The following is a 115480-nucleotide window of genomic DNA, read 5'->3' as shown; positions in this document are numbered from 1 at the left end:
CTCCCTTCCTTGCCTCAATGTTTCACACTTTCTCTGCCCCAGATATTCCTGTAGACAAGAACTACATCCCTTTTCAGGGACTGCAGCACAAAAGTGGGACTGCTGGACAAAGGGCATGTGCTGCTTAAGGGGGAAAAAATCAGGGGTAAAGTGATTATGACTAAAATTAATGAGGAGTGGGAGAAAAAAAGAAATTTAACCTTGAATGTCCAGCAGAATTTATCAGGGCAAATCAGACCATCTCAAATCTACTGTGACTAATTACAGGGTCACAGGATGTGACTTTGCTAAAACAAGGGAATGAGGTCAGTAAGACAGAAGGGGGTGTTTCTTCTGCTTTTTTTTGGTCTAAAAAGAAAACAGTGCAATGGTAACAGAGGGGAATCAGGGGAAATGTGGCCGGATGTCTCTTTCCTCTTCTTCTTTTGAAAGTCCCCCATCCACCACAGCACAAGCCTGTGAAACCGAGATGGGCGGTCAGACCTTCTCCCTGCTGCAGAGAAGTGGTGAAAACCAAGGCTAACCTGGGACGCCCCAGGCTGAGGGTGGCAGGTGGGTCTCCTTTTCTGTTTCTAACCCCACCAAGAGAACACGGCTCCTCTCCTCCCCAGCCCTGCTTTGCTTCCGCTTCAGGACCATCAGAGAGGGAAAGGAGCTGAGCTTTGCTACCTCCTCTTGGACTCGGAGTTTGCCAGAGAGAATTTCTACCCATCTGAAATAGCGCACGTTATCCTCGGACACGGCAATGAACTGTGCCAGGTAAAGCCCTGTGATAAAACACTAACGAGTGTAGTCAGCTGCTTCACAAAGGCCATGCCAAGGTCTTTAACTGACACGCTGCTGTACCGATAGCTGTGACTTTGTATGTCTTCTGCTCATCGTTTAGTGCTGACTTTTGTAAAGCTTTCCCATGGGTATTAAATCACAACACCACAATTACTAAACAGTTGGTGATGTTAGTACATTACTTAGGCTTTTTTTTTTTTTTTTAACCCTCTACTTGTCAGGAAGTGCAGTGACAGGACAAGGGGTAACAGTTCTAAATTGGAAGAGGGGAGATTTAGATTAGATACTAGAAAGAAATTCTTTCCTGTGAGGGTGGTGAGACACTGGAACAGGTTGCCCAGAGAAGCTGTGGATGCCCCATCCCTGGAAGTGTTCAAGGCCAGGCTGGATGGGGCTTTGAGCAACCTGGTCTAGTGGGAGGTGTCCCTGCCCATGGCAGGGGGGTTGGAACTCGATGATCTCTAAGGTCCCTTCCCACTCTAACCATTCTGTGATTCTATGATTCTGTGATTTCTTAGGAGGAAGCTCACCAAGTTTTCCTTGGCACACGCACTTACAAAAAAAAAAAAAAAAAAAAAAAAAATTGACATTATTTATTAGTACCCTACTTCCTGCAGGAGATACATAACATCTTTTCCACACTTGACCCAGTTTGAAAAGGCAAGCTATATGTCTTTTGAGTCTGTAGCTTGGATTACAAGAAAAAAATTAATTAGAATATGGCCTTTGTCTGAGAGGGGAACTGACACGCATTTATTAAAATCTGTAATCCATCACAGTTGAAGATTATAGAAGATTTTTTGATATTCTTATTTTTTTCTAGATCAGAACCAATATGTGTGAGTAAAGAGATTATCCTAAGCACTTATGTTTTAAATAACTTGTCAGCATGCTAAGATGATGAATGTGATTGCAAACATCTCTGGAAGAAACCTTGAATGGCAGCTGATTCCTTGGATTATCATTTTAAAATGTCTGCAAAACAGTTTAGGTTGAAAGGAACAGTTATATCAAGATGGGATTTTAGAAAGGAGGATTCCCTTTTTGCTTTTGGTCCACAGAGGTTTGAAAAACATTGTAGAATTAATTGGTCTAAAAACTACTTTGTATGTACAACTGTATGGGACCACAAATCCATTAATAGAAGGTATCAAAATAAAAAGCACAAAGTTATTTGAGGGTACAAGCCAATTTTCCTAAAGAAAAGGCTGGAGAAAAGTATAACATGAGTATGACAGTTTCCCATGTTGTGAATAATACGGTGAAGTGCAGAAGCACATGGTAAGAAGATTATGGTATATAGTTTGGAAATGTCCATAAGATCACAATTAACCTCTCTCATACAGGCACCCCTAGAGATTAAGAAAGGAAAAATTGCGTTTCTGTTTTCAGAATGAGCGGGATAAATGATATCATACGGCTGTCCTCCTTAGACGTGCAAGAGGAGGTGTCAGTCAACCCGAGGAAGAAGAAGTAAGGAACTCTGAAAGCCATGAAGAACAGGTACGTGTAATTCAACAATGTTATAAAAATGCACATTGTTTGGGACAATGAGCAGATTCTGTATATTTGAAACTCCTATCACCCCCTGAATAGCACATTAAAAAAATCTAGATCCTATTCTTCGATAGTGTTTCATTTCACTAGGGATACTGCTGTGTAAGTTCACTTTCACTTAGAAGCCATATCTCAGACCTGTTCTTCCTGGACCTCAGAATTAGCAGATGTGCAGGTACAGCAAGGGGGAAAAAAGTAGTGTGAAACCTGAACGAAGATGTCCTGGTGCAGAAAAGTAGGTTCCCTTGTTTGTGGATTATTCAGTCCACTAGTTATGGCTGTAACCTGCCAGCCCTGGCCTGGGGCTGAGCTGCTGCTCGGATCCTGCGGGATGGCGGGGCAGGAGAGGGGATGCTGCTGAAGAGAGGAAGGGTGAGCAGCTGACAGGTGTCACCAGGAGTGCCATGACACCCGCCTGTGGCTCATGGGGAGTTAAGCAAGGGAAGGCCAAACTCTGGTGAAGACCTTTTGGAAAAAATAAAAAAGCTTGCAAGGGCAGAAGTACCAAGGTGATCGTGTTGGTAATACCACGTGTGGCTGAGACCATCTAAGTGGCAGCATCAGAGGTTTCATGGCTTTAACAAGACTGAAGCCCACAAGGAAAAGGTAATTAGGTTGTTTATCTGCAAAGAGATAGAGGGACCAGGGTAGAAGAACAGAGGGATCAAGGTGGACAGGGAAAGAGTAAGCAAGGGAAAAGGGTGAGAGAAGAGGGGTAACAGGGGCTGTGTGCCTGTGAGCAGGCACAACCCCAGCCCCTCCTGCCCTGCACTGCCTTAAATCCTCCTCCTCCTCTCTGTGTGATGAACCTCTGTGTGTGTGTGTTACACGTGCCCTGCGTGGTCCCTGGACAGACCTGCAAAGGGGACTTGGGCTGACACAGGCAAATTGTCCCACATCTGGCTCTGGTGGGCCCCTGGGGCTCCAAGCCCAATGGATTCAGCCACGCCACAACCTTTGGGATGTGCTGTTGTGGTTATAAAGAGAAGTGGTCAAGCGTCAGAGAATCCAAGTGCATGAACATGTTAACGCAGTTTTATAAGACAAACTGCATTAGATTGTTTTGATTATTTTGTCTATATGGCTTTTTTTTTTTAAAAAAAAAGGCACAAGAGCAGGTAAAAGTCTGCTTTACTTTACTATTCTCTCATTCTATGCCCCTCTGTCTTCTGGTCTAGCACCTTCATTTTCATTTCATATCTCAACAATACCAGGACTTTTTTTTTTTAAATTTCCACTGTTTAGACTCCTCTAAACCTAAATTTGTTCTGGCTTTGCTGCTCAACCCTGCACTGCCAAAGGGCGTCTAGAGCTCCTGCTGGCACTGTGATCCCTCACACACCCTTGCCTCAGGACATCAGCCAACTAATATGTCCAAGACCACATCAGGTCCACCTTCTCCCATCTTTACTTTTTGTTACTGTCCCTTAATTACTGTGTCATTCTGATCCAGAACTCTATCTCTGCACTCAAAATTTCAATATATGTACCGTAGTGAGAAATAGCTACTCTTATGGCCTGTGTTGGTTTTAGACAGAAGATCTGTTCTGCTTCAGGCTCCTCCACCCTCTTCACTGCTACAACCTTCAGAACAATCAGGATCTTTTCTTGACAGTTCAAAAGTTCACAGAAACCAGTTGAGTGGCCAAGGTGAAATATTTTGCTTTTGTTCTTGCAGAGATTACTTGCTTTATTGCTTCCCAGAGTTTCACTTTTGCTTTGCCAAAGGAGGGAACAAAATGCTCAGCAGCTGAATGAATGATCTGAAGCAAAGCCAGAATGGAGAAGTCTCTCCAGGATGCAGTTCTGGAGACCTGGGAGAGCCTGTTACCCTGTGGGCGACCAGACTGGGAGACATGCAAGGAGAGGCTAGAAAAAAGGAGCTAACGTGGACACTGTGGGTATGGCTGGAAGTGCTGCAGAGATGAAATAACAAGAAAGTTTTCCAAAAGTGTCTTCTGAACGCACAGATTCCACAGGAAGAGCAGCCATCTCCAGGTCAGCCCTGAGTCCTTGTTCTTGTAAGTAAAAGCTCCCCTGTGTGACAGTGGAGGCTCGTTACTGTATGTGGAAGACCTCTAAACACAGGCTGGAATATTTATATTTATTTTTGCAATGCCATAGGTAAAAACAATTTAACAATACCAAGTACAGGTGTTATTCTCATAAAAACTTCTCATTTCAAAACAAATGATTTCTATTTCCCACAAAAAGTTAAAATCACATGCAGCTATATGAAGGTTAATTGCTTAAGATGCACAGTTATATATCAGAAGAATTTGTTAAAATAAAAACATCCTGGACTACATCATTTTAACAAGGCAATTACACAGAACTAGAAAACTGACTCTGTAGTAAAATATAAAAATCTACAATTATAAATATAAATTTGGTCCATGGATCACTACAGAAGTAGCAGTATTTACAGTAAGTATCAGATTACTATTCTAAATGTCTAACCAAAGTCTTAAAATGTTGAATGTTATGGAGAACAGTATTTTATTTACATTCTACTATATTAAAAGTTACATTTCTAGCAATTGTATATTGTTATAAATACAGGGAAAAAATCAAATGCTAAACCAACCCATGACATGTTTGTAATTGAGAATCCCTAACATCTATAAATATGATAATTTTAAGTTAAAAGTAAAGCCAGATAAATCAAAACCTAATACTGAAAAAACATACCACAATTCAATTCTTAGAAACACTGTAAAAGTCAATCAAGTTAGTCCAGACATAACAACGTATTACAAGAAATCTTTCAAGAAAAGGCACACATTGTTAATGATAAAAGTTCTGCAGTAAAGTCATATGTAACAGAAATGACTGTGTTTGAGCAACGGTTGGGATCTGATTTTATATATATATATATATATATATATATATATATGTATAGTGACTGGACATAGTTCCCCCCCAAGTATAAAACTGAAAACAATAATGGTAAACTCCAGGTGTAACTGGTGTGATGTAGGTATGTGTGTGTTTAATTTGATGTGTTAATTAAACTAGAGATTCTAAACTTTCAGCTGCATTTCCATCAGGTAAAGCTGAGCCGTTACTGTCCATAGATGCCGAAGGGTTTTCTTCTTGCCTTGTGCTGACGAGGCTGAGAATAGCTTTGTACAGAAACTGGTACTGTTCCTGGAAAAGAAAAGAGGATCTAGTCAGTGTGTAGTCAGAAATAAGGACACTAGATCGTCTTGTAACACTGTTACTCAAAATTAATTAACTGCTGATGTGTCAGACTGTTAAGGTGCTGTGCTCCACAATTTATTGTGTTACTTAGCAGCTTTATTAATTTTCTGACTAATGGGTCCCCCTCTACACAAGGTAAAGCACAACATTAGGGAACACAGTACAGGTAAGGGAGAAAACGGTATTTCAAAAGAAATAGCATGTATGAGTCTGATCCTTGTTAAAAGGAACAAAGCTCCCCCAGAGTGAACGGGGTCAGCATTAGGGCTACTGTTGGTCTGTTGGCTTTTTTTTCCCCTGGAATATGTTCCCATTTTTGCCCTCTGAATTCCATCGAGGCATTTTTTTTTTCTTTTTGGTACTTGTAGTTACTGTTTATGTTTTTGAAGACCCTGTTTCTGAAGAAATGTAGGAGGAGAGCCAAGACTTTGTGGGAAGGACTCACTGAGGCGGCCACTGCCTAGAGGGAGCTGGGGGTCTCCCTTGGCTGCGGTGGGACATGGGGAGTGCCAGCAGCCAGCCGGACCACAGCATGGGCTGGCAAGGAGGAAACAGCTGGATGCTCTCTGGAGGAAGCAGCTGGATGCTTTATGCAGGGAGAGCAGGTACCTGCCCTGCTCCAGGTAACTGCGGGTGCTCTGAAAGGGCAGAGGAATATTTTGGGATTTAGGATGGATACATGAGGATAAAGAATTTCTGTGATGGAAGGAGTGGGGAACAGTAAGGCAGAATAAATAGAGTGGGGTTTGGGGTCTGGACTATTAGGTTGGACTAAGAGATACGGGGTAGAAATCTGCAGTAGGAAGATGGGAAACTGGAAATCTGAGACAAAGGGCCCTGGTATTTGCTGGAAGCTCCTGGGCCAAAAGGCATGAAGGTCCTTATGGTGCTGCTGGGGTGGGAAGAGCTCCCATTTTCCTTCCACTGTCTGCCAGGCACCCCAGTCTGGGCTAGCTGGGCAGGGCCTGGGGGACGCATATCCATCTGCCAATCCTGTCCCATGTCCTGGTTTTGCTGTCAAAAATGTGATAATGGTAACTCTAATGTTTTACTCTTAAAGTGTTCTCCTTACGACATCCATCATAGCTCGACAGCAGTCAGACTTGTAGTGGCTTGACCAAAGGGGCAGGATTTGTAGTTTTTAATTTCTGTGATGAATTTTCATTTGTATGACACTGACTTTATAAGTAATTCTTACTTGTTATACTTTTGATGTTTTTTCTTTATTTAAGCAACAGTGACAATGGTGTCAAGTGACCATTCGACAGCTCATGAAAGATCCAAGTCTACCCTGAAATGGAAAACTAGGGTAACTAGTCCAGGGACATATTTTATATCTGGACTACAAATTTATTCCTGCTGAATTAAAACTTTCATTTAGAGGACAGAGTGCAGATTTTATGATGATGGTGGCAGCTCTGCACATTTTGAATACGACCACTTGGTGACCACATAACATGATTTCATGGGAAAAAACTTTGTTTTGGAATAAGCAGCAGGTCCACTACAGCACTTCTGGAAAGCAGTTTTGATTAACTCACGCAGAAACTAAGATGCCAATGGTTCAGTAATGTTGCCCTGAGATCTAAGCAGGGTAATAATACCACAAAAAGGAAAAAAATATGCACACAATTTGCTTATTACTTACAATATCTGTAAAGACTCCAGGCCTCATCAGATTTATCATCTTTGCTACGTGGTAAACATCCACTGAGTTCTCATTTTCCAGTTGATGCATTAGTGTTGTTAATGCACAGAAAGTGCCTGCTGTCACCCCTCCGTGCCTTTGTAAAGTGAAAAAAAGCAACAAACAAACAAACACCAAAACACAAAAAGAAAGTCTCTGTAAACTGGATCAAGTTTCTACAGCTGGAGAAAATAGAAAATCAAGGGTAAACTGGTAAGATGAATTTCTGTCATGTGATCTTTACATGTTCTGAAATAGGTCTGCCCAGCAGTGCCTTAACACATCCTTCACAGCACATGGCTGCAATTTCTGGAGAGTCTTCAAATGCCATTCTTAGAGTTGTGTTGAAAATCCTCTACAAACCAAATCCTGAAGGCCTTAGATCCTTCATTATTTCAACATTTCAGTATTTTTGGCCATTATTAAAGAGCTGGAGAAGGGTAACGTGTCTCATCTAAATAGTCTTACATCTTTCAGTAATAGACAAAGAAGCCCCGATTGATTTCCTCTCCAGTGCCCTACTTGACAATGATCTGGAGTATCAAAATGACAGAAGTAAAAAGAGAATGTTGAAGTGTGATAAAACAAAACTCTTTCTGTAACTGATGCAGCTGAAACAGAAGCAAAAGCACTATTGTTAGGTGCAGACTTTGTGCCTTGTTTCAGCGGCTTTCACTTTAAATTAGATGAGGGGATGGTTCTATAGGAAAACATCAGAACAAACAGAAAGCTGCAGTTCTTACTCGTCATGTACAATCATGGGTCCATCACGGTTGGAAGTTTCCTCTTTGATGATGCTGATCAGTTCAAAAGTTTTACTAATAGGACTATCGGGATTTGGCCATTTTGGACACTGAAAATGCCTCACTTCAAGTACATAGTCATCCTAAAAGGGTGAAAAAAAGCATAAATCAATTTGTTAATAAATTGACTCTTATCTTTCACCCTGTTCCAGCCTCCAGATACAGAATCCCACTGCTGTGGAGGTTGGACTACCCTATTCCCCGTGTCACCACATTATCAATAGAGGTCACTCCCTCCCTGGGTGCTTCAAGGACATGGAACTTTACCACTCATTTACCAAAGGAAAATGTAATGAAATGTAGGCATTACCTTTAACAAATCAAGTCCTGAGTTACATGTTTATGACAGTGTTACCTGTGTAGCTTCTAAAATAAAGTCCTGGATTATGAGCTTCTCCTCATTAGACAGACATTTGTGTTCTTCAGCAATCATAGTAACTTTGAAACTCTCACAGTTTATAGGCTCATCTTTGTTTGGCCAGTATACAAATTCATCTTCAGCCTCCAGGAAAAAAAAAAACAACACAAAAATGCTGAACTTGGGGTTCCCAGCATCTGGAGGGATATAAGATAAACTATGCTACGCTCTCCTTTATAGTGTTAGCTCTAATAAATAGCATTTTAAATGATACTTTACAAAGTCTGAGTGCCTTTCTTACTGGGATCATAATAAACCAGCATCTCCTGGCAAAACAACCTCCCTTATTACAAAGGCTAACTTAAAAATCCATCTATTTTTTAGAAGTATAATATTAATAAAAATTTTTATGAAAAGACAAAACCAAACATTGTCTTGGCTGCACACGCTTTTCTAATCATGCAAGACTCTCCAAAGCATTTGCACGGCTTTCCTCCAAACTCATTACCAAACATGATGCTCTCTCACACCTCAAGATTTCTCTAAGTACCAGCCTAAAAGAGCTCAGATATTTCTGCATTTCTACTAACTGAAAAACGTATTCATTTGTTATTAAATTACACATGCAGGATGAACACTTGAGCTTACTTTGCTGTTTAGAGTCAGATAAATCCCTGCTAAACATTTGTTTGTAACTTTAGGAGATGAACAAGAGAAACAGCCTTATATTTCTCCCCATTCTTAGGAATGGCTGAAGAAGCCATATTGCAACTAAAGTAAAACTCCTGGATTAAAAACTAACCTTGCATAATGGTGACTTCTGCTGTTTGCTCTTTTTATAAATGATACAGGAATAATTAAATATTTTCTTATGCCAGTTGTGATCTGCTCAGAGAAGGATCTCCAAATTTCCACTAGTGGACTTGGGATTTTATACTCAATACAGTGCTATTAATTTTTTTTTTTTTTTTCAAAATCCAAGATATTTTCTCATGTCCTGCACATTTCAAAATGGTGATACTAGTAAAATTCATACATGAGCCCATAACAATCAGCCATGAAACTTACCATATTCTGGCTATCAGGAAGCATGACTATTAGCTGGGCATTATGGTCCCATATCATTCTCCAGAAATCCTTGATAGTGTGTAGTAAGGGATGCTGGGTAATAATGAATTCATTACTTTGATAATAACCCTGGAAAACAAAATCAACAGACTCAGAATTGATGCCCAACTATTGACATCTAAAGGAAACTTCTAGTGGACAGAGCCAGAAGCCTAGAGTTCCTACAACAAGAATTTTAGAAGAATATAAAACTTCCATTGTGGCATTTTCTAGATGAAAAGAATAAAAACTACACGGAAATAGTCCTTAGAACTGCAAAAAAATTGATCAAAAAAAGAAAAGAAATCAGTGGAGATTTGAACAGCCAACTCGGAATGAAAATACATTAACTCAGACACATATGCAAACTGTTCTATGTTAACCAGACTTCTAGAGGAGCTTGCAATCTGAAACAAGTAAAAGAACACTTCAAAGATCTGCAAAACTCCCAAGCAGTCTCTTAATTTGTACAGATGTCGCAAATGAACTTCCTACCACAAAAATAGCTCTTTTACACTAATGCACCTAATGAAGGATCACGTGTTAGCAGCACTGCAGGGAGCTTTCCCACCTCCTTCCTGAAAGTTCAGGAAGCACTTAGTCCTCCCTCTCCGCTAATGAAGCGGAAAAGAGTTGAAGAAAAACCCAGGGAACAAAAAGATAATGGAAAGCTGATGAGCTATGGTGCCTTGGGCTACGCCAATTGCAAAAGCTCTGTAAGATTAGCAAAAAGCCTGTAAGGTAGGAAGGCAAACCAGGGTACAGGCATTCAAAACTAACTGGTTAGTTAACACTTTTAGTTCACCTCAAAAGAGGCATTTAGCTTTACCAGTGTTTAAAGCTATGATGAGATTTCTGGTTCTACAGATTTCTAAAATGCAGTGCACTTAACCCAACTTAAAACCAGTAATAACAGTAATAATACTTCCTGGGGGAAGTAACTCTTTCAAGCAGAGTGAATAACGGAAGAAAGGAGCTTTCAAAATCAGGGCTGTGCCACCTGAACTCGGACACACGGCAGCTCTGAAAGCAGCTACACAATGGGACATAGGTTTTCACCAATAACGTTAACTGACTTACCATAATATAGGAAGCATTGATGTAGTCTGTCCCTTCACCAGACAGTGATGAGATACCCACTCTAGATCTTTCCACTGAAAAAAGAAGTCATGAACTTATACATATGTTGCAATGACTCATAGCACTTATCTCACAGTAATGATAACACTAAGTTCCATCTATCAGGATGCAGTGTTACCCAGCCATGTATTTTGTTTTCCTATGTGTTGTACTTAAATAATTTCATCACTAAAAGTACTTTTCAGAACATTGCTTCACACCAATGCAGATGCCTTCAGTTCTTGCTGAGGAAAGATTTAGGGTTTACAAACACAGTTCAGAAACTTTTGCCACCCAGAGAGGCTGATTTGAACCAGCTTACCAGGAATGATGGATGAAGTTCGGTTCTTTTCTCTGTTACACTGTTTGAGTGCAGTTGAATAATCACACTGCTGTGTGTTAGACTGGCTCAGTAACTGAAACAATGAAGTTAAAAAAAAATATCAGGTCAGTGTACAAAACCCATTCCTTCATTAGATGCATTTAACAGAAAGGTATCACAGGTTAACTCTGTCTCTTAATTTTAGGTATCTAGTTATCTGGCTGAACTACTTAGCAAGTTCATCAGAATCTTTTTTCTTTACTATTTTATCAGTTCAAATGATTCTTGAGCCCTAGATTGATAAGCATGTCTTTGAAGGAAATGCCATTTTCTGTTGTTCCCACGTCCAGGCCCGCAGTGCTTGTTGCCATCCTGGTGTCTCTTCCATTTTGCCTGCACAGCTGTTTGTGTAGCTTTAAATAGTTTTGGAAACCAGTAAATGTCTGCAGAAAAATCTACATTGTTATACAGACAGCATAGCTCCTGACCTGAGGCATCTCTAGATATCCCAGTTAGGAGCTTTCTGATTTTATCTCCAAACCTAAAAGAGCAAATTAGGATGGATCTGGGGATGTCTTACTGACTTACTTGTTTCAATTAATATAATTCAAATAGACAAGCGTATAAGAAGGAATAAGCACATATGCATATACACCACAATGCTGTATATATACTGCTTAGGTAGGAAATAAGTTTGGAAAGCAGGTCTTTCCTAGTTTTAGGGGTTTTCTTTGATTGCTAGTAAAATCAACCAGATAGTAATCAGAATGTTCAAAAGACTTTTCTGTATGTGTTGCTTTCAGAAGCTGCCTGCTTTGGAAAAACAGACATCAAACCAGGGAAGTTACATCAAATTGAATTAGGCCACAATTTTTGTTCATTTAAAACAGTTCTTCAGTAAAACAAGACTCCAAATTTTTGTTAATATTCTAATAATTTTAGCTTGCAAAGGAAAATTAGTTTGAATGCGACGTGTCCCTTTCTGATAATATTTAAACTCTTGAAATTGGAGCTCTATAGGGCTCCTGGAATTTGTACTGCACACTCTGTGTTTATATATATTTACCCACTCTGTTTGTATATATGATATGTTTTATTCTTTCATCTGTGTAGGAAAGGTGGGTTGTTTATTTCTCCAAGCACATCACAGCTGAGTCCCTACTTTTCCCTAGGAAACAACAGTGCAACACTGTCGGATCACTGAGGCCAGGACAGCAGCAAACTGTGAAATCCTTCGCTATGTTGTTCCTACTCTGTTCTATATTGTTCATTATCTTGAAGAAATACTATTACTGTGCCTATGTGACCAACATACTTCAGAAAATATATATATTAATATTTTCATGGCCTCATTATGTACTGACATCATCTACAGACTTATCTGCTTTAGTTTTTTACTTATGATGCAATGGCTAATTGTAGAACGAATACACATTATCCCATGCAGTCCTCCTTAGAATTAAAATCCTCAGAATGTCCTAATCATTCATTTCATCCACAAGCACCAAAGTGTTCCCTTATTGCCTGCTGAGCTGAAGTCTATCTTCAAGACAGCGCTGTTCACTGAGGAGAATATGCTGACTGACCAATACAGCTCATGAAATTTTTGTCAGTGACATCTTTCCAGACTGTTGTTTTACCTTTGGGATCTTCGTGCAAAGGCAAAGTAGTGCAAAGGCATTTTCCAAAATTTACTTACTGGCCTATTTCTCATGCTCTTGTATTTTTTTTTAAATTCTTTGTTTTTGTTTTTTTTGTCCCAACTGACCGCCTGCATTTGTTAAATTGCTCTGAATTTAGGGTTGGCAGTTAAATTTTAGATAGAGAGAGCTAATTAAAATTGTGCTGCGATACCTACTTTTAAGTCATTCAAGTTTGCAAGCCTAAAGCTTTTCCTGTTACTATCTTGGAGAGCTCACCTTGAATTGTTTCTCCAGTCTGGTCTTTCCTGTTGGTCCAGGTATCAAGAGAGCATTCACATAGGCATGAATGTGAGTCTCAAGAACTTCTGTTTCTTTGCTGAGTATCGCTTCGACCAACGCATCGTGAATGAAGATGTATTGTTCCTAGGAAAATAAAACCAAAGGTCCAAGCTCTAATTATTTTCAGACTCCCCATGACACCTCTGGCTAAGCTGCCACTTCTGACACGGTCAGTATTTCTTCACAGCGTGCTGTTGTAGGGGAGTTTTCTCAAAAGTCATCCACAACAGTGAAGGCTGTCCCTCCGCAGTGACAGTACACATTTACAAGCACAATTGAACTACACATGCAGTGTATAAATGATATAATACCAAATCCCCACCACCTGTGGTACCTCATGACCACAGAACAGAGTTAAAATGCAAGCACAGCCTTGAGTTAAATTTTCAAGTCAGCTTGTTACGCGACTCTCCCTGCCTTTCTTGCAATAAAGTGATCACTCCCTGTGCCTACTGCTATCCTCTATTTTCTCTCTCACATCCTTTGGAATAAGCACCCATGCTGTTGTTGATTACTTTTTTTTCCATTGAAAGGCACTGGGGCATCTCACCAACTGTTCTTGAAACCTGAAATAGACTTTCAAATGCCCTGCTGTTGTCCCTATTGTTTTGTTCTAGTCTTTCACTATTCTACAGATAATCTTCAGTTTAAAGCAGCTATAGATAATCATCTCGTCTGAAACAGCTTTTTTTCCTACCTTGTATTACTTCATATCAACTGTTCCATCAGGCAGAAGATCTGAACACCTGGCAATGGTGTTTCCCTAAAAAAACCTATGACAAAAATGCATGCTCTGCCAAGGAAGTGCTACTCTGGGAAGCATGATTTATACAGACTTTCTTTCTTCTGAGTTCTCCCTAATAAACAGACAAGCCCACAGATCGGTAATTTCCAGTGCCATTGCTCTAAGTGAGCCTAGAAGGACGTCTCTGTGAAAACAAGGGAAGCAAATGGGAAAGCCCAGTCTGGTGGTGGTGCCAAAACCAGGACTGTATCATGTCTCCTCCTGCAAACAGAAATAGTCTGTAATAGTCTCTCGCTAGGTATATTCTAGTCTTACCTCAGTCTGCACCAAGTAGTTCCTCTGGGTACGTATGTGTTTTAAGAATCCAAATACGTTGACTGTCCCTTCATGCTGAATTTGCTGCAGCATGCTGTCTAGCACTATGTATGTGCCTGTCCTTCCAACACCAGCGCTACAAAACAAAAAAATACTCTTGAGCCCGAAGTAAAACAATAGTGCAAGTAACTCTTTCTTACACATAGCTTTTTCAACAAATGGTGTGTAGAGAAGATTTTCCTCTACAAATCGTTTTATTATGGAATACACTTTGCTAAAACTTCAAGGCTGGTTTTGAAGAAAAATCTTTTCAACTCATCTTTTTCTTTGCACAAGAACAGATCTAGAGATCATTTCCTCAAATGATTTTTAAAGTATCAATTGAAACAGAACTTCCTGCAGGTCTACAATTTTCAGGCTTCTGGTATTCCTTAGGATACTTTGTCAAGTATATCTAGAAAGGTTGGCATATGACCACATTTGGACACAGTTCACGTGCTCAAGTTCTATGTTGAAAAACACATCACTTGAAAGGGAAAGTTGCATTATGCCACCCATTACAATTATAGGAGATTTCAAAGACACAGGACTGAGGAAAACCCCAGAAAGTGGCAGAGCTGCTAAAGGTACATCTGTAAAAGAAAAAGCCTAATGCTCTCCAGGTACAGCTAAGAAGGCAAGCAATGATTGAAACTCCTTAAAAAGGGAAGATGCAGAAGAAAGGGTTAATCAACTCTGACTCATTTAGCATAGAACCAGCTGTATTGTAAGATTCAAACCCAACTTTTTCTTTCATAAAATAGCTGGGTAGGGTGTACAAGGGCAAGAGGCCATTTTTTGTTATCTGATGACATATGGGAATTAATCAGTTGTAATTCCCCTCTAATGAGGAAACCTTATGCGAATTGGTACATGTAACTGGAAAGGAACACTGTGCCGGGTCTGCACAGTCCCTTACAGGCAGATCCAAGCACCTACATGCTAATTCAGTCACCTCATTTCTTCTGCAGAGGTGGCACAAAGCATGGGTAATGTGAGCTCAGACTGCTGTCATAGGCTGTCTAAATAAACATGGTATAAAACTGAAAGGTCCAGGTTATCAACACCCTATTAAACAAAAGAAAGTCTAAAGATTACCAGATACCATCGGTACTTGTTATGAAAGACAAAGCATGAAAAGTACCAAAACATAAAAACAGCTAAAAAAAGTTTCATGAAGTTCCTCATATGTGTTCTCCATATAGCCTGTAAAGATAAATAAAAGTTACATTTCTAACATAAGATGACTCCTTTGAAATTCCATAGTGCATGGGGACAGGTGAACTAAAAGCCAAATAAAACTGCCTACAGACAGAGGTGAGTTATATCTATGGCCCAATGGAGAGGTCTGACTGAAGCCACACAACTTACCACTGTTCACTTTTTAAAAGCTCAATTTAATTGACTTATAATGTATTGCTGATCTCTCAGCCTGCTGGCACAGATCTCAGACTTGGCATTTTGGGGAAACTCTTATTTTGAACTTCCCAAGAACAGGCAGGATGTAGATAGCAGCAGAACAACCAAAATGTGGAATTTCATTTTCCATGCTAAAAACAGATTTCAGTCAGATTAGATCATCCCAGAAATAAAATATCTTCATTTGCAGCATTTGTGAGGCGACTTTACCTGTTGGCTTCCTCAGAGTCAGCTCCAGAAGGACAGAATTCATGAGGAGGTTCTCTTTCCAAATGTTCCATCAAAGGTGAGGTACTACAGTGGAAAACCAGAACCTGCTTATATATTTTACAATAACCCGGTCCTTCACGGGCATTGTGAAGTCATTCCAGGCCCTACAAGCCCTTTTTAACCAATTTTCCCTGAGCTGCCCAGTTTTAGTGAGCACTGACAGAACACCTGCCTGCACACTGCGGCACATGCAGACCTCAAACCGTTCCCCAGAATGCTCCTCCATTGCAAGTGACCGCTAGAGCACGGAGTAATGTTAAAAACAGCAGAGTTGTAGGTCAGCCAGGAATAGAGTGAGTCTTCTTTTGTGAACAGAGCTCCTCTTAGGATTACAGAGTATCCCTGCACCAAAGAAAGTATGAGCCAAAAACATCCTAACCTTTTATTTGCAGAAATGAAACAATTACTGCTATCTATGTATCTGGTAAGCTCATAGCAATCAAGAGAGTAGTATAGAAATGTGCAAAAAAGTCAAAAGAAAAGCATTTGTGCAAAAAAGAGAACATAGTGCAGAACAGCATTATCTTGTTTACAGCCATTATGAAGATTTATAGAAGTGGCATAGACAGTTGATTAGTTGGCCTTACCAAGGATAGACATATCAGCTAAGAAATTAATCTTATTCCATCAGGAATTGTTAATTGTGAAAGTGAAAATTTGCTTAACCCACCACTGAAAAATTCTTTTTTCTGCAAAACAAAAGCGGAGTGAACCTTACGGCAGTAAAAACCACACCTGCAATGAACCACAACAGGCCCGACAGCGTGGCGCTTGGCGTGCGACGCCTTCCGCACGAAGGTGAGGACGGGCAGCGTGTACTCTGGAACACCCATGTCAGGCCACTGGGTATAATGGTATTGAGTTACTATACGTCCACTAGACCTTCCTTTCTGGGAGCCCTACAACAGGAAAAAAAAATAATAAATCCATATGTAAGCAGCCCACATCCGAATGGCAACTCCTCATAGATAGTTCTTGAATTAGTACTCTCCGTATTTCGTGAACAACATGCCACCTAGCTCTAAATATTCCAGCTTTCAAAGTGAAGGGCCAGTGCTTCTGTCCCATCAGCTTTCCTACTGAATGGAAAAACGTCCCTTAGAAAGTTGTAGAGAAAGGCTAAGAGCAATGGAGGGATAACAAATTACAGCTGCTCTTAAGAGTCACCAGCTATTTCTGCTGCTCTGCTCCTCTTCTGCGTGGACAGAAAGGGTAGGATTCACCTCACTCAGCTTTAGTGATCTACAAGGGAAGTGACCTCGTGTAGGCTGCTTTTCTAAGCTCTCTCCCTCAACAGCAACTCAGAGGCAGGGATACTTTCAGAGAGTGGGTCATCTCATTCAAAGATTGGCTCCTAAAATAGGCAGAATAAATCACTTGACAGTAAGTGCTGTACTTCAGTACAGGGAGGCCAAGAGACTAGATGTCTAACATAGGTGGCTGAAATAAATTAAGCTTTCAGAATGCCCTTCAAAGTAGCCAATGTCACACTGCTGGGCTGAGAGCATGCTGGTTCTGACTACAACAAAATAAGGTGTGGATTCACCTGTTTAAAGGGGGGGTAAAAATTTAGTCCCTAAAAAGGAAAATTGATAACTGAGATGGATGATTCAATACACACCATGTTTTCTACTAGCTGCTCTATTTCTGAAAATATATCCTCCTGCTCACCAGGCAGGCAAACTTCAAATTGGCTCTCCAGTGTGATCACTTTTCCCTGATGGTCCTGCCTCACGCCAGTACTATGCTATATGCCTGTACCTTCTTAATTTGTTGATCTAGTCAAATTAACTCTGAAGTTGATGGGCATCTTGGCTGGATGAGACCTACAGGATTCAGCTTTACCTATACAACATAAAGGAGCTGCCAACTGCCTCAAAAAGAATTCTGTTTGCTCAAACTACGTTTTCAGGCTGCCACAAACCTTTTTGATCTTGGTGTTTCTAAGAGTAAAATTCCTCACAGTGTAATAGGCAAGCACATGAACATTCTTCTGAGTAACCAAGAAGTTCCCATACTCTTCACTACCTTCAGCAGGCCAGTACTGGTCACATTTCCTCTGTTAGAAAGGGAAAGAAAAAGAGAGAAAAAGAGGAAGAAAATAAATGTCAAGCTAGCAAGCTGAAATGTTCAAATTTAAGAGCACGGTCAACCACAAAAACATACAGGGACTCTCAATATACCCAATTTATAATAGACATGATCTGCAGCGTAAGAGAACAAATAATGGCGATTTTATACTGAAAAGAGGGATGGCTGTGCAAAGATGCTATTTATTTGGGATAATCCAAGAAAAGAGGTTTAAATCATTCTATCAGAGTTAAAAGGATCTAATACTGTGGAACTTGCCATTATATAGACACTCTATATTATAATAGAAAATCTATATGAAAAATACGAATACATTCAAGTCAGTAGGTAGCTTTTGGTTAGTTCATAGCATGGCCAGAGTATATTGATATCTCATCAGTGAGGGTAAGAGCGAGCTTGTGTGTGGCCAGAATATACGCTAGAGAGCTGTGTTTCCAGCCTTTTGGTTGGGTAGCCATACAGCCTTCTCTAGGAGCACTAGAAGAGTACTTGTTTATATCATGCTATTATAAATGAAGTGGTACTCCCAGTGCAGCCCTCATCTGCATTTGCTGTGTCTGTATCATCTGACAGATGCTGAATAGGTCATATGACAAGACTTACATGCATTTTAGACATTGCTACAAGTATGTGGCAAGTGTGATGCAGTATCTCCTCACGTGACCCCAGGGTACACACATACTCCCATCACATAACCGGAGAAACACACACCCTGTGATGGGGTTTGACCTCATTTTGTCTCACTAGACAAACACGTATCTAGTAGGAAGGTAACTGGGAGTCCCACGGGATGTTAACAGGGAGCAGCTAGTGAATACCCAGACAAATTCACCTGAACTACGGCCATCTCCTTTCCAGAGTCTAAGGCACGCCTGAGGAAGAGAATGATGGACAGCAGAATGTGGCACAAGGTCCACAGTCTGGCCACTCCTAAATATATACAAGAAGTCCTGTTTTCGGTACAAGACAGTTTTTTTGTAGTTACAATACGTTGTTTCCAAGACTTGTTGTTGACAATTGAGGTTAAATGTTTTCTTTAGTTTCATACTACAAATCCTCAACTTTATACTTCTACAGCCAATCCTAGTACAAACAACTACTACAAACTGTTTTTTGCTCAATAAATGCCTAAACCAGATTTTTAAAAAAGAGAAAGCAGTCTACTAGAGGTAGATCTATCATTATCAGAGAAATAAGTAACAGATAAAGGTACTCATACCCTTCCTTTCTCAACGAGATTAGTTATCATCACAATAACTTCTACGTTATGTTCCCATATCATTCTCCAGAAATCTTCTGCTGTTGATTTTAGTGGCCCTTGAGCTGCAATGTAGGCTTTTGGCTTGTTGTAGCCCTAAATTGAAATATAACAAATGACACTTGTCAAATGACAGTCCGCAAGCAAAAGGAGGTTGGTAGGAGTACATGACATTTTATGTATCTATTTTTAAAGAATCTCAAAAGCTTTTAAGTACTTTTGAATTTATAACTATCCAAATCGTAGAAACCCTGTGGTACCAGATGACATATGAACGCAACTGTTATGTCAATGTTTATCATTCCAACAAATAGGATATATGTTCAAGTGCCTGTGTTCCAGCAGAATGTTGACATGATAGTGATATGAGACATCTGTTATGATAGTGGTTTAAAAAATGAATCAAGATCATATGTAAATTACTAGGTAATGAAAACTGAATAAATGGTACCTCGGTGAGGCTCTCAGCCAAATGGCATCTTCCTCTCATGAGATTATCTCAGACAGAAGAATTAACCACTTATCAAAAATGTATAAAAGAACAAACATTCAGATGTGAAATGCTTCCAAAATGACTCAGATGTGACAGAACATTTTTTGCTTCATAAAGCTCCTCACTAAGCTGCAGCTGCTACAATATCAAGATGGGTTCAAGAAAGAATTGGAGTTTTACCTGTGTTTTAACCTCATAGGATTAACTTAGATCATTAAAGGTTTTTTTCACAAAATCTGTAATATTGTGATTTTTTTTTTTTTTTTTTAATTAACTCTATTCACCTCCCTACATATTTTTTTACAGAAAAGGCTGACAGACGAATAGGCTGGCAGGAAGAAAGAGGCACTTACATCAACGTAGTTGGCATTAATGTAATCAGTCAGTTTTCCATCCTTTTCTGCAAGTTGTGCTAATTTAACCCTAGTATGATCATCTGTAGTAAAACAAGGGAGAAAATAAGCATAGTTTTCTGCAACATTTATATCCTTTCTATAAGACATCTTTTTTTTTAAATACTGAAATGGATTTTTACATTACATTAGACTAATACAGTGACAATCACACATGCAAACAGCATGTGCTTAGGTATGAATCAGATTCAAAATTCTAGTTTGCAGAAAAATAAACTAATGAATCCAAGGATTCAAGGGATTCAGAATTTAATTGCCTGAACAGCAGCACCTGGGGTCATTTTAGGCACTGTGATGTATTCCCCTACAGCCTCCAGCTGCTGCTTGTGAAGGGGCACGTGTCTTCTCTAAGTCCTGTGTCATGACTGCCAAGCCTGCACAGAGACTCAAATGACAGCAGACACCAGTGCTTAGGCACATTAGCTCCCAGTTAAAGAGTGGAGACTAGAGAGCAATGGGACCTTGGAGAAGCTGGTCAGCTGAAGAGCCTCAGCAGTGGCTACCTCAGGGAGACCTGCAGCCTGCACTGATTACAAGGACTAGATGCTTGATTCAGTTGCACAGGACACTTTGTGCTACTAGTGCACTGCCCTTTGATAAAAAAGCTGCTGGGTTGGCACCTTTTGTATGATTGAGTGCAAACACAGAGCATCAGAGGAAATTCCCTGACTCTCTGTCCCTCTAGAGGTATCTTCAGTCAGGTGGAATGGGATTTCTTGCTGCCGATTTACATTGTCTTCTGGCAGATGGGCTGATTCTGCCTCTTTTTCTATAAAGCTCTAGTGACGTTGATTGCTGAACATACATTTAATTTAGAGCTTCTTGTTATCAGAACAAAGTTGAAATGCTACAGAGAGTTAAGAAAAAATATATTAAGCCATCAAAATGATCAAGAGCCCAGAGGCAATAGCTTCAAAGAGAGATTAACAAAACTGAATAGATGAGTTTCAGAAAAGAAAAATCTGGGATAGTGAAGAAGGGCAATGCAATGGTAAAACATGTGTCCTGGCTAATGAAGCTGATCTATTACATTGTGGCAGGGCCAAATATAACATAAAAACAGTACATTTCTATTTATACATGGCAGTAAATATATCCAGGGATTGTGAAGCTCCTAGAGAGGATAAATCATCATTATTCCAGATCAAAGATGGATTAATTTTGGCAATCAGAACACAGCTTCTTTGGCTTTATAATGGCATTATAATGAAATCTCCCAACTCCCTTTGGGTCATCACAGAAGATACAAATACGTCTTGCTAACACATGCTCATCAAAGCAGCAGAATGCCAGAGGAGTAACTTGAAGAGATGTGAAAACTCATGCTACTCCTCGCCAAGCATTTTGTTAAACAGAAGCCAGAGCTTTCAGTGTAGAGGTATTTCATTTTTCCCTATAATAAGATACAAATCTATATTTATCTATAATTGGTTCTTAAACAAAACACATTTACTTACAAGCAACAATGTTTATGTATCGATTCTTATTCTTGTTGTCAGGGTGATTAGAGCTGTCTGATGTAATACCTAGATCTACAGTACAGCTCTGGATTTCCTGAAACAAAAAAGTATGTCATACTTCAATAAGTATTGAGATACATAAAATGTCTTAAAATACAGTAAGTCAGCACAAAAAGAACCACAACCTTACACCCAATAATCTATGATATTTTACAACTACTTCATTGCTAAAAAAAAAAAATGCAGTGAAATAATTCCTTACCTGATAAAACTCTTTCAGTGTCTAATGAGGGAATGAATGCAAAAAAAGTAAAAAAAATCAAATTCCACAGCACAGAACAAATGGATAAAAGTGTTTATATAAATTACAATTACTATATGGAAAACAGTTATGGTCATGCAATATATATCTCCATAATAACAACAAAGCTGAATACTTTGACATAACTCTTAAAAGAAACAAGAGATAATTTTCCTGTTTAAATACTGCCATCTCTTCTCCTATCTTTAGCTTTAATTTTAGACCTTTGGCTGGTGAAAGCTTATATATATACAAGCAACATCACTGACTTTAGCCAGATTATCTACATATTTAAATGTTCACTGTTTTTTTTTTTGTCGATCCTTATAACTGCATGAATTTCTCTGTGGAAGGCTTTTGCTCTCTTTGCATCCAGTGGTAAAGCCCTCACTGGAGCAGGACAGCGTGCCGCTCAGTCAGCCTCATGGCGCTCCGGTGCAGGACGGCACCACAGCCCTCAGCCTGCCACCAGCTCCTCAATGAACCCAACAGTCTTATAAAGAGAGAAACAGGACCGAGAAAACAGGCACAAAATCTATGAGACTCATAGAACTAATTTATTTTATTTTATCGATCACTTCAACTGACAGGAAACTCAAGCATTTATAAGGTCCATGTTGTTAACTAGGAAATATCTTGTCATCACTACAAGTCCTATAATAATGTTTCCCAACACTTTTTAGGATTTATTTTAACATTAATCACCTTCAGCCAATTATATATATATATATATATATGTAAATGGTAGCCAGTCTGAAAATCAGATTTTAAATGAGTTGTTTTATAGTAATATAAATAAAAAACCTGAGCCATCCCTGTACTCTCCGAATGCATGCTGACTCTGCAAAGACAATGACTGTTTTTCTGTAACTTCTAAGTTCTTTATCAGTAGAGAAAAGACCAGGACACTAAGTCTGGGGTAGTCTGTAAAGCCAAAAAGGATCTCCAACAAATGACGAGGACACTGAGGTTTTTGTAAAAGTTAAAACAAGCATGAAATATTTCAGATGGTGCAGGTGTAGCTCAGCAAGATGTAGTATATTTGGTCTTTGGACCACCGCTAATTTAGGAAAAGAACAATTTTATGAAAAGAACAATTTAGGATGAACAGTTTGATTTCTGTTCGGCTGTCCTCACTAATAGTGAAAGAACTTTGTTACCATTGCATTTAACACACATTGTATTTACACACAGTCCTTCAACATCTGCTCTCACTAACAGGCAGTCCAGCTCAGCCCTGTCAGTGCGTGTGCACACGTGTAACATACGAATATCCACTGGGCACTCACAAGTATTTACACGGTCGGTCCCACAATCAGATGGATATTTGAATGTTAAATGAACTGGAGAAGAAATGCTAATGAAGATGGTTAGGTTAATGATGGAGTTTTTGGGATTATGTTTATCTTATTGCATTATCTTTGCACATTTTATTCACACAATCATTTACTATTTTACCACAGTGATAAATATGCCCATTTGTATCCCAGTCCCGTTAGCTTTTTAGCTCCCTAGTCTCTATGCATAAACAGTCCTTACTGGGCTTACAGTACTCATCTTTACATGCATTTATGAAATTGGTCCCCAAATCAGAATGTAATGCCCAGTTCTTTGTTTCCAGGCATTTAAACTTAACATATTTGTATGCGCTAAGAAGAAAGATGACGTCATAGAACCATACCTCAAATTCTTCAGAAAAACCATTACTTGCATGTAAATCTGCAACATGTTTTGGAAAATGCTTTATTGGAATTGCTCCAACATCATCTTAGGGGTGGGAAAAGACAAAAAATATATTTATGAAGAAGAAGCTAGTGACATATAAAGACGTTTATATGCAGGCAATCCACACAACATCCTGAAATAAAATTTTTTGGCATGAACTTTGGATATACAAATCCCACAAAAATAAAACCACTCTTTAACACAATTAACATTTCTAAAATTGTTCTCTAACATTTATACATTTCTAAATGACTATTCAGAAAGAAGATGTAGAGAATGCCTTGCTAGGTCTTGCTGTCTTTAAGCCCCCAAAATCAAGGTGCTGATTCTCAAGGTGCTGAGCTTTTCTGTAAATGGAAGAGCACTCAGAATTCCCTGTGAAGTCAAGGGGAAATGGGAGGATCAGCAGTTTGTTACAAGATGGTCAAAGGGAGAGAGGACAAGCAGAGCTCTGAATAATACTGGTAAAGAAAGAATGATCAGGCAGAGTCTTCTGGGTGCTTTAGGCTGGTTAGTGTTGCACTGGGACTCTGACACAGTACATGGACTAGCCACATAGTCCCAAGCCTACTAAATTAATGCAGCATCATGCCAGTAGTGTAATTTTAAACAACGTGTTGCATGTTTGCATTGACGTTCAAAGGAAACAACTAATTTTAATCTTTTACTGCATTACTGAGTATTTCCAGTAGGGATTTTTTCCCCTATTCTCCCCATGATTCTATGATTACCTATTGACAAAAATCTTATGTCTGATCCTAGGAGTACTGACTGCAAACTTTCACATCAGGCTTTATACTTTTATACTTTTTAAGTTTTAAGTGAAAGATTTAAGTTTAAGTCTTCCTGAATACCCACAAAGACAACATCTACATTCTCAACCAATACATGATTCATGCAACTTCTGGGTCCTGATAACTCTGAGTGAATTTTCCGTCTGATGTTTATATTTCAGGACATCTCCTTTTTACTTTATACAAATAATGAAAAACAATCTTGTGTAGAATGTTCATTAGGGATCATGTCAAAAACCTCTGGGACTTTTAATGTTCTCTTTCCTGCAAATATCCTATGTAAATGAAGTCATCTGTTCTGTTAATTACCTGTTAAAAGATGGTATTATTTCAGCTAGCTTTGGTTCTGAAGAATAATTTTTTTTTAAGCCTTTCATGGATTAAAAATATTTTTATTTCACAATTTGTAATTTCATCACTGTTTCATATGAGAAACAAACATCAAAAACATTGAACAAGGACCTGTTATTTACATCAACAGATGTTCAGCATTTAGGCCACCTAATAATTTTAGCTTTCAGTTCTCAAGAATTTGCTGATTTGTATTGAGATCCATCTGGTCTTCCACTTACATGAATGGACCTGAATACAAAAAATGATTTTATCCAGTCAAGCCTAACAGAAGCTGAACAAATGTGTAACACTATTTTCACACTTCAGCAATGAAACCTGACATAAAGTGTTTATTCTAATGATATGCAAACACAAAACCAGAAGGGAAGGTAAATGATCCTAAAAGTGAGGACAGTAAGGGAGAAAGAGACCTCAGGTTTGATGTAATTACTGTTTTATTTCCTTGCCAGTATTATTCTCCCAATTCAATCAGATCTGACTCCAGGGACATATTTTATACCTGAATGGTAGGTACCACTTAAAACTACTTAAAAGTTGATAGCAGTCCTAATATTACCCTGTAATTCATTATTTGTTCTGAATGCATCTGATTTATGCTATGAAGTGCCAGGGCATTTTCTGTGAATATGCAATTCTCCTATCTCTGCCAACGAAACCTTGCAAAAGGAAAACCTAATATAGAATGAGATCTGTGGAGTGTGTTTTTAATTGTAGTCACAATAAAAAATTAAACATAGCAGTTACAAAGTGCTCTTCCTGCTCTATGCTCTTTGCCAGTATTATATCACAGTTAGTCTCAACTGTTGAAAAATTACACTGCTGAAACACTACTGCAATAGAAAACACAAAAACTGCTCACTTGACATCTGCTGCACACAAAATAAAACAAAATTATTTCCTCAATGCTTGCAGCTTTTTTTTCTGAAAATATTTTATGTATCTTTCAGTCACTAGAAACACCTTTGTCTTTAAGTTAATATTTATCAGTGTTTCAGAAGGAAATCCTCCAGTATCAGAACACGTATGTTAAGCACTCAGAATAACTCTAAGTGCAATTCTGTCTTATGATAACGGAAAGCACTATCTCCCTGAGGTGAGCTGGTCAGGAAAAATTGCAAGAAAATTATACAGTTGTACTACAGTACAGTTAATGATAGAGAATAAAAGCAGAGATTTCCTATAATGATTGCCACTTGACATTCATATATAATCATGTTTGCTGAAACCAAGCTATATCCCTGCCTATTAACCATTTAGAAAGAGGTTATGTGTCTCCTAACAATAGCGATCAATACAAGAGGCATTTAAAGATCCCTACAATTGTTACAACAGAAATGTAATGTTTGGGATTTATTTAATTTAATATGTTTACTAGTTACCTACACAAGGGCTGTTTTTTTTCCCTTAATCATTCCAAGGGAACCCACCCCTCAGTGTAATAGCACAGTTTGTAAAAGCAATTCTTGTGGAACAAGACATCCTTTTCTCATGGGTGAAAATGTGGCTCGGGATCCGCTGCAGAATTAATCTATTTAAGGTACTTTTCTTTCTACTCAGATTGAAAAAGCTGAGAGGGTTGCATGTGCTCCTCTGATACTCTTTGAGGAGGAAAGAAAAGAGACAGTTTCTCCAAATAACTGCGGTCGATGTGGAATCAGAAGATGCCAACAATATTCTGCAATTTTGTATCTTTTTTTCATGAGAGGCTCACAGAGAACCTCACCAGTAGTAACTATGCTATTAAAATCTGTAAGTTAAAGAAAATGTTGTAATTGCAACTGAAATGCAGATAGTTGAGGCATATATTGGTCCTGCTGGTAAAAAGAATAGGTCATGCTCTATACAGAGGTGACAACTTCAATTAAAGGCAGAAGTACAGCAGAATATGTTGCTGGTGTAATCCTCTGCTTTGTGACATTGAACTAGAGCTATTCCGTGTAGCTCAGATGGCTACACCAGCAGCTATCTCTAGTGAGGCTACACCTCAGATGGCTTGAAGGCACAGCATATCCTTGAGACAAATCTGTACAATGAGGATATTTCTCTTCTGTGCTACGTACAGGAGAGAATATTAGCAACACTGGTCTCTGCCTCTCTCACGTGCACCTGTGTTTATCAGTACAAGAGGGTACAAACCTCGGTTTTACAGATGTTACAGTATGTGAAGAACTCATATGGACACATACATACAAGGCAGCATCTTCCAACAGCTAATACCAATCCACAGAACAGTTGACAAAAAATACCTGAGACTGGGAAGATTGGAGCTGGGGGAGCAGAAATCACTCGAGGTGATGTATTATCTTCTAAATAAAAGTGAGCAGTCTGGAAACATTTCCTAGAGGGGAAGAAATATAAATAAATATTGCAAAACCAAAAAATTATCTGAGACGTTTTGGAATTCTGGCATTATCGAGTGAGAAAGAAATACACATTTTGAAAACCAGTTTTCATGGAGTGTCAAATATTACTGCTATAATATAAATATTCCCCCAGCATACCACCAAATTATGCATACAACTTGAGAATACTACATTAACTAAGCATAATACATAGTTCATGCATCTTTACCTACACCAGAGGCAGAAGATAGAGCACACATCAGACATAGTGAAAGCTGGAAGAGGAACTCTGCGTCAGGAGCTACTGTAGATGCTGCACAATAAGTCCAAGTATAAAAAAATCCCATTGTCTTCCTTGCTTATCCAAATTCGCACACATAATTACTGTTCCCTTTCATGTGATTATGCTAGCCTGAAGATGGAGCAGCGTACGAGATCAGTTCTGGTAATTCATCAATAGATCCTACTGCAGACATGGAAATGCAATAAAAGGCAACATGCCCCTATAACAGACAAAACGGTGGCTCTGGAACTGCTATGACTGGGGCTAAACAATTTTTTTTGTAATGTAATTGCATCACTGAGGGACACCTTAACCAAGGAGGACTTCCTGAAGTTGACAGACAGAAACATGAGACTTCGTAACTCCAGGAGATGCTAGCTTTGTTGCAAAAACATTGAGGGATGAATACAAATGGAATCAACCCACAATGTGACCCACAATGTTATTTGTATCTGTGCTGTAATCCAGATGTGAAGATAATAAGAATAGCATCTGTTAAGAGTCCAAGCTATTCAAGGGACTAAATAACCAACTGCTGCTGTAAGCATTGCAAAGCTTCCTTAATTAAAAAATCTCCATATGATTACACATGCTAATAACAATCTTTACTCTGGGTCACTTAATCTATTTGAAATATTATTCAGTAATCATTAAATTTCAAAAGAAATATATGCAGCAGAAGAATATTAATCTCATTTTATATTTACAAGATTCTGCTTCTTCAAAGCTGTTGGCTGAAGCTATTATATGATCTTTTGCTATTTTATGTAATCACTGGAGTTTTAAATTCTTCTGTACTGTTCCTGTATCACTGCATGGATAAAACCCCTCATATAATTGTTATAATCAAAAAGAAATTTTGAGGCTACTTTGAGAAATAGATAGGGAATATGCAGATATTTTCAGGACCATTAATGTAGATCACAAAGACTTTGGTAAGCTTATTTGAATTAAGCTTCTGGGAAACATGCCCATAGTCTTGGAAAGTGTTGGGAATTTTCTGTCTGTGTACAATGCAGATTCTCTTAAAACACAAGAAAAAGTGGACAGCTATATCAAATGGAAAACTGTGGCATACAAATAATTCTGGTGATTCACATGACATGTTTTACACGATTCACATGACAAGAGTCCAGCTAGAACCCTCTAAAAGCATATTTGTGATGGTCATAGAGGAGCTTTGGCTTTCTATGACATGTTTGGTGTAAGTCTATCCATTATGTACTTAGCTCTACCTAGAAATGGCAATTTTGGATGCAGACCGAGAACACATTCAGGATGCACTTTAGAACATCTTTCTAATTTTTAAAGAGACTGTAACATTAGCACCCCATAGAGTTAGTGGCTGCTCAATGCTAGCGTAAACTCAGAGTTAGTCTCAGGACTGTGTGTGAATTGTCTGTAAGAGGTAAGCAAGTATCAAAGCACTTCAAATCACTAAATACTTTTGGGAAGTCTGACCCTGCCTGCTGGACACCGAGAATGTAGATGTACTGTGCTTATGAAAACAGCACCAATTAACCTGCACCAAGCAGCCTGACTGGAACAGGTTGCCCAAAGAGGTGGTAGATGTCCCATCCCTGGAAAAATTCAAGGTCAGGTTGGATGGGGCTCTGCGCAACTTGAGCTGGGTGAAAATGTCCCTGCTCATGGCAGGGGAGGTTGGACTAGATGACATTTAAAGGTCTCTTCCAACCCAAACTGTTCTATGATTCTATGATTAAAGGTCTAAAACCAAAGAATGTCCTCCCTCTAGTGATACTGCTTACGAACAATGATCATACATGAAGTTTATGGACTAACATCACAGAGTTTTGTCAGCTTCTGGCTTGAGAAAAGATTGACCTAAAAAGAATTTAATTAGCATAATGGCTTTCGCATCTAAAGCAGTACTTAAAATGTTCTCATAATATGCCATACATATACTATCCCTTACTGAGCCACTGTATCTTTAATCTTTAACAAGTTAATTGTGGCTGAAAATAAATTACACCCTTAGCACATTTGGGAGACAAATTCATAGCAGTTGACTTAACCTGTAATAAGACTCATAAATAGGCACTCCATCTGCTTCTGCATCAGCAATGAAAGCCTTCATGACTAAACCTAATGTTAATAACACTGTCTCGTTAATTATCACTTGTTGTTAATGAAAAAAGTGATGACTATTTCAAACTTCCAGACAAAGGTCCCATCACTCAATGTTAACCTGATTATTTAATTTACACCTTTCATCACAGCATTTAGATCTTCAACCTAAAACTGTAATTTGTAATTTAGACACTGCACTTCCTCGAACACACGCTTTATATATGGAGGTAGTGCTAAGCCATTGAATTAATTAGTGTCTGTATCTGTACAGAAAGGCATGCAGCAGCAGCTCTTGGGTTTAACAAAAGGGATACTAGGATCTGAATGAACTCTTTGGACAAGACTATGCCTCAGACTGCAGAGGACATCATTTTTCTGGTGTGTAGGCCCCTGGACCTTGGCTGAGGATACGTACTGACTACTTTTCCCCTGGAGCAGGGACTGCACAGAACTTGACTCAGACTGTCACCGAGGCAGGGGGGACAGCATGGTGCTGTGTGTGCCTGTGGGTGTGCCCACCTGCAGGGTGTTCACTGCTTGGTGTTGGCTGAGGAAGGGAGCTGAACTTCACAAGTCAGAGCCATCTGTGAAAGGATGGGTTCGCACATCCACTGCTCGCCCAGAGTGGTTTTAGAGGCATGATTACTTCTTTCTCTGAGAATTTCAAGGTCTTTTGTACTCATGGGATATCTCCCAATAGGCATTCTCAAACACTTATTAGAATTTATTTTTAAATGGTTCTGAACATTTGAAGACCTGATGGTTCCAAAGGATCTTTAAATGGATCCTCAATGGATCCAATGATTCAAATCATTCCACTTTTAAATGGTTCCAATTAATTTTTAAGTACTTGTCAGCTGAAATTTTAATTTTCAAATTTTATTAACTCTTTTATCTATCATTTGATATCACATAGTTGAGAATTTTTTCCTTCATGGATGGGTGAGTGTGGCCTCTGTAAGTTTAAATCTGTTTTTAGTGCATCTATGCTTGTGCAAGTTTAAGTATCATAGAATCACAGAATGGTTTAGGTTGGAAGGGGTCGTAAAGATCATCTAGTTCCAACCTGCCATGGGCAGGGATACCTCCCAGTAGAGCAGGTGGCTCAAAGCCCCATCCAGCCTGGTCTTGGTGAGGGTTATCAACTCTGTTCCCATAAACCTAACACAGGACTCAAGGCATCAGTTCAAACTGCAGAAAAGAAAATTAACATTCTCTGACACCCGTGTTTCAAAAATACAGGTTTGTAGAGGAAACTTAAAATTTAAATGGCTACTCAGGGTGTTGTCTGTCATCGGGTGTGTCATTTCTGAAGCACTGCTGTCATGTAACTTCTAGGAGGCTTCATGACAGCCGACTGATATTCAGTATGTCTGTAGATAGAAATATATCTGGAACTGCATTAGCAGTTTGCTGTTCACATTGTCAGAGCTAGTCTCTTACTGAGATTCATATATATATCTGTTGAAAATGAATCTTAAATGGTGCAACTCCCATTGACAACTTTATACCCTTTTACTGTTTTCTAAGCTCTTCTTATAATAACCATTATAAAAAATGATCTGCACAAATACCCTGACGTTTCTTCCCATATATCAGTTCATCAGTTTCATTGTCATGGATCACTTCTACGAACTATTCCAAAAGCGTACACACATGCATAAGCAATCTCCAGTATATTATATGTCGGCACAGAGAAACTTTCAATTTCAGTCACCTTAACAGATAAGGTTAATTCAGCAAAATGGGAATGATGAAGCCACCCAGATATGAAAAGAACAGAGCAAGGTGATTCAAATACCCTTGCTGCATCTCCGCTGCAAGGAATCAGTCCAATAGACAGATATTAAGAGAGATGGATAAACTCTAGATTTGGATAGAAAATTCTCTCTAAAGCTGTAAAAAATAATTTATGCGGATGACAAGGCCATTAAACAGGCAAAAGAATCTCCTTGTTTATTCCACTGTAATCTTAATCATGCTGAAGAAATGAAAGGAAAATGACATTGCTTGAAAATTGCTTGAATTACAAAATAATTGATACACAGAACCAGAGTAGTTTGAAACTGTGTATTTTCCTACTGGCAATTAGATATTCTTAAGACAATATTGCCATTAAAAGTTTTCATCTCTGTCAGAGAAATGAATATTTTATCACAGAAAGATTGAAATTGTGCCTAATGAGATAGTGAAGAGATTGGGGAATTTCCTCAAGTGCTGATTAACAATTTCATGTAAAAACAAAAACCCCAAAACCCAAACAACAGATGGTACAGAATTATTTTTCTGATACAAGTCATTCAAGTGAAGAACAAAATAATTTTGCCTTTTTTTAACCTTGAGAAACTGCAAGTTGTGGCTCTTGGTAGTTACTTGTTTTTTAAACCAAATAACACTCCTTTTGCATATTAAACACACCTTTTGTATACTCAGATTAGGAGCTAATAGTGGAAACAACTCAAAGCACTATTCACTCAAATAACCAGCTAGGATATATCAATGCAATTTTTTGAGTACTGTTGCCAAAGGAATATAGAATAACTTGCAAATCTAAGCTTTTTTGAACTTTAGTAATAATTGGTAATATAACTAAAAAAAACATTATAGAAAGATGCACATAAAAAAAGCATTCTAGAAAGAAACATTGGCAGCTTACATCAATTATTTCAAAATAAACTAAATCTAACCATAAAAATGCTATAGACTTGATACTAATATTTTCCAGGCATAAAGAAAACTGCATAGCAATAAAGTTAATTTTCTGATTTTTCCCAGGCTTTAAAAAGAATTAAAGATCTTGGCACCTTTGAAAGAGGGCCACAAAGTCCTACCTACAATATGAACTGTTTATGTTTCATTCCTCTGAAATAAGAAACATGTTACTGGTGTTATCATAATGCCAAGAAAATTTTCTTGAGGATTAACAAGAAAAGAGCTCCATATTTTATTTTGTAGTACACAAGAAATACAGAAAAGATTAAATTCAAGTCAAGAAGATATTACTGCTAACGGGATTTTTGTTTTATTTTGAAAGACCTATGTTACAGAATTGTTCATTCCCAGAGAAGGAATACGAAATGAACACAATGTTATTCGACAAAAACAAGCTTGTAACGTGTAGGATTACTAGAACTGCACTGTACAATCTGGGTCTTAAAATGGATGGTGTTCTTTGGCAAACAGAAGAGATTTGAAATACTATTTAGCTTCAGGGATGAAACCCTTTGGCAGATGAATATGAACATTCATGTTGCGTAACACGAAAGACAGGAAAAGGTTCTCAATATGAAAGTGGTTAGCTGGAAACCCTGTGATGAACAGTAGAAATATCCAACTAGATATAAACTAAGAAATTAGTTATGCAATTCTTTCTGCAACTAGCTAGTTCCTTGAAAAGAAGAAGAAATCTTTCTGAGAATTCATCATTCAAAAGTGTCTTTAATCATGCCAAAGGCTGTCTGACTCAGTAGCTCGCTTGCCTGGAAGAAAGGAAGCTCAAACTCAATTTCTTAATCCTAGTCCCTTCAGAGACAGGATGTATTCTGTCCCCATGTGGAACATACCCTGCTGGGCCAATAGAAAACCAAAGTTCAGGAGACTAGAAGAAAAGTCAGTAAGCACAACCCTGACACCGTAGCCTAGAGATTACAGTAGTCGGTAGCTTGGAAAGGACACTCTGGGGTCTAGTTCCTGGTTCTTCACGCCTGTTATACCCTTGAGCAAAGGTTAAAAAAAAAGAAGAAACAAGCTCTGGAAGCGTCTGTGAGATGTTTGGGCCTGGAAGAACAAGGTCCTGTTTCTTACTGCTCGTTTATCTGTTAGTACAACACAAGCAATAATGGGATCAGGTTCCCGGCAATCACCAAACAGCAAGAATCTCCATGGCAGGACGTTTTTGCAACTTATTTCCCCCTTCTGTCCACTGCATTTCCTGCTGGCCACCTGCACGCTTGAGAAAGTTGTGCATGGATTTTGAAAGCCCTGTGAAAGCTTAAGCACATCTGTCCCCAGGAAGACTCTCTGGCTTTATCTAGAACCAATGAAACGGGGTCAGACAAAGGCTTGAGCACTGCCACGTACTGTCACACAGCTAACTAGATTCCCGGTATGCTTTTAGCTCAGGCCAACTTGCTTTATTTCACAGAACGCTTGACAGAGTTTGGGGTTAGCATAGGGCAAAGACCATCTCCAGTAGGTGACGTGAATGCAGCCATTCTGTATTTTTCCCTCTGTGAGAGAAGAGACTTCAGCTGTACAGAAGAGATCTGTGCTATGCCAGCTGCTCTGTTTAATTTCACAGTATAGATACAGTCTTTTGCCCTCACTGATTACATCATCATGACTTTCTATAGCTACTGGTTCTCTTTGGCCTTATTTTTTTTCTTAATGTCTTATGAACTTATCAAGTCACAGAAAACAGGCCCATGAGGGAACCTCAGCATGTGTGTGTGCATGAAACACATCCTTAGTTATCCTTAATGGTTTGAAAGGCTGGGCGGCAAATTTTGCTTCAGAGATAAGCAGAATCACAAAGTAGAACAATTGTTTAATCACAGAACATCGTAAGAGCTACTCAATAAGTGACCTTAAAACATTTATATTATGATACTATCATTAAACTATCCCCTTTCTGTCTTGCATACAATGTCAGCTACAGCACACTCCTACAGTCCTCTATGAAGTGCTTATTCACATGGTCTTCTTGAGGACCATAGATTCTCATCCTATATTAACAACTACCTTTTCTAACTGTTAAAGTATTGGAAAGATAGGAAACAAGCCCATGCTATGCTATTTATTTTTCTTCTCCCTCCTGTTCTTCTCGGTGCTCTGCTAAGTCACTTGGCTTCTAGGCATTAATAATCACAAGTAAGTTTACTAAAATCTCCCAAAATGGAAATAAACTATTTGCAATGGTTCACCCCTCTGCAACCAAAACAAATCGAGTTGAGCATTTTGGACAGAAACCACCTTATTTTGTCAGCTTTATGTCACTGCAGCACTACAAGCAATACAAAGGCATGGTGAGAGACTAGATCCAGTCTCCCTCCTATAAACCAGCTCAATAATGTAAATCACATTTTTCAAATCAGAGCTCTTTAGAACTGAAAAAAAAAAAAAATCAACCAAAAAACAACTTACCTCCAGTATATGAGAATACCCACAAGAATCACTAGACAGATAAAAGTCAGGGCTGATACGACCACAAGTGGTATAACTGTCTTCTTCTCTGATTCCAGACTCTCAGCTAGACCGATACGAGACTCATGGCTACTATTACTTGCCTCTGCAGTCAGAGAAAATTGAAACAGTCCATGTTTAAATTCTGACAAATGCACAGCATGAGTGAATGTGTCTTATAATGAACCTACTTAATACCACTTACCTCTGGTTTTTACTATGTACTGCAGAAAGTGTATACATTTGCAAACCAGCTTACAGAAAATAAGCAGATAGAGGGTAAAGCAAAGTGTTCAAGCTTATGTGACTCAGCCTTCCAGCAGTGGAGACTTCTCTTTGTAAGAATAGCAGATTGATGTTAAAATATAGAAGAAAGCTTTTTATTTTCATCTGTTTATTAGCTGAAAGCCAACGGAGTTAAGAAATCTAAATATATAATATTGGAATGTGTAAAGAACACTTTGATATTAAACTCTCACTCATATTATGCAAATCACTTCTCTGACTAATATTTTTCTTACAATTTTCTTACAATAGTCCCTATGTCCTTGCCGTATTGCACTTAAGCCTTCTGTATTTTAATACACTGTTCACTCTGTAACTTGCCTTAAAGATACATCCTGCTTTCTTTGAATCCAACCGCTGTACTTCCTCCCCAAATATACTGGAGCCAGAATTAAATTTCCTACTTCCATCTTTACAGGTGACTAAATTATTCTTTAGATATTGTCTAGATTTCATATTTCTGTCAGCCTCGTAATGCTGGATGACAGAAATATTTGGGCATAGGAATCTGTATGAAGATTAAAACAATATATTTTATAATCTTGTTAAAATAAGGAACACGATGGTGGAATAATGCCAATCCTGCATTTTTAAATTTGGTCATACCTCAAAAAGCAAACACTTTAAAATTGTGATTTAATACAAAATGACTAATTCTTTTCAATCTGTGCAGTTTACTGTGATCTGTGACCATCACATGAGTTAAAACACAGAAATAAAAACTTTTGCACTTGTTAGAATCAAAGCCCTAGATTTTCTAAGGATGTTTTGTGAACAGTTCTAATTCAACAAATGTTCTGTATGGGAGCAGAATTTGCTGTCTAGAAATCAGCTGCATTCCACTGGGATTTCAAGGGACCAATTCTACATGAATAAAAAACTCTCAGAAAGAAGGGAGGAGGGAATGGAGTTGTATCTGGGGGAAAAAAAGAAAAAGACAACAAAGCACATGTCCTAAATACGATGTCAAAAAACAAACAGCTTCACACAGTACAGATTTCCAGGCAGCTCTCAGCTTCCATTTTCTTGAGTTTAGGGGCTTTCGGGGCTTTATGTACAAAAAGGTTTAGGGTCTCATCTTGCAAGCATCTTCTTGGTTTTAGTTCAAAGTTCTCATACACCCAAATCAATTGCTACTCTGTAAATCCTACAGCTCAATGTGCAAAGTGACTGCAGGCACCAGTTGCTTCTGAAAAATCTGTCCCTGAATTTCTGGTGAGTTGGCTAAAATAACTATTACCTATTGATTTCAGAAGAAACTATATGTACAAGTGAGAGATCAGAATACGATCGCTTTGAAGCATTCATACTTCCTTATCCAACTCGGGACTAATTCACAGCATAAAACCCAGTCTTATCTGTGTGATGACAGGGTTCCTTCAAACTGTAGGACCAAATCCTATTAGCATTCCTTCTATGGGGAACAAAGAGCAGGCTTCTCCTGTAACAGGGGGTTTCTTGCCTACTTGGCCATCGCTCCAATGATGGCAGCTGAGAAGTCAGCCTCATCTATAGTAGATTTCTTTGCTCCCTAATAATTCATGTGTTTGGATCCCCTGCAGAGTTCTTTGTATTAATTTCTCTTCCAGTTTTTCAACTGAAGCTGGAAGGCTTAGGTAACCATGGTTAGGTCTTATGGAGAAAGCCCTACTTCAGAACAAGCATAAAGTTTATCCATTAACAACAACAAAGACTGGGAAAAGTTTAAACAACAATTTTTTTCTGTAATGGTCACAACAAGAAGACATTGAATCAATTTCTGGTGAATTAACTGTAACGTATAAGTAAGTTCTCAGCTGACAGATTTGGGTTTGGTTTGGGTTTTTTTTTTTTTTTTCATTGCTTTATGATTGAATTAAAGCAAAGATGTCTTTGATTTATAGGAGACCATGTTAGACATGCTCACATTGAATTTCCAGTTTATTAAAAGACAATATTTGGCATCATTTATTGGAAAAAATAATGTACATGAAATGATACTGTATAGTGTCTTTCAATAATATCTAGAAGACAAGCTCTTAAATCTGCTGTACTGCTACTGCAGTCATGTATAATCCTTTTTAATTACTATCAGTAACAATTCAAATGACATCCATTATGTAAACCATAAGTCTCTTATGGTAACACTCATTCACATTAGTAATGTAAGTTCTGAAATACTGATGTTATTTTTACTGATTTTTAAACAAATGTTATGCATTTTACACAATATGATAACCACTTATTGAACTAATTCAATTCTCATTGATTCAGTTTTATAACACCTACCTTGTTAGGATTCCTACTAATTTCAGTATGTTTTCTATTTTCTCTTAATTTTTATTTCTATTTTTCACATTTTGTTAGCCCCAACTACAGAGTTTCAATTTACCACCTTCTCATATTAGTATTCTGTTGCTCATGAGTAATCTGACCTGATGTGATTTAACTGTGTATTTGTAGGAATGTGCTGAAAATTTCACATGCTTTGTGGATTCCATTCCTTAGTGGATTTAGTTGGATGACACTGCCCTCTACAGATGCTGTTATTAAGTTCAATTTATTTATTTTCTAAAATACCACTTTAACCTTGATTGTTGGGTTGTATTTTTTTTTTCAAACATCATAGATATTGTTTCTGACTGCACTGTTGGATTTTTCAACACTCTAACAAGCGAAAATGCAAATTACCTATCTGAATACTTCAAGTTTTCCACAATGCATTTTTAAACACAAAAGAAACGCTTTCTATTTATCAGTTTTTTATCTATGTGAAGTTCAGTTTTTCCTTCTGACCTTATCCTTGGAATCACAGGTCACAAATACTCTCACTGACTTTAAGAGGACTAAATAGGAAAATAGCACTAGATATAAAGAAGTACAGCAGAATCTGGCTCTAGTATTTTGGAAATATTCAAATCTGGCACAAAAAAAGTCTGCATCTCACTGAAGGTGGCATGGGCAGTAAGAATGAAAATGAATGTTTTTATGAGTTAAGATGAATCAGAATCAAACTGAAGCATCTTTGCCCAACACATCTTAGAAAATACAAAACAAAATACAGGGAGGAAATACGCTGCTTTAAGTTAAAAAACAGACTCTCAGAGGTATGCTATCTCTGGCAGAGGAATGGTTTCCTCTGGTGTGTTTCTAGAAAGGACAGCACCTGTCTTTGTACAGAGAAATTATGTCCCTTTTAAACCTTTAAAATTAAAATGAAACAATTAACAATGAAACAAATTCTGGTTTTAGATTGTGCACCACCCAACTTCTGCTGACAGCACACATCTATTCAAAAGCAGAGCATGAATCTTCTTACTGAAGAATACGTCAGGTGCAGTTTTAAGTAGCCAGAAGTAGCATTCACAAGATAGCCAGCTCAGCATGCATCCCCTGCTCCCCAATGCCTCCTTAATCACCCCCACTGGCACTGTTATGTTCTCCTTTTGTTATATGCAGATAAACCTTCTCATTCTCTATGGCACAAAAGTATCCCCTCACAGCTTTCCACGGTATTCATTAGACTTATCCATAACTAACCTGCCTCAGAGATGTTGAATACTGATGAGTGATCGCTAGTAACAGATGAGGCTGATGACTGTGACGATCCAGGAGTTAATTCTGAGTTACCTGCTTCAACTGCCCCTTCAGTGTCTCTCTCATTAGGGTCAGGAAAACTGAAATCTGTTGAAGTTTCATTATCATTAAGGCTATCTGAGGTACCTTGGCCAGAACCACTTTCTTCATCACTTGTAAAAACAGCCCAAGACTTAGACTCTGATGTGTTTTGCAATGAGACACTAGCAGTTTGAATGTGATTCTCCAAAACTGTTGGGTCGTTGTGCTTCTTAGGTATCACGCTTGCTGTCAAAGTTGGTACGGATGTGTAATTATGTCTGTCCACGGCATGGTTTATCTGACTGTCTGATGCAGCAGTCGAAATTTTCTCTTCTTCTTCGGGTTTCTCAGAATGTGAGCTTATAATTAGGTTACTCTGATCCTCGTTACTGTTTACCTTTGTATTTTGTTCCTCTACTACCATATCCTGAGCTTCTCTATGGGAAGCGCATGAGATACAGTTACTTACAGGGAAGCCATCGTCATATTCATCGTAGTCATCCTCAACTACAGAAGGCCACAAATCGGTACTGGACATGATACTGGGAGACAACCCAGAGGATTCTCTAGAAGGAACCAGCAACCTACTCAAAGTTATGGGGATTTCACTTTTGGGAGGAACAGCCGTAACAGAAATATGTATATTTGGTAAGGGAAGAGTGTGACGAATGGGCACATCAGAATCAGAAACAACTGCAGGCATATGAACAGGATCGAAACCAAGTGCAGAGCTTGAAGAGACACTGGCAGCCTCACTTCTTTCAAAAACACTCGAAGAGATACGTCTGTCTGCAGGAGTAGCTACATGTGGTAACGTATCACCTGTCAGGAAGGGAGTTGTTACGGCATTCGCTGCTTGGGGGGGAAAGGCATTTGTATTTTCTAAAGTGGTCAGCTGGAATGAAACATCGCTACTGTACAACGAAGGCATAACCTGCTGAACATCTTCACTGTTAAACAAACTGGATGAAGCATACTCCTCACTTGCATAAGAAACAGATAAACCTTGCAGAGACGCTGTGGGCTTACTAAAAGTGTTTGACAACGTATCAGGAACGGAAGGTGCAGATGTAGAATGCAGCATGGTTTCAATTGTAGCAGAACCTGGTGCCACTTGATGCAATATTTGGTCAAATGTAGAACTATCTTTAGGAACCCTGGAGCTTTCAGCCAATATAGGATCACTAGGCACAACAGCCGTGTTAAGCAGAGTGCCATCGCCAGAAGACTGGAAGGAGGATTGCAGTAATGCTTCATTACTTAATGTAGCTGAGGTCTCATAAAAGTACGTCTGAGTTGAGGATAACATTTTGCTATAAGCAGGGCTAGAGAGAGCTTGATCTGAGCTTGCACTAGGCATAGGTTTAAGCAAAGTGTCATCAAAGGCTGGACGTGTAACATGCAAAGGCTGAACGGAAAGGTGCTTTTCTGTAAGCTTACTAATATCATGATCAAATATCTTAGCAGTGGGAAAAGCAAGAGAGACTGGAAGGATTCCCTTTGTGCTAGAAACAGGAAGTGGGCTTTCTTGCAGAGACGTATTCTGCTTAATTACATCATCATTAGAAACAGATGTAGAAAGTTCAGGTATCGCTTTACTTTCAGCATTGGAAGCCATTTCACTTAAAGAAGTGGAAATTTGCAGTTCTCTCTCAGCTCCATATATAACATCACCTTTTTGAAGCTTCTTATTAACATCACTAAACCCAGATGATTCATACGTAATTTCATCTACAGAATCAGAGGAAGAAATGTTAAGTACCATCAAAGTATCTGTATCAGGCAAAAGGGACTCGCTACCAGAGTATGCTTCAGACCAATCCATATCACTAGATAGAGAGCGCGTAGGCTGCAGCAAAGTATCAGCTTGTGATATTATAGAAGAAGGTTTATGCACCAGTACATTGTTATAGCTGCTAAATAACGGATCTTGACGAAATACGTCAACAGGATCATGCACAAATTCTGCAGAGTCATAGGAAACAGTAAAGCTTTGGAGGGAGCCCACATTACTAGACAAAGCGTAAGGAAGTTCAGACATTGTAGATAGTACATGCATATTTAAATCACTGCTGGATGGTTCAACTTGAGAAAACATGTGAGTTCTATTATGACCAAATATCAGCGTCTCTGAAGCAGCATGAGTAGTCTGATGTGACACCACATCAGCATATTGAGCAAGGCTTGGCTGTATTAATGTATCACCCTCTGCCAATGTCAAAGAAGCATGCAGGGACACCTTATCACTTGCAACAGCTGGAGCAGCACTTTGTGGAAACATTTGAGAAACTGTATACAGACGGTGAAACATTTTACTACTGGAGGAAGCAGAGGAAAATGTAAGCAAAGGTACATCATCATAGGAAGACAGGGTGGGTTCAAATGACACATCAACACTGGGAAATACAGGTGTAGCATGCAAGGTCACATCACTATCTGATGTAGCAGGGGTAGTGTCGAGCATCTGAGAGTCAAACAAAGGGGTGACTAGAGGAAACACTTCACTACTGTAGGAAGGTTGAAGAGGTATCTCACCATTATAGACTGGTTGAGTTGTCTGAGAGAGTACCTCACTGGCAGCAGAAGCAGAACCATATTCTCCAGAGCTTGAAGAGATAGAGTGAGGTGATAATTCAGCAGAGGAGAAAGCAAAGGTAGAATAATGTGGCAACTCTAAATCCGCATCTGAAGTGTCTTGTGAAACCACTGGGCTGCTGGAATAGGGCACTGTAGCTGGCTTTAATCCCTCTACATATGCATCAGTGTAACTGGTCTGAGACAATTGCCTGCTATCCGATGTATCAACAGATGGAGTTGTCAGATCTGTAGATTTACGAAACCATACATTTCCATCAGTGGAAGAAGTATGCTTTGGAGGCTCATCAGAGCTTGAGGGTGCTGCACCTTCTGAAACATACTTAATGGAGCCTTGGGAAAGAACATAATGTGTGCTTGTATCAGGGCTTCCTGAAGGAAGGCTGTCTTCTTGGGAGGTCTCCTCTGTAACCAGCTGCGCTGAAGAAGTGGTAAGAACTGAACTCCAAAAGTCATCAGATTCCTGATGAGGTTTAATAGGAGACAATAAGAAATCTTCATCACTATGGCCAGTAGTGGTTATTCTTGTTGGTTCAGTGCCTGAAGAAAGGTATATGTATTCTTCTTCTATGCCTTTGGTGGAGTCAATAAATTGAGGAGGAATTCCAGTAATTGCTCGGGATTCCAAAAAAGGATCTTCCTCTTCTTCAGAAATTTCACTAACAGGTGGAGAAGTAGGGTAATAAACTGCTTTGAAAACATCATCCTTACCATGCAGTTCTTCTTCTCTTGTTAAGTATCTATTTTTTTTAGCTTCATTGGGTTTTGTCCCCATTTTTTCTTGGATGTAGCTGGAAGTAGTCACCTGGAAATCTTTCCTCCTTATTTGGTTTATTGTACTGTCAGTGCTATGAATCACTGCAGTGTCTTCATCCACCTCTGTTTCCTTTTCATCAACTTCATCCTTTGAAAAAATATCATAGCCGAAGACAATTAAAAATGTTTATAGACGCTGTACACAAATGAAAACCAAAACAGCAATAATAAATTTTTCAGGCTCCATAGAAACAAGAGAGGAAAACATGACAACAGTTGAGAAGACTGTTGGTCTTAAAACAAAATATTTAGCTGCAAGAACAGGAATTTTCTTTTCTCTTGAAAATGTTACTTATTTGCAATATAAAGAAAAAAATTCTGTGGCACAACAACTTTTAAAATATTGTGTTACTTTTACTCTGAGAGACAAAAAGCACTCATAGTACTTTTTTTTCTCTTGAAAATGTTACTTATTTGCAATATAAAGAAAAAAATTCTGTGGCACAACAACTTTTAAAATATTGTGTTACTTTTACTCTGAGAGACAAAAAGCTCTACCCATGAAAAAAATGGGTTTGCTATCAGAATGTCTTAAGAGATTTGCACTAATATCCTAATATTGATTAAATTGTCATAGTAACAGAATTTTAAAAATATATTTATGACCTCTCCTTAAATCTGCTGAATCTTCAGAGTTTTCTGGAAAAGATGATGTCAGGAAGGTCAGTGTGACTGTCACAGTTTCACAAGTTTTGTGAGTAATACCACCTAGTCCCTGTTACGACCCTTTGTTTGCTGAACATGAATAATGACACTGAAAAATCTGTGTTAGGGTTTTGACTTTTAAGGACAGACACAAAAAGAAAAAAATAAATTACATGTCTAAATACAATCAGGATTTAGGCAGGCCTTGAGGATCTAGTTCAAATTCTTTCGTCCCTTCCCCAACTTTCCCTGCCCCAAATCAAAATGTATAATGTGGAAGCATCTAACTCGCTCAGCAGGCATTTTTTGTTTGACCTAGTCACAGCAGTGCCCACAGCTCTGTGCTGTGCCCCCATCTAGAACTGCACCAGAACCAAACTTGTCCGAGCACAGACTAGATCTCTGTGAACTAGATTGAGGGGCACCTTCAGTTTCTGAAGTGACTTGATTTGATAAGCTCACATAGCCCTAAGATTGAAATGATAAAATAAAATTTCTGAGGGATTACTTGATACAAATGTAGGTCTTACTGAAGAAACTGTCCACGTTGTAAAATCTGTATTAGAGACTATTAGAAACTTCATTGTGACATTTTCACCTCTCTTCTTGCTGGGACTCCAGAAACCCAGTTACCAAATATGAAGTCTGCAGAGGCTATCATAAAAGCATCCAAAATTTTGTAAAATAGAGTTATACTGTAAAGTCTAACTTGAGTTCAAGAAGTAAGAGTAAATGGCCCTCCAAGAATTGTGGAATTACTGTTAAATTCAACCAGTAGCACACTGATAGCAGACACTTAAATCTCACTCTTCAGCACAACTACCTTCCTCCCTTACTTTAGTTTACTATGTGCTAAGACCATCATTAGCAAGCCCAAGTCAGATTTCTCTTCAAACAAACTAGAAAGCCTAACACTGTCTGACGACTTCGATTCTGCTAAATGAACAATTTTCTCAGACTTCACTCAGAGGTGACAGTAACTTGATGTCCCATTTTTCTATTTTAAAAGATTTAGGCATAGCCTGCGATATCCCTTACTTCTCCATCTATCTCCAGCCTCAGAGAACTAAGTAGTGAGGTGTCTCTAGAGTTATCTAGAAAAAAATATAGCTGAAAGAGAAGGCCATATATGTATATATAAGTTATCTGCAGATAATATATTCATTTGGTGACATAGTTTCTCAAATTTTTACAGAATATCAATTCAATTTAGTTGGAATCTATGTATTTGAAATACTCTCTTAAAAATAAATGAATGCTATACCTCATATTCTTCAGTTTCATTCAGTTCAGGAATGAGATCAGCCTCTATAAAACAAAAATACATACCACATCATCCAACATTTTAAATTCACAGAATTATTGATTCTGAAAGGACTCAACTGATTAGTTAATATGTTTATTGAGACCCAGTCTAAGATGTTTTATAGGGTCGTGTTTGGAGAAGTGTCTAACCACCTGGGTTGAGAACTAGCTCTAAGTGTAGCAATGCTCATCTAGACAGGACACATTCAGCCACAGAAGTTTTGCCTGGCTCTAATTTGATGCTGCAGCACATGTTGTATCTGCCCTGAGGAACCACATCCTGGCCAGGGAGAACCAAGTTCATGAGAGTATTTTCTATGAGAAAGTAAAGTTTAATGCAGAAATACAAGAGAGAAAAAAGGGAAGTCTGGGACTCAACTATTTCTCTAGATTTAATCCGAAAGCTCTGAAGATATTCTTGTAAAATGATCTGTTTATAATATTCACACAGCAAATTCCTTATTTGTGCATCCAGGCTTGCAGTTAGGTACTAGCAAAACAGCCATGCCATCATATTGAGCATGCAGTAGGTTGCCTGTCTCCGTCAGGGCAGACCAAAGAGAGTCCCCTGCTAAAGGGCTTTTCCAAACTCCCACTCCATTTGATCTAATGTAAGGATGTGAACCCCGTTGTACAACATTCCACAAAAAGTCCCTAACAAACAGGTACTGGGCACTCTGCAAAGAGCTACTCTAAAGGCTTCTGAGGCCTCCCCACCTTCCATAAATAAATAACAGTTGAAGGGTGATCAAGAAATGAATCTCCTACAGCCCATGTGAGAATCCTTCTCTCTAAGGTTAGAGGTAGTCTTTCACCTTCTTTCTGTCTTTCTGGCCAAATCCAATACTGTACTTCTGATGGCGTCCAGCAGGAGAGGTTTCAAAGCAGGCTGCAAGTAACCTACAAATCTCTGATAGGAACTGGCAAAGGCCTCTAGTGACGACATCTAATACCCCTTCCATAGCATTAACTCATCTAACCACTCCTTTGGTCCACAGAAAGGTCCATTCCCTTTCTGAATATTTCTAAGGCATTCTTCTAGGCAATGTTCTAGTGCTGTGTCTGCACACCAGTGCTAGCACATATTCTGAGCTGCACTAAGCAAAAATGCCAGTCTCTTAGCCTGGGGAGCAATTCTAAGAATAGCATCACACAGAGCTCCATGTCTGCATTTCCTCCACAATTCCCACGTGAAGCTTTCTCACTACACTAGTATGAAGATATCATCTTTATACTTCTCATTTCTGCAAAGTTAGATGGTGATCTATTAATTTGTACTTAATTAATGCTCTCTTTGGTCTATCTATACCTATCTTTCAAAACAATTTGAGACATGTATTATATGCAACATACACTAGATGACACTTAACACACTAACAAATAAATTTTGACTAAACAATCCTGCACAAAAGTTCCATAAATTGTTCTTTCATAACAAACTTTTATAAATCACCAAGTACTGAATTAACCTTTCATTAAGAAGAGAGAGAAAAAACATCTTACCTCTGACTCCTGGAAGCCTAGGAGGCTCCGGGGCAGGGTGGGGAGGGGAGCGGAAGGGAGGAAGGGGTGGAGGAGATAATGATATTCCCTGGCTTCTCAATGATATAAATCAAACATTGTAAACATTAATTTGACAGTATTTCCACAGTAGACCCACAGCATGTATTATGCGCTCTAGACTTCTCTGCAAAATACTTTTAATATAGAGAAATGCCATCTATTCATTCTGTGGTCATTATTTGTGTGTTGAGCTTTAATTAGACTTAACCAGAAAAATAATATGTGTTGATTGTGCCACAATATACTACATGGTATGTGCCCTCAAATTCCACCATCAGAGAACTACAGTTTCTTGCCATTGTCTTCATGGAGAGGCATTAACATACATATATAGATCTATATATATAAATATTAACAATACTAAATCTTCAGGCATTTTGAAAGCCTATTTAAATTTAGTTGGTCACAGACAATGAATTTTTCAAAAGCATCAGAGACACACACTTACAGATGTTCTATTACTGAGTTTTAGATTTGACAGGAGATTATAGAAATCTGCTAACATCCCCCAGCCAAGGAGAAGAACCGCCCCCTCCAAAAAACAACCCATTGATGTAGGTTGATGAACAAGCTTGTTTATTTTTTCTGGAACCATATATTGATTATTCTATAGCTTACATTTTAAAATAAAATAATTAAATTATTAGTTAGAAAGTTCTGAAGGGTCTTTTCGTAGTTCATTTTAACAACAGATGAAGAAAAAATAGAACAAAGCCAAAAAAGGTAACTATTCCCCTGCGTTTAAGTTCAATGGAAATCTTTTAAGAAATATCTTAAAACAACCTGATTTGCAATTGTAGGATAATGTGCACGACATAAACTGTTTTCTGTCTTATGTAATAAAAGGTATGGCAAGAACAAAAGTAAAGCCTGCCTTTTCTGATTGAATTAGTTTTCAGATTTCTACATTTATCAGTACAAAATTAGAAAATAGCACCCCCAAATGAAAAATTTAAGACATGCTTAGTGGGTTTTTTTAGGACAAAAATCACTCACAAAGATAAGTTACAAAGAAATAGCATAGTTAGACCCTCACAAAGCATTGCTGACAGCATGGGCTGCAATGCAGGAGACAGCATTTGACAGCCATATCCCAGCATGGGTTTTTTTGATACACACCAACTGAAGTCTCCACAAGGAAGATAAGAGGAGAGATATATTCTTATTTTTCATTTCCTGGGTCAGCAAAAGCATGTAAGCAACACTGGTATTAACTGCACAACAAACTACTGCAGAACTTTCAGAGCTATACAGATGTTATCTAGAGAGACAAAGCACGCATTTAGACAGTTATTAAAAATCCAATTCTAATAGCAAATGAAAATTTGGTAAATAAAGGCTGGACTTTTATCCAAGCTGACTAAAACACTATGTACATGATTGCTTTTATTTTCAATGGAGGCTGCATGGCTACATCATGCAGGGGGTCTGGTGACTTTTACTTACTGGAAATCAACTGGAAAAAATTCTCATGTGCACGCACACTTGTGTATCACAAGATGAAAAACCACTGCTCTGAACAGTTTAGGAAAAGCCCAAAGAGCAGAGGCCTCAACTGTGACCATTTGCCCAATGTCATACCAGAGCTCCTGAGGGCTCCACAAACTGAGGCAGAGAGCATGGTCCAAAAGAGGTCTCTCCTCTTAGGAAGTACTGCCAAGAACAAGAAGGTTTAAACCTGGTCTGTGGATCACCTGGAGCCCGCAGAGCCCCCACTAACCTAGGCAAGGTGGGGGAAAGCATGAGAAATGCTCTCTCTTGAAAGCATCTCAAAAGGAAAAAGGTAAAACAATGGTTGTGAGGTTTTTTTGAACACCAGATTTGCGATGCGCAGTGTACTGAAACTTCCCTCATTAAAAGTGGCCACTCCAAAGGCAGAATTCTTCCTGGAAAAGGGCCCATCTAATGCTTCTGCATGACTCACCCCTCCCTTTAGCTCTTAACATGAAGATTAATTGATCTGGAGGTGACTGCAATGAATTTCATCTTAATTAAACTGGCTTACTCAGAGTAATTCTTGAAAATGAAAGTTTTAGCTTATGCTTTATATGAGTCAATTTTATTTCATGTCTTCATGGTGAAGATAACTTTTCTTTCATAAATTCACAAGCAGGAGCTCCAAGAAATCCCCTTTTGCCTCAAGATCTATAAAGCAGATCACAAAACCAATTTGATGTTATAGTTGTAACCAGCAAATTGATCTGAACAAATCTTTTTCATTAGATATCTACATTCTCATATCTCTATTGTTTAATATTTGCAATATTAAAATATTAAATGTGAAAATATTTGCAACATTTGCATCAGTTAATTCAGATGTAAATAATTAGTAAAAGTAAGTATGCAAATAAACATTAGAAATGAATGGAAGTTTTTTCATATTTTAAAATTATATCAAGGGTTAAGACAGCATCTATAAAAATTTTATATAGAGTGATGTACACCCATAGTAATCATACTGATTACATGGGAGGGATTTTTCCCTGAATTTTTCTCATCTAACACTTTCAGACGTGCTGCTGTGGAAGCATCAAAATAAAAGAACACAAAGTACATTTAATAACTTTGTGTCCATTTCAAATAGGAAGCAGCCCAAAGAAATGCTTTTTTTGAAACACACAATATATTCATTTTGGTATTTCACTTTTTATTTATAAAATTCCCCTCTATTTATCTTTTTATTTTTAACTTAAAATACCTTTAAACTCTTCATTTGACCTGATTTAATCTTCCTCAATTTTGAATGCTTTGGAAAACTAAAGAAAAAACCATAGGTAGATCTGAAGCTACTAAAAATTTTCAGAACTGCCTGACATTTGAAAAAAAAAACAAACAGGTGTTTATACAGTTCTGATATGCAGATTATTTAACTCTCCTTTTTACAATGCTTGATTTGAAAACAAGAGTACTTGCAATAGCTATGTACTTATACACATAATCTGCTTTAATGCAACATTAAGGAGACATTTTTAAATGTTCAAATGACAGAAAACACAAAAATACCATTTTCATAGGTACGCTAACCTGTTCATATTTTATATAGATACATCCTTCCATTGTTGTGACTCCTATCTATCCTTGCATTGTATATGCAAAAAGAATTTAGTGGTCTACGTAAAAAGGCATGGGAATATCAGACCTTCACTCAGAACTCCTAAATATAACATTCATTTCACAAAATGTTCTTCTCTGAAATGCAATTCTCCTGTCTGAAAATGCAAATCCCAGAGAAATTTCTGCTGATACACTGGAAGGTGAAATGAGTTTGCCAGCATGTATTTCCAAAGCAAGGCCCTCACCCTCCCTTCTACTGAGATGAATGCAAAGCCACTGCTTTGCCTGACTTCTGCAGAAGAAGGACAGGGATGGGGTGATGAGCGGCTGTACCTACCCCTGGCCAGCTGCAGACTGCCGGAGGGCCCATCATCCCATTGCCAGGTTTGTTCCCCAGCAGCATTTGCTGGCAGCAGGGGGGCACTGGCTCCGTGGTTAGCCAGCCCCAGCGCTCCCGACCCCCTCCCTGCCTCTGCATCCACCTTTCCTTCCAAGGGGAGCCATGGCACACAGCAGAAGGGTACGCAACTCATCCTTACAGCTGGGGTACCTCGGTAGTAATAGGGCAGTTTATACTGCGGGTATTACCATCCCGGGATTTTGTTTTGCAATGTCTAATTTTAGAATCTTTAAAGCTGCGATGGCAGCACTGCACTGACTCGATCTGTTGAACTATTGTTTAATGATGACAACGCTACGCTGCTTATTTGTCATTCCAAGTACGGGTATGTAGGTGAAATCTCATCAGAGTAAATTCTTCAAACACAAACCCAGCACGTTCTGGAAAGGAAGTGGAGGAATATAGTATCTAAGAGGTAGATAAACAGAAAAGTGAAATGTCATGTAGAATGTCAGAACCTTGTCACGGACTTCTTAGAAAACTGAAGAGAAATGGGAAAATTCTGGTAGAAAGTAGCACAAGACTCCAAAAATGCATTCTTAACACTATGTGCTTGAAAGACACTTTAAATGTTTATTGAAAATTTATATGTACTATACCTGAACCTGCATCCCCCTCCTTTAGACAAAAGTGCACTATTATAAGCCTATTACCATTATTAGTTCATAATTCACGTGGCAGAGATTGTTGAGAATCATATTCTTTCTCGCTGTAATGTGGTTCCCTTGAAATGAAAAACTGACCTGTTTTCCCAAGTACATCCTAACATTGCTAAGCACTTTGCTGTAGCTAAACAGACTTAATGAACTGTAAAACTTAACTTACAGAATCTGTAAATAGACAACAAGAATTCAGGCCCCTAGACAAAAAAGTTTCTTGCATGATCAGAAAGTCTTTGATTTTTTTCCTATGATTAATTACCAGGTTCTTAATCAAAAACGCAGCTCTCACTCACTTTCATAAGAACTGTGTCTGATGCTAAAACTTCCACAGAATTTAAGGAATTATTAAGGACAAGATCAAGCTTCATGCTATAGTTTCAAATTATTTCATATTTACCAGCAGGTGGAAGAAGTAAATCTGGCTGTGAAATCAGTAAGATTTGTTTGTTAGGCCTTTTGATTTTTTGCGAGGCAGCATTAAGAAGCAAGGGAATTCCATCACCGCAAGTCCTTTGAAATCAAACTCCAAGTAATCATAAGAAATCAAATTTCAAAATCAATTGATACTGACTTATAAGTGATATATTGGGTTTGTATTACTTGTTTCCTTAATATTTTGGCTGTGTGAATTAATTTTGTGAGGATGCTTGAGCTATAGAGAAATAATACCAAACATGGTTTTATTTCCCTACATTATACTGCTGAAAGATACACTTGTGAGATTTGAAATCAGGTAGGTGTTTTCCAGAATATTCTTAGAGTTAAAAAAAATTAACATGCAGTCTTTCACAGGTAATGTTTACAAGGAATGGGGAATTACATCATGTAAAATATCAGTAGCAAAGAACATGCTGAAGGTTAACTGCAGTGATTTTGAAATTTCATTTTAGCATATTTTGATTGTCGTGCATTTTAACTGGTTTGCAAACAAATTACTTCTTCAGATACAGATTTTAAACTAAAAGTGATCACTAAGGTCAAAAGACCACTTACCTGGGTCTTCTAAAGGCATATCAACAATGACTTGGTCACTGTATTTTCCATATAGACCATTAGAGCAAACAGCAACTATCTGAAGAACATAACTTGTATTGGGCAGCAGATTATTTAGAATAGCCCCCTAAAAGAAAAACCATGTTTAATCATTTACTTGCAAGTAAATACCAAATATTTGGAAATGTTACTTTTTTCATAGCACATTTTTCTCATGAACCATAAAGCTGCTTTCCTCTAGGACTAACATATACCTTTTATATTTTGTCACAAATGTTTTTCAGTAAACTTGAAAAAAAAAATCTTGTGAATTTTTACATAGAGAATACCAAACCATATAATTATTTAATGCTGAACACTAGTTTAGGTAATTAGTTTAGGTAACATTATCTCTGACAAATTATGAGCCTTTAAGAGGGTATAAGATCACATTAGCAAAATACCATGAAGCTATAATTAGTAACTTAATATTTATAGCAGTAAGATTGTACTAAATCTTATTACTTGCTTGTGTCGGTCATTCTTTGCACACCAGTGAGCAATGAAGTACAGATCACTATCAATCAACTAAGGGTTTTATGGCTAAGGAGCTCTGAGATTGACATGGTCATAAACTTTTGGGGACAGTACAGGCAAACCAAATGAGCAGCCTGTGAAAGCTGTCTCTCTTCTGGGCAAGAGAGGCTTTTTTTTTTCTTTTTTTTCTTTTTGGATTGTCTTTGTGGCTTCGCAGCCAAAAAATGAAGTACAACTTCTGTGAGCTGCAGACAAAGGAGTAGTTTTTTTAATGAATCAGCTCCCAGCTACTGTTTAATCCCCTAAGACAATCAACAGCGAGTGTTTTGCCATCACCCCTTTGTATGAAACTTGAAGAGTTTACAGTTACCAAGTCCTGATACCCATCTGTCAGAAACTCATGCTTAGTCTGGTCTTCCCCATCCAACTGTTGATAAAAGACAGCAAATCTCTCAATTGTGGTGTCATATACAACTCGAGGTCTTTCCCATGTAACGAGAAGACTAGTATAATTCTTTGGATCGGATTGGACATTTTCAGGCTCTGAGCTGCAAACTGAAAGAAAGAAAAAAGGAAAGAACATGATAGTTACTAAATGGGACAAATGACTACTAAGATCTTGAGCCACCTCCTAAGAAAAGTCTTTTATGTGCCTCATTTTTAGCTTTCCACTAAAGTATCTGAGATGCCATAAGTAACAAACAGAACCAGCATTTTAACACTAGATATTCAAAACCAAGTTAATTTGAGGACTGAGTCCCCTTTCCCCCTTTTTTATACCATATTCTGTGAAATTTTCATTTCCAGTTCCCAAGACATAAAATATAAAACACAAAAAATAAAGATTCATATGTATGTCCTGGGGGTGAGTAAATCTCTGTTACGCTGTCTTTGTTGATCTAGCAAAGTAGCATTAGAAGAGCTGCACACTCTCCCACCAGCTATAATAGACTCTAATCTACAATAGAGTGGTTTTAAAGGTTAAAGGTAAACCTATCACCCTTTAATTTCCTCTCAAGGATGTTTGAATCTTTTAATAGTTCCAAAAGATGAGACAAAAGGCAAATAGGAAGAGATTAAGAAAGGATTAGATCAGCAGGTAGTGATTTCATGTTATTATATTTTAAGGCACCATCTAGATACCTGCTGAAGAAGCCTGATCAAACTGTTGCGGTCCTGGGCTTGGCTCATACACACCTTCTTTGTGAGCCTGGAACCTGCACTCCAGGAGAAGCATGGCCAGGCAGCTACTCCACGTCCTCTGGCCTTTCCCCTCCAATACTCTGTTCATTTTATTCAAGTAAGCTAAACATTTTGATACTTTTCTAGATATATAGATGTACTGATTACCAGTGTGCTAGAAATTTACTGAGATGCTGTCATTCGTTTTTTTAAATTGCCCAAGTACCTGTGGGTAGCTTAAAAATAAAATACAAGGTCAAAGGTCGATTAACCTGTATGAAAAAATTACATTAGCAGAAAATCTAAATTACTTAGTTGAAGCTCACTGAAAAATAACCGATAAGTTGTGATACACAAAAAAATAAAGCAACATCATAAACAGCTGCATCATTCAGGGCTGGTTTGGGTTTGGGCTGAGACCCCACGCTTCTTTCTTCCTCTCATCATCCCCTCTGCTGGTGCAGGGACTGTGCCTTCAGACACAGCACTGAAGAATGGAGATGACTGACAAAAATGGTCACTAATTTTTTGTTCTCAACTTGAGAGCAGAGCTACTAGATTTGTTCTGATGCCTCAGAATGAGGCCAGGATTCCCTGAAATTTCCTTTTATAAATCCTTCTTCTTATCTCTTTGAAACTGCAGACTTTTTGCACTTCGGTTGAAAAGCTGGGAGTGGCTATCTGCCCCTGCCCTAACTTTTGGGGAGTTCCTCCCTTGTATACTGAATTTTCTTTCAAATGTGCTTTCATATGTACTGAAAAGGCACCCTGTTAATTCTATTTCTTCATTTATTACCTCATTTCTATTGCTTTACTTCACCTATTAGACTTGCCAAAACCACTCATCGGAGTACATGAAGTTTACTTTGAATCTCTCACCAATTTAATTAAATCCAACATATTAAATTGATTAGGTGTATATATTTTTATTACAAAACTTTGTTTGACTTTTGCGTAAGCAATAACATAATCATTCCCTATTTAGAAAAAATAGGAAACTATCTTTCAAGTCTCAGATTCTGTTTAAAACAAAATTTGAGTATCTAGCAAAAGCAAGCAAAACAAAATATCTAGCTAATTAAGAAAACAAGTGTAGATTCTTTGGAGTTCTCTTAAAAGAAGCAAACACCTTGATATTACAATGCTTTTGGTGGACAATACTGTATTTTTGAAAGAAAGGAAAAAAATTCTTTCCATTAAGTTTGCAATTTGTCACTTGAACACAGGAGGGCACTCAAACCCCAATATTTTGAAAAACTCAATTTCTTCTGTTTGCAGGTGGAAAGTTTTGAGCAGCTCTGGTTTGAGGTAGTCAATGGAAAATAAGCAACAACTCTTTTTTTTTTAATTTTCTTTTGTGTGTGTGTGAGCTAACAGTAGAGGCAGTACTAGTCTGTGTAATTTAGTTGAATTCTGTAGCTTATCAGGCTTTGAATCTACTGTGCTAAGTATCTGACATGCCATTTAATTAATTTTACTGAATTATTTTAATTGACATAAAGGAAGAGCAAATGAAAAAAAAAAAAAATGTAAATAGTGTACATTCCATTCCTAAAACTTGTCATTCCATCCCATTTCCACCAGATGGCAAAAAGAAATCATTAGACCAGCAAAGACGATACCCTTCTCAATTCTGAGCATTCAGATGACTTCAACTCTGATTATTTTTTTAATAAATCAAAACACTCTTCAGCTATTTCTTTTTGAAGATGTCTAAAATAACTTTCCAAATGCTTTTTCATAGTATACTCACCAAGCTTCTCCCTGACCATACTCTACTGTCCTTTTTCCTCCCTTCCTGTTTTTTGTCTGTAAGTAAATTTGGTTCTGAAATCTCTGACTGTATGCAGATTAACTGAGCAATATTATAAAGCTTTTAAAGGTGGAAGACTGGTGTCTCCAATATTATTTTTTTCAGTACTATACAGTTTGCTTCTCCAGATGGTTCTTCCAACTTTTTTTTTCCCTCAAGAAAAGTGTTATCTCCCCTTTTATTATCTCTGTTACTAGTCTGAAATCACAGATACTCAACCAGATTACAAGACTCAAGCAGCCACATACCAGTCCCAGGAAGTTAGAGACCTATTTAAGCCCCTGCCAGCCTTGAATTCACGTCTCTGCTTTCCCCAGGTGAGTACTCAGATGCTGGTTCTTCATATCAGACCATGATAATGCACCTATCTTTGCCTGTTCTTCTGTGGAACAAAATGCTACCCCCATAACTTAGATGTTTTTAATCTAAACTGAATTGCATCATTGGGGAGCACCAAGGTACATTAGCCAAATCATTGTAAAAAACTACTTTGGCTGTGTTTTTGACAAAGAGACCTTTTTAAGCTGCCCAAATTTGGCTTATTAATATATATATATATAAAAATAAATTTGTACCTGCATCTCTGAGCTTGACACAGTTGGAATAAAATTAGGTGTAGTTCTGAGGGAGCATTGGGTAAGTCAGGGAATTTTTTTCCACAATTGTTGCTTTCTTCTAGTTGAATCTGGTTTTGAGATACTTATCTTTTAAATCCACATTTTCAAGTGTGGAAGCTATGAAATCACTTTATGTAGATTAAGACATTCAAGGGCTTTTCAGCTCCCTGTCACTGTCTGTAGCAAAAAGCAGTTCTTCAGTATTCCCAGTCTACTCCATCTCTCTGATGGAAGTGGAACAAGCACAGCAGATATGTGCTGGGTTCACCTTGGCTGGCCACCAGGTGCCCACCCAGCTGCTCTCTCACCCCACCTCCTCAGCAGGACAGGTGAAGCAGGGGAAGAAAATAAGATTAAAAAGCTCATGGGTCAAGATAAAGGCAGGGAGAGCAATCACCAATCGCCATCATGGGCAAAACAGACTTGATGAAATATAATTAATTTATCACCAATTAGAACAGAATAGTGAGAAACAAAACCAAAAATTAAAAATATCTTCTCCCCACCTTTCTTTTCTTCCAAGGCCCAGCTTCACTTGTGACTCATCCACCTCCCCACCCCAAGCAGCACTGGGGGATGAGGAACGGGGGTTCTGGTCAGTTCATTGAGCTTTGCCTCTATGGCTCCTTCCTCCTTACGCTGTTCCCCTGCACCAGCATGGGGTCCCACCCATGGGATACAGTCCTTCACAAACTTCTCCAGCCTGGGTCCTTTCCATAGGGCACAGTTCTTCAGGAAAAGTTTGCCACAGTGTAGGTCCCCCACAGGGTCACAGATCCTGCCAGAAAATCTGCTCCTGTATGGACTGCTCCTCACAGACCATGGTTCCTGCCAGGAGCCTGTTCCTGTGTGAGCTCTCCATGGCCTGTAGGGGGACAACCTACTGCACCACAGTCTTCACAGATTGCAGGGGAATCTCTGTAGCCCGCAGAGAAGGTTCTTTTCCCTGAGGTGCTACCATCTTGTCTGAGGAGCTCAGCCCTGCCCTGGGTGGGTGGGTTGGAGCCATCTGGAATTGGCTGCATCTCATAGAGGCCACCCCACAACCTCCCTGGTTGCCGGTACCTGGGCAGGGACGCCTGGCACATTGTCTCAGGATAAAGTCTCTTGAGACAATCTGAGAACGGTTATAGCTAATGGATGTCACCTGCGGTTAGGTGAAATGGTGAAGGCTTGGGTCCTTACCCCTGCTCCTGCAGAAGCATTAACTAAAATGACTGCTGAGCTTTACATAGTTGTATTTTGCATCAGAAAAAAGAGGTTGACAAATATTTTTTACCAACATATTTTGTCAGTCTTGAATTTTAAGAACCCATTGCTTTTTGTATCTCTACTTAACGCAGGAGGGTTAACGAGGATGGTGTTTCTGCCCTCACTCACAGCACACTGCTGCAAGAGCAGGGTGGGTGGGAGGTCGCGTAACGGGCCCAGCAGCTACCACCATGGCTCTCGTGGTTTATAGGAATAAACAATGATTTCTATTATAAATGGATTTTTATTCCAGCTGAGGTTTGTGGAGATAAAGCATTGCAATTTCAAAAAGCTTTTTGAGGTGAATCCTCCGGTATTGCTCTAAGGTTTAGCTATTTTAATCTTCTTAAATATATACATATGTATATGCATACACATATATCTCAGAGGAAAATTACATGTGTCCCTAGGCAAGCTTGGGGAACAAAGTATCTCCCGTGCCCTCAGCTGGGCTGGGCAGTGCTTCTACACTAAGAATGTTGAGGTTATCACTGTGTGAAAATTTCTGATGATATATTGCTGAATTAGTTATTATTGAATAGAAAGATTCTCTTAGTTCGTCTAAGGAAACTTGGCTCTACTTAAGAAATGCCATGTATTAATAACAGCAATAAATCAAGTACTTAATCCCACTGACTAATGAGAGTCTACACTAAATCCAACAAGAGAAAATTGAGATCCTAGGTTCCACAACACAAAATAATTTTTCAGTTAACTACTTGTGTAAGATCCACTCTTGTCATTTCTTTTCATCATCTGAAGGGATTTCAAAGATTATTTTTTTTCTCTGGTGACTACAAGAACTTTGCAATATTAAATATGAAAGACATAAGCCTATTTACTCTTTGGGACTAAGGTATTCATGTTACAGTTCTTACATCTCAACATTTAAATTTAATGACTCCTAGGGTTTTACCTTCTCTTAAAATGGAGGTGAAAACAGAAATGGTCCTCTGATGTTCTACATCAAACAAATTCTATAATTGCAATTGTGTGTGCATATATACATGTGTATACATAAATATGTATATGTGTGTGTATGTGATGTTGTTGCATTTAAATAGTCCACATAAAAATTAACAGGAATCTGAAATACATAGAGAGGAAGACTTGAACTTTTAATGATCCCTTTCTGTCCCTCCTCGTTTATGGCCAAACCGGAAATTTTAACCTACAATTTGTTACTTTAAATACCTAGTGTAGAATAAATACTACATGTGTTTGCTGCCACAGTAATGTGAGTGCGGGACACTTTTGTCTTAAACTGAGTAGACTGAAACCCATTTGTTTGTTATTATACGAGTCTACGCACACAGAAATTTTGGATGGTCTGAACAACATATTTTATCATTACATGAAGGCCTTCTAATTTTAAATGGTACAACTCAATGCAGAAAAGGATCCTTGTATCTTTAGGCTGGACACTTTCCTAATCTGTACCAAACTCACAGGTAAAACAGAAAATTCACATTATCTCTCTTTAATATAGTGCAGAAATGGGACTGGTTGGAAGCAACATCCTATGCACTTTTGAGGCACACACTGCTTTGGACAGCATGTGGAAAGCTCCTTCAAGTGTCAGCACATGGAGTGGACAGAAGGAAGCAGGGGTTTCTCTCAAAAAGTATTGTCCACCTTTTCTTCTTGTCAGTCTCTATGAAAATCTAGATTAGGATGGCACAGCTGCAAGTAGCTTCCTTCTACTACAATGACTGAGCTGCAGGGTCAAGGTCATGGCTGTTGTGCAACCACCTGGGAGTCAAGTGGATTGCAGGTGGCAGAAGAAGTCCTGGTCTGGGTCTTCAAAGGTCCTTTGCCTATGACATTTCTTCACTGTAGATTGACTCCTATTCAAAAAGGACTGAGGAAAATCATTTCCTTCTCATAACATGGACATAAGAAAGGGTGGACTGTATTACAGTGACTTGTCTCCCAGAGACCTTCATTAACTGGAGGGATCTGGGGAAGGATTGTCTTTCTTTAAGTTTGGCCAAGTCAACAATGTCCATTATAAGTCTATTTGGAAACAGAAATTTATTTAACTGTTATAATATATTTGATTGCTGCAGCTCAATTCCATACTTCTCCTCCAAGCTTCAAAATTTCAAGTGGTACTTAGTACCTAAACCAAAAAACCCTGCCAGAACAGGTATTTCTTGGCTTAGACTGAGGAATATATCCTGGGCACACATCTGAGGAGTTCAGTACAAGCTGAAGTCAAAACAGAAGTGTCACTACTGGTTATAGAAATGAAGCAGTGAAGCCATCCTGTGCAGCACTGTGGCTGAACAGTGCGATGTGCTCGTGCAGGGGACGCAGCCCTTTGGCAGGTCTGAACCATGAACACCCCCCGGCTCGTACGCAAGTTTCATACACAGCAACCTTCCAGTAGGAAAAAAAATACCTATCCAACCAAAGAGAATTAAAATGAAATCACACTTCTTTCTAATCTGGAGAACACCTACACTGCATGCTTCAGTCATCTGTCTAATTAAGCATAGTTCAGTGCAGCTGTGTTTAGAAGAAGCTACAGGTATCCCACCCAAGTAGCAACATACTACCTCCAAATTAGATGTTTACTATTTATTCTTCTGTGCTTGTGAGTATAGAAATAATTGACTTCCGTACTTAGTGCTAGACCTTGTTTCCCATTATATAATGTACTGTTTTGGTCACATAACTTTTACAAACTTCCCTGAAGAAGGTTTAGGTAAAACACAGAACAGAATCTGGCTTCTGGGATTCTCTCCATCTATCACTTTCTCAGTAGACTACGTGAAATGAATTTGGTGACCTCACTTCAGCCTCTGTTGGAAAAGCATCCACATTACACAACAAAGAACCAAATGGGTTTGTAAAACAAAACGCTCTTGCAGCCCCTGAAAAGGCAGCTTTGTTTAAGTCTGAAACAAATTAAAAGGGCAGTGCAAGAAAGCTTGAACTGACGTGATCTTCACTGAATGTTTGGTCAAGACAAGCATTTAATTTTCCACTCCATTTAATCTGACATGTTTTATGATTGCTAGTATTTTTTCTCTGAAGTGATAGATTTATGAGTAATAATACAGTATGCTACTTTCCACACAATTTAAAATGAATTTCTTCATACTAGGACGAATCTTTTACTCAAAATTGTCTTTCAACCTGTGAAGAGATAAATGACTATTCAGTAAATACCTGCTTCATGAATTTCTTCTTGTCCAGTGTAAGAGGAAAACACTTGCCCAAAGAACTTATATTGCTGCTCTCGAAAGTTGTTTTGCAGGTAGTCCATTAGCATAACATAGCCAGACTGCTGCATCGTAAGGACTTCACAGAATACAGCTAACTAGAGGAGGCAGGGAAAAAAGGAAGTCAGAAGTCAAAAACAAATTAACCAGATTCAGCTAACAGGCAAAAACACTGGGGAAAAGATATTGGGTAAAGTCTCCTGGTTGAGTTCTCCTGGGGGGCACTGAAATTTTGTTCCTCTGTATCAGCAGTATATCTTTGTCTCTCTTTGTCTGGGCTAGAAGTCCAGACAGCTTGTGGAGTTAGGAAGTGGGTTCTTACTCCCTTCTAAAGCAAGAAATGACTTCTAGTCCTGAATTAAAAGAGGGAAAAGATAGCACACTTAAGTAATATATATGCTTTCTAATTTAATGGGTGCATGAAAGATTTAAAACTAGATAAAGGAAAAGCCAGGTTGTTGGACTGGCAATGAATGGCAATGAATGCCATGAGGTTTTATCATATACGTGGCAACTGCTTTTCTTTGGTATTACCTACAATTATTTGGTTTTAATATACTAAACAAATTACCTGGTCTTCAGAAATACTAATGGTATCTTTAAACACAATCCATTCAACTGTTTCGGAGCAGGGAGGAGTTGATAAAGACCCATTATAAGTGTAGTATTTGTCTGTTGCATTCGGCAAAAGGTTCAGCAAAATAAATGGTTCTAAGGCAGCATGTTTTCCTGAAAAAAAAAAAGTCAGATAGTTAAAATCCTGCAGAAGCAATGAATAAATAGAAATCACACTCTCCAAAAGAATTACCATTATAGGAACATGCTAATTTTGAGGCTATTCAAAATTTGATCTCCAGAGAGACTAGCACACAAATAAATTGCTGAGCCTTTTCTATTTAGTTTGAGTAAGTATTGTTCAATAACAACTTTGTTTACTTGGGAAGGTGTAATGAGCTACTCCAGTTATAAACAATCAGTGCACTGGTTCACAAGAATTTGTTCACCTGCAAGTTTACTCGTAAATGTCCAAGATGCCAAATTTTTGTCTTGCATGTGAACCTCAAAGAAAAAATATGTTAAATCTCTGGTTCTTGGTCTGATGACATGGCTTCAAACTCTTTCTGAATTTGGTCAAGTTGTTGAGTTTCTTGTAGGATCTTAACGTCTGCAGAAAATCTCTGCCTGGGGAACTGTTGCCATGTTAGACCTCAGAGTTGTATTACTCATGGTGGCACAAGCAGAATTTCTGTGAATCAAGGGGTTTTAAAATGGTGATAATACAGTGAAAAACTGTAACAGCATTACACAAAGCAGAGAAGTATGCAAAGACCTCCTCCAGGAGAGCATGACCACTCTGGATATTGAAAATAATAACATGTGTTCCAGGTCAGCAGTTTACCTGATACATTGTCAGCCGGGAGCAGGCATTAGGAATTGCTGGGAATCCACCCATAGAAAGCTAAGTTTGTGCTGGTCCAGCAACAGAAATTGGAAGAAAAGGTACTAACTTCCTACAACCCTTATACACCTTATTTCAATCTAAAAATACTGATTTAAAATTTCTCTCTGTTTGATAAGTATTCACTTATGAATATGTAACGAATTCTCAGACTGCATATTAAGTTGTGCTTTTACAGATGTTACTTATTGAGCCCTGTACAGATTTCTGACCTTTTTCTTCATAATTCCTTACAAATTTGGTGAGAGCAGCAAATTACATTAACAGTTTCCTACAAATCACTGATGCTTCTTCTCTGTACAGTGACTGTTCCACTGAGTTAAGATTGAAGAGCTGTCTCCTCCCCTCTTCCTTATTCATGTGTCATGAAAGGGGAATGCTTAGCAGTGTCGAGCAAAGCCCATCCTACCTTTCCTCCTGTCAACATGTAAATCAACCTTCAGACAGAAGCCATCATTGCTATCTGGTACATGTCTAGTTAACACATTCTTCCTTCAGTAACAATCAATGGCCAGTTGATTTTATATAGGTGCTTGGGGACATGAAACTTCTCATTTATAGTAAGAATCCCGCCACGCATTTTGCAAATTTGGATTTTAAAATGCTCTTTAATGTGACTGACAGCCTAGATTCTAAAATGAAACACCTAGAAAGAATGACAAGAACTAGAGAGTCTATATGGAAGGAACAGGACTGCTCCTCTGCAGAGCTTGAGAACTCAGCAACTGGGATTCAAATAAGCACAGTTACAGAGATGATTGACAAGGACAGATCATGTACATCACAGACAAGGACAGATCGTGTGCTATTCACTTTTCTTCAGGAGGAACAACTTAATTTTGTCATGACCTGAATTTTCAGAGCTCATTTGCATTTTATTCAAGAAAATTATATTCTGCTCATTGTTGAAGTGCCATGTAGTGGCTGTATCTTGAATCTTGCTGCTGATATTTTTACAGCTCCTTTCAAGGTTGTAGGACAGTATCTGCCTTGATGTATTACTCGTTCTCCTTTGTATTTCACAGAAGATGGCACACAAAAATAATGAATCTTAACTGCTTTATGTTTCCCCCTCCTCTGTCTTTGCGATTTATAGCAGTTGCTCCCTTTTGTATTTGTTGAATGGTGTTTGTTTTCTGGAGAAAAATAATCCTGATTTTAGTGTCATACTTTTGAAAGCTTTTAAAACAGTGGACTAATAGCTTTTTACACTTTAAACCTATTGATCCCAAGGGGCTTTACAAAGCTCAAGCACCATTATATACAGAAAAAACTGAGACAAACTTAGCCATTTACTTAAGACCACATCCATGATGTAGGAAAATATCCACACTCAAGACAGTGTTGATTCATGCTTATTCTTTTGCATAGCCATTGTGAAACTGGGTTAGAAACAGATCCCAGATCTGCTCATGCACCACCCTGAAGTCCTTGTGCTCTGAATTAAAACCACGAGGAATTCTAAAACACCAAAGGATCAACATTTGGTTTTAATAATGCTCGTACATATATAATATAATTGGATTATTTCAGATTTACTCAGGAGTACTGAAAAAAGAATTAATCTCTGCTGAGTCTACTGAATACTAATATTCATATGGTCTCACACTCGTAAGAACATCTTGGATGGCTGCAATAGGGTTCTTTGGCTTCCAACCACATATAAAAATCCAGAAATGCATGACTAAGAAAACTCACAGAATAAATGAGGCATTTCTCTTGACTTAGCATTTAAAGAGTTACAAGTTCCTCATGATAGTTATATTTATCCATTTACACTGACTGCTGCTGTTACTAATACTCAGTCTTGGGGTAAAGAAATCATAGAATCAGAGTGGTTTGAGTTGGAAGGGATCCATAAGGATGGAATCATAGAATAGTTTGAATTGGAAGGGACCTTAAATGTCATCCAGTCCAAACCCCCTGCAATGAGCAGGGACATCTCCAACTAGATCAGATTGCTCAGAGCCCCGTCCAACTTGACCTTGAATGTTTCCAGGAAGGAGGCATCTACCACTTCTCTTGGGAACCTGTCCCAGTGCTTCACCATCCTCATTGTAAAACAATTCTTCCTTGTATCTAGTCTAAATCTACCCTCTTTTAGTTTAAAACCATGACCCTAAAAACAGGCCCTGCTAAAAAGTTTGTCCTCATCTTTTACAAGAAAGACCCCTTAAAGTACTAAAAGATCTTTCTGTAGCCTTCTCTTCTCCAGGCTGATCAACCCCAACTCTCTTAGCCTGTCCTCATAGCAGAGGTGCTCCATCCCTCTGATAATTCCTGTGGCCCTCCTTTGGACTCACTCTAACAGGTTCATGTCTTTCCTGTTTTGGGGACTCCAAAGTTGGACAAAGTACTACAGAGGGTACCTCACCAGAGCAGAGTAGAGGGGTAGAATCACCTCCCCTGACCTGCTGGCCACGCTTCTTTTGATGCAACCCAGTATACCGTTTGCCTTCTGGACTGCACACACACATTGCCAGCTCATGTCCAGTTTTTTCTGCTCTCAGTCCCTTCATCCCCCAGCCTGTATTGATACTGGAGGTTGCCCCGACCCAGGTGCAGGACCCTGCACTTGGCCTTGTTGAACCTCAAAAGGTTCACAAAGGCCTACTTGTCATGCCTGTCTAGGTCCCTTTGGATGGCATCCCATCCCTCAGGCATGTCAACCACACCACTTAGCTTGGTGTCGTCTGCAAACTTGCTGAAGGTGCACTGGATCCCACAATGTCATTGATGAAGATATTGAAGAGTTCCAATATGGACCCCTGAGGGACACCACTTGTCACCAATCCCCACCTGGACATTGAGTCATTGGCCACTACCCTCTGGATGCAATCATCCAACCAGTTCCTCACCCACTGAACAGTCTTGAACTGTGACAGGCTTGCTGCCATGCTCCATGTGCTCATTCCCTGAGGAGCCTGTTCCAGTGACTTACTACCCTCTCAGTGAAGAGCCTTTTCCTAACGACCAATTTGAACTTCCCCTGATGCAGCTTCGTTCCATTTCCTTGTGTCCCTATTGCTGGTCACCAGAGAGAGGACATCAGCACCTCCCCCTCCGCTGCCCTCCTTCAGAAAGTTGAAGGCTGGGATTAAGTTACCCCTCAGTCTTCTCTTCTCCAAGCTGAACAAAACAAGTGACCTCGTCTGCTCCTTCTCTGCTCGAGACCTTCTATCACTTTGGTCTCTCTCCTCCGGACACACTCTAATAGTTTGATGTCCTTCTTATAACGAGGCACCCAACGCTGCACACAGTACTTGAGGTGGGGCTGCACCAGTGCAGTGTAGGACAATCACCTCCCTTGACCGGCTGACTATGATGTACTTCATGCACCCCTGGCCACCTTTGGACTGTTTGGCTGCCACGGCACACTGTTAATTCATATTCAACGTGCTATCAACCCAGACCCCCAGATCTCTTTCTGTGGGGCTGCCTCTTGTCCCCCAGTCGGTATGTATAACCAGGATTACCCTGTCCCAGCTGCAGAATCTGGCACTTGCTCATGTTAAATTTCACATGGTTGGTAATTGTCCAGCTCTCCAGTCTATCCAGATGACTTTTGCTGTTTCTAACAAAATAGACATATCTGAGTTCTAGAGAACTGTGTTCTCTGATGTCCTTATGGTTTCATAATTTCACTGAAATGGAATTTAGTGTAATCAGTAATCAATAAAACATGGAGGTAGACTTACCGAAACGACTAACACTATCTACTCCATTAATGATTGGATTATAATCCAGATTGTCTTCTAGTCCAATCTGTTAAAAAGAAATTGCATTTTTTTAACAGTACAGGCTTCATGAAAAAAAATTGCAAGTTCCAGTTTACCACCAAAATTACAGATGACTTAAAACAGAGCAAGTGTATTTTGCCCATTTGCTTTTCTGTAAGAATAAATTAGAAAGACATATGCAAATTTTTAACTCAGTGATCACACATTGGAACCAGTTAAATTCAGTTTGAACATCTGCCATGTTTCAAAGCTTGCTTAATGACACAAAGATATATTTTGTTTACCTCAAACAAAACTGATAAAGCTCTTAACTTTCCATTTCCTTTAATTGCCTCTTCGAAATTTGTAAACTGATCTGCATCATAGCAGTAGATTTGCATCTGAAAATAAAAAAAATATTCAAATGTTATATATACCAAAAATTAAAAAAAATAATCAGTGCAGTTATTTATATTCCCATTTCAAGAAAAAATATCTCAGCGATAAATTTAATTACAAATATATGGATTTTTTCTCTATGTCTCGTGCCTTATCTGAAGACACAGAATGGAATTCATCGGCTGTTAGCTATCATCTAAAAATGACTTCTCCTGGAAAATCACTAATATGCGGGAGTTATCCTTTCAAGGAGCACAATGCATTCCATGGATAACCCGAGACAACTTGCTGATACTGGACATTTAACCAAGAGCACTAAGGTGAGATAAATCTTGCAATCAGTGGTAAAACATGAATAATAAGTCATTACTATTTCTGCCTTGCAGTAGGTGTAGAGAAGCATTGGTAATAAAAGACTATCCGGTATTTTGTGCCCACATTTGACTGCTGTCATGGGCATCGGATTTGTTGCACCCTTTCCTCTCTTTCTCTGGATGCAGCTGGGAAATCTCCTCCAGTGCCAGTCACCAACTTGAATAGGTGAGTGTCCTGCTCCTACTATTTTTTCATTTGATGACAGCAGAAGACAATATTCTCTTCGATGTCCACCTGTCTTGGCAGGACAGGTGGAGCGTGAGTGGGAATTTTTAAATGGCTAATGAGGTACAGGAAATGACACTGCCCAGGGAAAGCTCCTGGCTCACAGCTCTCAACAGAGTTTAAGAGAACCTTGGCCCTATTGCTTTGCTCTCACATAGAAGTCCAAAGTGCCTGAGGTGAGGAGCAGCACAGTTGCCTGCCACAACTACGTCTTTTTAACTGGAAAATTATCTCAACGCCCTGTTGAGGCTTGAAGGTCTGCTCTGCAGAATGCCCTCAAGAGCTACTCTTCTCCTCCACCCCACCCCCATGCTGCTGCAAGCTATTTTGCCAAACCAGCCAGAGGTATTCTAGCCTGGCTCCTCATCAGGGCAGCTGCACCCAGGACCTGCTCTCATATGGGGCTCTTGCCATGCCAATGCCAGCCCTCTCTCCATACCTCTCCTTGGAGGTATGGTTTAGTGATGATGCTCCTTGTTTGTTGTGCGGGTGTCTATATTTGTCAGTTAGGTTGACGGTTGGACAAGATGATCTTTAAGGTCCCTTCCAACCTAGAAGATTCTGTGATTCTGTGATTCTGTCATGCTTTGTCTCAGTAAGGCCCAGCAGCTCCCACGGGCTCTCAGCAAAAACCCAGCTTGGAAAAGTCCATTTACACTTTAAACAACCAACTGCTGTGGAATCTGGTGGGGCAGCCTCGCAGGAGCTTAACTGCTAGTGGGAGCTTGAACTTTGGCAGATTGGCAGAACTGACTTCTAATGTCACCTTAGAAGATGTATGTGAAAACGCACATTTTAGACATTCTCAACGTACCACAGAATAATGCCTTATGCTGCCCTTCTAAAAAACATCATTTAAATATTATTAATTTCTACTTCAGTCAATGATTGTATTTGCAAATAGACTTTAATCAAGTGATAAAGGTATTTAGTAAACAGTATTACTTTCAGCAGAATGTCACATCGTCAAAATGGTCACAATCGTCAAAATCTGTTCTATACTTTACCTCAAGAGGAAATTTTCGTCCTTCTAAACTATGTTCTGATCCATCTGACGACACGTTGCATTTTCCCCAGTGAAAAGTGATCTTGCTTGCTTTGAATACGGTGTCTAAGCCACCTCCACTTACATAATAATCATTTGTCAGGTTAATTTCCACTGAACAAAGAGAGAGAGGGGAAAAAAAGAAGTGTCAATATAGGAGCCAGCCAAAGCATTTATGACTGTCATATTTCAGTATTAAGTGCTACAAGGTAAATATGGCATGTCTTCTTCCCTGTATTTCATAAGCAATTTGACAAGAAATTGGTTGTTATTTAAACAAAGTAAGAAGTGTGGTAATTCACTATTAGAATGGAGAAATATGCTTAATATCATGCTACAATTCATAAAATAGTCATCTAGTGAAGTGCACTATTATATTGATCTCCTGTTGTCTGAAATTAGTCACAGAACTATGCTAAAAAGCTCAGAAAACTGGGTTTGTCACCAACCTGACCGTCTAAGAAAAAAAAATCCTGAAAGAGATAGCTTCCTGAAAGCACCTGTGCTTTTAACAAAAAGGAAAATATTGCCCCCTACCCCCTTATTATCATAATTCTAGACACAAATCATGAGGCAACACATGAAGGGAAAATTCCAGCCAGTTCCTAGGAGGACTGTCCTGTCTGTGAGACCCCTTGGCTGTGGAACTGCCTCCCATGGGAGAAGGTGATGACAGGTCTTCAGCTGGACGTAACTGTACACAAACTGTAGATGGGACTGAGCATTTGTCTTCTGGAGGGAATGAGCAGGGTGGGATAGACTGAAGCCCCACATTTGGCTTCCCCACTTCCAGTGACTGTGAATCGTTTGATCTCTTGTTAAAACAGCACTAATGGAGTTTGGTTTCATTCCATTCCATTCCTCAAGACCTTGAAGACATTTTTAACTGCAGAGCTTAGCAGTTCCTTTTATAGTATCTGAATTGCTGTAGAAGAGGAAGAGCTCAGTTCACTTTTATGGACTTTAAAAAATGTTTCCGTAGGGATCCCTTTAAGAGACAAATGCAGTGTTTATCTCATCTAGTAGGGCAAGAGGGAAGTAAGTCGTTTATGGAGTAGTATGTAGTAAGTACAAGATGGAGCTAAGAACACAAATTAGGAACAATGACACTAAAATAAAATAAAATCACTGGTCTAGGAGTCCCACTGGAACTGGTAGAAGGTCAAAGACAGTTGTTAAGAGATTCCTTCCTCCATACCTATGCCTGAAATAAGAAACAGTATTTCCAACAAGCAGTTTTTACTTACTGCTATCCTGGATTTATACAGCAAAGTTGTTGCAAAAATATTTTTCTGACAATGCAAATGCCACCATAAGCCTTTTTTAGAGCTGGGAGAAATAGGCACTTGTAGGCATAAATCACTTCCTTCTAAAATACATTTCTAAGGTAGATAAGACAGACCATAAAAGCACCTATTTCTCTTCTTTGACTGTAAAAAAATGTCTTAGCGAGTAAATCAGACACAAGTGCCTACATTATAGGTGTGTATATGTAGGTGTAGATGAATCCCATCCTGAGATTTTTAAAACACAACTCATCCATGAAGTGCTTCCAGATGAGTAGGTAATTTATTCACACTTTAAAGAAATAATTTCTGTATACTTGTTACAGGTTCTAGATATGCAGTAATAATTATCAATATTTAACAGAAAATGCTATATTACTATTTAGCTTCCATGAAGTGCTCATGATGGAATGATAGTGATGATGTGATTGTTTTGGTTCTGTCTGTGCACATAATCTTCATTTGTGTTTTAGTGATTTCTCTATTATGCTTGCTTATTGTCATCACCTGTTTTCTTATTTAATGGATACATTCAGAATGCACAATCTAAGGAAAACTAAAATGAAAATGTTTCATTGAAAGTCCTTGGTTGCTTGTCCATCCTGTATCAGTTTTCTGATGTCATTTAACTCCAAACATGAAATCTGACTTTTTACCTGTTTTGCCAGTGTTCTGAATGAATGTATCTTCCAAAGTTTCCTTTTCCCATCCATGGAATTTAAGTTTCTTCAGATTCACATTTACTTGGGTGAGATCTTCATCTATATTAATAGGAGATTGTTTGGCACCATTGCAGGCTGAATATTTCTTTCCCCAGTTCTTTTGGTTCAAAGTTCCTAGAAATCAAAACATTTGGGGTAAATACATTTAAAACCTAAACTGGCATCCATGGATTTTTTAATGTGGGAATGTTAAAACACAGCTTGCAATCTGTAATCAGAGCACCTGCCCTTCTTTTAGGCCTCATCTGTAGCAATACTTAGCACACCTGCCATTGCATCCTGCCTTCAACAGTTAAGGCACTTTTTGACCACTTTAGACATCATAAATACATGCTTATGAATCTCTAGGCTTAGTTGAAAACAACAAACCGCCCCTCACATAAAATAAACAGAAATAATAATTAAAATGGGGGTGGGGTGGGTGGAGGGAAGCTTTCAGATGAAAGAAATCGGCACTCAAAACAACTTGAGAATTACTGCAACCCCCTCCTTTCCAAACAACTCTTTTAATCATAAGAATGTCATTAATATTCCTTGTGCCCAAAGAAATGAGCCATCCAATAAGATTTTTAAATAAATAAAATAAATAAGATCTTTTAAAAAATCCTTACACAGAGGGGAAAAAGGTAAAGTGATTCTACTCTGGAAAAGGAAAATGGTGAGTGAAGCTCTGGTGGGAGAGCCTGGCTGTGTGGCCTGGCTTTGCCCAGGGAGGACCATTCACGCCCACTCCAGCCATCTCCCTTTGCATCTGCTGGTGAGAGCAGCCAGGAGGTCACAGAATTATAGAATCATCGAGTCGTCTAGGTTGGAAAGGACCTTTAATATCATCAACTCCAACCATCAACCCATCATTGCCAAAACCACCACTAAACCATGTTCCCCATGTCCACATCTACCCATCTTTTAAATACCTCCAGGGAGGGTGACTCAACCACTTCTCTGGGCAGCCTGTTCCAACGTATGATAAACCTTTCAGTGAAGAAATCTTTCCTAATATCCATCCTAAACCTCCCCTGGTGCAACTTGAGGCCATTTTCTCTTGACCTATAACTTGTTACTTGGGAAAAGAGCCCGACCCCCACCTCTCTAAAACTTTCTGGTTGTAGACGTCCTGTGTGACAGCAGGACACCTTCTCCTGGGCACAGGGGCTGGCATGGCATTTCACTGTGGCCACTTCAGATACAGACAACAGGGACACAGACAGCATGTCCTTCACCAAAGACTTCATTATTTTCCATAAGAAATGCTCATGTACTCTACAGATCAATGTGAGGGGCTAGCAGCTGCTCCAAGAATCTTTTGTTTATATAATATAGCAATATAAATAAAATAATGTTTTGTGTATGTGTAAGTGTTTACATATATATAAATATTTTTTCCTGACAGGGAATTCTGGTAGCACTTCAAAGGGCTAATTAAAACCAAGAGTTGACTGCACAGACCTAAGAAAATATAATTGCTTCAGTTAGCTTCCCACTTACTAGTAGTTAAGAGCTAATATTAGTGCATCCAATGCACATATTTGAATTCTATTAGACATGTTGAAATGAGCCAGTGCTCATTTACAGGCTGCTGTGCTACATCCAAAACTGTCAGTGGAAGATTTGCTATATTGTACCTCAGGCAAGGACAGCCCTCATATTGCACTCAGAAAACTCAAGAGAGGGGAGAAGAGATGCAGCCAGTCCCGTAACCATGACAATAGGCAGTAACACAAGATGCTCATCTGGATGGCTAGCCACCTAGAAACAAACCTGAGCTAAATTATTCAACAAGTATCAAGTCAAGCGAGTTACCAGTATCACCTTGCCACCTCAGAAGTACTGCAGGTCAGATTGTATATAAACCCATTTACTTCTTGTAAACAGCAACAGACGAAATGGTCAGGCACAAGAGAAAAGCAAACCAAAATGAATTTTAGTCATAGGGTTATGAATTGGAATGTCCTGCAGGTGGGGGTTAGAGGCCTGTACCGGGCAAGCAGTGGTCCCCATGGGAATGGCACATGGGGTAAGCTTCCAGCTCCTCCTCAAGTCACACTTCTCCTGGACATTAGCTGCCAGTTATAGATTATTACCTGGGCAAATATTCGGATTTCTAATGTGCTTTTCATAAGAAAAGACTGTCTAATGCTAATTTCACTTTCTCTCTCAAAAGCTTCCCTTAAGAAATCCTGAGCCCAAGTTAACCAAAACTTGGAGATGAATCTCCTCAGATCTTCTATAGTGAAATTTTAAACAAATATTGAAGGTTTATAAAACTAAGAAAGCCAATTTTATTTAAATATAAATTAAAATCACTAACTTTTTAAAAAGAAAAGCCTCCAAACATGGTCAGACAGGACAGAAATAACAATTCTCAGTTTGCTCTCTGCCTCTTTGCAGACAGGCCCTTGTTTCTAGGTCTGCTTTCAGCCAGCTTGGTGATTTTCCAGGCTGCAGCAAACACTTTAGAGCCCTGCCTGGCTCTTTGAAAGTCTCTGCCAGTTTGGGCCGGGCTGGCTGCCCATGGCTGTGACTCGGAGTCAGGCTGCACTCCCCGCTCCATGCTCTGTTTCTTTTGCTCCTTCCTTTTGCCACAACCCAAGACTTCTCAGGCTCCTGCTGTTGCCCCAAGGCAGTAGAAATCTGCTTTCTCTTTCCACTGACATACCCGCTCCCGTTTTGCACCTGCAGTCTCTCCTTCAGAACATCATCAGGAATCTTTTCTCAAAACACATTTCCCTCATTCTGCTCTTTCCACCACTGACATTAAAAGTGACTGCAGATCACACTCTTTTCTCTCTCCCACCACTCTACTTTAGGGTACTTCCCTCCGTGCTTCTTTTCCTGAATGCCACTATCCTCTTTTTGCATCTTCTCTTGCAATTACCTACTATCCACTATCATGTTCAGTTAAAACAAACACATTAAAATTAGGGAAACTATAATCTCCTTCCAACTTCCACAGTTTCATATTTTGTGGTTTTGTTATGTAGAATGTAAATTCTTTGACTTGGCGTTATCTGTGCCTCGGCGTATAATATAACAAATCCCTAGCATGAAGCTAATGGTAACAATAGCAATTTTTGCTCATCCCGGAAGGCAGTGTCATGCCAACACCATAATCCCTCACAACATCCTGAGCCAGGGCACGTGGAACTACGTAGGATCCTGGCTGTAGGCAGTACAGCGATGCTGTGACCCGACCAAGGAAGCTTGTTCTTTCAGTCTGGATGTAAAGCTTTTCATAAGTATTGCCAGAAAGAAATAAGAGAAATTAGGAGGCTTAGTGAGATGAAGAATATTATTTTCTGTGCCCCAGAAAGGCCTCAAACCTATGAGATGAGCTTGCTAAAAAAGATTTGATAATATTCTGCCTTTTTTCTGTGTAGAAACAAAGACAATTCAGTCAAGTAAGTGATTATAATAAAAAGATTCTCCTTTCATGAAGAACTTTGGTTTTTACACCTTAAGGAAATCTTGCAGCATCTATGAATATTTATGCCCCAAGGAAAGTTTTAGAACAGTGACTTTCAGGTAATTACATATTGCCATACACTCACCAATAGCCCTGGTAAGAAGCTGATCTACATACATTATGTATGAAAAAGATGCAAATACTATTTCAGCTACTCTCTGGTAGACAAAAAGAAAAATATCTATACAATGTGTATGAATGCTAGCTTGAAATCAACCAAGGATAAAGCGCAGAATCACAGAATATAGGGTTGGAAGGGACCTCTGGAGATCATCTAGTCCAACCCCCTGCCAAAGCAGGTCCTTCTAGAGCAGGTTGCACAGGAACCCATCCAGGTGGGTTTTGAATGTCTCCAGAGAAGGAGACTCCACCACTTCTCTGGGCAGCCTGTTCCAGTGCTCTGCCACCCTCAAAGTAAAGAAATTCCTCCTCATGTTTAGATGGAACTTCTTATGTTTAAGTTTGTGCCCCTTTCCTCTTATCCTGTCACTGGGCACCACTGAAAAAATACCAGCCCCATCCTCTTGACACCCTCCCTTTAAGTATTTATAGGCATTGATTAGATCCCCCCTCAGCCTTCTCTTCTCCAGACTAAAAAGACACAAGTCCCTCAGCCTTTAGAAATGAGAAACATTTCATGGTTGCAGAGGACAACAGGTAAGACTTCTCACTACAACAAATTAACTGAATGCTCCAAATCCTGCCTGCTCCCGCTCTGAAGACGTGCTTGAAAACTTTTAATCAGTTTTCTTCTCTGTGGTCCAGCCACTGGTGTAGCTGAAAAAGCCACAAAACTGAAGGACACCATTACTGTTTGCAATTGCAGAAGTACACGTGATATCAGCACTGGGGAACACAAGCCGTGTGGAAGCTCTCTTTCTAAGGTAAAAATGATATTGAGCCGAGTAACAAGGAACAAGATCTGTATACACATTTTATGTCAGGAGGGAAATCACATTTGCATAACTACTGAGCAATTGTAGTGTTGATCAAAAGCTATGGAATTAAATGTACAGGAAATCAATGGCAGGCTCTGGTCTGAGGCAGGAAAATGCAGAATTTCAGAAGAAACTGGAGTCCAGTCATGATGATCAAAATTATATCTGAGCAGTGAAACACATGTTTTAGGCATAAATGCGGCAAATGTTGGAGCAGATAATGGTTGTGTCAGTATTAGCAAGTAGTGCAGACCAATATGAGTGGATTTATAGAGCGAAACGGTTGGGGTTGAGGACCAGATGTCCAAGCCATATGTCTTTCAGAAGGTTTTTACCTCAGCCTAGCTCTGTCAGGTCCCATGGGCTGAATGCCCATCGGCTGCTGAAGAGCATCAGGTACGTTCCTGCAGCACATCTCCTCTTTAGTATCAGTGGAAATGAACCCATGTCATGCACTGTGAGACAACTCTACCTTGCGAACTAAAGCTTGGCAGGTGGGGAGCAGTAAGGAGATTTTCTCCAGAAGTCCACTTCCAATCTAAATTAAAGCACTAACGTAAATGCACCCAATGTAGGCAGCAGGTGGTGGAACTGCTGCAGTTTACATTACTTGCAGAAATCCAAAGTAAAAGCGAAAGAACCAAATGTTTTTAAACAAGAGCAGATTGTTTTACTGTAGGTGTTACTGATGGAAATCATAAATCAAAGCAGTGCCAGCCATTTTGAAAAATATTGTTGAAACTGAGCTTAGAAAATGAATTCCCCCAAACTGTGCTTTGGAAATCTGAGGAGAATAAAAATGTGCACTATATCTTGACGGGTGCACAGAGGAAGCAATGTTTGTCAAAGCTGTCAGCTCTGAAGAAGTAACTGACAATTCACAATGAATGAAAATGAGCCCGAACACAGCAGATTACAAGTTAATGGAAGACTGTCTATACCATAACCTCTACCACGCTTGCCCAGGGCAGAATGTCTAAAGAAAATTTTCCTACCCTTTCTTTCTAGGAAACGTTCAGAACTAAGTTTCTTCCTCATCCTTAGCCCCAGTGAACCCATCCATTCAACGGGAGTCCAGCTCTCATTTCACACTTCACTTCTACCCACTGCTGCCTTTGGAAGATCTGGGCCACAAGATGTTACTGCACTTCTGTGTTTTGTAAAAATACTTGAAAGAAAAGGATGTGTCAAACAACTCTCTGTGTGCCAGTATCCTGTGCAAGTGGGAAGAGTGAGCAGGGCTGAAGACAAGCTGTGAAACCAAGTGGGCTGTGGTCCTCCCAGCAACCTGCCAGGAGAGGGGCTCCTCAGCGTGCTCACACACTCCTGTGTGCGTGTCTGCTGGGCTGGAAACCTTCATTAAAACTGCTGCTGTTTACTACCATGCATCAGTACTGGCTGAATGTAATATACAATTTATGAAAAATGAGAGGTATCTTTTTAAATCAATGCAAAATATACATAAAGAATTTAGAATGTAAATCTCAGGTCCAACGGATGGGATTCTGCATACGTGAAACAAATACTCTGCATTTCTTCTTCATACTGAATATGGGTGTTGTTTCTGAGGAAATACAGTACTAAAAATAAAGCTTTGGGCTTTATGGGATTAATAACAATGTCAGAAAATTGCATTCATGAGGAGATATGTTTTACTTGGAAAATTTTACTTCCCAGCACTTCGCTTTAGTAACTGTTGTTTTGACATCAGAGTTTGGATTCTTAGCTCTTAGTAGGACTGTGTTTCTCGTGAATGGGCATACTCCTAGCATGTGTCCCCCTCAGGAACTGTGAGGATGGTGAGACACTGGAACAGGTTGCCTAGAGAAACTGTAGATGCCCCATCCCTGGAAGTGCTCAAGGCCAGGCTGGATGGGGCTTTGAGCAACCTGGTCTAGTGGAGGTGTCCCTGTCCATGGCAGGGGGGTTGGAACTCGATGATCTTCATGGTCGCTTCCAACTCTAACCATTCTGTGATTCTATGATCATCACGGTTAGATATTTACTGGTAGACAGAAATAGGGATACAATATAAGACCATGTAATTTTTGAACTCTAGCCAGTGACAGAGTACAACACTGCTTCTCACACTAGCAATAATCAGAGGTCTGATTCCAGTTTTCCATTGCTCCTACCTCATTTATTATTTCATGATTTAAACTGATGTGAACCCTGGGGTTTATGTTATAGATGAAAGAGACCAGAAAAGAGAGATGGATTCCTTACCTCTACTTAATTTGTTCCCTTCCATTTTTCATCAGCTTTTGCTTTCACAGTGATATCACTACTTTTATAAATATAGATTGGGCACATATAGGAGATGAACGATATCCCCTCTGTGTGGACTGTTAATAATGGATTTGCCTTATCAAAAACGTTATTGACTTACCACTTCAAAGTGTTAAGTGATTTCAAGGGGGGTTTTTTAGAGCAAACACATTTTATCTAAGATATGAGAAATAAGGCCATGAAAAGAATGTGGGTACTTATACTGGGACAAAGTTTAAATTTAGATGCCAAATCAATACTGCTCTGAACACCAAACTCTAGAGTTATTATTATTTCTTTTTGCTCTTTATTTCTGTTTCACTGTTTAAATTGTGCATCCGAACTGGATGAACAGAGGCAATGGAGATCAACAAACCTCAGGATGCTTCATATCATTAATATCTATGGCATTTAGCTTATTACCAAAAGTTGCACAATGCAATCTCTAATCCTCCAAGGCAGAATAATGATTTAATTTCACATTCTGGATGAGTGCACTACTGGCCCAAGGAGAGAAGTTCTGACAAAACTAATCTTGTGAATATTACCATAGCTCACATTACAAAGGCCATGACATAGCACATTGCATTCTAGGGAAACATTTTGGTCATCAAAAAACGTCTGGTTTAATCTTTACGTATTACTGAGTAGAAGAGAATATTTCTGCTTGATCTGGATCTTCATTGAAAGGATTTTTGAGTTTTGTGCTTTTCCCTTCCAAAAGCCCCAATTACCACCACAGTCTATTCATGATCAGTCTCATAAAGTTTTTAAAAATTCTTCAATTGAAAAAGCTCAGACTTTAACATGTGAAAATACTTGTCAGGACAGTCACAATTACAGAGAAGGAGTTTTGGATCCCAGGTTTGGGCTTAGGCAATTATAATGTCCGTCTCAGTGATTTAATTGCTTGTGGGCTTTCCAAAACCGGACTGCTTGCCAATGTCTAGGTCAAGTGTTCAAAAATTAAATTATACTGGTCATGCTAAAGAGAGTCAGCCCACACAGTATCTGGATGGCCACTCCAAAAAACTTTAATAAGCATTTAAACCCTCAAAGTTCAACATTAATAAAGTAACTTGCTTTAAATCATCTGGAGCCAAATATATTTATCCCACGGATTTTTTTTGGCACATATACAGTGACAGGGAAATGAATGCAATATATTTTCTAACTGTAGGGTGTAATATTTCAAATAAAGCAACCAGAATCAACAAAAATTTCTAGTTGCTTTGCAACTAGATGCATTCAGGCAAGCAAAAAAAATTTCTTATTTTGTTTAGTGCCTATTTGCCTTTTTTGTATCTAAGTATCAGCATTCTGACACTGTATTCTGTGTATTGTGTGTATGTGCACATAAAGTATAAACACATTAAAAAAATGGATTTTCCTGAGGTGAATGCCCTAAAAGATGGTACAGCACTAACCTTTCTTCAGCTGAACTCTGGCATGTTAATCTTCTCTGTTCCTCATCTAAAATGTGTTGGATTACTTACCCCTTATGAAAATCTAACTTAGAAGATGAATCAGGAAAATTCTGATGAAACATTTTGTTATGTTCAGATTATCAGCAATTTCTTTCACCTTTTGTTTATTTATTTGAACATAAACTTCATGCTTCCTTCACATCTACAGTCACTGAAACATCGCTTAATAAAATAACCAAAAAGCAATTGAGTGAGCAAAATGTTTTGTTTTTTCACTTTATCCCCACCAAAAAAACCCCATATCAGATAGAATAAACTACAGTTGTTGAGATACAACGGAAAACTGTAATCACTATTATTAATACAGTGGCTGTCTGGTGATTTTTCTTCCTGGGAGTCAGTCTGATAATGATTCATAGTCAGACTAAGTGAATTACTGAGCAAAATGCGTAGGAGGATAAATGCCAATGGACAGCTTTCTTTCAATATAGCAACTGTTTGCTGTTCCTCTTCTTCTTTCATTTCCTGATAAATCTGGCCATTGCAGGCTAGTTAGAAAATATATAATCAAACACTTCTATGCCAGAGAAATACAGATTATCACTGATGCTCCATTTGCAGTGCACTCAATGGGATAGCTGTTTAGATTAGGAGAAGGATTATGGGGGAAACTAAGTGAACATTTTAAACTACCTCTTTTCTATTATTCTCATCCCGTTGCTCCTGAATTTGCATATAAGTGCTGCTAGAGAATTATGTAGCAATATATAATAAAAACTTGCCAAGTAATTTTTTATAGTTAATGTGGTGTTAAGATCTAAGCTGCATTTTTCAAGTAATATTAAGGCAGGAAATTTGGTACAGTGCCAAATGGGAAAATGTCCAGTAAAAAAGAAACATATTCTGAGCAAAAGCTCAGCTTGAACTGAAATTGGCCAGACATGTCAAAAACTACAAGAAAGGGTTCTTCAGGTATGTCAAAAACAAGCAGAAACAGAAGGAAAATAATGGCTTACTATTAAACAGGAAAGGTGAATTAGTCACCAACAACGCCGAAAAGGCAGAGGTTCTCAACACTTTCTTCACCTCTGCCTTTACCAGCACTGTTGAGCAGCAGATCTTGGGAATAAGAACCCAGGCTGATGCAAACACAGACCCACCACCAGTGAAGGAAGAGTTTGTATGTAAACAATTACAGGAGCTTGGCCCCTACACATCGGTGGGCCCTGACATTATCCACCTGAGGGATGTTAAGAGAGCTGATTGATGTTGTGAGGCCGCTCTGCATAATCTTTGAGAAGTTGTGGAGATCACGGGATGCCCCAGAAGACTGGAAGAAGGTTAATGTCACCCTCATCTACATGAAAGGCTTGAAGGAAATTAGAGGCCCATCATTCTTACTTCAGTACCTGGGAAACTTATGGAATGAATCCTCCTGGGAGCTATCACAAGTCAAATGAAGCACATGGTTGGGAAAAGCCCACATGGATTCAGCAAGGGTAAGTAGTGCTTGACAAACTTGATTGCTTTCTACGACAAAGTAATCTACCCAGTCGATATGGGGCAAGCAGTGGACATTGGTCAACCTGGATTCCTCCAGGGCTTTTAATATGGTTTCCCACAGCCTCCTCCTAGAGAAACTGATGCGTTATGGTCTAGACAAGTGGTCTGTGCAGTGGGTGGGAACTGGCTGGCAGGCTGCACTCAGAGGGTGCTGGTAAATAGCTCCTTTTCAAACTGACAACTGGTCACACATGGGGTTCCCCAGGGATTGATACTGGTCTTGACACTCCTTAATATCTTCCTAAGTGATATGGATGATGGGATCAGGTGTACCCTGATGAAGTAGTCTGATGATGATACCCAACTGAGTGGGGAAGTGGACAGTTTGGAATGGAGAGCCACTCTGCAGAAAGATCTGGATAGGCTGGAAGAGTGAGCTAACAAGAACCTTATGATGTTCAACAAGGACAAATGTAAGGTCTTGCACCTGGGAAAACATAATCCAGGAATGCAGCACAGGCTGGGATCTACCCAGCTGGGGAGCAGCTCTGTGGAAAGGGACCTGGGGGTCCTGGTGGACAACAAGCTCAACGTGAGTGAACAGTGTGCTGCTGCAGCAAAGAAAGCCAAAAGGATGCTGGATTGGATCAACAAGGGCGTCACCAGCAGAGACAAAGATTATCCCACTCTACTCAGTGTAGACTCAAAGCTTGCACCAATTCTAAACAGAGCAACAAAATGCACTTTAAAGAAGCAAAGAACAAGGAAGCAATAATCTACTTCAAGCACAGCATTTCGCATCTGTCTGATAAGTGATAGTTGATGTAGTCCCAGGAGATGAGCACAATGAAACCCATCTTCAACGCAAAAAACCTCATTTTCACCAGAGTACAGATCACCATATAAGTCTATTGAACTGCACCATGACAGTCTTCACTTTTAAGTCCTTATTGCTACAAGGTAGACTCTGCTGGATTCTAGAAATTATTTTGGATGGCAGAACCAGGAAAGAAACAAAATGCAACGATGAATTTTAAAAGAGAGCATGTAATTTCCTCTTTCTTAGCTTCTCAACAGATCTAAAAATATTGGCTTTCACTGAGAAAATGGTTTCCTTTTCTCTCCTGTTGTGGTATGACCTCCGTCCTTCCTCCACTCCACTTCTCCCCTTCCCTCTTTCCTTCTTCCTTCCTTTCCTCTCTTTCTTCCATTTTTTCTCCCTCCCTCCTGGACCATTAAGTGTTAGTGACCAGTCTTGTTAGTTCCATGAAAAGTCCTGTGGTGGTATACCACAGGGGCACTTATTCCTGTTACCAAACACATGCATTATTATGTTGCTATAACCTAGGAAAATAACTTCTGCCAGTACTTGCCTATTTACAAGAATAATAAGTCTCATAAAGGCCACAGTCATAAGTTCTGATCCAAAGCCTGCTGAAGTATATAAATAAATCACAAGTAGGTTCTCTGGGCTTTGGATCAGAATGGCTGTGCATGCATAAAAAAATCACTACTAAACATTGGTGGAACTGTGGATGCAAAAATCCCACAAATAGCCATGAAAAATGGTGGCATTTACCCTTGAATAGGAAAACAGCATTTATTTCAACTGCAAAGAATAACATAAAGATCCTGAAAAGCAAGGACTACACAGAAATAAACCAAAGCAAGACAAATACTGGATTACATCACTGGCCAGTCAGTCCCAGCAGCTGCCAGCAGATAAATTGCCCTAGTATCCAAAAGGACAGAGAAGTAATTCTGGTTTCCTGCTCCTCAGGTTCTCATTTTTAGAGAGCTTCAATTTTCATAAAATGAAGCTCCTACATATCTCCAGAAGAACAAAATACCATAGGAAAGTGAGATTTCTTTTCAGGATCTTTTAACAGGATTTGGTACCACACTTCTATGGGAATTTCAATACATATTGTGTTTGCATAATGGTAAGGATAAGAGGAGGTGATGGGCAGGAATTTGTTATATAGTATTATATTGAGCCACATGGATTTCTTACACAGAACCATAGCTGTATGTCTGCTTATCTACACAATTTCTTATCACATATAATTTTTTACTTTAGAAAGACAATTCTAGTTCATAAAATGGGTCTTTAGAAAGGACTTTGACTGCAATAGAAAAAACGTTAATTCTCTTTCCTCCCCCTCCCAATAAAAGAAAATCCTTTGAAAAACATTAAAAATCACTTCCTCTTAACATGCCACAAACCTTCCTGCACTAACAGTATTACTTTATTTGGACTAAGTATAATTTCAGTGTTACCATTATGTTCCCATTTTCTTCACAGGCTTTATAACAGATACTTTCAGAACTGCCATAGCAATGTCAGTGGATGTATGACTCTTCCTCTGATAATAGTCCTTGTTAAATTTAAATAATACTATTATGTGATTAGTCTTTTTTGAGACTATCAGATCCTCAAAAACACTCTTTACCAACTCTTCCACTGAGTGAGGTTTTACCCAGCCCTGATAAGACACAGCATTATGTAAATTACACATTAGATATTTCTTCCAAGTATTTTTTCCACAAACATGTTGTGTGAGTCTCTTTTTTTCCTTTCAGATCTATAAAAAGGCCTAGCCAGTTTTTAAACTCTTTCAATATTAAGAAATTTCAAAGTCACTTTCAATGCTGAGTAGTTGTTCTTAAGAATTCATAGCGAAAAGCTATTGAGCATTAGGTGAAACTCACCTCAGATGGGGAACTCACTGTCCATTAATAGCATTCACCTTCACAAATTTTCCATTCTATCCTACATTGGCAGCTGTTTGAAATGAGGATGGAAGCGGCATTACCTGCTACAGAGGCACACACATAATTCATATATCTTGGGACAATTGTGGTCTCACATCTGTCTCAGCCAGCGAGTAAGTTCTTGTCCCTCTGTGAGTCTTGTAGTGGTAAAACTGGCCTAAAATATCATACTGCTGTTAGGAGCACTGCTTTTTGCTTCATATTTTCTGAGACCAAGAATTCAGTCATTGTACTGTCTGTATTGAGAAACAAAGAAACCGTTGCCTAAACTACTCCCTCTGAGCCAAATGTTCATAGTGAGGATTCCAGGTTTCATATCAATATTGCTTCAAATTCGCTAAACTCTTTAATGGCTTACTACTTAATTTTTTTTTCTTTTTATCTATGGCTAATACACAGAATAATGTGTCATCATTTTTCTTTTTCTTTCCTCTGTGGAGAAAAAAAATATTCTCCTTTCATTTCTAGACATAAGAAAATAGAAGAGGATTAGAAGAGTATGTTACTTTCTTTCCTGACATTGTTACCCAGGGATCAAATATGTAGGGTACTTTTTATCACCTGCAAATATAGTTTTTATTTCTTTTTACTAAGAAAACCACTCAAGGTGCAATCTAGCATACTTTATCACAGTTGGACAAATTTAAGGCACGTTTCTTGGTCCATGTATCTATTTTAAGCAGGAAGTTACTATGGCAGGAGCAAGAGGAACACATGGTATTCCAGACACATTAACGTCATCTAACCATCAAACCTCTCCCCAGGTGCAGAGGAGCAATTATCTTCTGCCACAGAGTTATGCTATCATTCACATAAAGGGAATTAGCCAGTCCTAAGAGGGGATTGGATGCACACAAGTGACTTTATTACCAAGTAATCCACTTCTAGATTTGTGGAGGGCTTCTATACAAGTAGATTAAATTTTAGTGAGATTTTATCTACTGCTGCTTCTCCTTTCATTTTCCCTTTTGGTGGAAAGTATCAATTTTTTGCCTAGGACAAAATTTATGTTAACCTAAATATGTTATCTTGAAAAACACAATTACAACTACTTTATTACTCCAGAGTAAAATTTTCTGACAAGACTCTTCTCTGTTCAGTCTGCAAGGAATTGGACAGCCACAACTGAAAAAAAAAACAGGTCTGTAAACTGTTAGGACAAAACCTCTCTAATACATGCTTATTGTACAGCTAACTGAAATGGAGTTAATCAAGCTCAAAACACCAAGCCATGTTAGAGTTCACAGGTTCTCAAATTTTCACCAGAAGCTCCCTACATACTCTATCACTGCCTGAGCCCTGAGGCACTGTCAGTTTGACTAAGCTGAGCAACCAAAATCAAAGCCCATTTTGGATTCATGGACTAGTCATCCCTTGCCATGATCTCCCAAGGCACAGACCTTGCTGGCATGCACTTAGTGACCCTCAGACCGGGCAGCCAACAGCACCAAGATGAAAACAAAGCCCCACAGCTGTGCCTCCTGCCAGTCAAGGACATTCAAGTGCATGCTCATTTTAATATAACATCCCAGCATCTGCAGCCAGGCGGTGTATTTGGGAGAACATGAGTTAAATAACCTCCTCAGCCAAAAAAAATATTATTCATGATCCATATTTTGCATTTCCCATGGCGAGGCCTAAGAATATTGAAAAGGGAAGGAGAACAAGTCATAGAATCATAGAATTGCATTGGTTGGAAGGGACCTCACTCTGTCAGTGACATGGGGAACATGGGGAACCTAAAAATTCAAGAATCATTGGGCCATCAGACGATAAGGAGGAGGGAATGCTGATGTTGTAGCCCAGCAGCTGGAGCATTCAGCAGGGAAAGGATGACACAAACGGGCTGAGACAGGCACCTTTCTGCTAATTGGTGGATTTTCAGGCAAGTAACTCCCCCTTGTGTTGGTTAGGTGCCTAAGGTAGGTGCCTAACCTTGAACTGTAAACTTAAGAGAAGATATATGGTCCCTACAATTCCTCTGTCATCAGCTCTTTTACAATGGGACATGCTAAACCTTTGTGCACTTCAGAAGACTACACAGCAAATCACTGCAAAATCACATTCCAAATTTGCACCTTAGATTATTCCACATTTAGCTTGCACTAGCACACATAAACCCTAAATCATAGTCGAATTCTTCTGTGTTATTTGTCTGGTGTTCTGGTTCTCATTTGAATTAGGCCTCAGTCCCACAACCAGAACCACGTGGGCAGCCAGCTATTTGGTCACAGAATGTACAGGTGGCCATGAAACACTTTGTATATTACTGGTCTGTTGATATAAATAGATCATATTTCTGTGGCTGCAAATCAAACCTAACCATTATTAAAGCAATTAGAGCAAGTAATTGTTATAAATAATTAAATAAAATAAATTTCTAGTAGTTTTATATTTGCTATTCCAGCACAATGGCTAGTGTATGCAACATGGCATTTAGCACGAAATAGCACTGCATGCATTAAGAGATTTCTGACACAGCTCCATGACTATTCAATCATAAAATCATAGAATCATGCAACGCCAGGTCGGAAGGGACCTCAACAATCATCTGGTCCAACCTTTCTTGGCAAAAGCACGGTCTAGACAAGATGGCCCAGCACCCTGTCCAGCTGAATCTTAAAAGTGTCCAGTGTTGGGGAATTTTCCACTTCCCTCGGGAGATTATTCCAATGGCTGATTGGTCTCATTTTGAAAAATTTTCCTCTTGTGACCAAAGTCACAAGACCTCTATTGACCAAAGTCTATATCAAATTATGATATCTAGTTTTTATACTGTCAAAAAAGAAACTCAGATTACATGTAAAAAATAATAATCAGGAAAATCAGAAAAGAAAACCTCACCTAGTTTATGCAAAGTATAAACCAACCACTTACTGTTTTAATTTTTTTTTTTTTCTTCTGGAAGAACTTCCCTTGTGCTTATCAAGTGTACTCTACACCACAGTGTATGTGTCACAGTCGCCCAGGGCTCTCATTCTTTGAGGACCTGTGTATGACTCCTTCCTAACCAGGGCAACTGTGGATGACTAATGTAGGCATTGATTGTAATTGGGTTGAAAAGTGTGGCAAAAGATTATGATGGTTAAAGAGCAGACAGAAGGCCAGAGTTTCTAGCTAAGGCTTATCACACAGGCAAGGCATACTAAAGCCCAAGTACTGAATCTATATCTCTTGGTATAGTTTTGAAGATATGAAAAGATTAGTCTCACTCCTGAATGACTTGCATGACATTTACACAGAGATTTCGTTCTGAAGGGGCTGATCAAAAAACTCTGTGGGTGAATTATATGACTCTTCTGCACCAATTGTAAGACAGGGAATAACATATGAGATTAGAAAAGGGTGGGAGCTTGGGGTGGGAAAGCAAGGCAAAAGCACTACATAAATGAAAGTTTCTGAGAAAATGCAGAAACAGCTTGCATATGTAATTGTGAACTCTTTTTTTTTTTAATAATTTCTCTCTGCTGTAGGCAGCAACAACCTTTCCCTTCAGGAGAATCAGCTTTATCTTGGAATAATACCCAGAATCTCTTGTTTCCAGTACAGCCTACCTCCCTGTGGAGAAACATCAAATCTAGAAGACTCAGTGAGTGGAGTTTCCATGGAATTGTTTCTGCAAAGAAAAGATGTTTTTGACTTCACAGAAAATACTGCCAGTCTGTGACTGTGAGTCACAGGAGATCTGTTGAAAACGAGGTTTTTTTCTGTACTGCCTCTTTACTTTCCTAATATCCTGTCACACTGCAGTTCTGATAAATAATTCCTTGACTGGTAGCTGGACTGGACTTCAAAACCCTTAAACTGTGGAGGCTTGCCATACAAATTTGTACTGAGACTCACTCATGATTGTCACCTCATAGCTTGCCATGTTCTTGCATTTCCTTCTTTCTCCAGTTTAGTAATGAACTGTCTTTTGTGTCAGACTCTTACTAAGAATCACAGACCCACAGAATGGTTGAGGGTGGAAGGGACCTCTGGAGGTCATTGTCTGACCCTCCTGCTCAAACGTCATCTACAGCTAGTTTCCCAGAACCGTGTTTAGACAGCTTTTGAATATCTCCAAGGATGGAGACTCCACAACTTCCCTAGCCAGCCTGTGCCAGTGCTTAGTCACCCTCAGAGGTAAAAAGTGTTTCTTTATGTTCAGAGGGGGCCTCCTGTGTTTCAGTTCGTGCCCATTGCCTTCACTGGACTCTCTCCAATATCTCCATATCTCAAATATCTTGTACTGTGGAGCACAGAACAGTACTCCAGGTGTGGCCTCACCAGGGCTGAGTAAAGGGAAAGGATCACCTCCCTCAACCTGCTGGCCACACTCCTCCTAATTCAACCCAGGTTACCATTAACCTGGTTTTTGCTATAAGGGCAAGTCCACCAGGAGTCCCAGGTCCTTTTCTACAAAGCTTCTTTCCAGCTGGTTGCCCCCAGCATATACTGATGCCTGGGTCTGGTCCTCCCCAGGTGCAGGTCTTTGCACTTTCCTTTGTGGAACTTCATGATGTTCCTGTCAGACCATTTCTCCAGCCTGATGAGGTCCCTCAGCACTCCTCCCAGTTTTATGTCACCAGCAAAATTGCTGAGGGTACACTTGGCCCCATCACCTAGAACACTGATGAAGATATATAGTAATAGTTGTTTCCCATTGTGATGGACATTATAAAGAAACAATAATATGGACTTGTAAAGCCAAGACAGAAAGAAAATTTCTTCACCTTATTACAGGAGCTTAAAGCTCCTGGGGCATTGCAAGTGTTCTGCATGGACAGCCTGGGCACCTCATCTCATTTATGGGGATGAGTTGTGCATACTATTCCACAGGTTGGAAAATTATATTCCATGACCACACTGGCAACATCAGTAAGTAGAGCCTGAAGAGCACCCTCCTCGCCAGCCTCGGCACTGTCAACCTGTAATATTAGCATCAACCCACCGAAGCAGAATAGTGATCAACACTGTGAGGGACTCATGATACTACCATTCAGTCTCACATTAAGGAGGGATTTTGTTGACAATTGTGTCCTTGTCTCACTTCTTAGCTGAGCAGAATTTAATTAAAACACATTTCCTGAGAACATTTGATCACTGTTCAAATAATCCCCAGTTTGAAGCCACAAACTACTAAGGGAGCTTTACTCCCTGCCCTTGCACACTCTGTGCTCCTGTGCCATTTGACTTGACTGCAGCTGTATATCTGCATAAACTCACCCCTTCGGGTTAGGTATGACAAGTCCCTGTTCCATAATAAGTAGAGCCCATTGAAAGACTGTAAAGTATGATCTTGCCTTTAATTTGGTACATAATTTAATTTGGTATTAGGACAAACTCTTGTTTGCATAAAATAAATATTGCCATTACACATACCACAATAGTTCCCTTGTTAATGCCGCTGCTGTTGATTGCTAAAAATTTGGCAGTTGCATTTCTCCAGATGTGCTACTTAAATAGCCATTTAGGACAGAGAATTGCCATCCTCTCTGCCTTATACAATTTTATAGTTCTCATCTTTATACATACCAGGCATCTGATGGAGCATAAACATGTAAGACCTTACTCTATTTTAATGGGGTTTGAAACCAAAATGTTTCTTTACAAATATTGCAGGAAACAAAGTGACATCAACAGTATAGTGCTGTCTTCTTTGTATCTGGCCAGGACTGAAATGGTGGTAGCTGACACTGAAAACAAATTTGCCAATTTTCAGCTGTGTTGGTCTAATGAGTGCTTAAGGGATACCTTATGAAGCAGCTAAAGAAAGGAAGAACTTGCATTCAAGAAGAGCAATTAGTGTTGTGGGTTCCCGTGAAGCATTAACTTGACAGCCATGCACAAGTCAACAGTATTTTTGTTCTCTCCTCTCCACTGGGGGTATTGTTTCAACGAGGGTCATCGGTCTGCAAGTCTGGCATCTACTTACATTGTTTAAAAATCTTACAAGACCCCCATTAGAATAATAGGTCCTGACATATATTTCCTAATTTGCTGTATGATATAACTACTGTGGACATCTGTAATCATACTCCAACTGCTGCTTTAGAAAGAGGTTTTTAAAAAATTGCTCCATTGATCTGAGATGTAATCTGCATCTGTGATGGTATAAACAATATGTCCTGTGGGATGACAGCATTAATATTTTATTAATAACTCCTTGCACAGCCTCCTACATGAGCTGTGGAATGTAAAAACAACCTTCATTGAAGCAGAGGATGAAAAATAAGAGGTGGATATATAAATAACCTTTAAGAAATATTTGGCCATTTCAGCATTTCATAAGCTGTATTTCTGCTTAAGATTTTGGCTTTGAAACAGCAGGTCTGCTGCCCTGCCTAGTGTTTAAGGGATGCCTGCTGCCAACTTGAAACCTGGTCAGTCATTTTCAAGAAAATCAGATTACTCAGTTTAAGGGATCACAGTTGTCAGCCTTTGAGGTTTGACAATCACATTGCCTATTTTTAAAGGATGTTTTTCTCCTGAGCATCCATATGCCACAGTTTCTCTCAAACAAAAAGAGGAAACTGAGAGGAAAAATGCATGGAAGTTTTTGGTCATCTCTCTGTGGCAGTGCACGGGCTTAATGTAATACAGGTAGTGCAATTGGTGAAATTCGCTATGCAGCTGAAGATGAAAGGACTTGCAGGGAGGAGAGGCAGTGTCCATAAATTAAGTGCTTCTCTCTCTTCACTGACTATATTGAAGGTGGGCACATTTCAAAGCGCAGTCCAATCTGTCCAGTTCAATTGGTTCTCTCTTAATGGTAATGGGGGTGATGGTCACAGATAACATACCAGCTGGCTCTGCACCAGTGGTTAGAGCACTGGGAGAGGAAACAGTGACTGCGATTCTTGGGTTTATTCTTCCTGAAGGAGTCATGCCAGGACACTAGGAAAATGCTTAACCAGTAAAAAAGAGCAGTCCTTTCCAAAAAGGCTGGGCTGCTGTGGCCTCTGGATAGCAAGGGACCTTGGCTCTCACAGTGACAAGAAGCCTGACTTTCATCTTGTGGTTACAGCATTTAGTGGAGGGGGAAGGAGGGCAAGGGCACAGCCTGAAGTCTGGTCTCTCCTTCTCGGTCTGGTTTTTGCCTGTTATTCAGGGACAATCTAATTTGAGAGGTGGGGAAGCTGCATCTGGAACCTCAATTCCAGTGAGCTGTGCTAATTTGCAGGAAAATTGCACCATACTGCAGGAAGAAGAAAGGAGCTGTAGGAGGTTAGATAGAGTAGTTACAGCACCTGTAGGAGCCTCCAACTTTGGAGACTGCAAGCTGTAAACTTCGGAGTGTGTCAGATGAAGAGTGCAAATAGGTAAAAAGAAATTTGAATGTATTTCAAAAGGGAAAGTATTGGTTGATGGTACATTTCATTTCACTTTTAACTAATTAATAGCAGTGGGTGCTTCCTTTGAAAACAAAAATCCCCAACAAGAGATACTTGAGCCTGATGAAGATGATGTGATGCACTTATGCAGAGACAGACCGCCCCGCTCCTCATCCATGCCAGCACTTCTGTGCTCCGCTTCCAGAAAACAACTAATGATTTCTGACGTCTAGAATAGTCCCTTCATGGTTATAGAAAGACGTCAGAGGGAAGAAAAAAGATGTTTGGGAAGTGACAGAGACTTTTTTTTCCTTATTGCATCTCTGTCTTTGAATCAGCCAAGTGTATAAGCCTGTAAATTGCAATGTCTTCAGTTCCCAGTAACCTCAAGGGACTGCTTAGCTAGAATCAGGTCCTAAATGTGTGTATTATTATATGTCAGGTTAAAAGAACATCTACCTAAGTGTACTCCTATAATGTACCGATTTATTATAAAAGCCGGCACAAAATATACAATTATGTGATTGCTCTGGGCTGTTCAGCAAACAGAAAGTGGTTTATGTTTTAAAGTACATATACGAAAGGGTGATGAGGATATGCAGGTGCAAGCATGACCTTTAACAAAGTGATTACAGCTGTTTTTTTCTATATCTGCTATTGTTGGGTTGGTTTTGTTTGTAACTATTCCATCTCTAGGCATATATTGTGGTGCCATTTTGCAGTATCATTATGACACAGAAAAGAAGCCTAACATTATCCTCCCAGGGACACGGATTCATCATACACCATGGTACAGTCACCTCTGGAAATTTTATAAGGAACTCATCATCTAGGCAGAAAGGAAAAAAGTGTGGCAGGGAGGAAACTGATTCACCAAGGACAAATGTGTGAGCACCAGTGATGCACTGGCTGAAGGAAGCTGTGGAGGTGTTCTGAGACAGTGTGCTGGCAAAAGCTGACTTCTCACATTATCACGTTAAGGTAAAACGTGAATGCTAGGACAGATACAGAGCATCCACTAGAAGCCATGAGCTGGCAGAAGAGATGATGCTTTGCGGCTGCATTGCTGTGGCAGGACTGCTAAAGGCTTGATGAAACAACAGGCTCTGCTGTGTGCTGTGCCCACAAATACAGAGGAGGCTAAAAACAGTACAAATATAGGATATCTGACCCTGGGGCTGCTCCGACAGGAAAGTTGGCAGGTTCCAGATGCTGACAGTCCAGCTGCTGACAGTCCAGCATGAGAAAGAAAGTGCTGCCAGCCCTCAGAGCTCTACTATAAAGAGTTTTTCCCTCAGACGGGAACAATGAGCACGCATGACTGCAGGCTTGCAGTAGTCCAAGAGACAGAAAATGAAATCAATTTAATCTCAAATTGTCTGCAATAAATGTCCAAATAAAAGCAGAACACTTTTTAATGTCCATGCAAAGCAAATGAGTTTTGGTTTCAAAATGTGATCCAAAAGCTTTGAAGAAGTAAGTGATTGATAAAACCCACAAAAAGTTATGAACTTTGACAAGAAATCTTCTATGTCAAATTTCAATTGTAGGTGCAAATCAGACAAGCCCCAGAAACAAGTCTGAGTGGCTAAAGAAGTTACTGCCCTCACACAGAAGTTTCTGCCCCATTGGATATTACTGCATTTCCATTCAAAATAATTACAGTAGTTTTTCTGGGTGTCCTTACAAAAACCACATTTTTGTCCAGAATACTCCCTGCAGTCTTTCCTCCTGCAGCCTCAAACAGTCAAAAATGGGGAAATGACCTAGCACAGAAGATTATTTTCTTAGACAAGTGGTTGATGATTTGACGACTAGCAAAGTAGTAAAGGACTGAAAATCTGGGTAACTTCAGGAATGGTTGGTAGTATAGAATGCAACATATACTACTATAAGCATGCTGTTTCAAAGATTACATAGGGTCTTAAATTGCCCCAAAGCATCACAGATGTGTAAGACTGAAAGGTCATCTGGGTCCTTTCCTTCATTACAGGACCAAGTATAATTAGACTATCCCTCACTAATGCTTGTCTTTCCCCATTTTTTGAGAGTTTTTATGAGAGAGATTCCACAGCCTTCCTAAGCAACCTGAGCTTAGCTATTCTTATAGTTAGTTTTTCCTAATACTGCACCTAGACCTTCTCTTCTGCAAATTAAACTAATTCATCCTTGTCACTTCAGTGGAATGGAGAGCAACTGATTGCTTCATAACAAGTTTTAAATAGTTGAAGACTGTTATCATACTCCCTTTTCTATACTACCTTATTTCCTTCGTTTTTTTCCAGGGAGTTTGGGCTTGCTTAGACTCCCATCATTCTTTTTGCTTCTTCTCTGGGCCTCCTCTCAATTTGTCACTGTCTCTTCTACAAGTGTGCAGCCCAAGGATGAATACAGAAGTACAGCTGAGACCTTCCTAGTGACAAGTAGAGCAGAATAATTGCCTCCCATGCCTTATACATCATTCCTGTTAATTCACCTAAAAATGCATGTTTTTGGCAACAACAGCTTATTGTTAATTCAGATGCAATTATAGCTAACTGCCATATAGCCACCTAACCAGACAGTTTCCATTTTGCATCTACAGGTTTGATTTTCTTTCCCCATTGCAACATTTCATGCTTACTGTTACCTTGTGTTGACAAATTCTGTTTGATTGATTTCAGAACATTTCTCCAATTCATCAAGCTTATTTTGAATTCTGATTATGTCACCCCAAATTCTTGCAACTACCAGCATGGTTTCCTCCATGAATTTGCAAATGCTCTCCCTTTCTTCTGTCATCTGAGATATTAGTGGTAATATTGAAGAATATCACATCTAGGAAGAAGCTTTGTTGGATATATCTTGATAGGCTCTAAAAAATTACTTTATGTTTTCATATTACCATTCACTTTGTAAAAGTCTCCACCATTCTTAGTTGTGCAGAGAAAGCTATACTTGCGTGCATTAATTTGGATCTGGTACTACCACAGACTGAAACAATAGCTCTGGAAAGTGTAAACTGAGCCATTCATTTCAGTGAGATATTAAATATGAAGCTTCAGGACAATTAAATGTCAACATTAATTTTCACTGATGATCAACTTTGTAGAATCAAGCTAATACGTTTGTAATTTCTCTTATAATGTAAAATAATGAGGGGTCTGCACAGGGACAGCTGATTGCCATTGGCTATTATAGAGTGATTCCTCACCTAATTGCCAAACACTCCTAGTTTTGCTGTGATAATTTTTCCCATCATTTAATAATCTTTACACACTGAAAGTAGGATAAATATTCATAAAGCATTTCTGAGTATTTTTGCTACCCACCCTAAAATCCATACATTTACATTTTGTTTAGAAAGATACTCCATTGTTAATGTGACCTAAATTGGTCATAACCATAAGGTAGGACTGATTCAAAGTCCAATTTTAAGTTAAGGGATATCTTTTCACTGACTTCAGCTGGCATTAGATCAGGCTGCTAGACTAAAGTTTGAAATCTGAATATAGGCAATTAGTTGCGGTTGTAAAATTTAGTACTTACACAGCAATAATTAAAATGTTATTTAGGTAGAAATTTATATGTGGGTGATAGCATAATAAAGCTGCTAAATGGGTATTTAATATTCATACAAGCATTTATTTTAAGACTATAAATCACTGCGATTAAATGATGCTTGAACAGGAAATAAACTTTCAACATAAGCGATATTTTGCCTAGGATACAGAACACTTTATGAGCCAACTTCCTTATATTGACTCATGCTTATAAAGTCAATGGAGTTAAAGCGAGGCTGAATTCATCTCTGGAATACGAATGAGGACATAGACGCTTATTTAGCTGGTATCCAAGTTCAGATATCCTGGGAGACAGAAGGAAGGAAGGAAGGAAGGAAGGAAGGAAGGAAGGAAGGAAGGAAGGAAGGAAGGAAGGAAGGCAGGCAGGTCTGAAAAACCGGAAATTGTGTAATTGTGCTGAATAGATCAGTAAATACCCCCAAAATTGTTACCACAGCATTTAACAAATCAGTACTTTCACTTGTTTAGTAAACACGAGAGAGGGAGGAAAATAGTAAGCAGCAGTAAATGGGAGGTACTATCCTGTGTGTCTGCAGGAAACTGGAGTTTCTCAGTTCTGATGATTCCACCTACTGCTGACATGATGTGTGAAATCATGCCATCACAAGGGGTCCAGTGCAGCATATGGGAAAAACAGCTGACCCTGAGAACTGAGGGAGTAAAAATGGCATGAAATTCAACAATGCAGTTTGTAAAATCATACATTTAGAGACTACTAGTGGGAGTTTTTGTTACTAATGAGACTCTCACCATAGGAAAAACATGGGGGAGGAGGAGAATCAGACAAAGTCTGACAGCCTCAGAGGACTGTAAACAGACAGTATGATGGAAAAGCAAGTGCGTTCTGAAGCTCTAACCAAGGAACTCCTAGTAACAACAGGAAAGTATTAATGTCTCTGCACAAAGTCCTGGGGACAGTTCATCTGGGTTAAGCGCATGATATGCTGGTCACCCATTATCTTCAAGACAAAAGAATTATTGAAAACAATTGTTTGAAAAAGACATGTTGAAGACAACAGAATTTTAGCTGAAGCATGGATGAGCAGAAAAAGCTAGTGCGGTGATCAAAAGGGGACAAGAGACTAGAGTATTTTGGTTTAATTTAAAAAGCAAACAGGAGAGGGATATCAGTGCAGGTAACTATTGGCAACAGAAAAAAAAAACCTCTCCAAAAAACAAACAAACCAACCAATTCTATGAGAAGAACTAGGTGATCTCAATGGTCCACTAATATAGCTAGCTTGGAAATCTAGACAGGGTTTAAAAGTCAGGAGTGAGCTTCTGAGAAAGTCTTTCAGTGGAACTATGAAGCAAAATATCACAACCACTTTTAAAACAGTGTTCAATTAATTTTATGCAAGAGTTAGATGGTATGATTGCCTGTAACAGCAGAGTGTTGGAGTTGGGGAGTCCATATCTGGTCCCCATAAGAAAAACCTGAACGGTTCAATGAAAGGAACTTAATCACACTGGAAAATTCTACTGATGTCATCCACAAGGGCTAAAGCTGAGCAACTGGGAGGAGAATATTTTGTTTCTATGAAACATTTATGGAGGAGAGAGACCAAAGTACACTGTAGTTCAGAGCTCTTCTCTGTATGATCACTGAATCTGATGCATTGTGTTTCCAGCCTACCTACCCATTTTCTGAAGAGAATATGACCAACTTAACCTGAAACAAGTGACTGGAACAGAAATTACTGGTAGCTTATTATTTGGAATAAAGGCATTTATTCATTTTTGTGTTTGAAATCTGTTTACAAAGTGAATGATATATTTTAGAGACAACAATATGACACAGTTGCATGGGATTTCAAAGTTGGTTTTTAAATCTGTCAGCCTTCTAAAAATTTCAGCTATTTCAGCTAAAAATCTATCTACAGGTTGCTAGCTATAAACCTGAGGTTTGAAAAATAATGTTTTCCAATGGCTGGATGCAGGATGTACGTTATTTGTATCGACTTTCACACCAGGAAACCATATCAAAGAAAAGCTTTTTTGCTAATAACAATGTTTCAGATTGAATAATAAATTATGAGGAAATTGAAAACACCTTCAAATCTTTTTATTGAAGGTAGTTAATGAATACAGCAGTGTAAATCTCACTATCCTTCATCAGCATTTACATTTAGGTACCAACCTGTTGAGCTGGCAAGCTCACCAGTAGGTTTATATATGTAACTTGCAACACATCTATGGATGCACCAACACTCTCATAGACGGAGGGACAAAGAGAGTACTCGTGAGACCCCACCTGGCATACTGTGTCCAGCTTTGGAGTCCTCAACACAGAAAGGACATGGACCAGCTGGAACAGGTGCAGCGGAGGGCCACGAAGATGATCAGAGGGATGGAGCACCTCCCCTATGAAGACAGGCTGAGGGAGCTGGGATTGTTCAGCCTGGAGAAGAGGAGGCTCCGGGGAGACCTTATAGCAGCCTTTCAATACCTGAAGGGTGCCTATAGAAGAGCTGGGGAGGGACTCTTTGCCAGGAAGGGTAATGATAGGACAAGGGGAAATGGTTTTAAATTGGAAGAAAAAAGATTCAGATTAGATATCAGGAAGAAATTTTTTACTATGAGGGTGGTGAGACACTGGAACAGGTTGCCCAGAGAAGTTTTGGATGCCCCATCCCTGGAAGTGTTCAAGGCCAGGCTGGATGGGGCTTTGAGCAACCTGCTCTGGTGGGAGGTGTCCCTGCCCATGGCAGGGGGGTTGGACCTAGATGATCTTTGAGGTCCCTTCCAACCCAAACCATTCTGTGATTCTATGATAATTGACTGACGGTTTTTGTGGTACCAAATTGGTCCCAATCTTCTATAGGATATGCACCAAGAAGCCCCTTTTCGTTATGTTCTATTTAACTGTGATACAGCAGGTACGTGCCTTCCCTCATCCTGTGTTCCTATAAAACGTGCAGTGGGAGCGCTGGCATCTGTGAACCCTCGCAGGCATGCCAGCTGAACGCACCATGGTAACCAGGCTGGAGAGTGGCCCTGACATTTAGGGAAAGGCAGCTGGGAGAGACTGCGAGATAGTCAAGGAAACACTCAGCCGGTTCTTTCTCCATTAGTTACTTGGGAGGAGAAACGAGTTTCTCCTGGAAACACAGGAGATAAAGTGGCAAACTGACAGTTACTTCAAGCAGCCATTAATGAATGTCAGGGTGAAGTAGGCAATAAACACTATACAATCATTCCAGGGTGGGAAGAAGAAGAATTTTATAATGCAAAAGGGAAACAAGTCGTGGCTGCACAATAAGAAAGGAAATAAGCCAATATAACAAAAACTGTCAAATGGAAAGGGTAGGAAGATTGTTTTAGAGAAAGGGATGGAGTGAGAAGGCATCCAGGAAAGCTCTTTTCAGCACATGCTCCACAGCTTCTCTAGGCAAAGCACACCATTTCAAAGGGAACTTCAGATGTGTGATCAAGCCACTGCCACAGATTATCATCGGTTCCTTTTACGCAGAGGAGAACGAGTACCGATCTCATTTTGATCAGATGATAGACGTGGTATGGTGGACTGGCAGGTGTACTCTTCTTGGTGGTTAAATGTGTTGGTAAAGATTAGCTACAGTAATGTACTGAATCTGTTTGAAGCAGGTACTTACAGCTGGAGAAAATGAATGGTTGCATTATTTAAAAGGAAGTGCCCCCTCCCATAGAAAACATGTTACTTATTTTCTATTGCCTGTTAGTGCTGGTCACCTTTGATCTGTTGTGGATACTCTGAAAGCAGGTAAAATAAAGATAAAAGAGGTAATATTCCAGTCTTCCTATGCAGAGAGCTCTGTTCACACATATCCAGCCCTACTGTAAATCTAGCTTTCATGAGGATGCATTTGAATAATAATAAAAAATCCTCACTTGTAATTTTTCACTGACTAGTGCTCCAGCTATAAATATTTGCTTTCCTGAAAACTGACAGAAAAAATATAGCTGAAAAAGAAAAGAGATTGATCATACTGTACAGCATATATGCAAAGTGGTCAGAACTTGTACAAGCAGGTAGAAAATCCACTATAGTCTGAAACAGGAGAAAATAATTTATGAACCATTGACCCAGTATTTCTAAATATTCCAGCAACAGGATTTTTTTCATTTTTTTTCTTTCTGTTTTCTTTTCTTTCAGTTACTCAGGCAGGGTAATGAAAGGTGTGCTTTTTGTTGTTGTTGTTGTGTGCTTGGTTTTGCCATTAACTCTGTAAAAATAATTGTCAGTCAATGACCATGCACCCAAGCCCTGAACTGACTCCTTATACGGTGAGGGAAATACCAGAAGTTTGCAAACAAATTTCCAAGTCCTTATGCGCAAATGATTCTCCTTTTTCTTCTCCAGCATTCAACATATTGTCCCTCTCTTTACTTTTCCATTTTTAACATGTTCATTTTCTTAACTGCCTTTTAAAAAATGTCTCTGGTTAACACAGTTTTCACCAGATAAAGCTTACGGACAGAGGAGGCACCGACAGAGAAACACCACGTTCAGAGGGAAAACAGCTTAGCTCTTAAATGCAGCATCTATGATAAATAATGCAAGAAGACAGTCCATTGTTTCTGTGGCTCCTAAAATAGGATCAATGCCACGCAATATCAGATCAAGCCACAGTTTAATTTCTCATAAAGAAAGCTCTTGGAAGGGAGCAGAAAGAGGCTGCCACAGGATGAGTTTGTTGCAAGCACAAATGCTGAAGCCTAGCAGGAGCTAGCTAAGCGTGTATGCAGCTAGATGACCTGACCTGGCTTTTCACAAAAAGGACTTTGTACACCTTTCACAGCCAAAAAAGATGCCCAGAATTGAACTTCTGCAATTCTGGCAACCAAATAATGGAGGAAACAGTTCAGCTGACAAATCTAGTGGATGCATGGTGCCATAGCCACTTTCCCGTGGACTGCTGCAAATTAACAGTTATAGACTTTGACAGCTTTCAGCAGGACTTTCTCCACAAGAAAGGATGACTTTGAATGTGGAAGACTGGTTTTGTATACACCACAATTGTAGAAAAAAAAGGCAAAAGGAAGAAAGTCTGTAAATTCAAGGACAAGTGCAGGGGCACAGAGCCTTAATTTGGAATCATATACTTTCTTTAGCATGTAAGTAGCTTTTGGACATGCCTGCTATTTCTTCAGGGTGGTGTGAAAAGATTGCTACCCTGGTAGAGAAACAGGACACAGACTTCTTTGGGGAAAACTTTCTGGAATGGATCTCCCCATTGGAAATAATAAGCTGTGTAACTCTCCTGTATGATTCAGCTTTCTTGGAACTGTGCTAATGTGCCCGTCATGATACTGCCTATAAGCCTACTGCACATAAATAAATGCCACATACCACCCCTCAGAAACTCTGAACAGAAAGTATTCTGTGTACAGATAAAAATTATTTCTGCCCCCTGCTAATTTACCCTCTTTTTCATGAATTACTGCCACTTGGAGCAAGGCTGCAGACAGAACCAGCTATTGCTGACACCTGCACAACCTCCTGGCCTTCGCAAGAGTAGACAGGCGGAAAGAACTGCAACAACCCTGCTAATGCTTCACAAGAGGGCACAGAGTCCAGCCACCAAATTAGAAGCTTATTTTTACCTCTGAAAGGAGAAGGTGACATTCTTTATCCATGGCAGGGGCAGACCTATGGAACTGGAAGCACCACCATTTCTGCAAGTTAATTTTAGAAAGGTTGGGATTTTTCAGAGATTTAGGGTGGGTTTTTTCAACCAACGCTGATTCATCTAAAATAAAACTGCTGATGGGTTTCCCTTGTCTCCCAAACGTTTTGAAAAAATTATTATTTTGTGGAAAAAAAGTCACATTATAACGCTTGAAAATGAAAATCCAATGTACAGCATGAAAATGTGGTTCATTTACAGTAATTTGCAGTCACTTAGCATTCAAATTGTAGAAACTGAAATAGTATGTGCCACCCCCCCTATCCTCTGCTTAACTCAGGGGCACTTCCAAAACACCTGGCACACATCCCTCACTGAGCTTGTGGTGGTTGTGGCTCCAGGGACACCTGAGTCTACATGACAGCTTTCTGCTGTCAAACGGAGAGGCTGTACTCCTCCTGCCCTCCCCTTCTTAGGGTCTTTCCTCTTACCCATTCACCTTCCTTCTCTCTGTGCCCCTAGCCATGCTGAATTGTCTAACCATGCTTTTTGGAGGACTGCCTTAACCCTTATTGACCCAGGGAAAAACTATCTAGAAAGATTTGTTTCTGTTGAATTAATGAATTAGAGCAAGGCCGTGAATGGATTCAAATTTGTGAGTACATTGCACAGAACTAGTTATTGCCCTTATTCTAGTACATTAGCAAATTGTGCATACTTGAAATGAATGGGATTTGAATACACTAGGAAAAAACCCAAACCTATTATAAATCCAGCAGGAATAGCCTTCAAGTAAAAATGTTCACAAGAAAGTCCTAAACAAATAGGCTATAGCAGGTGAGTAAAGCAAAGCCTTCTGTAAACGTAAGCAATAGGAGAATTATTTGCTGGGTTCTAAACTTCACAAATCCATAAATCTTACCAATGCAGGAATGATGATGATCTCAAAGTAATCATCTGAGCATTTTGTAGGCAAGTAGTTCTCAAGAACATATCCTTCCCACTGCAGCACAGATTGAATGCACTTGTAAATGAGAAATCCTTCAGTGGTATGTACTGGAAGATACTTTTATGACTCTTTTGAAGGGCAAAGAGGCTTAGGCAGAGGCTGCAGTCTACTGTGAGATATCCACAATCTGTTCTTTTCATTTTACTTTGGTGTATTCCCAAAGACAGCACTCCTAAAAGAGCTTTTAATTTCCAAACACATTTACTTAATGGATAATATCTACATCTTTCTGACCCCTGGTCAGAACTTATCAAAACAGCAGTGCCCCACTAAGCAAATACCTCATGCTTTGATTTCTATGCTTCAGAAATCAATCCTCCTGTGTTTGAATAATCTAGCTGATGCTCAGAATGAGCTGCTGTGCAGTTTCTGAAAATGACCCAGCTGTTTGCTTATATCATGGGGAATAAACAGTCCTTATCAGAGCTCCTTATGAGGAAACTCTGGCAAACAGATCACTTAAATCTTTGTGACAGAAAAATATATATATTATCAATATAATATTATAATAGCAATATTATATTATATTATATTATATTATATTATATTATATTATATTATCACTATAATTTTATCAGTGAGGAGCCAAATATGGATGCCAACATGTGGTTCTTCATACCTGTCCTACAAGCATCCAGCTTTGAAAGGTCCTTAAGTATGGGGTCCAATCCTCTTACCTCCCCTCCAAAAAAAAAATCCCCTTGTAGCAGTTTTCCACTCAGTTTATCCTACAAATATTGACCGAATCAAAGCTAAACAAATTGGGCCTTGTGGTGCGTAGCCTTCTACTGCTCAAAGATCAGCTCTCCTGACTGAAAAGAAAGGATGTTTGAAACAGACTTTTCTAAATCATATCACTTCATACGAATTCAAAAGTCTGATCACAAATACACTGAATACATATCTTATTTGTGTTGAATAACATGTTTTGTATTGATTCAGTACACTGAGGTATCTTAAAAGGGATTTCTCTATGGCTAGCAATGCCAGTATGTAGCTTCCCACTTGAGGACACCTTGTCTCTTTGATGTGAACAGATGCCTAACACTGTAATTCCTGTTGCTGAATCATCAGCCTTCCCAAAATCATAATAATGTCATAGGCTTTTTAATTAATGAGCCTGTGAATTTGATGCAAAAACACTGGAACCATGAGTGACTGATCTGGGGGATGTAAATACATGTAATGAGCTACCATGCAAATAAAAAAGGCATGACAGCCTCTGAAGCATAAGGTTTACTAAAAAAGAATACCCTCTGCAGAGCTATTTTATATGAGTTAATAAAAAAATGCAGGTTATTTTGAATTCTTAAGCTGCAACCTTTACAGAAGGAACCCACAGGGCCCAAGAGTATAGGCTTTTCTTTATTACCCACAACAGATACAGCACATTAGTCATTATTATACTTGGTGAATATAAAACATAAAGTGATTTATTTCACAGGAGGTGATAAAAAGTCCAGATCTTCTCACAAAGTAATGCTGATACTGCCATGGTAGTTAGCTAGCAACATAAGATGAGAACTTAATTTGGTATGCATCATCTCCCCAGAGCAGTGAAGGCAGGAGGTTTCATCAGCTTTTGTCCAGGACTCCCTTGGAGATGTTTCAGCTTGGTCTGGTAGAACTGTCTATTAAATCAGGCAGTTCAGCAAGCAGCTCCTGGATCCCACCTCCAGCAGGCTCCTGCTGGTACCTCCCTCTCTCCCACACGGCCCGCTTCTCAGGTTTTGGCTCATGAAATGGCTCCTCTGTCATACTCCACCTTGGTCTGCAATGGATGGGACCCAGACCCTACGCCTCTACCCTCCAGCTCCCTTTGCCCTGCTCCTGGATCTGTCTCATAAGGAGTGTGCATGGGTGTCCTCACTCACACAGTGAAGAAGCACAGCTTCTTCTCCACTGCAGCTGCAGAGCAGAAAGCAGCACCTGCACGCCTGGCCTTGTCCATCGTCCCAGCAGATGGCTGCTGAATGGAGAGACAGGGTGAGGATGAGGGGAGAGCCTGAAACTTTCCAGTTTACCACAGGATCAAACTGTAGGGCAACAGAAGCAGGAGACGTTTCAAAAAAAAAACAAAATTAGCTAGCAGAGTCAAAATAATTTTTTTGGAGTCACAGCTGAGATAGTGAAGATCCTTGCTGACTTTTTAGGCTGAGCAAAAAGCAAAACACTCCTGTAAATTTCTATGGTTATAAGCAACAACCAACTTTCCCATAAACTTTATGATCAGTGACTTTGCAGTAGAACCTCCTCAGTATTCAAAACTGACAGAACAACATTTGAAATTAAAACATTAGATCTTATTTGGGCAAGAAAGAGAATTACATCTTCTCAGTGCTGCTGAAAATCAGGCCATTTTAATTTCTGAGCCAAACTACAGGCATCAACATTTGAAGTCACCAGTGCAAATTTCCAGGACTTGGGGTGGCAAAAACAGCCTTTCAACTGACAACTAAGGTTTTGTCTGTGTAGTGATAGCAATGGGGAATGATAAACTAGGGGCATATCTCCAGGGGGTGTTGTTGAATCAGGCATAGAACGGTAACAATTTTAAGCTTAACTTGATTAGTCCAATGTTCAACATGGGAGCAAAACCAACAAGATATTACGTTTAGCCATTGTTATTGTGGAAAGCATTGGTGCAAGGGCCAGAAGAGCATCATCAACATACTGCCAATTTTTACTACTGAGATACACCAGATATTAAAAATTATCTGAAAAGATCATAATTAATTATCCTCTTAGACAATGGGTTGTGTGTGAGTCAGCAGCACGCCCTTGCAGCCAGGAAGACCCAGAAAGTACAGGGTGGCATCAAGAATTCATACTCCAGTTTTGGCTTCCTACCCAACCCAGTACGAGACAGATATTCACAAACTAGGGGACACTGAGATGATCAGGCAGTTGGAGCACTTCACATATAAGGAGAGGCTGAGGCACCTAAGTTTGCTGAGGCTGGAGAAGAGAGGAGAACTTAGCTGAAGTCTGCTGATACGTAGAGGTACTACAGAGCAGTGCACAGGGAAAGGGCAAGAAGCAATGGTCTCAAGTTGGAATAAGAGAAATTGCAGTTGGGTAAACAAAAAAAATAACAGTGGAACACACTGTCCATGGTGCAGCATCTCCTTCCTTGGAGACTTTCAAAACTCTGCTGGACAAGGTCTGAAGAACCTGCTTCAGCTTTGAAGTTCATTCTGCTTTGAGCAGGGTGTTGGGCCAGATGATCTCCAAGAGCTCTTTCAAACCTCAATTATTCTGTGATTCATGAATCTTCCCCCACAAAGAAAAGTGAAATACGATTCACATTCTGCTTGCAAACAACAAAATTGTACTTTGAATACCCAGAGACCCAAGAGTTTATTCTAAAATCACCCTCTGCTCAGGATCAGAGTTGTCAGGATTTATAAGGCAATTGTGTAACAGTGTATATCACAAAGTGAATGGCAGCACAAACTGAACTTAAAACCACTGAATGATGAGACAAGGACCACTGAACTGGCTGTGCTACTCATTTACATAGTAAATTCTATTTTTAAAAACCCTCAGCTTTTGTAATTCCTGGAAGGCTGTTCAGAATTTCTTGCAGAATGCTTAGCGGAATTCAGGTCTGGTTTTTTTGTCCTCTAAACCACATAACTTGTTTGTTGTGAACAAGAACCTGAATCCCAAGAGTAAAAACCCATCAGAATGAAATTTCACTGGAAAAAAATAAATCTTTTCTCTGGTGTCATTTGGTAATTCTACATGTGAACATTCAGACTTGGAGTTTTCACAGACTGGTACAGATTAGCCATGTTAAAAAACAAACCAAAACAAATCAGAAAAGAGCATTATATCATTCCTCCTGTCAAAAACAATGCAGATAAACAAAGCATCAATAGCAGTTAATCTTTCACCTGTATGATAGAGAAATAATTGAAGTTCACATTGCTTGCTTTATCGTTTGAAATGAGATTGCTTAATCTTAGCAGTGCAGCTAAATAGCACCTAAATGATCTTTGGTCATCAGTTAGTCTGTAACTGATTTGAGGAAATGAACTTTCTCAGTAATACTCAATAGACTTTTTTTTTTACAACAAAAATTGTTGGCTTCCCTTTTGGCACATGACATAATTTGAAAATATTACTGTTGTTATAAAATTTTTATTTTTAGCACTGTTTTAATGAAAAATACATTGAGAGGTTATTAATATGAAGTCATCTTACTAATGAAATAGCTTCAAGAACCACTTATTCCTGAAAAAATTGGATGCATCTGTAATGTGCACTTGCACTTTCCACTTCTTTAACACTGTATTTGCTTATGCAAATATATGCAAAGTCAGGACACAAAAACCCCTAAATTCATGCTTCCAAATGCAGGATTTGTCTATGGCTTAAATCAGAGCCCTTAGAAATACTACAAAGTGTTTTCAGTAACATTTATGCTTTTATTAGACATTTAACTGAGAGTCAAAATCTGACGATGAGTCACATAAATTACAGTAGATGAAATTGCTTTATTATGAAACTTTACCTTCAGAAATGGCATGATTTCAGCAGGCAAGACTCACGTTATTTCTCTAACTCCATTTTACTTTTATCTCACAGAACCATCCCAGTAAAGGAGTGTATTTACCCACTGTGGCTAATGTATCTGAAATTTCTTATTTGATATGGAGAATGACATCTGCTCAAATTTATATGAGTTTACCAAGCAAGTTAGATTTTTCTTAATTGTGGTGGATTAACTCCATGCCTGCGGGATCCCAGGGCCCACTCATAACTTCACTGGCACACAGAGGCTAATTTTTCAGGTCTTTCAGTGAGCAGGTTGTGAGACAGAAGAATATATCTGGTATCTGAGGAAACAATGAACTAGCAAAGGATAGGTCATCTGTTCAGGAATGTGCTTGTTGGTCTATGCCTCAAAACTGTAAGACTGAGCTACGTGTAGTAGTTATACAGACAGTACTTGATATTGCTTGCCCAGGAATAAATTATGAGATTAAAATAAATAAACACACTCTTATAAAGAAATGAGATCAAAATCAATATGCTTCAGCCTCCAGACTTCTGGGCCTCCAACACACATTGTTCAAATTTGTAGTTTTTCTTCACATTCAGGAAGACTGTGGTTTTTTAAATGAAAACTGAATACATGTATTCCCTTTGTGCCATGAACCTGGTATTTCAGACCAAACGGCTCACCCTCAACACCAAGTGTGTGATTTACATACAAGCTTTGAAATACATACAAAAAAGCTTTGAAAATCCATGTATGATCATGCCTGGAGCTGGCTGTATTACGAATGTGGGCATACATTGAGCCCGTGCGGCTGAGGGCCTGGGAAGTTGGTGGGACCAGGGGCAGGAGGCTGTAGGGGCAGGGGGCTGCAGGGTCAACCCATACACCTGACTATATAGGTATGAACAGGGAGAAAGTCTTTGCCAACCATAGAGTCACTATGGCAAGGCACATGAAGTGAGGTGACTACATGAAGGTATCTCACATGTTAAGGGAGAGAACCAGAAGTTCTGAATCCTCAGGCTTGTGAAGTCTGTTCTGTTTCATCATCCAAAATACCCAGTAAACATAACCTGCAGCTGCTGCAACAGCTGCACAGCTCTGTGCAGGCTGGGGAAGGGCTCCATCCTCCAATATCCTATGGAAAACCCATTCACTATTCTTTAAACTCATAAATTGCCCTCTGGTCACCTGTAATGCTGGAGGCTTATCCCTGCACTCCCCTAACTGCAATATTAAAAAAATGGTTGGGTTGTGAACATGAAATATTGTATTGATTGCTCTTATGCTTGGATTTTGCAGTACAATGTGTGTAAGTGGGAGTTTTCATTATAAATCTCATTTTGAAGGGATTATGACTAGCCTGTTTCAATTCTCTCTAGGCTCCAAACTTGTTAGATATGTTTTACCCTGAAAGATAAAAAAAAGTCTCAAAAAATGAGAACGAGAGTGAGAGGAAGAAAAAGAATGGTGTAACTTTCTTTTACCACACACCACAGGAACATATTTTAAGCCAAATATATGAAACACTGAAATTTGACAGTCCTTATTTCTCTTCATAAATTGGTGGGTTTTGAAACAGTAACTTCAATCATTAAAAATGTAAGAGTCTCTGCACATCCTTAGGAAGTCAATTCTTACATTGTCGGTAAAACACACCTAACATTTAGGACAAAATTACCTTTTCAATATTACTGAAAGTGGCTTGGTTTTTACAGAAGAATCTTAGGAGGCAAATTGTGAATTTCCCATAGTCTTTCTGTGATGAGGAAAAGGTTGTGCAGAATTTAAGGGTATGCCTTTCTTGCTTATGCAAATGAGAGAGCCCAAATGACTGATTTTTCAGGAGAATTGGGGTGGGAGGTGGAAAGGATGCTCAAGTGCTTAGAAGCAAAATGCAGAAATTCATAGGCAGTATATGGATATGTTCTTACCCATATAACATGCTCTGCCTTTTTTCCTGTCTGCTTTTCAAATGTGCCAGAACAGTAATATTCAGATGATAAATAAGCACCTAACAATTTATTGGCCCAGCACTCATTAGGTAAGTCATGTCCCAGGTTTAAGACTTTAAAGATGAGAATTTTCTCTTTCCAAAAGTAACAGATGTAAGAAATGTCTCTCCTGTTGTAACATTCCTGCAAGTTTTCAGACTTCATTTCCTACATTTTTACTTTAGCAAATTGTTTAGGCATATGGAAAGTGCTATATAGACATAATCTCCTGAAGTTATAACAATGAACATGAAAATATCAAAGCCACATATATTCTTCAATAGATATTTTCACTTACCTGTGTATGACCAATCAATCTCTTCAGTCAATTTCCGCTGTTGCCTGTAGTATCCGTACACCAAATCTGCAAAATAGCAATGAATTTACAATATGAAAACCAGAAACCTAACAGGAACATCAAGTGTAGATGACACACTCCCCTCCAACAAGATAATCAGTGTTTTAATTACCTGATGAATTATTTACTTTGTTCTTATCTTGTACCTCAAATGGTAAGTATTGGTTATACAGAATATAAATACCATCAACATTGTAGCATATAAAGGACACAAAGCAAACAGAAATGCTTTTCAGTTTGTCTGAATGTAATTTGTTATTCAATTTTTAACTATTAGCTTGAGACTTGACACATGTATACTGGTAGGACTAATGGTTTATTCTCCCCAAACTTAATTCCATATGGTTTTCTTTCTTTATGTTCACATTATGAATAGATATTTTCACTTACCTGTGTATGACCAATCAATCTCTTCAGTCAATTTCCGCTGTTGCCTGTAGTATCCGTACACCAAATCTGCAAAATAGCAATGAATTTACAATATGAAAACCAGAAACCTAACAGGAACATCAAGTGTAGATGACACACTCCCCTCCAACAAGATAATCAGTGTTTTAATTACCTGATGAATTATTTACTTTGTTCTTATCTTGTACCTCAAATGGTAAGTATTGGTTATACAGAATATAAATACCATCAACATTGTAGCATATAAAGGACACAAAGCAAACAGAAATGCTTTTCAGTTTGTCTGAATGTAATTTGTTATTCAATTTTTAACTATTAGCTTGAGACTTGACACATGTATACTGGTAGGACTAATGGTTTATTCTCCCCAAACTTAATTCCATATGGTTTTCTTTCTTTATGTTCACATTATGTTTATTTTCTTTTTCTTCCTTTCCCCCCCTCCCTTTTTTTTTTTTTTTAATTTTTCATCATAACCATGCTTTCTCTTTTAAGATTAATACAACTCCTCCTTGAAGAAACAATCTTCTCTGATATTTTTTAGAAAGAACCAATCTAGATTACTTGGAAGTCAATGTGAATTAAACTTCTGCTTCAGTGGGGTCAGGTCTTTAAAAATTTTGTCTAACTTTGTACTAGTGATCCCATTTAAAGATAGTGAACAAAATATTCTAAAATGTCATTTGACTGTGTACTATTATCAGCAATATTATAGCTGAAGTATGTGAAGCTGCTTGTATCTCCATAAACTTTATGGAGAGAGAAAGCTAGATATTAGATACTTTTTAATGACATTATATTTCTCAAAAATAGAGAAATACTCATTGATTTATTCTGACTACTGAATAACCTTCACTGTTATCCTTTTTATGCCAATACAACTCTAGCAACACTACAGATATGTGCAAACAGATGACTATGTCCCCTAATACTTATTAATATATGTAAATTGCAGATAAAGGTTTTTGAGACTGTCATTTTGAGAGTCATAATGTTAACTAGCTTCATTAAATGCTGTTCTGGAGAAGCACAATATAACCTATTTAAGAAATAATTCCATATAAGCACGCTAAGCACACATATGGATTGCTTTCTTGAGAAACTGCCGTAGAATTCTGCCTGCATTCTGCAATAAATACAACTTAATGAAACAGCTTCATAGCACCCATTTCTTTTTCTTTAATGCAGAAAAGTATGTAGTGCTGATTACAGGATGCTAAATCATAATTGCTATTTGCAAGGTTAGAAATGTTCTGTGTCTTGCAATGACTTTCTGCTACCTATCTGAAGTCCACACTTTTTAATAACTTCATCGGGAATTCTGCCTCCTCCATGAAATTGCAATTGCCCTAAAATGTTTTTCTCTTCCCTTTCTCCCCCCTCACCAAAAAACCCTCTTGCAACACTTCGTAACATTCACTCATGACTAAGATTTTAACAAAAAGATCAAACCTTACATGTAAGTAATGGCACTGAAAAGGGATTTACATGCACCAGCATTGTCTTTGGTCCACATTTTCAAGTCAATGTGCATTGTGCCTGCTTCTTTAATTAATTATGTAAAAGAAAGCTGTTTAAGTTCTGATTCACAGGTGTTAGTTGCTGTCTCCAGTTTCATCTTTTATCCATTGTCCTCCTGATTGTTACTTCAAACAATTAGTTGAACATTCATATGCTAACTAAGCAGGGTTTGGGCGTGAGAGCGTCCCACCACTTTTTAAATTCCACATGGAGGTCTGATGGACAAGGAGTGATAGCTTCAATGAGCAAGAAAAAAAGGGGCAAGGTTCACTTTTTTGGTGCATTACACCAAAATAGACCCACTAAATCTTACGGAAAGTCTTTATAAATGCCAGGAGACGTCTGGAGTTCATACACCTTCTTCCCTCCACTATTCACCTATTGTGCTCCCACAGCCCCTTCACAGCACACTCACAGCCATGCGCCTTCCCACATCTGCAGGGGTTTTCAGTGCCTTTGGTCTTGCCTCTTTCCGCTACAAATACGTGGCAAAACTGGGGAAGGAAAGCAAATTTCATCTGGGGAAGGAAGCGACAGAGGAATCATAGCTAGCACGGGTGTCAGAGAAAAGCCGTGCAGGACCCCAGGAGGACACTGAATGCAGCAATTCTTCCCTTGACCGACTTGTGTAAAACTGCCCTGGCAAAACATGCTATAAACATTACATGCTATAAAGCCTTGCCCTGTAAACTGTCAGAGTCGGCCAGCTAACACTGCAGAGACCAGCTGGAAGGAAATAATTTCATTTTAATTTTTATTTATTTATTTTGTTTTGAGTTAACAAATTGACATCACCTTTGCTCATGGCATATGACAGCAGCTACTTCTGCTTAAATAGTGTATTTAAATTCCTTACATTTAATTTAAATGAATATAGTAATAATGAGGACATCTTCACACAATAGAAGGCAAAACTGATGTCAAATTTGTGGCTTTATATGTAAAACTATGATACTGATACTTGAGCTTGGTTAGCTTGACAGTCAGCATGACTCCTGTGACACTGAGTGATGTCTCCAGCCAGTGCCCAAAATAGTTTGAATTTTACTGGTTGAGGTCCTGCTTTATGAAGCAAAAAATCCTTAATGTTCTCTTCTGCTTCCAGGAAGCTGTTGAACATGCTTCCACAGATTGTTGATTTATTCATAGAACAAGGCAGCTCAGTTGCAGGATCATGTTTTAAGTAGTTTTATGGTTATCTTTCTATGCCTGTCAAGGAGACATGCAAGATACCATTAAATGCTTTTTGTTCTCTTTTTCTACCCTCCTTCAAAGCCAAAGTTTTCTGTCTGAGGCTGTGGGACTTGTTTCTTTTTATATTCTGTCCAAACAGTGCACACTCCAGCGCCCAAAGCCCATGAAGCCCAGAATAATGGTGGCAACTGCTCCCCTCTCTGCTCAGGAAGGGTAGTGGGACCCACTGATTTGTAGCTGACCTTGTCTCACATTCAGTCATAGGGGCAAACAGAGAAGATAGGTTTCTGGTTAAAGCATAGGGCTGGGAGGAATAAGATCTTGTAGGTAATTCTTCCTGTTTAAAAAGTGCTAATAGCCAGGTTTTCTTCTTCCTGACATGATGTCTGATATTCCTGCACTTACTGGCTTTGGTTGAGTTGCTTTTGATTTACTGCTGTGAATGAAACATTCATAACTTCAATGTGTATTTATTCATATTTAAAGGTAAAAAAAAATGAATAGCTTTAAAGATTAACAGAAAGAAACGCCTTTGAGAGAGGCCCTCTTGATTTGGCACTCTGTGCCAGGATAATGAGTCAGAGGAGTGGAAACGGGACCTTAAACCTCTGAATTCTGTCAGGGAAAATCCTCTGAGAGATGCTGAGGCAACAAGCCCTGAGTATCCACCAGAGACCCCTCTCCTATGCCTTGAGAAAAAGGGTATTCTGAGGACAGTTCCTGAGACACAAAGTACATTTGGAGATGCTGCATTCAACACGCTGCTTTGCTATGCAGGACAGAAGCTCAGGCATAATCCGGCACTGTAATTTATACCAGGCTGCTGTAATTTCATCATCCCTTAATGCCTGTCCTTTTTGTCACAGCACTGTCAGCTGCTAGAGTCAAGAGGACAAAAGGACAACATCCTTATGGTTTTATCTCCACCCAGCCTGAACTTGTGAGCTGCACTTGCAACGGAACCGAGATTGTGACATCAGAATGATTTATTTATGGGAATTGGGACACATTTAGGCAATGTCTGCACTCCCATTTCTGTGAATGGGAGACTGATGGTCTCTGTGTATAGTAGGGGCTGGCACTCGTGCTACACATTCAGATTACCAACACAGTTTGGTCCTAGGAAGTCACGTCTCACGCAATGTTTTCCTCCTGTCCCAAAATTTCATTTGGGAGCAAAGAGGATATATTCTAAAGTCATAAGCATTCATCTAGTATAAGTGGATAATGGCAATGTATTAGAGTCATGGAGATAAAGGCTGCCTTGGTATTGAAACTGATGGGAATTGCAATTTACGTGGGTGGGACTCGACCTGAGGTTCTTAGGCCAAGGAAGAACATAGGAACGCTTGGGATGCCAGCAAGGGCGTCAGCAATCACTGAAAATATTTGACGATTTTCTTTTTGAGAAATACAAAAGTTGTAATTTTAAACAAATCGTGTCTCATGAGATCTCTGCTATGTACACTTGTATTACTGACACTGCAGAAACTGCGAGCTGTGAAAGACCGAAGCTTACACAAGTTTGGAAAAGATTCAAAACAATCTGTAAAGGAAAAAGCCACAAACACCTCTTAAACACAGTGATACCACTTTTGACTCACTAAGTCCACTGATGAAACTGGGAGGATTGTACTGGGAAATTCTCATTACATACTTGCCCTAATTTAACGCACTTGCCAAGGCATTTGCTACTGGTTATTGCTGGAGACAGGTTACCACACAAGTGGTTTGAACTAGCAAAGCATTTTTAAAATTTTTATTCAAATACATGTTTTATACTTGCCCAGACACTCCACAAGCTGTTTAGAAGGACAAAAGATCCAGGTTCAGATTTTCCACCACACAAACTGACCCAACTCCGCTGAAGGCTACAGAGTTGCACCAACTTGTGCCTACATGTGAATGTCCTGGATGATGCTTATTCAAATAGAGTGAAGGAGCTCAGTCTTTATGCCCTGCTTGATTTGCTATCTCTACTCTTCATCAGCACTTTAATACACTGCAAAACATTTTGAAAGTCATATTTTTAGATTTTAGGTTAAGACACAAATCTCTTAACTGAAGAAGAATTAGGGCTTGCGGAACAAACTGAAATGGTATGATAAGAAAAAAATTTACACATGGTAGCTGAAAGAAAAACTGCATGACACCACACAAAGTTACTGCAGAGAAGTCAAAGAAAGGAAGTTAAACTGCAAAACTGGCATCATAATAAATTTTAAAAAGAGAAGCTATATGTAATTAGCAGAATAGATGCTCAATGCTTTTCACATTTAAAAAGAATACAATTAAATCAATCAGGAAGACTTTTATTATGTAAGTTAAACACAGCTAAAACTGTGCAAAATCACCTCTGATGACAAATGGAGTGGTTCTTCAATTGTCATTCCTTATTTATCTCCTTCCATTGACAGGAAGGTCATAGGACCCACTTCTAATACCTTTCATCCATCTTATGAAGGTGTAGCTTCATTGCCTCTACTGAAATAATTCTTGATTTATACTGATGGAGGAAATAAAAAGATTCAGAGCACAATCTGCTAGCAGTCTTGAAGTTCTAACTGACAGGAGCTATCTATAGATCCCTTTGAGAAAATTATCTATATTTACCTGAGAAAGGTCTCTCTCATATGGATTTATTTAATTTTGTAATGGCATCTGTAAAATCCTTAAAACCCCCAAAATGCTTTAACAGCCCATCTCTACAATTTTGTATATTCTTTCTCCCTGAAAGCCAAAGTGCCTAAATCTTTTGTGAGGATGGCTCTGAAAATTCTCACAGCTTTAGAAAAATTAAAATACTTTTTTTTTACCCACAGTTCCTTCTGTTTAGGTTTATTTTAGGCATCGATATATGTTTGGGTATCTATAAAGAGAGTCAGTTCCCTTCATTATGCTGGTGTGTAGGCTGCTCATTCCAATACAGTTTTAAAAAGTGAGACTTTTCCTGCACTAAATATAAAGCCAAAACAAACTCCTCTTACAATTTGACAGTTGTCCTGTGTATTTACTAACAAAAATTGTGTTTAAATCTAAAAAAAAAAAAAAAAAAAAAAGAGAGAGAAAAAGAAGATTGATTAGTTTCATTTAAAAGCAGTTATCATTAAGCAGCAGAATATTAATAGGCATTCTGCTTACTTAACCTGGGTTTAATATTTTTCCTAGAACTTTTTTTTTTTTTTTTTTTTTTTTTTTTTTTTTTTTAGAATTGTGTTTAAAAAAAAAAAAAAAAAAAAAAAAAAAGAGAGAGAAAAAGAAGATTGATTAGTTTCATTTAAAAGCAGTTATCATTAAGCAGCAGAATATTAATAGGCATTCTGCTTACTTAACCTGTCACAACTTTGCAGTGAATAGTGCCATGAAATAAAAGGATAATCCCTATGGTATCAGCTAATCACAATTTTCCAGTGCATTTGTATATGCAAAAGTAACAAAGACTCCAGTTTGATCAATATTAAGTTCTGCCCCACTGGAAGTTTACATGCCTGGGGCTTACAGAGCCTCTGAAATTCCTAAGCAGCCAGTGGAATGTGGGGGTATCTCAGGACACTGCAGGGAGTGATCCAATCTGCTTCATTCACCTGCTTCCACCTTCATTTTGACTACAGGCAAAGTAGTAGGAAATGTTAGATGTCTCCTTCCATTTGTGATCTTGTGCACCTAGACATCATCTGAGGATGGAGCAAAATGGTCTGATAGGCTTCAGCTTCCTCTGCAGCCATTAACAGTTAGTTGAAGCATTGGCTATAGTAAATTTTAAGGCTGCTCTGGTAACCAAAGCAGCATTCAAGTGTCTGCTCACTGAAACCAAGCTGACAGTACAGCTTTTACGTGGGAGAGTGGTGTTTATCATTCCAGAATAGGTATTTCTGAACATGCACAGGTAACTGAAATTAAGTACCTGTGAAGCTCCTGGGCTAAACACATAGAAATTTCAATAATTTAAGAACCTACAGAACTAGATAACCCAGAAAAGCTAGATGACCGGCTTGTTGCTGAAGCACCTAAAAAGGTGTCCAGAGCCAAATCCAGAAGGGACTTCAGAGGACTGTAATCTCCCCAAAGATGTTACACTATTGTCCCGCATATGAAGTGAAGTGAATTGGTGTTTATGATACAAGTTGGAACTCCTATTCAAAAAAGCAGGTATCAAGCAGTGATTCCTAGGGCACACTTTTAGGTAACTGCTGCCAGATTCCTTTCCCCATACCCAGATAACACATGTTGGTTGTAAAAAGTTGGACCAGACGATCCTCGAGGTCCCTTCCAACCTGGTATTCTATGATTCTATGTAAATGCATGGAATCATATAAATAAATAGTAAATCCAGACCAGAGATGAACAAACAAAAATTCAATCAAGTCAATGAAACTATAGGCATTTGGTTTCAAAACGAATTTACTTCTCTGTTAGCACTACCAGAGAAGTAGGAAAGAGATGGAGTTGAACAGAACTGGACTTTGTTTAAACATAAATATTAATGGTAAATAATTTTAGTTGCATGATCCTCTTCAACATTCTGGGTATTCCGCAGACAAATTTGTATGATTCTGATATCTAGCAAAATTATGTCAAGAACTGTGATAAATACGCTTAGGAATGAAGAATATGTGCTTTACCTCTTATATTTGCCACCTAGGTGTAAAAACATTTATAATCCTCTTTCCAACAAACAGAAACATTGTGACATACATTTCAGAAGTGCAACGAAAAATAAAACAAATTTGACTCCTATATCCAAAATCTCAGAATTCACATTTTTTCCAAAAGAAAAGTTTTCAAAAATCTTTACTATGTTTCTCCAATGCCTCCCTGCCTGTTAATATTAATGTCTACAGACCAGTAAAGATCTACAGCTTTGGTAATATCTATCTAATATTTTTGAGAGTAGTCCTTATGCAAGTCATCTCAAAGGAACATTTACTGAAATAAATGCTTTTCAGCACAGTGGGGGCTGTGAAGTCAAGCTGTTAGAAACTTTCTCTTTGAGATGCTTTTCAGCACAGTGGGGGCTGTGAAGTCAAGCTTTCTCTTTGACAACTATTTTAATAGTTAAAATTATCTTGTGGACCCTAATGAACAGCTTTAGACTGAATTCTGTGAAGCAGTTGGTGGGAGGGACATTGAGAGAAATACAATCTCTAAAGGAAGAAGTCTTTAATTATTAAATATTTTCCTTTACTACTTATTTGATGCTGAAATTGCAAATTCTACTCAACCACTCTCCCTATGGTCATGTTCCAGTAAGTTTCTGGAAAGGTGGCTCTTTAGACAGCAAGATCTTCTTTTGCTTCAGGTAGGTATTCACTTGAAATGTCTTGGTGAAATTCTTTTTTTGATACCAAAAGGGAAGAGAGAGGCTGCCCTGGATGTTTTTTTTTCAAGTATTCATAGAAATCTAGGGATTATGCCACATACATTTTATAAAACCATACCAAAAACACTCTACTCCCTTGAGGAAGCTCTACACTTAAAACATCAAGAGTGAAAAATTCCAAAGCTTATTGTGGACACCCAATATCAAATGCACATCTATAAAAATATGTGTCTCTATTTGATAAAAAATGTATGATAAAATGTATGACCATAATACATAAAATACAAAGAAAAACTTGTAAATGGATGTAGAACCTGACATTTTTTGATGAATCCTAACAATTATTTTATATATATGCATAGGTATGTCTGGATATATATATCTATAAGGATTTGTCAAAAAGGTGTGTGTGTATATATATACATACATATTGCAGTTTCTAATGACTGTATCATATTATAAATATCATGTTTACTCTTATCCTTTAGCCATTTCCTTATTGCAGCTGATTACACAAACATATAATTTGGAAAATAAAACAAAGTGTCTCATGATTGCTAGAGAGAGCAGAGAAACGTGACAAACTGGCACGCTAAAAACACAAACCAAAGAAGAAACAAAGACAATATATGGGTTTGCCGTTTTTTTTAAAAAATGTATTTCTTTTTACTAGAATACAGCAGAATTATTAATATTGTGTCATGAGGGGGATGACAGTTAAAATAATCAGAATAATTGCAATTACTTTTAAATTGATTCATGACACTATATTTCAAAATACACTGAGATGACAAACCAAAATCTATGCTCCCTCCTTCCCTACAGCTTCTCTGACCGCGGGACTAGAGTTTCATATGGGCACTTATGTTTTCTCCCACTCCACCCAGGTTCCCTGCAGCAGAATAGAATTGTGTTTAAAAAAAAAAAAAAAAAAAAAAAAAAAGAGAGAGAAAAAGAAGATTGATTAGTTTCATTTAAAAGCAGTTATCATTAAGCAGCAGAATATTAATAGGCATTCTGCTTACTTAACCTGTCACAACTTTGCAGTGAATAGTGCCATGAAATAAAAGGATAATCCCTATGGTATCAGCTAATCACAATTTTCCAGTGCATTTGTATATGCAAAAGTAACAAAGACTCCAGTTTGATCAATATTAAGTTCTGCCCCACTGGAAGTTTACATGCCTGGGGCTTACAGAGCCTCTGAAATTCCTAAGCAGCCAGTGGAATGTGGGGGTATCTCAGGACACTGCAGGGAGTGATCCAATCTGCTTCATTCACCTGCTTCCACCTTCATTTTGACTACAGGCAAAGTAGTAGGAAATGTTAGATGTCTCCTTCCATTTGTGATCTTGTGCACCTAGACATCATCTGAGGATGGAGCAAAATGGTCTGATAGGCTTCAGCTTCCTCTGCAGCCATTAACAGTTAGTTGAAGCATTGGCTATAGTAAATTTTAAGGCTGCTCTGGTAACCAAAGCAGCATTCAAGTGTCTGCTCACTGAAACCAAGCTGACAGTACAGCTTTTACGTGGGAGAGTGGTGTTTATCATTCCAGAATAGGTATTTCTGAACATGCACAGGTAACTGAAATTAAGTACCTGTGAAGCTCCTGGGCTAAACACATAGAAATTTCAATAATTTAAGAACCTACAGAACTAGATAACCCAGAAAAGCTAGATGACCGGCTTGTTGCTGAAGCACCTAAAAAGGTGTCCAGAGCCAAATCCAGAAGGGACTTCAGAGGACTGTAATCTCCCCAAAGATGTTACACTATTGTCCCGCATATGAAGTGAAGTGAATTGGTGTTTATGATACAAGTTGGAACTCCTATTCAAAAAAGCAGGTATCAAGCAGTGATTCCTAGGGCACACTTTTAGGTAACTGCTGCCAGATTCCTTTCCCCATACCCAGATAACACATGTTGGTTGTAAAAAGTTGGACCAGACGATCCTCGAGGTCCCTTCCAACCTGGTATTCTATGATTCTATGTAAATGCATGGAATCATATAAATAAATAGTAAATCCAGACCAGAGATGAACAAACAAAA

At 38.9% G+C, this 115480-nt stretch overlaps 1 protein-coding gene across 1 annotated transcript; it reads right to left on the bottom strand.

Annotated features, from left to right (window-relative positions):
- Positions 1 to 4433: 4433 nt before the first annotated feature.
- On the bottom strand, positions 4434 to 106928 carry PTPRZ1 (protein tyrosine phosphatase, receptor-type, Z polypeptide 1). Its single transcript, XM_014963347.1, has 32 exons — positions 106883 to 106928; positions 105377 to 105442; positions 104927 to 104992; positions 68188 to 68367; positions 66208 to 66359; positions 64507 to 64602; positions 64181 to 64247; positions 59595 to 59752; positions 58971 to 59121; positions 51301 to 51485; positions 50415 to 50541; positions 43702 to 43745; positions 38304 to 41880; positions 34461 to 34605; positions 26849 to 26940; positions 23411 to 23496; positions 21691 to 21711; positions 21426 to 21522; positions 19909 to 19991; positions 19024 to 19158; positions 17638 to 17772; positions 16449 to 16612; positions 15654 to 15737; positions 13986 to 14121; positions 12863 to 13009; positions 10944 to 11037; positions 10583 to 10656; positions 9464 to 9592; positions 8393 to 8539; positions 7978 to 8120; positions 7196 to 7331; positions 4434 to 5493 (listed from the first exon to the last, which is right to left on the bottom strand). The coding sequence occupies exons 1-32, from the start codon at positions 106926 to 106928 to the stop codon at positions 5353 to 5355; spliced, it is 7104 nt and encodes a 2367-aa protein (XP_014818833.1). The 3' UTR covers positions 4434 to 5352.
- Between the last annotated feature and the right edge of the window lie 8552 nt (positions 106929 to 115480).

Source organism: Calidris pugnax, unplaced genomic scaffold, assembly GCF_001431845.1.
Source record: "Calidris pugnax isolate Ruff unplaced genomic scaffold, ASM143184v1 scaffold44, whole genome shotgun sequence".
NCBI lineage: Eukaryota > Metazoa > Chordata > Aves > Charadriiformes > Scolopacidae > Calidris > Calidris pugnax.
This window is presented reverse-complemented; position numbering and strand designations above follow the sequence as displayed.

Excerpts from the sequence above, each read along its gene's own strand:
- PTPRZ1 (XM_014963347.1), bottom strand. The coding sequence starts at position 106,928 with ATGCACATTGACTTGAAAATGTGGACCAAAGACAATGCTGGTGCAT. Across the intron at positions 19,159-19,908 it reads TTAATGCCAACTACGTTGAT|GGCTACAACAAGCCAAAAGC; the intron begins GTAAGTGCCTCT and ends ATTTCAATTTAG. Across the intron at positions 14,122-15,653 it reads GACTCTGAGGAAGCCAACAG|CGCTGGTGTTGGAAGGACAG; the intron begins GTAAAGTCGCCT and ends TTTGTTTTGTAG.